The following is a 121,094-nucleotide window of genomic DNA, read 5'->3' on the forward strand; positions in this document are numbered from 1 at the left end:
ATCGGCACTTCAATATCAATTTTCCATTTCTTTGACAAAAATCAGCCAAAAGGGTGAGGGAGCTGGGTTCCAACCTGAATGACATGAAGACGACGTTCAGTAATTCTCCATACATCAGTCAAAAGGGTAAGGGGAGCCAGGCTCCAACCTGTCCGAAATCAATATGGCTGTCACGAATTCTCCAATTCATATAGTAATAGTAATATCGAAGAGGAAAAAGGTTTACCTTTAAATAATGATACAGTGGATAACTGGTATAAAGCTAGTAAAGTACCCGTCTCTCGCACTCGCAAAATTTTCTTATGAGATAGGTATGATATTTCATTCTGTACATTATTATGTAGCGTAATGCCAACTGGATTGCGAATAATCATTATACCTTTGTATATAGGCTAACCTATGTACAAAGATGGTACATAAGAGTCAATTTGGTTTCTAAAAGATTTTGGAAAATCTTAAGACTTAATTTTCTATTCAATAGATGTCGCTAGTAGGTTTAAAAATCGAAAATTGTTCATGGACTACTTTCTATTTCTCTCTCGAAAGTTATTTAGAATGTGTGAAACAAAGACAGCAGTTGCAACTTTCTGCATACTGTCAAGAAAACGGTATGAACTTAATTTGCCACTACGTCGATTTTCTATTTTCGTTTGATCCACAGTTAGTATATTCATACATCTTTTTCTACCTGGGGTGGGTGTATTCACAAAATAGTAAAAACACAAGTATAATGCTAATAGCATTATACTTGTGGTAAAAATCTTCCTGTTAGTGAATTCTCTTTTTAAACTAGTTCGGTCCAATTCTCTAGGAGTACGGTTCTTTTCGCGGAAAATAGAATTTCCTGTCTCTCCTACACGAAAAGACGATTATCAAGATATATATTCAAAACAGTATTATCAATCGGTATTATGTGTCCCCACAGAAAATATCGCGTTTCAGAATTGAAACTGAATTCTCAAGAAAATGTTAGGGCAGACGAACAAAATTGCGAAATATTGTAGGTAAGTTTATTACAGGTGTTTTGATTTTCCATAAATTTTAATTTTTCTAAATGGTGTTTTGTTTTATAAATCATTTGACCTATTCCATCTTTCCTTGAATTTCATAAACAAAAAAATATTTTAGGAATTTATCCCTGGAAAACTAGTTGGAACATAATTATAGTAATGTAGATATTGTAACAAATACTTTCATGAGCACAAGGCCACTATAAATAAAATGTTGTCAATTGCATGTTGAATTATTTTATTAAAAGACATGCTAGGTGGTTTTTGTATATAATATAGATATAAGTAGGTACGTAGTATTTAGATTGAATGAAATTTTATACGTCGAGTTCCAAGCATATTTTATTGAAAGTACAAATTGGGCAGGTCGGTGTCAAATGTTCGTTTTAGTATTGATTTCACACCATGTCCTTGTCTAGCAACTGATATCGAGTATCGGGTTGGCTTTCCACTCTCGGCAGACAGACCACACGTGGCTTTTCCTGCTTTCATAAATTAACTGTGAAATTTTCAGTTTCTCCAATGATTATCAAATAAATGAAAATTGAGTAATAACTACAGTATCTCTAGTGTATAAATGTTATACGGGGCACCTAATTTTAAACGGGGTACCTAATTTTATACGGCCTAAAAAATAATACTTCAAAAAATTCATAACTGGACAAGTTGCAAAGATGAATTTGAAGAAATATAAAAATGAGTAAATAAAAGTATAGTCATATAGTATCGTGATATTGAAGATTTTTCGTTATTCCTGAGAATTTCGGTAATTTTATGGTCATCAAATGAATTTATATTTGTTATTATCACGGCCCTGATAATGAGTCCAAAATGGGGGTAGCTAATTCCCAAAAACTTCACCAAATACCTAAACTGTGTTATCATGTGATATCACAAACCTCTAATATTTCTAGTGAAATTTTCCCGCATCGTACATTTATAGAAACTTAAAACTTTCATTTTCCAGTCTCTCTTATCTCTCTCACGGTATTCAATCGAGAGTCGACAGTAATAAAATAAATATAGTTTCAAAAACTAAAAAACACGCTTTTAAAGAACATCGAACTAAAAAGTTGAAAATATACGAACGAAAAATACTAGTAGGTATGTGAAAAAAGCGACGGGTGCTTGATATACAAAAAATATGGCACAAAGCGCCCGCTTTTTTCACAATAATACTAGTATTTTTTTTTCGTTATTATTTTAAGCTTATTAAAAAAAATATGTTTGAATTTTTAGTTCGATGTTCTTTGAAAGCGTGTTTTTTAGTTTTTTAAACTATATCTATTTTAAATTTATCAGTTTCGTATGCTATAAAAGCGTGTTTTTTAATATTTTTAAACTATATTTATTTTATCTAAACTTTGGGATCAATCAGCCATATATTGTTTAGAAAAATGACAATTGATATTTTCGGTTACGTACAGCGCCATCTGCCCGCGAATATATCAAGCAATAATATCGATAAATCAAGGAGGTTACGTACAGCGCCATCTGCCCGCGAATATGTCAAGTAATAATGTCGATAATTCTGTTCGTTAGGACAAATTAGCTGGTATTGACCTCGAACTGTAGTTAATAGCGAATATGGAGTTATTGAGAGAAGTTGCCTATCCCAGAAACCAACCTAAACCTAAACCTGAACCTAAAAGTTCAGAAACGTTTTTAGTTTCTAAGATACCCAAGAAATAATCCTGGGTATCGGCTTTTGCTGGCGATTTTCGAGTAAATTCCTCGGGAAACATCATCTCATTTTTCTCAAACACCGAATCATATTTTTCAATATTTCTAAATGATGAGGAGCCTAAAAATGAAGCATTCGTGATCCAACACTAGACATCGCTGTTTCGATCCGCAATAGTAGCATTAGCGGTGCTAGGCTGAACTACTTCAAGGACAAGCCTGAAAGAAGACGTCATCCATGGGATGGACAAACTTCATAGATTGGTTATTCAAGATAAAAAGCATCGACATAGACCGCCGAATAAGAAATTGATCTTTGTCTTTCTCTACACCTTTCATAGTCGTAAAGCAACTAGGCAACCGAAACTCAAAAATGGCCGATGTCGAAGCCCAGCTTTGCAAAAAAAACACCGTGAGAACTCTTATTTATCTTAAACAAGAAATATTTGAATTTTCTGTCGACTCCGTGCTTACTTATACTGAGGCCAAGTCCAAAAACGATGAGGATGATGACAGGCCGAGAAATCTTGAATATTGTTCGAAAAATGCACCAAAATATGCAGTTTCTCTTAGAAATTTCATATGAGCTTTAAATTAGTTTGAGGATAATACCAGCTCTTTTTTTTTAAGAAATAACGCGTACTTTTCATTATTGATTAAACTCTGTACGAAGAAGTTGTACGATGTAGGGAAACAAAATTGGAAATATTAGATGTTCGTGATATCAACACATTTCAGGTGGTGGTTTTTTAGAGAAATCTGTGGTACATGAAGGAAGTAAGAATTGCTTCCATTGAAGTGATTGTCCGCAATAAATAATGTGATCATTTATTCCACAATCGTCTATTTACTGAAACTGTCAGGAATAACGAAGAAATTTCGACTTTACGAAATAATATGAACATTACAGATCAAAAAATTGTCACCAAAAATACAGGTCTGTATTTAAGATTTTAAGTCTGCCAACACCCTGTATCAACATAATAATATTCAGACAGATGATCAATATCTATACGAATAAAAAGATACACCCAAAAAGTAGAATTTTGAAATTTTCTAAAATCATATCAAAATCCACTTTCATGAACTACAAAACTACAAAGGAATAAGAAATATTCAAAAGTGATATCATATTTTCGAAAAATAACAATCCAAATACGTATAATATACCTAAGTATACAAGGAAACCCAATTTGTTAGTGCCTAATAATGAATTCGTTCTATAATTCTAAAATATTTTTAGTAATACAGTTTTGCCAGTTGTTTTGCATAACAACTTTGAATTACAATCAAGGGTTTTTCTACCAAATTTTTGATGTTTTAACTTGTTTCGAGTTTTTTTTTTTTTTAATATTTTTCAGCAAAATCTAGTTATGATGAAAATTCGTCTGTGATATGTATGTCACCGTATAAGTGAAACCCACCAGAGCTCCATAATTCATACCAAAATTGGTAATTAATAATTACCTAGCTTCTTCAATAATTCACTAAGATTTTTTCCAACAATTATCAGTTTTTTATAGTATTCAGAATACACCCTAATTTTTATAAACTTTTAAATTAATCTGTTTAAAAATCTGTTTAAAATCTTTTTTTCCGTTAATATTTTATAACTCGATATATAACTCGACGATATAACTTATACCCTTTTAATTCTACAGTTGAGTTGATTATGTTAGCTTGGAGCCAAATTTCTGAGACATCTATAAAAATATTTATTATATGCCCATTTTTTTAAACCAGCAAAGTTGGACAAATTCGATCTCGCATTAATATGACAAAATTGTGAAAAAATATGACAAAATATGACAAATTAATATGACAAAATGTATTATCCTTAATAAATCATAAAAAATAAAATTGAGAAAAGAAATTACTTATAAATAAATAAAAAACAAGAACTTTTTCCAATCACTAGAAATGCAATAGGGGAGACCGGGGAGACAATTAACAAAAAATATATTTTTAGATGTAGCTAAGAAATAATTCAACATTTAGACTTGATTTTTGAGATAGATGATGCTTAAATTATTCAGGTATTACGTAATGATCTCAAAACTAACTTAATAGTAACGATGCCATAGATAGAACGCTTTTTCCCAAAAATGGTGGTTGTTGATTGTTACCTCAGGTTTGGGGCTAAAAATTAACATAGGTTATGCTGACTAATGTCAAGAAAAATAAAAATTTTTAGGACATATTTTTTTATTAATAAAAGTGTAATTAATACAGCCTCGCATGGAACTCGTATTCTCATAAACTCATAGTAACAAAATCACAAAATATCTGAACATAAACGAAATCTCAAAATACGTTTAAATATTTCAACGTAACAAAGTAAACTCTCTAAAATAACTATTTATCAGTCTTAAACAGGCACCGCAAATGATACAAAAATAGTAATCATCATCGTTAGAGCTATTGCTTTCATATAATATCCTTTTCTTCACTTTTCCTACTTTTTCGTCTTCATTTACATTTCCTTTAGCCTTTCCTTTACCTTTTCCCTTACCTTTTCCCTTATCTTTGATGTTTTCTTTATTCTGGTGTTTTGATGTGATTTTCCTCTTTTTCTTGTGTCTAATATTATGTTCTTCTTCTAGAGCATTTTTTTCCGGAGTATCGGTAAGAATAGTAGACTTTTTAGCGCGTTTTCTATTTGACGTAATTCGTGGTGCAGCTTTTGGTAGAGGTCTTATGGTTTCAACTGCAAAATCACTAGCTCTTTTCTGCATGCCTGACGGTCCAGCTATTGGTTCACAAGACATTTGCGATATAACATCAGTCACGCTAATATCTAAATTTGTTACTTCGCCTAAAACTACAGGGTTTTTCAAATTTAGTGACAGATCATCAATATTAACGTCATTATTATCAACAGTTGGTTCAGGGATCAGTGACTGGTTTTGATCGCTGGGGTCTGCGCGGTCCGTGACAAAAGAAGGCGTAAAGTCAGATTCTTGAAAAATATCTTCATTGCACGGCTATATGCCAGACTTTTTAAAAGCGTTTATTATATTCGTAGGGTTTAAAGCCAACGGTAGCGCTTCTCTAACAATTTCAGGGAGGTCATATATAGACATTACTTTTCCAGAGTAACTGGTAATCCAAGAAGTTTGTGCTCTGTTCATATACTTTTTGAATGACCCATAAACCCCGAAATCAAGGTGTTTCATAAAATTGAAAAGAGAAACGTTGCGACATTCCTGTAATTTATTTTCTTCTCAATAATCTCTAGCGCAGCCAGCTCGTAAACCTCTATCGATATGGTGCCACGCGTAGTTGTCCGTTTATAAGTTCTCATGCTGTCATACCTAAAAAAGAAACATAAACTAATGATTCACAAACATTCAGCTACTCTGTTAATACTAGACTCCACATCTGGAATAGGTATTAACAAGCCCCTCCCATGTGTTAATTATAGCCCCAAAGGTACACTTTAAGTATTGAATATCGTAATAAAATATTGGTCAATAGTAATGGCAAATAAGAAACTTAGAATTGTTAACTATAAAATATGCTTTCAGGGAAATAAAAGACAATCATAATTTATGATGCACTGTTTGGAACCTTTGGTGTAGTGATGAACATTACTGGAGTTTTTTCCCAACACCAAATCGTTATTTTTAACACCTTGACACGTGTTTCGATCACCAAGTGATCATCTTCAAGAGGAAGATTAAACAGTTTAATCTTCCTTAAAGATTGATAAGGACATTGTACATTTTCTCTTTGCTTGCATCTCGAACACATTGGTTTTTCATCTCCAGAGTTTCCTCTCTTGTGAAGGAATCAAAGCACTGTGACAAACTCAATTGGCCAGTTCTTTCATCGATGGTATTCGAGAGGACAGAAGCAGAAAGAAATCTGGCAGCTTTCGGTATCCTTTTAGAAATGATAGAATTACGTTTCAAAGCAGCCATACTCTTGTGGAAAGATATGCGAGCATTTTTGTTCTTTGAGACATCGATGGTTTCGGTAACAGGAATATTTTATATTATTTCTTGAATTTGGATGAATTTTTGCATTATGTCTCTTCAAACCAAAAGAATTCTTAAAAGATTTGCAACAGGAATCCAGGAGTCCAACACTTATTCAGCCTTCATTGTATTGGAAATATCCTGGTGTACGTGCAGTAAAGCCAAACCATTCAGTAGTTTCTCTTCAATCATTGTATTGCGTAGTTGAAAAAGTTGAACATTAATGTCAAACCAAAATACTCCATTAATGTTTAACTTTTTTCGTCGATTTATATGTTCATTTGATTGTTTTTTACTCATTTTTACTGCCCTGAAGAAGCTTTTCACTAGAAGCGAAAGCTTGGCAAAGTAAAGAAGAGTTTTGATTTTTGATTTTTTGACTGAGAGACCCCGTTATTCCATTTTACTGTATCATCATCCGAAAGGAATACCAGGACATATCCTTCTTCAGAAGGTAACCGGAAGTTCCATCGTCAGTGTTAAACTTCTGATGAGTCTAATGTAGTGTGCTTTGTGTTTGATTCTTCATCTATTACAAAATTTTTGTCTTGCATAACTTTATTTTCCACTGCTATCTGCTTCTCTTGTTCAGAATGCGACGGGTATACCTGTTTGTTTAGTGAAAATTTCACATTGAAGTGTTTTTTGAATACGTTATGGATATTCATCAAGTATCGGCCAATTCCACCATATATCTGATGGAACGCCTCACGATCTCATTGCGCTACTACTGCTCCTGGTGGAAATATTACACACAACTACAGTAATGAGATTGATCAAGAATGAAGTTGGGCGGAGTAAGTCAAATTATGAATTTAATTAATATTCTATAACGTATAAAACCGGTTAAGCTTCATTTTATATTAGGTTTTATCAATCTACATCGGCCTGACTTTTCTATCCCAATAATAAAATTCATTTTACCAAATTATATCAAGTGTGGGGGGCACGTGCCGCTGTGCTCCCCAAATTAGATCCGCCACTGAATACAACACATTTGGAATCCAACACCAGACAGCGCTATTTCGACCCGCCATAGGTCTCGTCAGTGGTGCTAGTCTGAACAACCAATGCAATGCTGGACTCAGCTGACCTTGAAGAACAAACCCGTGTAAACAAGGGTGATGACATATCCCCTGCTTGGATTTGCAACTGATCGGATTCAAGAGTGATATTTGAGGATTGAGTTTTCTCTTCATCTCATAGATGACGTTTTCGTGAGGGGACATGTCACCGCCCTTGTTTCCTCAGGTTTGTTACTTACGGATAGTTGAGTCCAGCAATGCCTTTGTGATTCAGTCTAGCACCACTGATGAGACCTATGGAGGGTCGAAACAGAGCTGTCTGGTGTTGGATCATAAATCCGTTGTGTATGGGCTCTGTTTTTAACTAGAAATTTGTTAAATAAAATTTGAAATTTTCAAGAACGTTACATTGGATGATGAAAAAAGTGCAAAAATGTTCGATGGTGAAGAATCTAACGGAGAGAGAGGCAGTATGTTTAATGATAATGAACGGAACTGTGGAAGAGAAATAGTGGAAAAGTTTCTGAGAACAACACTACTACGAATCGAACAATATGTCACTTCTTTAGATTTTAAAATTCCCAAGGACGTGACTTTGGACGAAAGCGGAAGTTTCGCAATATTACCTTGTGAATTAGTGAATCAAGCTAATTCTGAATTGCAGAGTCAATTTTCTTTTATAGAGAATATGCACTAATATACTCGGCAGAGGAAACTAGATATTCCAGCTATTTTATAAGTGATTAAGAATGAACCAGTCGATATTTATTTGAGAATGTTTAGTAATAAGGTCGAGAAAGTCGAATTAGGCATACTTTCACCATACACATTCCCAGTTGCATCACTGGATGGATTTGTGGAGGATGGGATTATTGAAATGGAGTGTTCCTATCGTACCAAAGACGCAGATTCAGATTGTTCTAATATTTTTTTTTAATGAAACTGATGATTTAATACCGAATCACGATTACCAGTATTAGATTCAGGGTTTGTTGAAAATAAACCATGATTGGTGTGATTTCGTGATATATACCCAAATAGGAATCAATGTTTCAAAAATATTTAAATTGAGATCCTTTAAAAAAAAAGGTTGGAGAAACTGAAGTAATGCATTTTAATTTTTTTAGTGTCTTATAACGGGTCTTCCAACAGGGACTTCCGAACTTTGACAATTGATAACGGCCATCTTGTTGAATCTACAACTGTCAAATTAGTTGTCATTTATTCAGTGTGTTTTGCGAAATCACCATGGACGGATATCATAGTCATCTTCATTTTCATCAGGATGGAAATTTTTTCCCTTACCCTTTCAACTGAGATTCGTCAGGAGGACGAATGGTTCATAACGTAAGGTGTTTTGGTGGCGACATAAAAGTCAATGACCTCTATGCCGCTCTGGCCTTGTGTACCCCTTCCTGACTGGGGTATTTGATGAACAAACTGTTCATTTCAACAGACGTCGTGGGGCCTTCATTCAACCGAGCGACGGGGCCTTCTGAATCGAGTGGGGTCGTCTATAGTGTAATCTACAGCTTCCCTAACTAATGGGTTATCATGAGTTTCCGCTGACTCGAAAACTCTCTGGTTCCTCGACTGAATGGACTGCCGTATAGTTAACAGCTTCAAATCTCTGCGAATGGCTTCATTCCGTTCTATTGACCAGAGGATAGATTTTAGCTATCCTCATCTTCACTTTGCTCTTGATATAATCAATGTGATTTGCCCAGGTGAGTCGGTGGTCTACCCAAAGACCTAACTACTTGACTCGCGTTTGTTATTCGATCTCCCTGCCTGAAATCGTGACCCTTATGTCTGGAGAAACTTTACGTCTCCCCAAGTATATCGCCTGCGTTTTTTCTGGATTCACTCGAATCTTCCAGTCAAGGTACCAGCGTTCGAGGTCGTCCAATGCGCGTTGCATGTAGACTCCTCCAACACCCGACCCTTGGAGGAAGCGAGGAGAGCCGTATCATCGGCGTTAAGGGAAACCTTCACGTGATCGAACCTCGGAAGGTCGCTCACGTAAAGGCTGTACAGTAGTGGAGACAGCACAACTCCCTGAGGCACTCCAGCTTCGACTTCCTTGACGGGAGACAGGGTTCCTTCAACTCGGACCTGAAATGTCCTGCCTTTCAGAAAGGACCTAATACACCGGACCAGACCTCGAGGCAGATCGAAATCAAGCATTTTGTGTAGCAGGCCTTCGTGCCAGACTCGGTCGAAGGCTTTCGAAATATCCAGGAGGACAAGATGGACTGTCTTCCTGTTGTTCAGCTCTGAGATGGAATTTTCGACCAGTCTCAGGGCCTGCAGCTCGGTGGAGTGTGCTCTCCTGAAGCCGAATTGTTCGTCAGGCAGAACATTTCGGTCTTCAACTTCTTCTGGTAGCCTTTGCAGCACAACACGTTCAGCCAACTTAGCCGTTGAGCAAAGCAGACTAATCAGACGATGATTCTGGGGAAACAGCGGGTTCTGGCCCTGTTTCGTAATCATGACAACTACGGCATGCTTCCATCTTCGAGGGAAGTATCTGAGAGTGATTGAGCTGTTGATAATGTTCAGCAGGTATCTGATGAAGTTCTCCGGGAGCTGCTTCAACAACCTGTTGTTGATTGAATCAACTCCCGGAGCCTTCTTGGGTTTGGAGGTCCTAATGTACCCCCTCAGTTCTTCCTCCGAAGCTGGACGGATCACGTCGTCGTCATTCTCCCTGAGGATACGCTGAACTCGTTGTTCCAGCCGGATATCACGGTCAATATCATCATCCGGATCAACGTTAAGTTGTAACTGATTTTCCATTGTATCTGCAAAGGCAAACGCCTTCTCGGCGGGGGAGAAGCAGATACCGCACTGTTCGTGAAGAGGGGAGGGAGTGGTTTTCCTCTTCTCGAGCCTGCGAATGACTCGCCAGAGCTCGTCATCCCCAGGTTCGAGCGATTCCAAACACTCGCTCCTCTCGTTTCTGTACTCAGTGATGGCCTGGCCTGTTTAACCTGGTTGGCCATCCTGCTAGACGCAGCCTTGTCTCCAGGGTAGAGAGTCCGCCGATAAACTCGTCTGAGTCGATTTCTCTCCCGAATAAGGTTCTGTCCTGGTTGTGGCTGCGCGGAAAGCGTTGTTCACAGACAATTCGAAATCTGCCACTGCCGCGTCGAGACCGTTGCGAGTTTGAAGCGCCTCACGGTCTGTAGGTGTCTCCACTAGGTGAGCCTTGAAGGCTTCCCAATCCATCAGCAGTTCATCCAGTGATTCTGGGAGTAGACGATTCCGCGGAGGGTTATAAACTGAGCTCAGTTGGAGCTCAACGCCCACGGCTTCCGTGCCATGTAACTGATCCGAGTCAATGCCGAAATGTACGTGAGGAAGATTACGTTTGACAAAAATGCCAACTCCTCCTCCAGCACGTCCAACGCGTTCTCTGTGGTAAAAACGGTAGTTTGGAATACCAAAAGGTTCATTGTGCAGGTGGGTTTCCTGCACCAGTGCAACATCGATGTTTTGTTGTATTAGAAAATTCTCAAAATATAATTTCTTGTTTGAAATACTATTGGCATTCCAAAATACAACCTTAAGAGAATTAGGCAATGTTGGTTGTCTAGCCATTAACAGGTTCCAGTTAGCACGTTGGTGTTCACCGTAAACATATTTTCGAGTACTGAATGAAGAGTTTCTTCATCTTATCCAGAGCGGAACAGATGTCACTAACCTTCGATGGGCGGGGACTACTGGGCGCCTCGGTCGGCCTGGCGGAGATGTTACTGCTCTTGGCCGCTCATGCGTAGCTCATTCCCGGGCATGTGCCAGATGCTCCGGCAGGATACTTTCCAGGTGTGGGTGCATTTCGGGGGGCATTTGCAGCTACTTTGGTCCTCCTGCGAACCCTGGGGAAATCAGGACAACCGCGGTAGTTTGCAGTATGCACACCCTTGCAATTATTGCACTTGGGCGGATCTGCTCGTGGCGTCTTGCACTCACCTGAAAGGTGTCTGCCGGGGCATTTAACGCAAATGGGAATAGCTAGGCAGTTCCGTTGGCTATGCCCAAACCGCTGATATCGGTGACACTGCCCTACCAGTGTTTTTTGGTGTTGGGGCTCAACCTTTACTTTAACGTTAAGGAGATCCCGGATGTTATAAATACGCTTCTGATTTTGGTTCACTTGAACCAAAACCAGGGGGAGCGGTCGATTTCCTCGCATCATCCTGGTGACGGATGATGGTTGGAAACCTTTTTCCGGGACTACTCTGAAGACGGCTCTGATTTGCCTGTCTTCAGGTAAGGTATACGTATGGTGGGGGATTTTTCCCTCATCAATAGTTTGGACATACTCCTGTAGTCCTCGGCCGAAGAAGGCTGAACCTTGATGTCGTCAGCCATGTTTACTGCCTTGGTAAAGCTCACCTTATGGAAGGCAGCCAACTTTGTGAATTGAACCCGCTTGTCCTTCTGGCGAACGACAATTGGGGGAACGCGTGTTTTTCTGGTGCTTTGGAGCACCTCAGGACGCGGAGGGAGAGGGGAGCTAGTTCCCTGATCGTTAAATTTTCAACCTGATTTAGATTTTGGGATGGCTGTTTTGGGCCACCCTGTATAGTCGAAATCGATTTTTCAGACCTGTTGTCGTCAACCAACATTTCATGGTCACCTTCGACGGAAGACTCTGTTGTTGAGAGTTCTGACTGTGAAGTGTTGTTCTTGGCTTCGTCCCGGAGCTGTTTGTTTACTGGAGCGACTGGTTCAGATGGAAGAGGAAGAAACTCTTCTGGAGGGCGACGCTTTTTGTTGGTCGGTTCTTGAGGCTTGATCGTATTGTCGTCGTTATTTGTTTCAGACTGGCAGAGAGGGTGATGCCGACGGGAGTATCTCTGGAGGATACATTCCGTGACGGACGCTCGAGAAGCTGCTTGGCCCCTGGTGGAGGGCCAGAGGGCTTCCAAACTGCCGCTGCGAAATTATCGCAGCGAAAAATATTTTGTATGTCAGTTTGACAGCTAACGTCAGAATATGGACGGATATAGCATTCAACAACTCGTGCAAATAATAAAGTTGTTTTCTCAAAATGAGTGTTCTGTTCGGGCAACGTACCGCGCGCTTCGCCCATTTCACGGTCGCCAAGATCGTCCTACCGAGAGTACTATTCGCTTTACTTTGATTTAGTGAACGATCGACCAACACCCGTACGTCGACGAAACGCAAGATCTGACAACATAGTCGCGTCGTGACTTACGCCTGCACCCGTACAAAATTCAACTAAACGAGGAACTGAAGGTAAACGACTAAAGACAACGACGTGCGTTCGCTAAATGAGCTCTGGAGCGGTTGTCAACTGACCCTAATTTTCATTAAAAAATCAACTTCAGCGATGAGGCCCATTTCTGGATGAATGGTTACGAAAACATTTTGAACAAAATTTCATTAAGGAATATTTTTTTGTTGTTTCTATTTCGTCTCCCTACTGAAACTGATCTGAATTTCATACTGTTAATCATATGAAATTCTGTGTTTGTGAATTACATCCTCATTAAATAATTAATGATTATATTATCTCTTAAGGCATAATTAATTGAATAATGAAGTAATGAAATATTAGAGAAACTCTGACCATCCACTGTTGTGAAACTATGAAAGTATTTATGAAATATTTCATAATTTTTCATTGCCGATAAATTTTTTCGAAAGACCAGTGTCCAGCGTGGGCCAGCCGACTAGAATATATCATACAAGTTTTTATATAAGTTTCTGTTATAAGATTGATATATTGTAATCTACAGTATTTATGTAATGAAAATAGATAAACCAACCCTCGAAAGTCTCAAGAAGGTTTTTATGTAAAGGGTTATCAAGGTTTGCTTAATTTTTGACGTGTGATTCCTAGCACATTGATCACAGAAAAACGTTGAATGTTGGGTTATTGATTACAGTATGAACCATGAATATATCAAAATTACTAGTTTTGTTGAGTGGTGTTAAATTTCAATTATACCGATAATGTCATCAAATAGATAGCATATAGAATTCGGTAAATATCGCCATTTAGTCTCAGACTATCAGGTCAGGTTAGGTTAGGTCCAAAGGGAGTGGGTCTATTCGACCCTCCACCGCAACCCGTTTGATAATAAGTAATTTCAGGTGAAGCTTAAACATCATAAGGTTAGCACTTGAATGCTTCTTCAAAATGTTACTGAACGCGATTCACTATCTTCGTGGTATTCAAACCTTCTTATATATATATATATATATATATATATATATATATATATATATATATATATATATATATACAAACATATATAATCACTAGAAATAATCAAAAAGAAATACAAACCGGAAGAGCATATCATCACCTTGGCGGAACATTGAATCAAAAACACTTACTTCATCTATAACGACCAACGATACAGACAAATTGAAGGGGCACCAATGGGCTCGCCACTATCACCCGTTGTTGCCAATCTCTTTATGGAAGAAATCGAAACCGAAGCAATAGCAACGTCACCCTTGAAACCTAAACTCTGGCTGAGGTATGTCGATGACATCTTCGTGATTTGGTCTCATGGACACCAGGAACTTTCCAGGTTTTTTAATCACTTGAATGAAATCCATCCACGCATTAAATTTACGAAAGAAATTGAAGAAGGCAACCAGCTCGCATTTCTCGATGTACTGATTATGAAAAAGCCGGACGGAACATTAGGTCACACGGTATATCGAAAGCCAACACACACGAACAGGTACCTGAACGCAAATTCACACCACCACCCAAAACAAATTCACGCGGTGGCAAAAACACTCATTACACGTTCGAGGAGGCTGGCAGACAACGATCACATACAACAAGAGTTGAACACCATCGAAACAACTCTACAAATGAATAACTACTCAGAAAGAAGTATAAAAGCGGCTGCCAAGACCACACGGAAACAACAAAAAACTCGAGATACACCGGTCATAACAACCACACTACCATATATTGCAGGAACAACAGATAAAATCAGCAGAATTCTTCACCGACATAACATATCAACTTCGTTCGTACCAGAACGGACAATAAGGTCCATGCTTCGTAATCCCAAGGATCAGATACCACTGGAATCACAAGGAGTGTATGAAGTACCATGCCATGATTGTGACAGGACCTACATCGGCCAGACCAACAGACGAATCAACATTCGCAAAGATGAACACAAACTAGCAGTGAAGGGAAAAGTCACCACGTCTTCTCTCTTCCAACACGTACTTCAAACAGGACATAACATCAATTTCGATAACACAAAAATGCTAGCAAGCAACGAAAACTTTTACTCACGAACAATCAGAGAGGCTATCGAAATTGAAAAACGACCTAATAATATGAACAAGAGGGATGATGCGCAAAGATTACCATCAACATGGAGATCCGTTTTATCGCTTCGCACAAGCAATCAGACTGCTCAACTCCAGAGGCAAAACTCGGTACATGACAATACAGGTACAATAACAGAGGCAGCTCAGGTAATAAGACCAAAACAGGTAGTCGAGCAAACACAGGTAGTGGCAGCAACGCAGGTAAAGGGAAACATCCATCCTATAAATTGAGACACAGAGTTCGAATTAATCAGTCTAGTTGAAAAAAAACCAGACATCACCAGAAGATGGCAAATGAGACTTTGCCGAAACGTTGTGAAAATAATCCTTATGGGAAGAAAATACACAGAACACGGAGCGAAACCCGAGAAAACAGCTCATCATATATATATATATATATATATATATATATATATATATATATATATATATATATATATATATATATATATATATATATATATATATATATATATATATATCTGTTTAAAAAAATCTGTTTTTCCGTTAATCACTTGTCGCCCCCATACGAACGACAACTCTCAGAAGTTGAGAAACTTGTGCGAGCTAAGGACTAACGAGGTCTTACCTTTTAACGTGTGATTCCTAACACGGTTGCAGAATCATTCCAGCTTCAACCAGATAAATTCTCTCGAGAAAAATATCTGGTCGAGACGGGAATCGAATAGGAGTTACTTTCAGTTGCAAACTGAAAAAAAAGCCCTCCTGAAACAACTATTTTCACACGAACACTGAATTCCTGAAAAAAAAGCTTTCAAAATAATTATTTTCGCATGAATATTGAATTGTACAATCATTTTTTCTAATGAGTTTGTACTTCAAACACTCATTATGGAATTGAATCACATATCATTCACAGGATTTCTACACAATATAATTATTGAAAGAAAAAAAATTTACTTACATGGAATACTATCAACCTCAAAGGCGTACATCGGAGTTTCGGTATGGTACCTAGGTAATCGCTTGCATATATATCCAGGAGACTTCTGGAATAGAGAGTTCATAGGAGTTCAAGAGGTGGCTCAAATCCGTGACTTTTCAAATCAAAATATGTATTGCTGTAATCAAATTTTGTTCAATCGTTTTATATTCTATGGGTCTAGGTATCATATATGTTGCTCTTGTCAAATCATTAATGTGTAATGGTAAAACTTAATTGCTCACTATAAATAATTTATACTCGAGCTATACATTTAAAAAAACTTCCGTTCTTTGTCTTTGTAATACGGTAACTCTTTCACTCTTCGTCTTGGCATATCCGAAGCCAAGGTAAAATGGATTTTTAGTTCTAGATATTTTAGTTTTCAAGAGGTATTTTTTAACTTCGATATTTTGTCATTCATTATTTTGCTTTTCATTTTTTTATTTTTTTTTTCAGATACTCTCTCCTAATGCTAAATTGAATCATATATTTTGACCCGCGACTATAATGCTAGTGTAATATGACAGTGCAATTCACCTCGTTAAAATGACATGATCGTAATCAAACACAGTTGTCACTGATGATGCTGGTTATTTTAAATGAAACCCTATAAAATATCAAGTGTGATAGACTACTGAATTGTGATTTTATCGCTTTATAATAAAAAGGACAAGTCCTATTTGAAAAAATAGTTGGTGGCCATGACACGAAACATTTAATCAAAGATTTATTGTTAAATCAAAATACATTTCGAATACAGTTAAACTTTCTTCTTCCAATTTTTTTTAATTTATGAAATAACAATTCTATTCGTAGGTAACCAAAAACAGTATTTTCAGATGAAAATACATGATGAAAGAAATGGCCTCTATAATAGAACACGACAAAAAATTTAAACTTTTGAATTGAGGCTCCAAACATGACTCTGAACCTTTCCATATTTCCTAGATAAAATACTTTTTACTGTTAATTATTAGTTTATTATATAGTTATTTAGTAATAATTTTTATATATTTGAAATACAATTTCATAAGTACTGGGGTACTTGTTTTACCGCTTTATTAATTTACAAATATTTCAATACGTATTTACAATTTGTATTGCAACACAAATGAACACCGCTATCTGTTATGTGAATAAAGTTAATATTATTATCAACAAATCCTCATATCTACTAGCTGTTTTTGCCTCATGATTACATTAGAATCTTGTTCTCTATTTTTTATTATGGGAACGTTCACTTAGTACATAATACAAAGAGAAAAAATAGCGTCAATGTCACATATTATTCGAAATACTTATGCTCGATGCACAGGTATTAATCTGTGATCCAAAGTCCCGACCCGATAATTTTCTCATGAGAATCTGTGTTGCCGATCGTGGACCTTCTATCTTAATGTGAGGACTGAATTAGTATGCAAAAAGTATATTACTATTCTTTCAATTACATTATTTAATCAACTGTACCATAAATGTGTTGAAAGAAAGTTATGGGGGAACGAATCTGTTTTTTCGTTAAGCAGTTGTCGGCTCTCTACGAACGACAACTCTCAGAAGTCGAAACTTGTGCGAGCTGAGGATTAACGAGTTCTTACATTTTAACATGCGATTCCTAGCATGGTTGGACGATAGGAAGTTAAAATCGATCGTCCGGCCTCTCAGCTTGAACCAGTGTTTCACGGCATCCGTCACGTCGATTAGAGCAAACCACCCGCGCCAATTCAACCGGCTACCGGTTGTGTTGGCCGGCCGGTTGGGTTGTCCTGTAGACGGCTATCGGTTTTATATAACTCTACAATATGAAAATATTCATGAGTTATCGATATAAACTAGAATTTAATAACGAGAGATAAAAAAGATTGAGAGTGGGGTAACGTACCCCTAAAATCTAACGAATTAGAAAGTTCATTGTCTAACTAGACTACTAATTAAAATGACACTTCTTTACACTTAAGGAAAATAATAGCACTAACTTGTGGCAATGCCTACATACTTATTACTCCCCCACAGGACGTAATAAGTAGAGCCCCATGTTTCAAAATTATGAATTTCTTGACCTCAGTTACTTTGGCAATAAAGTTCAGCAATATTTCGTATTTTCTATTCTCTTTCCCGAAACAGTGAAAAATGTATTTTGAAGGCATCATGAATATTTGAAATGACGGAAACTATAGAAAATAGTGAAAACTGAACGAAAAATCCGAGCAGGGGGCGGTATACTTCTGTCAACATTTTAATCAGACACCCTGCCACCTTCATATTTTGTTATCGTGTTAACAAAAGGAAACGAAGAAATATAGCAGTGACGAAATCAAAAAACCGGCCGTCGGAGGCGGTACAAATTTACCAATATTTTTAATAGATTCTCTGCCACTTTCATATTTCGTTATAGTGGTGACAACTGGAAATAAAAAAAATATGTCAGCAGTGAAATCAAAAAACCGACCGTCGGGGGCGGTACAGATCCAGCAATATCTTTATTAGAGATTCTGCCTCTTCATATTTTGGTATAGTGTTAAGAAATGGAAATAAAGAAATAAGTCAGAGGTGAAATAAAAAAACCGACCGTCGGGGGCGGTACAGATCCAGCAAAATCTTTATTAGAGATTCTGCCACCTTCATATTTTGGTAAAGTGTTAAGAAATGGAAATAAAGGAATATGTCAGAGGTGAAATCAAAAAACCGGCCGTCGGGGGCGGTACAGATCCAGCAATATTTGTATTAGAGACTCTGCCACCTTCATATTTTGGTATAGTGCTAAGAAATGGAAATGAAGAAATATGTCAGGTGTGATATCAAAAAACCGGCCGTCGGGGGCGGTACAGATCCAGCAATATTTTTATTAGAGACTCTGCCACTTTCATATTTTGGTATAGTGCTAAGAAATGGAAATGAAGAAATATGTCAGGTGTGAAATCAAAAAACCGGCCGTCGGGGGCGGTACAGGTCCAGCAATATTTTTATTAGAGACTCTGCCACCTTCATATTTTGGTATAGTGTTAAGAAATGGAAATGAAGAAATATGTCAGGTTTGAAATCAAAAAACCGGCCGTCGGGGGCGGTACAGATCCAGCAATATTTTTATTAGAGACTCTGCCACTTTTATATTTTGGTATAGTGCTAAGAAATGGAAATGAAGAAATACGTCAGATGTGAAATCAAAAAACCGGCCGTCGGGGGCGGTACAGGTCCAGCAATATTTTTATTAGAGACTCTGCCACCTTCATATTTTGGTATAGTGTTAAGAAATAGAAATGAAGAAATATGTCAGGTTTGAAATCAAAAAACCGGCCGTCGGGGGCGGTACAGATCCAGCAATATTTTTATTAGAGACTCTGCCACTTTCATATTTTGGTATAGTGTTAAGAAATAGAAATAAAGATCTATGTTAGAGGTGAAATCAAAAAACCGGCCGTCGGGGGCGGTACAGATCCAGCAATATTTTTATTAGAGACTCTGCCACCTTCATATTTTGGTATAGTGTTAAGAAATGGAAATGAAGAAATATGTCAGGTTTGAAATCAAAAAACCGGCCGTCGGGGGCGGTACAGATCCAGCAATATTTTTATTAGAGAACCTGCCACCTTCATATTTTGGTATGGTGTTAAGAAATGGAAATAAAGATATATGGCCGAGGTGAAATCAAAAAACCGGCCGTCGGGGGCGGTACAGATCCAGCAATATTTTTATTAGAAAACCTGCCACCTTCATATTTTGGTATAGTGTTAAGAAATGGAAATGAAGAAATATGTCAGGTGTGAAATCGAAAAACCGGCCGTCGGGGGCGGTACAGATCCAGCAATATTTTTATTAGAGACTCTGCCACCTTCATATTTTGGTATAGTGTTAAGAAATGGAAATGAAGAAATATGTCAGGTTTGAAATCAAAAAACCGGCCGTCGGGGGCGGTACAGATCCAGCAATATTTTTATTAGAGAACCTGCCACCTTCATATTTTGGTATGGTGTTAAGAAATGGAAATAAAGATATATGGCCGAGGTGAAATCAAAAAACCGGCCGTCGGGGGCGGTACAGATCCAGCAATATTTTTATTAGAGAACCTGCCACCTTCATATTTTGGTATGGTGTTAAGAAATGGAAATAAATATATATGGCCGAGGTGAAATCAAAAAACCGGCCGTCGGGGGCGGTACAGATCCAGCAATATTTTTATTAGAGACTCTGCCACCTTCATATTTTGGTATAGTGTTAAGAAATGGAAATGAAGAAATATGTCAGGTGTGAAATCAAAAAACCGGCCGTCGGGGGCGGTACAGATGAAGCAATTTTTCCATCAGACACTCTGCTACCTCCATATTTCGTTATAGTGGTCACAACTGGAAATATAGAAATTCGTCAGAGGTGAAATAAAAAACCGGTCTTCGGGGGCGGTACAGATCGATCCAGATATATTTTTTTCAGACACCCGGCTATTACCTTAGAGAAGATTTTGGTTTCTAATGACGACCTGTCACTTATTTCATTTGGAGAATATTGATCCTATGCTGCCATTTCGAATATATAAAGATGTCCACACGTGTTAATTGTTGAAAAATGAATTTTATATTCAATCAAATGGCTGGAAAATATATACAGGTTCCTATTCAAAATTTTTGACTTCTTTTCATTTCCGGTTTAATTCTGCATAGATCTTAGAGTGTTTCATTATAATAAATATCGGCTTCAATGTACTATTACCTCTATTCCGAATTTCAAATTTCCTTTGTCATAAACAATTGAATGGCGCCATGTACCCAGTATATGTCAAATACTGCCTACACATCAGTTAGATAAAACTTATGTTCACTATTATGTAGCAATACGACAATTTCTAAATGAACGTTTTGATGGAAAATGGATAGGACCTTACTCAAAGTATTCCATGCCAGCGTACTCACCAGATTTAACCGTAATGGATTTATGGATTTCTTTTTATGCGGTTAATTGGAAAATGAAGTTTGCAAACATCGTTCTTCTGCGGATACGTACCATTTCTTAACTGTGAAAATTAATTGTCTGGGTGCCATTCAACATGAGCACATTACGAATTCAGGCGAGGATTGCGAAATAAGAACCGAACTGTTTATGCTGCGGAAAGGACGTCATAATGAGGTATAATATATATTTTACGGAAATATGGGTTTGTTTTCAAAGAGAATTATAAGAATTATGTAATGAATGAGTTTGTGCCAAGATACTTATTTTATATCGATATTTTATTATTTGATATTATGAACTATTAAGTTCTCGTTATAATAGTGTATAATTTTGAACCATTAGTTTTTTTGGTAGTCCCCATTTTGAAAAATGGGTAAAAAATAAAACTTCACTTAGATGGGCCATGACTACAAAGCTACATTTATTTTTTAATACTGAACAATTTTCAAATTTTCTAATCAACATTTTGCATGTGCCGGTTTAAATTTCCTATCTGCCATTTCTCTTTATACTTAATCAATAAACTACAACAAAATATGAAAGTAATTGGGGCTCTAACGAAAGTATTGCTGGATCTGTACCACCGCCGACGAACGGTTTTTTGATTTCACCTCGGCCATATTTCTTTATGTCCAGCTGTGACTACTATACCAAAATATGGAGGTGGCAGGGTCTCTAATGAAAATATTGCTGGATCTGTACCGCTCACGACGGCCGGTTTTTTGATTTCACCTCGGCCATATATCTTTATTTCCATTTCTTAACACCATACCAAAATATGAAGGTGGCAGGTTCTCTAATAAAAATATTGCTGGATCTGTACCGCCCCCGACGGCCGGTTTTTTGATTTCACCTCGGCCATATATATTTATTTCCATTTCTTAACACCATACCAAAATATGAAGGTGGCAGGTTCTCTAATAAAAATATTGCTGGATCTGTACCGCCCCCGACGGCCGGTTTTTTGATTTCAAACCTGACATATTTCTTCATTTCCATTTCTTAACACTATACCAAAATATGAAGGTGGCAGAGTCTCTAATAAAAATATTGCTGGAGCTGTACCGCCCCCGACGGCCGGTTTTTTGATTTCACATCTGACATATTTCTTCATTTCCATTTCTTAGCACTATACCAAAATATGAAGGTGGCAGAGTCTCTAATGAAAATATTGCTGGATCTGTACCGCCCCCGATGGCCGGTTTTTTAATTTCACACCTGACATATTTCTTCATTTCCATTTCTTAACACTATACCAAAATATGAAGGTGGCAGAGTCTCTAATAAAAATATTGCTGGACCTGTACCGCCCCCGACGGCCGGTTTTTTAATTTCACACCTGACATATTTCTTCATTTCCATTTCTTAACACTATACCAAAATATGAAGGTGGCAGAGTCTCTAATAAAAATATTGCTGGATCTGTACCGCCCCCGACGGCCGGTTTTTTAATTTCACACCTGACATATTTCTTCATTTCCATTTCTTAACACTATACCAAAATATGAAGGTGGCAGAGTCTCTAATAAAAATATTGCTGGATCTGTACCGCCCCCGACGGCCGGTTTTTTGATTTCAAACCTGACATATTTCTTCATTTCCATTTCTTAACACTATACCAAAATATGAAGGTGGCAGAGTCTCTAATAAAAATATTGCTGGAGCTGTACCGCCCCCGACGGCCGGTTTTTTGATTTCACATCTGACATATTTCTTCATTTCCATTTCTTAGCACTATACCAAAATATGAAGGTGGCAGAGTCTCTAATGAAAATATTGCTGGATCTGTACCGCCCCCGACGGCCGGTTTTTTGATTTCACACCTGACATATTTCTTCATTTCCTTTTCTTAACACTATACCAAAATATGAAGGTGGCAGAGTCTCTAATAAAAATATTGCTGGACCTGTACCGCCCCCGACGGCCGGTTTTTTAATTTCACACCTGACATATTTCTTCATTTCCATTTCTTAACACTATACCAAAATATGAAGGTGGCAGAGTCTCTAATAAAAATATTGCTGGATCTGTACCGCCCCCGACGGCCGGTTTTTTGATTTCACACCTGACATATTTCTTCATTTCCATTTCTCAACACTATACCAGAATATGAAGGTGGCAGAGTCTCTAATAAAAATATTGCTGTATCTGTACCGCCCCCGACGGCCGGTTTTTTTATTTCACACCTGACATATTTCTTCATTTCCATTTCTTAACTCTATACCAAAATATGAAGGTGACAGAGTCTCTAATAAAAATATTGCTGGACCTGTACCGCCCCCGACGGCCGGTTTTTTGATTTCACCTCAGCCATATATCTTTATTTCCATTTCTTAACACTATACCAAAACATGAAGGTGGCAGAGTCTCTAATAAAAATATTACTGGATCTGTACCGCCCCCGACGGCCGGTTTTTTGATTTCACCTCTAACATAGATCTTTATTTCTATTTCTTAACACTATACCAAAATATGAAAGTGGCAGAGTCTCTAATAAAAATATTGCTGGATCTGTACCGCCCCCGACGGCCGGTTTTTTTATTCCATTTCTGACATATTACTTCCAGTTGTCACCACTATAACAAAATATGAAGGTGGCAGATTGTCTGATTAAAATCAGACAGACAGACAGTATACCGCCCCCTGCTCGGATTTTTCGTTTAGTTTTCACTATTTTCTATAGTTTCCGTCATTTCAAATATTCATGATGCCTTCAAAATACATTTTTCACTGTTTCGGGAAAGAGAATAGAAAATACGAAATATTGTTGAACTTTATTGCCAAAGTAACCGAGGTAATTTCTTGACATACAAAAGTTTTCCAAATGATTAGCTTGAAAATATTCTCAAGTATTATGTATCAACCGATTGCGTGGAAACTATTATTCATTCGTGGGAGCAACAACTTTTTTGTTCAATTTTTAATTCGTCAATTCGTCATGTTTCACAAAAGGTTAACACATACCCTTGCAAGATCAGGAGTTAAAAGTCTACCAAATAAGATCTTTCGTCATCCATTGTCCCTCTCCAGACGGTTAAGACTCTCATGCTATGCAGATGATGGGAAATTCTAACAGGTACGTTAAAAAAGAACGTGGATGGGGAAATGAAAGCGCACTGTCGAAATAGTCCCACGGTCTACCCCGATATGAAATTTAACGGACACAATACCTGTTGATGAGAGGGGGCACAAGTCATAGGGGCGATAAGGGCTGTACTTCCAACTTTGGGGAGAAAATGTGATAAAAGGTATTTACAAATTCAGATTTTGACTGTTTTCTGGATCACTGTAGATCGTGATTGATTCAATAGGGAGTTTTTCGTTTGTCATGTCAAGTGTTTTTTTTTATTTGAATAATATTGTATTTTTTTACTTATTCCTTTATTTGGAATACTCAAATTGCACTTTGGATTGATACTTTAATTTTAAGGGTGTTTGAGTGTTTCGCTGTTTGGAACTTGAGTATTCACATGCCAGTGTTTTTAATTGTTCTTGCCACTATTACAAAAAGATATGTAAATAATTAAGTCAAGTCAAAATTTTCTATTGACGCGTTACAAATAGCATGTTCTCTTTTGTACTTTTGGCTGTCCGACTATCAATGAATATTTTTGTTGTTGCCTCTAATCTTTCCTTTTTTGTTTGAACTTGATCGACAATCAATTGTTGGTAAACTTCCTTAGTCCGAAACGATTTTCAGTACCATTTGAAGTGGAATGCGATAACGTAATAACAAGGAAAAGAAAACAAATGAAGATGTATTGAAAAAACTCAGTATAGGTTGCAGTTCGGATTCAGATTGTCAAACCAGACTTAGAGTTGTTAGGAACACATTGAGCGGTTACTTTCCATGATAATAATTATAGCATTTTCACAATTTTTGACTATAAATTTTATTCAAGACGCGTTTCGATACACGGTAGCTTCATCAGTTGGACTGGTACCAGAATTAAAAAAAACTATGCCATAAAGTTGAGAATTTTCCAATATTTATCTATAACTACTTACTACAACTAAACTGTTCATAAATTTAATATAGAATCTCAATAAAATCTCATCCATAAGCACTTTGGGCATTTTTAATCAAATAAGTCCTGGAAAGTTGATGGTGAATGATAATACGTTTTGGAGAAATAAGAAATCGGAAATAAAACTTCTACTGAAAAGAGCCTGTAGTAATAATAATAATAATGGGGAACGGGAAGTGCCGAATTTATTGGAACTATTCGTTCCCCACCCTCAGGCTCATACAAGCTAATAATCCTGATGTAGTCCTTCTCGACAACCAGAGCAAAACGATATTTGTCGTGGAGTTTTCAGCTCCTGGCGAGACGAATATCGTCAGAAAAGAGGAGGAAAACGGATACAATATCGAGATTTTCTCTTCGAACTCCGCAGACTCTATCCAGATTACTCTGTCAAGATGGTTGTTCTGATTATTGGAGTCCTTGGTGGAATGATGTCCTCTCTACTCTCGAATCTTGAAATCATACCGGTTCGCCGCACTAAGGCAAAAATCTTAGCCGCACAGATGCAGAAGGCTGTCATTCTTGGCACATGATTCTCGAACCCAATGATCACTTACCCCATGGTGTGGGGAGTGGTCATTGGTTGATAATGCTGGCGCGCCCTCCCGAATGTATCGGGGCTTCAGGGCCTGACCAGCGCACACTACGGTAAAAAAAAATAATAATACCAGTTCATTTCAAACAATAAGGTTGTACACAATGATACAAATGGGTTAACTGTACACTATGACACTATGTATATTGAATATTTTATTCAAGTCATTATATTCATAATTTTGTCTCGAAAATATCTCTTGAATACGATATATTTGTCGACCATAACATTCCTAATGTGGAGCCAGGCAGTAGCCGTATTCATTTATGGTTCTAATTTATAAGCAGAATGATATTTTTGATGTAATGCGGTAGGTTTCTTCACATGGTCTGTTGAATATACGTGTATTACTATTTAAAATTTATTTTTTTCATTTCGTCAACTTCTTATGGTTGGTTATTATGAATCTGATATGAGAAAGCAATGCGCGTATTTGCTCTTGAGAAATGTATATCGAGATATTTCTTGACATTGAAACACTGGGCAATCTAACAAATGACCATGATATTCTGAAAATTTGTATGTAAGCACTACCATCCTATTCGCTAATGAAGTAATATGTCGGAACTTCTTACTTCTATTCCAGTATTGACCACCAAGATCAATAACTTGGTTAGCAATGTAAATATATCTATACTTTTTCAAATAAAATAAACTGAACTGACCTAAATCATTCCATTTCCTATAAAACTGTATATTCAACATCAATTGATATAATAGAATATTTCAAAATACTTTCATTCATTTTGTTTGAATGTTTGCATATTACATTGAAAACATAGTCTTTTCCAAATGAATATTTAATTTGAATCGAAACGGGTATATTTTAGGAGAGAATGATGTTTATACAAAAACATGTGGGAAACTTCCAAAGTAAGAAAGAAAGCAAATAATGTTAAGAATGAATCAAGTGTTTCATCATATAGGTAATGTTATCGAAATTAGTGCTGAAAAGGCACTCTCGAAACACCGATGTCCGCTATTGAGAATGATATAGTATTATACGGAAGCGCAGAAAAGTCACATATTTTTATTATTTGTTTCTTGGAAATTACAACTTCGAAATTTCGATTTTTACTTCGACATAGAACTCGAAATTTCGAGAGATTAAAATCGCAATTTCTAAGAAACAAATAATGAAAAAATGTGGCCCTTCTGCGCTTCCGTAGTACCAAGTAAGCGTATTTCATGTAAGCGAAATTTTATCTCTTTAATATACTAAATTGTGTAGCAAACCTGTGAATGATTCAATTCCATAACGAATGTTTGGAGTACAAACTTAACATTGTTTTTTGTATAATTCAATGTTCATATAAAAGTAGTTGTTTCGAAACTAGTCTTTCTTTTGTGTAATTCAATGTTTATATGAAAGTAGTTGTTTCAAAAGGGTTTTCATCAAGTATCGCCCACTTCCATCAAATATGCTTTCTTCCTTCCTCTGGAAGATTCCCACATTTTATGTATGAAGACGAAGAACTAAGTACAGTTATTCCTTTTGGTTTCTTGTACATTCCTGATGTGGTTTTATTAGAAATTTCCGTAGTGAGATAAAACCACTTTTAATATCTGAATCAATGTTGATATGAATATTTTTTACTCATCAAAATTTAATGGATTCCAGCTCAATTCTGGTAACTGAAATTTTGTAAACAATGAAGGGTGAAATTAGCATTTTATTATTTGAAAAACAATTCCGTTATCAGAGTTTGATACGAAAGTTTTCCAATTTTAAAGTTGGTCAGGGCACCTATTTTTGACCATTCGCTGTATACATTTTCAGACTTGTCACCCTGACACGTTAAGAGTTAAGAAGACTGAAAGAAAACCCGAAAAATCAAATTGGCACAACAAACCTTCAGATTATAACAAAGCACTTGAACATATCAGAATTGAAGGATAAATAGAAACAATCATTATCATATATGTTATAACAATAAGGTTAGCCCTATCAGGTTCAAAATTTTAAATCTAATAAATTCAAGTTTGCTCAACTCGCCCCTATCTAACAATATCAAGCATCATGTTGTACCGCCGTAGTTGTTGTTTGAACGTCAGTTCCTTGTTCACCCTACTGTTTTCAATAAACCACGTAAAATAAGAATAATGACGGCCTTGTTATAATAATTATTGGTAAAAATGAATAACATCATTGTTAATAAGAATATTTTCACACGTTCAAATGATACCTTAAGAGTTCAGTTGGTGATTATGGTTAACAATAATTCCGAATGTTATTCATTTCATTGCATAGGTACGTCATTCGTCCTTCTTTTCAAATAGTTCAGTCATCAAACTGTAAAGGGAAATAAGAGCACAGCAAGCGTTCCCCACCAACCGCAATCTTTAATCTTTTCCACATCTTGATTTCCCAGATATTTTGAGTCAATGACCTTGGACTAATTTGTGATTGTTGTCCTCTAATATAAATGTTTTTAAATTTCATTATGTCAGCAAAACTGATGAATAAATATTAACATTTCCGATATGGCAAAAGTTGTTCGTTAGAACCACAATCTTATATATACAGAGTTGCCACTTTTTCAATGGGATTGTATTGGTAGCCATAAGAGTTAGAACGTCGGTCAAATGGAGAAAAAGTTGCATTCATAGAAGCACTGTGGTTCGAACAAATCGAGAATATCAAGGCCGGTTATTGATATATAAAAAAAATTGTGTCATTTTAATTTTTTTCCCACGTTATTTCAAAAATTATCAATAAAGATTACATGCATTTTTTTTTCTCTTCTCAATTTGACGTAATCAGATTTCGAATCCAACGTTTCGTACTCTCTGGGGCACCTTCAACCTAATTTTTTTCAATACGGACCTGCATATTTATGACACTTTTCGAAATAACCTTCACACTGAATTCAAAGATATATCATACAATGTCATTCAAAGTTGATTTTCAGGTGATTTTGACCCTTATCCAAATTTATTTGGTTCGGATCTGTATTAAATTTACCTTTGGTGAAATTAATAATATGCAATACATTTCGATGAGAAAATCAACTCACTCATCTTAAACTGAACGTAATTTATCAGAGTCAAATAAAGAAACAAGTATGAATTATTTACGTATTTCAAGAGGAGAAAAACCTAATTCATGATAATTTAACGAAACTATTATTTATTTGAAAGAAAAATCGAATGATTGTTCGAAAGTAAATGAAAATTAATGAAGTAAGAGTTCGAAATGTCCACCATTTTGTAAAATGCACTTTGCGGTTCTATTACTCAAACTTCTTATACATTTGCTTATTTCGTCTCCTCGAATACCTTCCAATGCATTATCAATCTCCTTGCGAGGAATCATTATTGTCAGATTTATCATTTGTTCCGTTGAAACAAATAACAGAATCGAAATATTTTTTCAAGATCATCACGATATTGTTTTTGCAAAGCTTGGTATTCATATCTAAAATAATTGTATCCGCGTCTCTTGACATTTGGGTTATCACAGCAAATGCAAGTTTGAACAAAATAAAGTTGAGTTTAGTTCATGAGTTTTTCAAATTCACTTCGAAAAGTATTCAAATAGATGTTTCAAATGTTGGGTTTTAATGTTTAAAGGGATTTGTTTTTAATTCACATATCAAGTTGAAATAATTTATACGTACCTAGATATTCTACTTCAAACAAGGAAAGTTATCTTTATGAATCAACAATTAAGGCAAAATATAAATTATTGAATGAAGTTGTTAAATTTGATTTTGGAATCGTACTTGGTTGTCACTACTGAAATATGAGTACATGGAATAAGAGTACATTACATTCTCAGGCATTCTGTATATTAGACTATCAAATATGGTATTTATTCAAATTTTGAAAACAGAAAAAGACCTCTTTCGGAAATCTAAATTTTGTATCAGAGTAATTCTCATAAATTTAAAGAGGAGATATTTTTGGGAAAGATTAGTTTTTGGGGAAAAAACTTTTTAACTTTCTGATTTTCCATATTTATGTGAGAAAAATGTGAGAAACTTAATCGCTTTCTTCCTTTCGTTAGAAATTTCCCAGTATGAAGATATTGTCATCGTGCCATGAGCAGATTTATCTCATCGGGTGACATTATGCCGTAATATGCAAGAAATGCGTGTGTTTTTGTCTTCAAAAGTTCAAATAGGTGCTAATAGGGTAATGGATTCTAGATTTTCAGTTAAGTAAAATTCCATAACGAATTTTATGGGTTTGAAACAGATGGGAAAGAAAATTAATTGAAAGAGTGTTTTTCGTGTAGTTCAATGTTCACATATTCGCCAAATATTTCTGATATTTACCGCTCTCAGGGAAAATAACAAAGATAGGTCCTCAACCTTCTTTCAATATTCCAGATTACCGATGTTTGGATCTTTAATAGAATTCAGTCGAAATAGAGCTTTATATACGTACGAGATACAACAAACTCAGTATTGAGAGATATAGTTAACTGGAGTAAAAAAATAGTTCAGATACTGCGAGGACGAAGGCACCGTACATAAGTAAACAGAAGTAAATTCACTCCCGTCGGTCTCTTTGATGTTTCGAGTCAAGATTTTATTTTTTGTTGGCATGTGACGGGGTAGGAGGATGTAGGCTAAAAGCTGTTGTGCACCTCTGCACGAGGTTCGATCAAAAAATATGTGACCATGATCTGACTTCATCATTACTACGAGGAGTTCCCAATAAATGTCTCATATGATTGGAAACTGTTTAGGAATTGATAAAAAATAAGACAAGGTGGTGAAATAAACGTTTATTTTATATAGTAAGATTATACAATTTAGGTCAAAAATTTAGGCTAATATATTTTAAAGTTTTTTCAGAATGATGAGTTTTTTATTTTTTTTAACATTTGTTTTCCAATTTCTATTGGCACATTTCAAAGTATAATAAATATAAAGAAAGCCAAAAACTTTCTTTCCCAAAAATTAATCACTCTTAAAAATATAACCCTTTCAAATCAAATTCTTACCCTTGTGAAAAGAGAAAATAAATAATCCAAAGGAAAATTTTCACAATCAGTGGCACTGTGGCAAACTGTTTGGCTACTGTATTACTATTTGCCTTGAAATGACTATATACATTTGTTTCATTCAGTGACTTACTAGCCGCCGTGGCAAAATTTGTACATACTTCACATGAATGTTTTCCTAAACATTTTCTTAAAAGATATCCACAAACATGGCCCAAGCTGTTGTTGCCTTCTGGAGTGGCTAAAGTTCTATAATCATTTGTCTCTACCTTCAAAGGTTTATAGGGATTTTTTTGGAACTTCCACAAGAAACTTCATTCTATTTATGTCTGAATTTGTGATACTAGATAGAATCTCACTAGTATCTTCTAGACAGTTAGTTCCTTCTGTCTGTGTGAAATACTGAAGAGTAAATGTGTTTTTGAAAGCTCTGGTAATTTGAATAGGAGTTGGGTTTCTGGCATTTCCACAAGTATTTCTAAATTGACCAAAATAATTTTCCTCACAGTCCTGATTTATATTCCTCGTCAATATGTAGGAGTGTCCTTCACTATATAGGTTTTTTCCAAAGTTGCAGAAATGCCGAAATTGTTATATGCCACCCCTCAATGAATCTCATTTGTCCAGTCGTGTTTTTCCATTTTTTTTATATTACAGTTAATTTGCCGAAAAATATTTTCATTTCTTTCAGAAAATCAATTTGTTTTGATGTTCCAAAAAAAGATTTATTGAAATCTTTCACATCGTTAAAACTATTTGAATATAAAATATCAAACACTTTATCCATTTTTTCAATGAATGTAGCCGTTCCTATTGCTGCGGATGGTATGTGATTGAAACTGGCATAGGTATTCATCGCTGTAGCTACCGAATGACTGAAAACTTGACTGCATCATTAAACCTTCATCCTTTGAAAGTTAGTTGGAAATAAATGAGAATCAGTAAGTTTGGGTGCAAGTCTATACTGCTTTTTCATATCCAAGTTTTAAAGTTGTTCAAGATGACTTTTGTTCGTTGTATATTCATCAATTCAAGTCATCGAAAAAATGGTTTCTGCTACATTTCAGCAGATGAGAAGTATCAAAAAAGTAAAATATGTTTTTCTCATCAACAAAGAAATATGGCTGCTCTATAGTCACTTCGAGATCTTTTCTGGCAAGTTTATAAAAATTAGAACCTAAATCACTCTGCAAATTACAGCAACCCACAGCTTGACACTTGCTCATTTTGAAACTAGACACACATTTTTCACAAATATAAAACCACCACTTACAACAACTTACTCTGTAATGATAGTCCATGTCTCAATTTGGCTCGCTTGGTAAACACCTCAGTTTCAGTCGTTTGCGCTGTAGTTCGGCCGCGCATAAAATTCGAGGTGGGGAATCTTGACCAAAATATGGCGGAGAGTGAACTTACTGGTGTTTATTTCTATACGGTGACGAAGGTTATATTTCGAAGTCTCAGCGACAAAGGGCTCATTAAACAAATTTTTTATTTCATAATTTGAAAGTTTATGTTTCAAAGAGTACATCTGCAAAACATTTGAATTTTCACTTTTTATCTTCCCCCTCAAATTATTTGTTCACCGAAACGGGGCGTGGTCAAGCTTGACGTCACATCAGTCGACTCGGCGACAAGGGAGTGCTGGCGGATTAGCGAAATACGTGTGCTAAAGCCGTAGAAAGCAAGTTGTGTGTTGTTTACTGCAGTATGCTAACTGCGTGAATATGAATAATGATAAAAAAATAACGTTACAGGTATTACATCGTTCCTAAATGTAAGAATTCTTCGGTAACTGCACCAGACAAAATTTTTATTTCACTATTACGAAAGTTATGGCATCGCGCTATGCGGAGGGCAGACTTTGTATCTGCCACGGGGACGCATTTTTGTTGCGAAGATCATTTTGATGCAAGTATGAATGATAATGATAAAAAAATTATAGTTTACTCTGAGCACTACTTGGAATTTTAGGTTGAAACAGGCTTAGAAAATTACATGTACCTACCTATATCAAAACTATGAAAGGGGGAAAAATTATATTGAAACCAGGCGTAATTCCGCATATATTTGATTGCCAGATTGATAGACCGATGGCCCATACATCTAAAGCTTCACAGTTTGTTCAAAAAAAAGAAAAACAAATTTTGTTGAATACTTGTAACGTAGATATCGCTGACAATCAAATCATGTCTGATGAAGCAGGTACACAGGAAAATACCTTTGATGTTGGAATTCAAGTTAATAAACAGGTTTTTCGAAGACCAAAAGCTGAACAGACCGTAAATATTATATACCACCGAAAAAGAAATCTTTCTAAAGAAATAGAAAATACAGAAAGTATTGGAAAAAATTACTACTTAGTTCCCCCGAGAACAGAGTTTGAGTACATGAGACATGACTTCTGTTGATACATCATCAGATTCTACTTTGTCTGGAATATTAGTTGAAAACTGGAACTCGAAAAACAATATTGAGCGAAGATCTATTTACGTCATAGAGAAAAATCCGAAATTATGTCTTGGAATCCCAAGGTACTCCTTATTTATTATAGAACTTTTGTCTCAAAAATACCAGTTACCCAGAATTGATATATACATTACTTTGAAAAAAATTAAATTGAATTGACATAGCAGTGATTCATAATCTTCAACTACAGGCCCGGTTGCCACCGCTCGAAGCTCGTTTGCCTGGTGTGACGTCAAGATATGGTAGCGAAGCCCTGAGGATTTTATTGAATTACCCATTCATTTTTTTTACCTACATGTTTCTAAAATATCAGTAATGCATTATTATTGTGAATATGACTTTGACGGAAGGTATGTCAGCTATATTATTTCGAGATTGGCTTGAGGGGATGACAAACAGCGCATGAAATATTTCCAATCGATGATGGAGATGTAGAACATTCCAGAAATATTGATCTGTATATTCGAGCACAGAGAGTTACCGAAAACTATAATTTTTAGATATGTACAAAACATGTGACTTGGTAATTTTTCACCGCGTTTATTATACCGCCAGCCGCCGCTGGCCGTCGTGAATCAATTATGACGTGGCCAAGATAGCGGGCAGCCCAACCGGCGTTTCGCGGTTATTCGATGTTCGCGTCGTTTCGATGGAATTCCGGCGAATTCTCTACCGCTAACGCTACCCACGTGCATATCTATATACCTAGTCAAATCAAGTGAAGTCAAGTTTTGCGGACAGTGCAGTACAGAGCGATCTAATAAGGCGATAGACATTTGAATAATGGTTGAAGTTTTAGTTAAAGTGATTGGTTTTATTGACAGTGAAATTTAAGTTTGATTATTGTACAGTGTAGTCAGTTATTGTCAAACCCACGGGTAAAACGTAGCAATATCGAAGTGTGATTCATTTTTATGTAGAAAAAATGATATCAGGGTGCATTGTATGAATATTTCCATCCTCTTTCTAGGATACATCAAGCCAGAGAAAGGTCAACCGGTGATTGCAGCAGCATATCGATGGCGAGTGGATCGGTTCGTTATTGTTGGCATTATCAACAGATAAGTTTTCGCCAATGATAAAAGCCATAGAACATTCTGGATTGGATATGGAAGGGAAAGTGAATAGAAATGTCAGCGTAGCATTTGGTATTTTTAAACATGAAAAATAATGGAGCCAACCTAAGAAAACCAATTTGTCTATGAACAAAAATAGTTTCAAAGACGGTGGTGCGCGGTTGTCAAATACAAACGAAAGTATAAAATGTTTTAAATGTAAAAAGGTAGGTCATTATAGGAATCAGTGCCCAAATATGATGAATCTAAAAAAAAATTGATTACAGACGAATGCATTACTGATTTTTCAATTCGAGGACGACCAGTGGTTGGATGTATAAAGTAAGTTGACTGCGATAGACCAAGTCTTTAATCTTCTCGGTCGCCAAGTACAAACCTTTCTCCTTTATAGTTTGGAACAAATTTTTCCTCTTTCTCTGGTCTTTCCGATAAACTCTTATTAAACCCTTAAGTTGAGGTGTGAAGGTCATATCGTTTGCACTACTCTTCCACCTTACGTTCGTAGTTGATCCAGCCTCATCGACTAGACGAACTCGTTCCAAGACCCTGTTGATGCCTAAGTTTTCTCCTGTTTGACTTGTATGAAGTTGGTTCACCACGTATGTTTTTGGTATTGCGCCTTGGTACACTTCCACTGTCAAGTCTGGGTTCTTCCACTTGATTTTCAAAACGCCATCGGAGGAATTGGGACCACCATACCTGGAGATTTGCTGCCTGCCAATAAGGTCGGACTCTGCTATTGAGAGAGCTTCTTACCAAGCTTCAAAGTTTATGCTTGAGGAAGCTCTTGCATAGCGAAACACGTATCGCGGTTTTTGTAAAACCCTTTTTTAGTGAAAATCATACAATAAACTGTATTGATTTTGTTTTTAATATGGATTTTCATCAAGTATCAGCCAGTTCTATTCAAAGCTTCAAATCATCACCTTTGATGCAGGATTTATGATATATATTTATTATATATATATATATATATATATATGTATATATATATATATATACTATATATATGTATATATATATATAGTATATATATATATATATATATATATAGTATATATATATATATATATAGTATATATATATATAGTATATATATATATATATATATATATAGTATATATATATATATATATAGTATATATATATATATATATATATATATATATATATATATATATATATATATATATATATATATATATATATATATATATATATATATATATATAGTATATATATATATATATATATATATATATATATATATATATATATATATATATATTTTTTTTTTTTTTTGGTACACTCAACCACCCCGTAGATTTCTATGGGTTGAACAAAGCCTGCAAAAACGGTAACTAATCTTTTATCAAGTTTTTTACAAACTGTAGGTTTTCGGCTAAAATGAATAATCTGAAAGTGTCGAGTTTGTACATTCTATGCAGTTCTTGCTCAGCAATTAAACTGGAAATATTGTGCTATAACATGGAACGCCATCACTTACCATTGGCTGAGATGAATAGAGCTGTAGGGCTTCTTCAAGGTGGCATGCGACAAAATGATGTAGCTCTTCGTTTGGGGGTCTCCCAAAGTGTTATCAGTCGATTGTGGCGGCGTTTCCGTGAAACTGGCAGTCCAGCCGAACAACATCCAGGGCGAGGACGCGCTACAACTGCAGTTCAAGACCGATTTTTGGTCTTAACCGCAAGAAGACAACCGACAATCACAGCACCTGAGTTGGTTAACGTGTTGCAGCAGACGCACCAGGTAACCATTGGTCGTGATACTGTCAGAAATCGACTGCATGAAGCAGATCTCCACAACAGAAGGCCACTTAGATGTCCACCTTTGTCGAGAGCAATCGCGGTAGAAAATTAGAGTGGTGTCAAGAACATCAAAACTGGGATGTTAATGATTGAGCCACAGTTTTGTTTACAGACGAATCCAGATTTGGATTTCATCCAGATTCTCGTCGAGTAAGACTGTGGATACGACCTGGAAATAATGAACGTTTGAGACACGTCCAGGAAGTCCACACATACAGAGATGGTACAGTAATGCTATGGGGCGGAATCATGATCGGCGGCAGAACCGATCTCGTTTTTCCAAATCGCTCCCTCACAGCTCGACAGTACCTCGACACCATTCTTCTACCTATCGTCCGTCCGTTTGCTGGTGCTGTTAGTGAAAACTTCCACCTAATGCACGATAATGCTCGTACACATGTCGCGCGTCTAGTGACTGACTGGCTCACCAACGAAGGAGTTGATGTATTGCCATGGCCAGTTGAAGCATGTGTGGGACATGCTTCAACGAAGAATTACTCCGCATATGGGGAACATTCACACAACGTTTCAATTGAGAGAGCTTTTAATCGCTGAATGGGCAAATGTACCTCAACAAGACATTGACAATCTCATTTTGTCGATGCACGATAGATGTAGGGCCGTAATAAACCAGCGTGGAGGCCATACTTTGTACTGATTCCAATTTTTTTTTGTATTATGATTTTTTTCGGGGTGCCAAAGAAGAGCCATATTTTTTTTTAGTTTTGCTTATATGCGCACTCAGTATTTTTGACCATTTAATAAATTTTGTTGTAAGTTACATTCGTTTAATAATCACCCGTCAACTTTTTTTTTTCCCTAAACGATCTAAAAAAAAACTATTGCCATTTTTAAAAATATCCCTAGACTTTTCCGATGTATATATATATATATATATATATATATATATATATATATATATATATATATATATATATATATATAAATTATATATAAATTTATATACTTTAAAGACATATTGAATACCCACCAAATGAAAATCCTGTACCATGCATTAATAGAGTCTAGATTGGCGTATGGAATCCTAGGTTGGGGTGGTGTCGCCAGCAGTTATTTGAATCATCTAGATATTTTGCAGAAAAAGTTCCTAAAGATTTGTTTTAATAAATGTCAAACGTATTCATCGACCCTACCATATTCGGAAAGTAGAATACTGGACCTCAGACAAATCTACTTTCTACGTGTAGCGGTAGATCAATACAAAAATAAAAGTCGTTTGAGAAATATTGACCACAATTATGATACAAGGGCAAAAAAAGAAAACATGATGCGCACTGAGTACTCATCCAAAACTATTGGTCAGAGAGGATATACTCATCTGAGCACCAGAATATTTAACAATATCCCTAAGAACATCAAAGACTTAACATCAATTGTTTTATTCAAAAAAAAAAACAAAGCAGTACCTCCACGAAATAGAGAGGAAAAAAATACATAATCTGATAGACCCGAATTCCCTGCGGTAATATTCATTGAAAGATAGGAAAATATACAAAAATGACATTGTCACAAAAAATGGTTCTCATACACATTGGCGCGCAACTTTTAAAAAATTATTCATGTTATGATCCTTTAATTATTTTGTTTATGTAGTATAGAATTATTTTGTTTATGTAGTATAGAATATCTTTATTACAATAGTTTGTTTAAATATAGAAATTATTTTCAAACAATTACACTAAATTGCGTTACAAAATATAAAGTACCATAACCACGCGCTGGCTTCTTAGCCTTAGTGGTTCGTTTGTTTATTTCAAAATGCAATTTTTGTAGAGTATTGAATGATGTTATTCAACTTAGTACATTTGAATTTAATTAAGCAATTTGTTATTGATATAATTGTAACTTTTTTCTTTGGAAATAAACATTATTATTATTATTATTATATATATATATATATATAATATTTACTGAAACGGGAAAGGCTGATAATCAGTCGGTTGTATAGTTCAAGTAATCGATATAGTGCAACCTATCTTCCAGCAGCTTCCCTTTAATTAAATAGTTAGGGAGCTAGCATAGAGCTAGTGACGAGATTTGGGAGCAAGGGTGATTGCGACCTCGTCCTCGGTCATGTAAATACAGTTCCAAGTGATTCTTAAAAATGCAATCATTCGCTGTCGCGAATGATAGGAAGCATTGTCAATAATTATTACACTTTTGCATTCAAATTTGAAATCAATGTGTTTTCAAACCATTCATCAAAAATATTAGCTTCCATGTTCTTATGATAGTCAACATTGCAGTCTTCAAGTTTTTTTCCACATAATGCCAAAGAATTCGGAACCCATCCTTTATTTCCTCCGCAATGCACGATGATTGGTCGCGATCCTTTGTTTGCAGGCATGTTAGGCGTACACATTCTCGAACCATCAGTCCACCCTTTCGTAACTGTGTCGTGAGTGTCATACCAAGTTTCGCCCAAATAGAAAATTTGCCGTTGTTCTTATCTATATTTAGTTATTTGTTCTAAGTATCTGTTACGCGATTCCACTATTCCATTACTGCTTGACGTTTGTTTATTATTTTGAATATAAATCTTAGTTTCTTTACCCGATTCTGAAGAGTTTTGTCACAGCAGCTCACGTTATGACCGGTTGTATTCAATTTCTTCCTTATGGTTTCAGTTATAGGAATTTCATTGCTTTTGTAAGAGTCATATATTGTTTTTTCAATGATTTTATTAGATGAACATCTAAAAGTTTTTGTAATCCCGTACCACATCGCGTCTTGCGTTCATAAGGTTTGTTTTTGACTATTTTACGTACAATTGAGAAAATAATTTCGGTCAAGTCTGATGATACTTGTATTAGTTTGTTTCCCTTGAAACCGAACTCGAAATGTAGATTCTTATATTCATTGAAACATACTCTCTGTGTTTCAATATTCAGATGCATCCAAATCTTATTCACTGGAATCTCTTTTTCCGAAAATTTTTAGTAAGTATAACTTCACCAATATCGAATTCTAACATTCAAATCACGATCAGTTCCTGAACTGAACATTGACAACACGACGGCTCGCATTCTATTCGTCACCGTAAAACCTGACTTCAAATTTAATTTTATGACTCTTCAGCCAATCATAAAACTCGGTTAGGAAAAATTATCCAATACAAACCGCCAATTCTTCAGTCTACGTGGACTAGTTGGCAGCGCTCTGTTTCTCTGTGTTCGTTTTTTGGCCTTTGAGCTCGCTGATAGCTTTAATTATTCACAATACCGGTTACTTCGACTATATCAAAAGATGCAACCTCTATTTTTCAATTCAGGCCTGGAATTTCACAACGCACACCTCTTGCTATCCTTTTGTCATTTGCAGGATTCTCTGTACTGTTGGTTCTTCAGACAAATCCGCCCCATCAGTAAAATACTTCAACTCAATGCTCTCAGCAATGGAAATGCACCAACTTGTTACAAAACCTACACACATTACATCTCATTCCCAATCTCTCATTGATGTGTTGATATGCAACAAAATGAATTTTATTGAATCTATTGAGATAATAGAATCGGATTTTTCCTTGCATGAGTGCATTAGATCTACATTAATTTGCAGAAAACCTAAAATTGAACCTTTGATAATTAAAATTAGAGATAATAAAAACTTAGATGAGTACTCATTTTTTAATGACTTCTCTGAACTTGGGTTAAGTGAAATATTTTATATACAAGATATCGACGAAAAGATCGAAATTCTTACAAGAAAATTACTCAGTCTATATAATATGCATTTTCCAGAGAAAAGCGTTAGGATAACTAAAAAATATGCTCCGTGGTTGACTACTGAAATCAAAGAACTAATGAAAAAAAGAGATAAAGCCAAAGTGAGACATAAAAAAAAACCAACACTAGACAACTGGAATGAATTGAAACATTTGAGAAACCTAACTAACCGCGAAGTAGAGAACCGACAGCGTGAGTACTTTAATAATGCCTTTTTGAATAGGTCCAGAAAATAATTATGGAAAAAACTTACATCCCTAACCAATGCTAATGACTCGCATACTGATATAACAAATGTGTTCAAAGACGCAAATGCAATAAATAATTTCTTTATAGATAACATACCTAAGAACTCAGCTACTACTTCCATAAATACTTTTTACGATAATATTGTCTTATGTGAAAAAGAATTCAGTTTCCAACTTATAGATGAAGTTACAGTGCTCAAATTCCTTATACGAATAAAAAACAGCTCTGCTGGCTCTGACAACTTAAGTATAGCTTTCATAAAAATTTGTTGTCCCTACATCTTGCCTTTCTTGGTACATATCTTTAATAGTATAATACTGTCATAAATATCCCTCTACTTGGAAATTTGCTATTGTTACCCCTATTCCGAAAAACGAAAATCCCTTACAGTTTTCTGACCTTAGGCCTATAAACATCTTGACGGGCTTATCTAAATTGTTTGAGAAAATTTTATCCATCTCTGTCTATCTGAACATCTCAATGAAAATAAAATCTTACCCTCTATTCAGTCGGGGTTCCGAAAGGGACATAGTTGCACGACGGCTCTTCTACAAGTAACTGATATTATTGGATCACTTGATAAAAATAATTGTACGGTATTGGTAATGCTTGACTTTAGTAAAGCGTTCGATACGGTTAGGCATGATACCTTACTAAAGATCTTGAAAACAAGTGGAGTCTGTACGGAATCACTGCAGCTTTGTCAATCATATCTCAACAATCGTAGACAAAGCGTCAAATTGGGAAATCAATTATCTGCAGCTAGAAATGTCATCTTGGGAATACCTCAGGGCTCAGTTCTGGGACCACTTTTTTTCACACTTTATACTAGCCAATTTCATAAACATGTTGAACATTGTAAAATACACATGTATGCTGATGACATACAACTATACCTCCCTCTTGAAGTTGATGACTTGAACAACGCTGCTAGAAAGTTGAACAACATATCAAATGTTGCCGAACTGCATTCCCTTGTGCTCAATCCAAAAAAATCAGTAGCACTAGTATTTGGAAGCAATGCTCATGTAGCATCAGTTAAAAATAACTTGAAACTGTATCTGAATAATGAAGTAATTAGATTTGAAAGTAATGCAAAAAATCTTGGTTTAATTTTAGATGAGTCTTTAAGATTTAGAGAACATATCAATCGAAATATTCAGAGAGCCTATGGTGCATTACGATTACTATATCCTCACAAAATGTACCTCAATGTACCTATAAAGAAAATGTTATGCGAGTCTCTAGTTTTAGCACAATTCAATTATTGTTTTCCGGTCTATGGACCTTGTCTTGACTACGATACCTGGTCCAGAGTACAACGTGTTCAAAATTCATGTATTCGTTATATATATGGAATTAGGAAGTATGAACATGTGTCCCACAAGCTTGCGGAACTGAACTGGTTTAACATGAAAGATAGGTTCAAATTTCATTCATTATGTTTATTTCATAAAATTATATTATACAGAAATCCGCCTTATTTATATCGTAAAATAACATTCAGGATAGACGTACACAACATAAATTTGAGAAACAAAAATGTAATCACATGTCCACAACACAAGACCGCAATTTTCCAGAGAAGTTTTTCGTATTCGATTTTTCATCTTTATAATTCTATTCCCGATTCGCTAAAACACCATAATGTGTATAAATTCAAAAAAGAGCTTAAAAGTTTCCTGCAAGTAAACACATTCTGATGCAGTTCCGTTTCGTATACCCCTTTTTTTTCTATAATCTGTGATGTTTCACAAGTAGTCATTTTTCGTTATCTCTCATACAACTTTCTTTTTTTCCACTTGGTTATTGGTGGTGAATATTCAGGTGACCCAACAAATGACAAATGTCAAATGTCAAATTCCAAAAAATTGTGAAATAAAAATTTAGGTTTTAGGATTTGTTAGGTTAGTTTTCAAGTTATAATATGCTTATTTAAAAATAGCAAGGGTTGAGTGGTAGAGCACCCTCGGGTGAACTCCCCCTTGGGATTTTTGTGTAACAAGATGAATATCATGCATTTTATTTTTCATTGGAAATAAAGACATTATTATTATTATTATTATTATTTCACCGTAGTGTGCGCTGGTCAGGCCCTATCCCCCGAAGCCCCGATACATTCGGGAGGGCGCGCCAGAATAATCAACCAATGACCACTCCCCACACCGTGGGGTAAGTGATCATTGGGTCCGAGAATCATGTGCCCTGAGCAAACGCAGTGAGCCAAGAATGACAGCCTTCTGCATCTGTGCGGCTGAGATTTCTGCCTTAGTGCGGCAAGCCGGTATGGTTTTGAGATTCGAGAGTAGAGAAGACATCATTCCACCAAGGACTCCAATAATCAGAACGACCATCTTGACAGAGTGATCTGGATAGAGTCTGCGGAGTTCGAAGAGAAAATCTCGATATTTTATCCGTTTTTCCTCCTCTTTTCTGACGATATTCGTCTCGCCAGGAGCTGAAAACTCCACGACAAATATCGTTTTGGTCTGGTGGTCGAGAAGGACTACATCAGGCTTATTAGCTTGTATGAGCCTGAGGGTGGGGAACGAATAGTTCCAATAAATTCGGCACTTCTCGTTCCCCACAACGGATTCAATATTCCCCGGAGCGTAGGGCAACACCGGTGTCTCGTCAATACCGTAAGAGTGCCGTAGATGGTAATATAGCACTCTTAGGGCCGCGTTATGTCGATGGATATAGGCCGAGACCGCATATGCTGGACATGCTGATAGCAAGTGCATTAGGGTCTCGGGCGCCTCGCCGCAGGCCCTGCACCTTGTGTCAGGAACCTCTATACCCATCACGCGACTGCGGTAGACTAAGGTGTTGAAGACACCATCCTGGCAAGCCATGATGAACCCCTCAGTTTCCGACTTCAGCCCACTCGACCTGAGAAAAGCGAACGTCAGGCGCTTTGATAAGCCAAGGTCTTCAAGGCTGAACGGGTTCTAACTCGGTGACAGAGTTGTAGTCACCTCGTTCAGAGTCGAAAACTATACCGAGTTCATCAGCTGCTCGAGCAGCTGCCCTAAGGAGAAATGCTCCAATTCCTACTCTCTCATGGTCACGGACCATGCAGAGAAGGGGATCCGAACTCCTGACGACTTTACAGGCTGTATCCAGTACCATGTAGACACTCCAAACTCAAAAGTCCACGACCTCCCTGTTGTCGGGGGAAGTACAACCTTGGAACGGACGATTTGGGATGCAAACTCCTATAGAGATGCATCATTTTTTGGGTCCTTACGTCGAGTTGATACAGCTCCTCCCGAGTGCACTTCACTACTCCAAACGAGTAGAGTAAGATTGGAATGGCAAGCATATTTGTTGCAGCAACTTTGTTCTTCCTCGACAGCTCCGATGACCAGATCTGTCGAAGTTTGTGCTGATACTTGCCGCGGAGAGAGTTTTTCACTGCGGTTACCTCTTGTGAGTGGCGTTGTTCCACCCCGAGGTAAGTATACGTCTCTCCGGCATCCAGATGGTGTAGGATGCTTCCATCTACGAGCTGCACATCCTCTCCGTAGTCCCCGCATCGTCCTCTTTTGAGATGAACCATTGCACATTTGTCTATCCCGAATTTCATACCGATAGCATGCGTGTACTCTTCCACCACCCTCAAGGACTGATGGAGATCCTTCTCTCCAGAGGCATAAAGTTTAAGATCATCCATATAAAACAGATGGGTGACCTTGTGCCTCCGGTTTCCGGGGGTGCCACAGTTATACTCTCGAGTGTTTCTGAGCGCAACGGATAATGGCAATAGTGAGATGCAGAATAGAAGGGGACTGAGGGAATCACCCTGAAATACACCCCTTCTGAAAGTGACCCACCCTGTTTGGACTCTTGCTTGACCAGATGTTATGGTGAAGCGAGTTCGCCAAAGTGGTATCAGTTGTTCAATGCATCTCACTATGTTGTCGGGTACCGCAAGGCATCTGAGCAAATGCAAGATGAGCTCATGCGAAATTGTATCAAATGCCTTACGGTAATCGATCCAGGCCATAGAGAGTTTACGCTTATATTGTATCGAGTCCTGCGTTACACATCTATCGATGAGCAGGTTCTCTTTACATCCAGCGACTTCTCTCTTCGACCCTCTCTGCTCATATATCCGTTCGAACACTCGGTCAACTGCGGTGAGTATTCGTGTGTATAAGATGCTTGTAAAGAACTTATAACACGAATTCAAGCATGTTATCGGTCTGTAATTCTTAGGAATCGACAAATCTCCGCTTTTGGGGATGAGAACGGTCCGCCCCTCGACAAACCAATCCGGAATCGGCTGTTCTCCGTCCAGCCATAAGTTGAAAACTCTGGCCAGATGGCGGTGGGTACTTGGTAGTTTTTTCCACCAATAAGTGTTCAGCCCATCTGGGCCTGGAGCAGCAAAGTTCTTGGAACCAACAAGGGCTCTTCGAACGTCATCCGGGGTTATCGGGTTGCGCAGTTCATTGAGCTCAGGCTGTCGAAGCTCTCTGTTGGAAAGCTTCGAACTGCGCTAGGGCTGAAGTGTCTAAGTTGAGTGGCTGCGGGTGTTCATAGATATCCTTCCAGAAGGATTCCACCTGATCAGCAGTCGGCGGATTATCCACAACACGTGGAGGCTCTTGGAATAAGCGAGAAGGTTTCTCGCGGAACCTAAGATTTTCCGCGATACTTCTCGCTCGCCTCACTAGTGACTTCTTAGCAGCCACTAGCATTCGTATCCTATCAAGGCAATGCTGTTTGGTGGTCAACAGCACGCCTTGGCTTAGAGTGTGATGGATACGTCGTAAATTGGCGGCTATTCGCCGCACTGCGGGCGTGAAAGGCCTATTGGCCGCCCTGTAGTCCATCACACATTGGATACGAGACGCGTGTTATCTCGCCGACGTGATCTTAGCCTCCATCTTGTGTACACGCCGTTCAATCTTCCGAACCGCAAGGCCGGGATTTCGTCCTTCCGATTCAGAAAGCGATTGGACGACGTTATACACGGCGGTGTTGATTTGCCAGATGTCAGCCTCTTCTGTTAGAACACTATGAACCTCCGCATCCAAACAAGCCAGTTCTTGTGGCTTCAGGAGCCTAATTCTGTGGAGCGCCCTGCGTGTTCTGATTGTCGTCTCCATTGGTGGTATGGTGCGAGTCTCCTCCCCAGCCGTGCCAACGGGTGGTAGAACTGCCACTTCTACCACTTCGTTAGCAGACTGGGGAGGAGCTATATAGCCCTGCCGCCGAAGATCGGATACGTAATCCTTAAGATTTTGGGCGGAAAAGGCGGCATGCTCCGGATGTGTTTCACACCACAGAGCATGCAATCTCGCCATGTCCCTCTTCGCGCGGGCTCACTACTCTCGTAGCAATGCATAAGGCTATCTCTCAGCTCATGCGTCCACTCAAAGCGTCCGTTGTCGTTGCCAGGGTTGTCATCAGTAGGCAAATCATCGTTATGGGCCCCACCACCTTGCCTCTGACCCCTCCGAGCGGGTCGATTGTGAGGGCCCCTTCCTTGATCACTGGGAACCAAGTGTTGGGTCCACCGGGTGGTTAGCCCTGTGGACCCACGGCCGGCACCGGAGGGAGAATAGAGTTCTCCTTCCCGGGTGCGCCTGGGCTGCCGGTCCGGTTTTGCACCAGTTGCTCGGGTAAGTGGTGTCGCAACTCACCAAAGGCCAAGGGTGTTAGTGGCCATCCCTGGCCCTGATTTTTCATTTGTATTCTTAGATGTACAATAATATGTTTTGGTATATGATTTATGTTTTATACTACAATGAGAAATGAATTTGTATATAGTGCACTTTATTCGCTAAATATTAGCTCTTTATGAAATCATCTTGAAAAATGCTACAGTCATAAATTAGAAGAAAGTAATCCACATTCAAAACGCCTCAAACGTATAAAAATCATTTACCCAATGGAAATCATAATTGAAATGAACACAGCCAGGATCCAAAATATTTCTAGTTCCAACTGTATAGACGGCGCGGGCATGAAACTCAAGTTTGTTTCGCCAATGAATTCATTCATTTTTTTATTCGAAGTTTAACATGCACTTTTTTATTTCTAATGTCCAAATCTGAACTGTATATACTAATTGATAAGCTTCGTTTTCAAGTAGTAGCTGCTGTTAATTTATAGTAACTTAGCAGATTGTCGAGTAATGACTGAAACAAAAAACATCCAAATTGCTATTAGATGTTGAAAATCATTCTTCAACTTCTCTTCGATTCTAATTTTGATATTTCCAATTGGTATAATAGCTTTAGTAACCTATACATAGCGTAAGTTGATTTCTATGGGAATTGACACCACAAACAAGTATATACAATTACCGACTCGTGCTGAAAATGACAAATCCATTTTAATATCAGTTACTGTATAAAAAAGTTCATATGACTCGATAATTAGGCTCCTGTTACGAATTTAAAACACCGACATTGGTAACACTGACGTCACTTCACACTTCAATCGATATTTCGCAGTCTATTTTTTATATTATATCTTTATTCGTTATAACATTTCAATTCACAAATTCACTAATTCTTTGATGAAATAAAAATCGAAATGTACTTTTTTATGTTTTGAAATATTTGAAACTATTATTCGACGACCTACCTCAACATATCTTTCGTCTTCTCTGAGGCCTTCCCAGTCAGTAAATCAATATCAATAAATTAGAAAGAAAACAATATTTCTGTTTGAAACTATATTCACGCTCGACGTCATACCGGATATTTCCCCACGCAAACTATAATTAGATATTCGTGAATTAAAACATTAAATAACTTTTTCAGAGAAATCATCTAAACGACTACAAATATACATTAATATATTTCTGAATCCTTTTTGGTACTCACTTCATTCATAAAAATTAATATCCAATATTACTAGTTAGAATCAGGAAAAAATGTATATCCCATCCAAATAGTCATAAAGTTAAAATAAAAAAATGTTTTATGGTCGTCAAACAATATTGCGGAAATGGATTTTTTCCTTTTCATATTTTTAAAATTATGATTTCCTTCATAGCCTTAAAGTGAAAACATTGAATGTTGCGCTTCCAAAACAGTATTTTATAGAGATCATTTCTTCTAAACCAGAGGTTCCCAAACTTTTTTTATCACAGACCACTTTCAAAACCACGAATTAACAGTTTTCGAAAGTGACAATTGATTAGTTGATTAAGTGATTGACTGTACTGATAATGGATGTCAAAAAAGTGAAGTTGGTCAATCAAAAAAGTTATTCCATCCAACTTTATTTTCTGTCATCTACTCACAGCACAAGCAACCAATAAATTCTCACTTATTTTATTTAGAAAACTGCCTATTCGATGTGGTAAAAATAAAATATTAATATTTACATCGATGAAGAATCATACAAGTTCATGAAAGATTGTAAGCACACACACAAGTTGTATTCCGTTGCCTTTGCACGTCTGAATAAGCGTTGCGGACAGCGGCGGCAGCGACGCCGCTTTGCAAGTCTCGACACGTTGTAATGGAATTGCCAATTTTTTACCTGTAAGAGTCGCTGAGCTTCTTAAAATATTATCTGCCACATTGATATTAGGTGAAAGCAAGCCATCATTTTAGTTCTTCACTATCGAAACCAGATACATTTTTGTGGACCTCCGCTTACAAATTGTGAACCCCCATTTTTTGATCACACCAACGTAGACCCCCGTCGAGTTTCTCATCTGGACCACTTTGGGAATCACTGATCTAAACCGATAAAATGATGGGAAAATTAAAGTCTGGGAAACTAAAATAGAGTTTTACAGCGATATTTCCTTCAAATCGATAAAATGATATTGATGTGTTGAAGGTCCTCAATATTTTGATATTCACTCTGACCATAAACTCTATTTTTCAGTGTACCCCATGAAAATGTATTCATAACACTCAAGTATGGAGACCTTGCTGGTCACCTCACTGACCCATTATTCCCTATCCATTTATCACCAAACCTTTCAGTCAGGTAATTAAGTACTCGTCTGGTAGTGTGCGGTGGAGCACTATCATGTTGAAACCAGATATTGTTATAGTTAGCCAAAGGTAGATCATTCAAATAGTCTTCAAAAATCGACATTGAAAACTGGTAATAGGCTTTTTTATTCAGAATTCCATCAAATAAATGAGGACCCAAAATTCTATTTCTGTAAATTCCTGCCCACACGTTAATACTATATCGCACTTGAGGTCGAATTTCTCGGAACTGCCTGGAGTTGTTTATGCCCCAAATGTGTTCGTTATTTCGGTTGAATATCACACAATTCGTAAATGTGTTTTCATCTGTCCAAATTACATTTTTTTTCTTCATTCGTGAAAGCCATTTTTCGCCAAAAATTCAATGACTTACGCAATAACAAAATGATATTGAAAGTTAAAAGTCAAAACCTATTATGATAAGAATTATTATTTTTCAATATCTCCAATTTTTCGAAAAAGAATGATAACTCATGATAACAACATTGAAAAGGTAAAATCTGGTTCTATTCAAAACAGAAAGAATCCAATGTAGCGCCCATAAGAAAAAATAAAGTTGATGATGGTGGCCGGAAGACGAAACGTCGGATAGCAAATCTGAAAACACCATTATGTAGCAGGGAAAAAATGGCAGTGTGGAAGTGCAATTTAGGTGTGGATCCTTCGACAAATAAAGCCAAAAAAAACATTTTCCGAAATTTCTGTTTTTTCCGGATATCTCCGGGTATACGCGGAATTTCAGAAATTTCTCAACGGCATATTGTTAATCAGGTTTAAAAATCTGTTTAAAATCTGTTTTTTCGTTAATCAGCAGGTAAATGCGCAACTTTGCCCCAATTTAACCATCTTCGTATCTCTCATAGTTTCCGAGATCCCAATGATGAGGATCGAATTTGAAACACCCTATATATGCAATTTTAATCACCATCACTGTCCTAATCAAATTGAACCAATGGAATCAAATATTCAAATATAATTGTGACTAAATAATGAAACTTTACATAATTACAGAAATTACATAAATACAGAAATTCACAGGTTCAATTTGATATTATGATCAACTATGACAGCAATTCATATAAAGATAAACCATGGGCTGTTTGAAATGGAATCTTTGTCACTGTTAATAGTTCTCATGTCACACTTCGCTATTTTCAGACTCTCGGAAGCATAAAAAAATTCTAGTGTCATGTACTGATATGATGCCTGATCGATGTATTTTTTGTCACAGTCCTCAGAGCTTGTTTCATATATCCCCGACTTTTCATTTTCCAACATATTTTAGTTAGAGTTACCAAACATTTGTTGAAGTGAGCAAGAAGTTTTGAAGGCTACTTTTATTTGTTTAAAAGTTGAATGTAAAAGTAACCGTAAAGACAAGATAATGGAAATGGATAATGAAAAGTCTGAGATATATGAAATGAGCTGTGGGAAATGTGACAAAAAATACATTTGTCAGACTAAGCAAGTTATTGAAACTTGTTTCAAAGAACGCACATATCCGATTTCGAAAGCCAGAAAAATCTAATGTCGTTCAACACGATTTGGAGAAAGGCTATAAAATGAATGAAAACTTCCTGAAATTTCTGAGATTGGTATGACACTAGATTTTTGGATGCGGAGGAAATCGCTCTGTTATATAAAATAAGTGGTAACGCCAGCGGTTCAAGTTGACCCGTCAAAATTGGAAACTATGGAATGATTTGACGGATGTAGCCGTTACCACGTGGTAGGAAGACATCATGTTTTTTTACCACTTTTATTTGTAACTAACGTTACCGCATCAGTTTTGTCCTATAATACAAATATAATAAACTGAAAATAATTGATAATATCAGCCCTTATATGTAAACACCGCCGTAGGTAATAACAAAGGTACTCAACTTAATTGAGTACCTGAATTTTGTTCACCTGTGACAATGTGGATACACTAATTTGAGAACCACTAAGTAAACTAGGTCGATTTGATCATTTAGCTGGGTACATCCGCAGGTTACATGTTTAAAAATTTCCAAGGATTCCAAATAATTGAGTTTCTAACCCTTGCTTGCATAGTGCAAAATTTCCGTATCGTTCAGATTTTTTCCATCCTGACAGTTATAAATTAGGTACAAAATTGGATTGTAGGTACAATCCAATTTTGTACAGAGCATTCTCGTTACCGTAATCTGCTAACAATCTAGATAGGGAAATTGAAATAATTATACAGATAGTGCATAATGATAGTTTCAACGGAGACACAATCCAGAAGTCAGAAAACAAAGTCTCAAATTCACGTACAGATTAATATACACTCAGGTCGAACAATCAGAAATCAAGAAATTTGTAACTCGTTACATATTTTGATAAAAGAACAAAGACAATAGCGTTTTTTTTTTTCAGAAAAAACAATGTGGAAGTGGCATTCAGACCACATGCCAGTTTATCTAATTTCTTTTTTAGTGCCAAAGATAAAGTGGACAAGATGAGGAAATCTGGAGTTTATAAGCTTAAGTGTCCGGAGTGTAATAGTGTTTATGTGGGACAATGTAGTCGAAATTTTTCAAAACGGTATGCTGAACATAAAAAGTCCTTCAGACTAGGTAAAAATGATTCGAACCATTCCTTGGAGTACAACCAACCACAAGTTCCCGAATCTAAACGATATGGAAATTTTGCACTATGCAAGCAAGGGTTGGAAACTCAATTATTTGGAATAGGTACTTGGAAATTCATAAGCATAAACATTGCGGGTGCAACCTGTTAAATGATCAAATCGATCTAGTTCACTCACTGATTTTCAAATTAGCATATCCACATTCTCACAGGTAAACAAAATTCAGATACTCAGGTATTTTTCTGTTATTTTCATATACGTTAAAAATGTTCACCTATATATGCTCTTAGTGAACTTATAGACCCCGTTATTTAAAATTGACGTTAACATGAATACGGTGGATTCTGTCTGGAGAGTGCATTGGTATGCAACTGAAAAAAAATGCATCCGGTCCAATAAGTTTCTGCCTTGATACTTCTGGATTTTGGTTATCGCCTCTGAAGCAGTAGAGCTTGAATCACACGGTCACCGCCCATAAAAATCACCTAATGACGAATTGGTAGTTAGTTAACTTCACTAAAACCTCATCAAAACATAAATTGACTCCGCTATCTGTCGATAGCGTCGATTTTCAATCAACTTGTTTTCAACCAATCCACCATGAAAGTCGTACATAAAAAAGGAAAGTTGGAATTCATGATTTTGCGAATCAGCCTGTATAAATCTAGGTACAAAGTTATCTGAGAAGCACTGTTGCCATATTTTTCATGATTAGGTAGTACTTTAACATGCCATGGAAGCAATGTCAAGCGCTGCGTCTGAAAGTATAAGGCGAAGTTGAATATCTTCATTTGCAGGAATTGGCAAATTGTGAATGTGAATAAAGAATAAAATAGATGTTATCATTATCGTATCTGACAAGAGTCCCTGCCTATTTGGTTTTTAGGCTCCTCCCGAGAAGTTCGTCTAGCAATTCAAAAATATTTAGGTCGATAACTGTAGCAAACTGACCAATTATTTCATATAAAATGTTTAGAAATTTTTGAAACACATACTAATAGTCTAATATTCTAAGAAATTTCTAGACATTATACCAAGTGTTTAAAATGTTTAAAATATGTTTTTTCCGTTAACCAGCTATCGCACCCCTACGAACGACAACCCTCAAAAGTCGAAACTTCTGCGAGCTAAGGACTAACAAAGTTTTACCTTTTAACGTGTGATTCCTAACACAGTAGAATAATACAAACAATAGGCTCTCTTACCACGTGATTCGCTCGAGTTGCCGGGTACCTTCAACCGCTCTTAGGATGAGATTCTCATCTAACGCGTTCAGTGCTAATCAATTTGTGAACCAAAAAAAACTTTTCTGCCAAACTTTACTGTTCGCACTTTGAAAGATAAGACCTCAATAATCTTTTGTTTTCACTTTTAAGGATTGACGTTCGTAAAGAGATTGACGGAAAAACCATATTCAAAACTATCTCTATTAGAATTATCAGGCAATTCAATTCAAACGGAAAAAAGGTGATAGATAATCAATTTAAAGTGTTTCATTTCAGTAGTATTTTGAAATATACACTTGACCATTCTAGCTTGGTTAGCGATTAAGTTTTACCAGTTTCAAGTTTGTGAGCTTTAATCCAAACCCAGGAGGCCTTGCTAGTCTAGTAGATTTTCAGCTCATTGATTCAGGACTTAACAATAATGACTTCAAAAGCAATAATCGATATTTCTCTTTGAATACGAGTAGGCCGGATGACATTTTCATTGTATTCTAGGAGTCAGAAATACGACCTCACCCTTTATTTGGAGCAATTATCGAGTGCTCAATACTCTTTATTTTGTTGGTGTAATGAAAGTAGTGTAAAATAATATCTCCAGACCTTTATTGGACAGGGGTTATTTCAACCATGAAACATACTGTGTTGCAAAACTGCTTATAACTTGTTCAATCAATCGTTCTACACAGACTTTATATTGGATAATTGTACTCTTATATTGAACTTATTTTATTCTGTGTTTTTTCCGTGTTTATTCACCTCTCATTTTAATTTTAATGAATGACTGTATTTTCAAACAATTTTTTATGTACTTATATGTTGTTTACTTTGAATAAACCTTTTTCATTATTATTTATTAAACCTACCCTCTTTCGCTGTTGTTTCTATTATTGAGTTATAAGAAAATATATAATTCGGAGATATGATATCAAAGCAATATATACAGTTGTTCAAATTTAAAAGATTTCCTAAATGAAATGTTATTTAAAAAAGAAAAGATCTGATAACATTCATTAAATTTGAATTAGACTGGTTTTATTTTGAATCCAATAATGTGAGTCTTTAGAGAAATACTATTCAAACTACAGAATAACGGTATCCTACTTCTTTTTAATTATTCCGGCAACACTGTTAAGGTGCGTTTACCTGTGTCAACATTTTCAGGACTGATAATATAGCGGTGAGTGGGGATACGGCATACCTTCAACCGTCATCCGTTGTTTTGTCCGGTTTGAGTTGTGCACATTGCGACAGGCCCGTCCTGTAAGTCGGCGTCCGGTCTAACCGTTTTTCATATTTTCGGGTCGGTTTTCGTTTCAAAAAGTCGCGGAGTTTTTTTTCTGTTTCTGAGTGATTTCTGGATTTTGATTGGCACTCTCAAATTTTATGTTTTCAATCTTGTCTATTCTACAATTGAACTCCCTCAAACAAAAGTGATCTTAGTATCTATATCCATGGCCTGAATCTACTGAGTTGTAGATACCTTACCTTTCATGAAATACTCTTTGTTGAACTATCAAATAAAAGTGTTGGTGTGTTGTTTTTGTGACGATTGAAGTGGCGTTTCAACCTCTACATCTCAAGGCCATCCAGTTCTATAGAAAACTGTTTGATAAGCAAGATCCTCACTAAATAATCTGAAATGTCTGTATCATCCGAGTATTAATCTTGATCAGAACTTCGTGAGCTTAGGTGCAACGTGCAACCGCAGACTGTATTCTTAAATTTTTTACAGTGGCTCAGTGAATTGTTCAGCGATAATAGGGTCTCTAAAGTGCGAAGGTTTTGTTGGCATACTGACTACTCTAAGCATCTGTTCTACGGATCACATCTGCTGTTTCTTTGGATAAGGGTGTTACTTCAGAACGCATGACGTTTGGGGTTTAGTTCGAGTCTTTTGTGAAAATGGGTAATAACCATCCTTCAAATCACGTGCCTTTAGATAGAGCCAATGTTGGCAAGTACGGAGATGTACACACGGTAGGTTTTATTATCTTTCTCTAGAATTACACCAGAATTTTCTTTAATATGTTCTGAGTAAAGAATTATATTTTGCTAAGTCGATACTTCGATCTTCTTGAAAAGTGTACATATATAGAAAAAAAAACCATACAACAACACTGTAAAAAGCTTGTTGAAAACAAAATTTGAAGGGTCTAAAAGAGATAATTAGTGCAAAATATTGTAACTTTTCGGAGAGGCTAAAATGAAATCGGATTCGTACATTTTTGAGTCGATATGTAATTTTTGGGGTAGTTCAACATGAATGTCTAAATAAATAATAAGTGTATTAAGGATGACCTAACCAAGTACACCTACGTATAACAAATTACTTAAAAAACTTCAATTAACAAAGTTCTTTAGGAACTAAAAATGTCAATAACATTCGAGTAGGTATTCCAGCAGTACTATCCACAACAAAAATCTCAAATAACTTGATTATAGGTTACATTGAGAGTGAAGTAAAAATCTCACAAAGTGAGATTCCAGAAATCACTTAACATTACACACATACTTATTCTGATATTATATATTTTTCCAAAATGAAGTTTATTTATTGTAGTTTTTTTCATTGCAGTCTATGATCAAAAATATTCGATTTAAATGAAATAGTAAAATCTATTCAATAATGTTATAAAGAAACTTAACATTAACCCAAATAACAAACTGACAAACATGGAAATTATTTCGATATTGATTTGCTTCTGCCAGTAAATAAAAATATATTGAACGAAAACGAAACTAAAATGTGCCCAGAATTCCTATTAATATTAACGAGTATTTCTAATAAGAGTTATTTCAACTCTAACTTTAACGGACTGTGGTTGATCATACCATGAATATTCAAGACAAGTAATGAAGTCAAGTCAATATTTAAGTAATGAAGAAGTTTGAAATGTTCTATTAACATAGATTTTTCGGAAATTGAAAGATTTTAATTTGGTTTACTTCACCCCTTCAACGTTGAAACTTGTAGATACATAAACCTACCATGTGGTTACCTTGATTGTTGAGAGGGGAAAATGATGGTCAACATTCGGCAGTATAAAGTAAAACTCACAGAATATTCAATTTCTTTTTATCCATAATAGGTACATATTCGCGAACTACAACGCTCACGTTCAAAGAACCAATTTTGAAACAAATCGGAGAATTCAAAATTTCGCTCGTTCATAGGTAAAACCCCCTCGAAAACCGCTCTATGTCATAGACTTACATTATACTTCTTCCTAAAATCGATCTTTACAAGATTTAAGTATTGTTTTTCAAATTCATAGTTACCTATCTAAATAATCTTCTTTTTATCTGTTTAATATATTTTCTGTCACTATTGCCCAAAACATAATACCATATTGAAAAACAGATTCAAAGTTAGCTTGGTGTACTTTTTTCATTGATTTCATATGGAAGAGCAATTGAATTATGACTTGTCCTCATGTAAATTGAACTTTGCCTATCTTCATATAATAAATGAACTGTACCTGATTAATCTGCTTTAAATGTATTAGAAGATAATAAAGACGATATTATTATTATTATTATTAAATATACAAATTCATTAAAACGTATGTTAAGTATTTTGATGAGCGTTTATTCCAAGTTTTGTTATATGCTGGTACCAAGACAAAATAAACTCCTAGGACAATCTGGCCCAGTGTTGCCAAGCTGATGGGGTATCCAACCAACAAAAATTTTCGTGCCGCGTAGCCACTTCTTTAACTTTCTAAGACTCTCCAAGTTTGAAAGGACCGTACAGAAATCACTGTAACTATACAGTGTTGAAAGTATTCAGAATGCAGACAATAATTGACACTTGGCAACAGTGCGACCCCAACGACTCGCAGAGTCGCCATAGTCGCCAATTTCAAAAACGTGCTTTTTGGTGTGTGATGTGTGAATAGCTACCGTTTCTTTCACGTTCTAAAATGTTTTGCATAGGTTGGCGATAATCGAGTGCGAAGGATTGTTCTTCACAGACAAAAAATATCTGCATGACTATTCAAAATCGTAATCAGCGATCTCAATTATTGATATTTTTTTAGGTCGCTATATTGATGTTACTATCAAAAATTTTCATGATAAGAAAGAGAAAGGAGAAAAAAATATATTTTTTTGGGCAATCTTCGATAATGTTTGTCCAGTAATAAATTATATCAGGACACCAAAATGTACACAGAGTTAGCAACCTCATAATTTTTTTATTCTATTGAAAATGCATTTATTTATTTATTTACGGCAATGCCTATTTTTTACAAGATAATTAACAAGTTCACACATAATAATATAAGCTAGATTTAAGAAAAAAAATAAAATAAAATGAGTCTTTTCAAATGTTTCCAAAGAAGAATTGAAAAATTCTAAATCTACATTGTATGTATTTGCAAGTCTCAAAATTCTACCTACAGATTCATTCCGGCGCGACAAAAGGGTACTTTGAAGATATCCGAATTTCTCGTTCTCCTTGAATTCACATTTAAAGTTATAAGTTCGACAAGTTCCGGGGAATTGATGCTACCATTGATTATTTTATGAATTTAGTGGCCAGCATCTACGTTTATAATTCATGCGGGGTCGTTTGTAATGCCGTTCTAAATATTTTTTTTTCATCTCACAATTAAACTTTGCGCTCGAGTAATTGCTTCAGTAATCGTCAATGATGATGTAATTCAATACTCTTAACTCGCCTAAGAAAGAATCCATACAGGTATATAACTCACTTTTAAGGACATCCGGCGACTATTGGATGTCATTAAAACCCGGTCATTTTAAACGACTTCTCCCTTTGCATGCAGTTTATAGGGGGTTTCGCTTTGGAAAGGAACCAAAATATCGAGTGCTCAATACTCTTTATTTTGTTGGTGTGATGAAAGTAGTGTAAAATAAATATCTCCAGACCTTTATTGGACAGGGGTTATTTGAACCATGAAACATACTGTGTTGCAAAACTGCTTATAACTTATTCAATCAATCTTCATATACAGACTTTATATTGGATACTTCTACTCTTATATTGAACTTATTTTGTTCTGAAATGAAAATCACTCAATTTCTTTTCCTTAGGAATAATTTCTATTTTTTGCAATAAGCAACTTATTAACAATTAGGATGTCTTCCTGAATAGAAAGTTCGATAAAATGTAATTGTAGTCCTTCACTTTTTTTAAGTAGGTTGCTTTTCTGGCTTCATATAAAGTTAACGCAATTACCTCAGTAAAATACTGTCAATAGGTATTTTTTGATATCTCTTGATATTAAGAAAAATACAAAACGTACCTATTTGTCTGGAAATTATTGTATTACCTATTGCTATACTCTGTCATCGTGTCATCTAATACTACTTTACACTGAGTAGCAATGCTGCATGCTAAATAATTAATTCGTTTAATAATTAATTCGTTTCGATGTTTTACCGTTGTGATGACAGCATACTAACTAAATATCCGGAATCGCACGAATGACTACGATGACCAGTGGCGTGCCAGTATTATGTTGTTTTACATATTATATATGAAATGATGAAAGGCGAATTTTACACTGCAGAACGTTATCACATGTTTTAGCATCAGCAAATTTTCACAGAATACCAGCAACTGAATTAAGGTAGTTCATTTTCAATTGTAAAGTTTTGACTACCCAGGGAGACTTGAGCCGGCAATGCCTACCCGCACGATTTAAAATTGAAGTGTCCAATGAAATCATTTTTCTGCCATCAAATGATCAATTTTCGAAAGGCCAGAATAGATATGTCGTCTCTCTTACGAATGAATATTTATGAATTTCTCCTTATTGGCAGTGGTATTCTATATGCCTATTAATTTATTATTTTTTATGAGATTTTTTACTTATTTTTATAATACTTAAGCAACGTATTGACTATTTGTCGTATCCGAGGTCGCATCTTTTTCGACATTCATTTTTTAATAAAAAACAGTTGTCACCGTTATTTTTCTAATGGGTGGCTCTGCTAACTTGATACTAAGTAAGCCATCAGAAATCTTGATAAAAACCAAATAAATATTTGTTGAATAACTGTCGCAACTTACTCGATATCAAAAAATTATACAAAACGATTTTTCTAGAATTTATTGCATCTTTCTATGCTTCATCTTTAAAGAAATACATGCCATAATAAGAATATTCCATCAGAATGGAGGTGTCTTATATTTCTCCTTCGAAAAACATGTCTTAAGAAATAAAATTATTAATTTCTCTCAGTTACCTTTAGCATCCTATATTTCTGTTAGTTTTTTCTCGGTTCTTACACCCCTTCAATTCTTTTAATGAGCGGCTCTATTAACTTGACATAAAGTTAGTTCAACCACCCCAGTAAAATTCTTGAAACATAATAAAACTGTTGTTATTAATATCTGCCTAGTACCTGATCGAATTCCTCATGGTAACAGAATGGTTGTGCTAACTTGATGTCAACTTAGCAAAGCTATTCCTAATAAAAAAAAAGGAGCGACAATTATTTTTCATTCACGACAAATTATTGGCAATTCTTCAACAATTGAAAAAAATATTTCCTCAATGCATTATTGTTACTGCAAGTTGCCTTATTATTTTTATAAGAATAGTATTTTTTTAAAAGTAGTGAATTGGCACCTTGGTTAGCACAGTGGTAGAGGCATGAGCATTTAAAATTTAGAGTTGATTAATTCTGACAATTAAAATACTGACGGGACTGCAAATAGCCATGATATTCTCTAAGTCTCTCGAGAATTTAATAATATATCTTTCCTAGAACACGAAGTTAAATGTCATCAGTATAGTTCTCGATGTCGTTGACCCCTAAAATATTTCGGTAGATTTTGTTGAAACACCTAATCTAGAAGTTGTTAACATGCTCGTCTACCGTAACCATGTGATGGGAATTAAGGTTTCTGATATCATATGTAAGGCATGGGACCATTAGACATTTACTGGTAGCGTGACCAGTAATCAGTCTATAGTCGTCTCATTCTATTTCCATATATTGCAATAGTATGATGCCTTCCAATTCGGCAGCTATATCAAATCCACAAATACAAAGGCTTGTTATTCTTGCCTTATTGCCAGAGATTGACGGTATGGGGCATGTAAACTAAAAGTATTGGAGCTAGAATTGGCCAAATGGAAGTTTTTTGTTGGAAATATTATAATAATCTGGAACCAATATAGTCACAGACCTCCTTTTCTGGACGGTCGGTAACTTAAGATGGCAGATAAAAAAGCAAGGCGGTCGGTTTTGGCTGGGTTTTTGCCATTTGGGAAAATGGCAAGAACTCAGCACCGGGTTGAAATCTTTTAGCAGATACCCCAGTTGAGACTGAAGAGACACTTTGGATTTTTACGAAGATTTTCACAATTATTTTCAGGCAACAATTTTGGGCTAATTTTGTGTATACTCTCTTTCCGAATGTTTTGCTCCTCACTTAACAGATATATCATCAGTTCTGCTAACTTAAATCAGACTACACACTATAATTTCATGCTCATTTTATACTCCCAATCCTATTTTTAAATCAGCGGATTATGCTAGCTTTTCCTTCAAGCTGGCAGAACCAAGTCGTAGATCAGCCGCAGTCATCTCTTGAGGATGCTAATTTGGTTAGCGAAATTCTCATCGGGAGACAGTGCTTTAGTTCTGGCGTGAGGAAAGACTTTATCGGATATATTACTTAGAGGTTACAATTCTACCTACCATGATAACTCTAGGATTAAGAAGAAATGAATGATATGAAAACAAAAAAACTTAAATTACGAAAAGAAGTTAAGAAGACAAACAAAGCAAAATGTTAATATTTATTGGAGCTTTATTGGAGTCTAATATTCTCATTGTATTGAATTATTAAAAAAATATTTTCCCTGCTGAAATCTACCAAATATTCAATTAAAACGAAAAGAAAAAATATTTTCAGTAGGGTAATGAAGGAGCTTGATTTGAGTCGAAAAATATTGCAAAACAACTAAGTAGTAGGAAATCGGAGAGAGGTGGGAAATAGAGTCTAAAATGAATCGAAATTTTCCAAACATTTTTTCCGTTTACCATATACATTATTTCAAAGTTCAACAGGATAATGAAAGAGCCTAGAATGAGCCTAAAATTATTGCAAGTTCAAAATTGGATCAGTGTGAAAACAACCATGAGTTCTCGCCATGGAATTGTTGAAGCGACGCGTGAGACCCGATAATATTCAGCGGCTCCCAAAAAGGGGATCAAAATCGTGGCCAACCATGAATTTACTCAACGGGCTGTAATTCATGCGATTGAAAACAATTATTACAATAACTCCGTCGTCATCTCAAAGATTGTTGAGAATATTAAAAGTCATTAGAATTTGTCAGGAGAAAATCAACCTCCACACTGAATATACAAATTTTCAAAGAAAATCCATAATTCATCGAATTATTTCGTGGATGGGGATTTTTTCTTTCAATTCATTGATTTTAGCTTACAGAACAAGAACCGTATGTAGAAATATTTTGTCGGGCAGAAAATCAACCCCCACCCCGATAATTCTAATTCAAATTCTAATTCAAATATTTCATGGAAGGGAATTTTTCCTTCAAATGTATTCATTTTATGGTATCTACTTAAAAAGACCCATATGCTGAAATATTTTGTCGGACAGAAAATAATAATATTAATAATCGCCTTAATTTCTCACATAAATTGAAAACTTCATATTTGTGATCATGGGCTAATGAACAGAAGAAAAGGCCGCAGTTCATTCCATTTGGAGACGAGACCTCCACTGAAATGTTCTTACACTCAACCCAAATCAACCCCCACCTCATATAAAATGATTTTTAAAGAAAAAGCCATCAAGTATTTCGTGGATAGGTTTTGTTTGTATTCATTTTAGCATGCAGAAAACGCATATGTTGAAATATTTTATCGGGCAGAAAATCAACCCCCACCCGGTAAATTTTAATTTTCAAAGCAAAATCCATAACTCATTCAAATATTTCGTGGATGGGATGCTTTTTCTTTAAATGTATTTATTTTGGCGTACTAAAAAAAGACCCAATTTCTGGAATATTTTGCCGAGCAGAAAATCAACCCCACTCCAAATAAAATAATTTTCAAAGAAAAATCCATAACTCATTCAACTATTTCTTGGATGGAGACTTTTTCTTCAAATGTATTTATTTTAGCATACAGAACAAAACTCATATATCGAAATATTAAATTTTTCTTTGAAAATTATTATATACGGGGTGGAAGTTGATTTTATGCCCGACAAAATATTTCAGCACGTGGGTATTTTTTAGTACACATTCATAGAAAAAAAACCCTTTCACGAAAAATTTGAAGGGGTTACGGATTTTTCTTTGAAAATCATTATATTCGAGATATGAGTTGATTTTCTCTCCGACAAAATATTTCAACATCTAAGTCTTGTTCTGTACGCTGTAATGAATGCATTTAAAAAATGTTTACCTTCCAGGATAGATTTTAAGGAGTTATGGAATTTTTTTTGAAAATTATTACATACGGGGTGGGGCTTGATTTTCTGCCTGACAAAATATGTCAATGAATGGGTATTGTTCTGTACACTAAAATGGATACATTTAAAGAAAAAGTTCCTATCCACGAAAGATGTCAATGAATTATGGATTTTTTGTATTCGGTGTATAGGGGTTGATTTTCAGCCCGACAAATCCTAATGACTTTTTGATACTCTCGACAATTTTTCAGATGACGGACTAATAATTGTTTGAATCGCGTAAATTTCAGGTCGTTGTGTAGTAAATTCATAGCTCGCGCGTCGCTTCGATAAATTCATAGCCGGAACTCGTAGCTGCTTTCAGACTGAATTCAGTCGTTGTTCTTTCTAATAGTGACTCCGGCAGTGGAAGTCTATGTTCTTTATCTATTTTCCATCAATCAGCTGTCGCCCCCCTACTAACGACAACTATCAAAAGTTGAAACTTGTGCGAGCTAAGGACTAACGAGGTCTTACCTTTCAACGTATGATTCCTAACAGGGTTATTTTCATTAGTTCCTATGTTTCAATTTTACGAAAATCATATCAGAGATGTTTTTGATAACGATTCTATGCGATATCATGCATCTTGGCTTATTTCAACATACCTACCTACACGAATTCAAATTGCTGAAAAAACATCCGTAGAGTTCTTCATATTCCAAGTTAATGGAATTTATGAAAATAAAAAATACATTTTTCTGCTGTCCTTCCAAATAACAATATATAATTATGATTCATTATTTTAGTGTTGATAATCCTGTTTCCAAATAACATAAAATACATTATCCTGATATAAAATAATTACTTATACCAGCAACGTTTTAGGTACGATATTTTATATTCTGATGGATGAATATTTTTATTATCTTACTGGGTTTTATATTTAACTGAGTCAGGTGCTCGTAATCAGTTTGTTTAGATGAAATAAACTAGTCAGCAAGATATGTTGGGAGGGTAATATTTTTTATCTTTTAAATAAATATTAGATTAATACATAAAACGTTTATCAAAACATGAAACCAATGCAGCTTTTTTTCACTGGATTTGTTCATGTTCCCAGGAAACTTAAAATTGTGCTTGAAGTAATTGTGAAAATCAATTATTTGTTATCTACTTGTCTATGGTTCATCTGTAGTCAAAATATTGATTCACATCCATATTCAGCAGCGTTTCTGAAAGTCGAGTTGAGGCAGATGTGAAATTGTATATATTAAATCCAATAAATTATTATAAATTAGAAGTTAGATGCAGCGTATTACTTGAAAATTTTTTCAAGTTTTTGTCTGTCCCAAAGTAACAAAAGTTATAGCTTTCCATATAGTTGAGAGTTCGTCGCTGAAAATATTTGAAATTTCAAATGTCCCAATCTCACATAAGTTGTCTTATTGACATCCATCCTCAAATTTGAGCAGTGAAATGAATATAGTTTGGCGAAGTTTGCGATAAGCTATGGCCATGTCGCCAATCGTCGGTCTTTGGTGTCCGTGGTGAGTTTTAATTGGTGTAGTAATTCATCGTTTAAAAACACAATTGTGGTTTGTCAAAAAATCGTAATCAACACGTGCATAGGTGATGACTTTTAAATTTATCTGTAGGAACCCGAAAACAAACAGCATTTAAAGCATCGATTGAATGCATAGTTATACTAGCGAATAGAATGAAAAAGACAGTCAAATGCATTCACCACGATGGAAAAATTTTTACTACGACTAACCATATTTCTGATAACGCCACAATTCCTAAATCTGATTAAATGCAATCAAAGGAAACCGACAGCAATAATGCATGTAGTGCAAAAATTATTAATAGATAGTTTGCTGTAAGTACAAAATGCACTCAATGCAGTTTTTTTGTTAGATTCTCACGAAAACTATTTATACTGTTATTATTGTTTAGGATATTATTGTTTAGTTTTACTGCACAATAAATTGTACTTTATTGCTTTTCATCCATGACATTTCAATAACGTATCTTTCAAAAACACTTTTTTCAAACCAGAAAAAAAAATACTGTCTTTCGATGCGAATTTCGCTAACCAAGTTAGCATTATCAGTTTACAACTGATACTGTAGTTAGGAATAAACTGCTTATATAATTTTGAAGCTAGTAAAACTGTAAAATGAAAAAAAAAAATGTTATTGTATTCGAAGTGTATTATGATGATGTAATAATAAATATTCGATAAAACGTTTCGTGTCAACGTGGCCACCATCAACTTTTTTTTAAAATACGGACCTGTCTTTTTTATTACAGATATTGATAAAGCAATAAATTCACAATTCAAGGGTATTTCACATTTGATATTTTTATAGCGTTTCATTTAAATAACTACCATCATCAGTGACAACAATTTTAAATTATGGTCCTGTCGTTACTTATTTTGTAAATTGTTTCGATTTCTTCAAAATATAATACAGACAACCCAATAAATTCCACTGGTAGGTACCGTAACACAATGAAAACTCGTACTTTTTCGTTTTGGATATTTTTGTATTGCTGTAATCAATTATAATTCGTAATATTTTTATAATTCTCAAACCTGGAAGTAACGAAAATATTAGTTTTTGGTCAAAATTCGATTGTTGTATAATTTGGCATGATCAAATAATTTAATTACAGTGTGGTCCAACGAAAACTTAACACCTCGATTTTCCGGCGTTAACATGAAAATGTGGAAAATCGCTCGAACCCGTCAATTGCTGATTCGAGGGGGAACAACTTTTCCGCTGTTTTCATCCCCGTGACTTCAACCCCTTAACGGGGGTGAGCACAACCCCTTGATTTTGAATAGGGATGAGGGGTGTTGAGATACCTCATTTTGAAGATCTTATCGTGTACTATCTGCCCGTAAAATTTCACTTCAAAATATCCATCGATAATGAAATAACAGCGAAAATAGTGAAAGAGGCAATATGGAATTTATCTCGAGAATATTATTCGTATCCGACGCATTTCAAAGGTATTGAGTGGTTAATTTTTTGTCCAAAAAAGTAGACGGACCTTGTTTTTGTACCTTAGTCTATCGTGAATTGTTAAGAACGGTACAAGTGTGTACAAGCGATTGTAAATTTGTAGTGGAATTAAAATGGTGTATTCCGTAGAAGAAAGGGTGGAAATGATAAAATTATTTTTCCGAAATAACGACTCTGCGCGCACAACAGCGGCTTTATTTAACGAACGACATCCTGGAAAAAATGTATCCGCTGCTTACGTTGTGCAACTGGTTGCCAAATTTGACGCTACTGGGTCAGTTGGAAACAAAAAGAGGGTGCATGAAAGAGACGAAGCGAGGGACGTGGCTGTCTTAGGTCATATAGCAATGGATCCGACCGTTAGTACTAGGAAATTGTCCGAGGTATCTGGTGTTTCACGCACAACAATCATGAGAATCCTGAAACAACATAAATTCCATCCGTATAAGATACGATTGGTTCAGGAACTGAATGAGGATGATCCCGATCGCCGACTCCAGTTCTGTGAAGTGATCAGTGAAATAATTAACTGCAATCAAAACTACATGTTCGATATCTGTTTTTCGGACGAGTGTTCATTTTACCTTAACGGCATTGTAAACCGGCATAACTGTCGGTATTGGTCAGATGAAAATCCACGATTATTTCGTGAGGTGTATACACAGCGCCCCCAAAAATTAAATGTTTGGGCGGGTATTTATGGAAATCACATAATCGGCCCTTTTTTTCTACCCGGTAATCTCACAGGCCAACTTTATCTCGATCTATTGGAGAACGCTATTTATCCAGCCCTCGTGCAAGTATTGGAGAATGCAGAAGACCATCAAACGATCATTTTCCAACAAGATGGCGCACCACCTCACTTTGTTCAACCGGTGCGTCAGTTTTTAGATGACAATTTTCCTCACGCCTGGATTGGAAGAAGGGGACATATTGAGTGGCCACCCAGATCACCGGATCTGGCTCCACTGGACTTTTTTCTATGGGGTCACCTGAAATCCAAGATTTACGCTACCCAGCCTGAGTCACTGGATGATTTGCGAACTCGGATCATTAATGAATGCCGTCAAATTACACCAGACATCTTGAGTAATGTACGTGAACGTTTTCAGCAAAACTTATATTACTGCATGGAAGTGGATGGTGCCCATTTCGAACATTTAATAAAGTAATCACAAAAGTACGTACTCTTCCACTCTTTTACCTGTCATGTCGTTATCGATGGATATTTTGGAGCGAAATTTTACGGTCAGATAGTACACGATAAGATCTTCAAAATGAGGTATCTCAACACCCCTCATCCCTATTCAAAATCAAGGGGTTGTGCTCACCCCCGTTAGGGGGTTGAAGTCACGGGGATGAAAATAGTGGAACAGTTGTTCCCCCTCGAATCAGAAATTGACGGGTTCGAGCGATTTTCCACATTTTCATGTTAACGCCGGAAACTCGAGGTGTTAAGTTTTCGTTGGACCACACTGTATAAAACAACAATAAAAATTAATTGGCGTTCCGGGGCGACTTTATTGATTCCAGTGGCGCATTTGCTTTTTCAGCTGCAGGAAAACCCGGAAAAACCTGCAGCACCACATCATCTGAAGATCATCTTCTTGAAGCAGTTTATGCTTGAAGAAGCTATTTGTCGCAGATAGTTCATTTTCTGAATTTGTTAAAAAAATTGTATGCACTGTATTCTCTCTAAGAAGTTGTCAAATAACTGTCATTGATATAATATGATTGACAGGTCAATTGTATTGTACGTTTTTTTTAAGTATATTTTAGTTTGTTGAGTACTTTCATAGTGTTCGATCCATATTTTGTCCTACATTCGACGTATTCAGTCACCGGATATGTGAATTTCGAATATTTAACACTACTGTATAGCGAAACACGTGTCGCGGTCTTTGTAAAACCCTTTTATAGTGAAAATCATACACTAAACTATATTGATTAGTTTTTTAATATGGATTTTCATCAAGTATCGGACAGTAATATTCAATGATATAGTAGAATTTGTATTAATATAATCGTAAGACAGATCGTCACACTTCATACTATCGAACCAATTTTGATAAAAGTTTTTCTAAGGTTAATTAAATGTAAGCCATAAAAAATGGTCACAATCCAACTAATGGTTTCGAAAAAATGGGTGGACAAACATATAAAATTTTTGTATATTTTTTTGGAAGCCCTGATAAAAATTATACAGTGCGGATGTAAATAGCCTCCTCCCTTTTAAACTTTTCAATGGAGCAAGATATCAGAGTCGCCAAAAACAGCCAATAATGTAACTGACATTACTTGCCGCCGAGAGGGCGCTATCAACAATTTTTTTCAAATATAAATGGGAGTCATGCGACATTTCGTATGAAGGCTATTTCAATTCTCTATACAATGACCTTGCAATAGATAAGTGTTAATTTCGAAGGCATAAAACAATAGCACATTGTTTTAACGTCGTTATTATTCATCTTATACCTACATGAAAAAATCATTGTTGCAAATGTTAAATGATCTCCTTGAACTTCGAGATAATAGAATATCTGAAAATCAGAGTAACAGTAGCACAAGTTCCGGTAATTCTGTCTAAATTCCCATATTGTCATAGGCTGCGTAACATACACGTTCGATTTGATATAGCCCCAAAGAAAAAAATCGAAAAGAGTCAAATCCGATAAGCGAGCAGGCCATTCCAACGGAACCGCGTCTACCAACCCACATTCCTGGGCATGTCTGATCCAACCAATCCCTTACAGGCCTATAAACTTGTGGGGAATCAATTGTATTTTTGAATTTATCTTGATTGTTGGCTACAATTTCTTGAATCCGTAAGTAAATGAGGTTTTAATGAATTTTCAAACATAAATCACCAGTCAGATTTTTCTCTAGATATATGAGACCAATAATATGATTTCCCGTTATTCCTGCCCAGACATTTATTTCCTCAAGTGTTTGATTGTTACCAATATCGTAGCGGTTGAAATTTCGGTTTAAGAAAAAAATGCATTCATCATTGAAACAACTTCCGTTTTTTGCAGTTTCGACTCGAAATCAAACATTCAGACATTAATTCACATAACTGCTTTCTTCTGTCTGGGTCATCTTCATTCAATTCATGTTATATATTAGGGGATACAATTTATGTCTTCTGAGGCCTTTGTCGCGAGCAAGATCGGCAGATCGGATTCTCAGAAAATCTTGCATTGAACACCCTTTCTGTCTCATGAAAATTTCGGCGGGCCTTGGCGTAAATAAGGATTACTTCTGTTTTTCCCTCTGAAAATCTGGCAGGAACGATTCTTGAAAATTTAAATGAAATGAAACAAATTATCAGAACCTATCCATAGTAACAGCTAGTCAACAAAATACTATCCGTTACTAAGGTAACACGGTGTGGATTCTTACCTACATACTCAGTCAAAAATATACTAAATCGGATTGAAAACAGAAATGCGCTTTTTAGTGGAATATTTTGGTTTATTTTTTTTTTCAAATAGTTACGATTCATTTCCGTGAACAATTTCTTTTACACATTAGAAATTTAGTGTAACCTCTGATAACTAAATTTGAAGCTGTTTTAATCCTCTTTTGATTGGAAAGTTATGAATTATAATTTTTCTCAGTTGTTCAATTGATGACCTATTTATTTTGTAGAAATTCATATTGAATATAAGATAGAGAAAAATAAATTTCGTGTAGTTTCTACAGAGATTTTTATTTTATAAGACCAATAATTCATACACCAAAAACACCGCAAAGTACTAAAAGTACTAAAAATGATTTCTTTTCATACAAATTTTTTCCGACCTTGATATCTTGTCCCGCTCAAAAGTTATGAGGGGGGGACTATTTCAGTCCGCACTGTATGTAAAAATATTGCAGTTTCAGTTATATTAGATAGTTTCTGTCGAATGGATAATGTCCTTTTTTGCAACTCACGTAATAGTCAGATTCTATTTTTACAATTTTTTTAGACGGTTTCGAAAATTTCTTCCAAGGAATTGACACGTTATCTACATTAATCAAAAAATTCACTACATCACTTTCATAATTTCATCATTACAGTTGTTTACTTACTTTTAATTGAACTAATATAACTTTAGCTTTATAGCACGTTGTGATTTTATATGCGTTATTCAATAATGAATGACGCAAAAGAATTAAAAAAATTGTATCACTACGCCATGAGTACGCTGAGGCACAAAATCTCTTCAACACTGATCTTGATGTGACCGATGGGCTTATCAAGCGAACATGATTTGAAAGTTAATCCTAATGAAACAATGATGATGCATTTTGGATCGCAGAGGAATCGTAAATTTGCAGAAAACAATTTCCATTCAGACCTAAATCATACTATCTTGACTCCTGTCAATACAGCTAAAAACTTAGGGGTGATGCTTGACACTGATCTTAGATTCACTAGTCATGTTAAAAATTTAATGAAAAAAGCGTATATGTCATTGAAACTGTTATACTGTAATCGTTTTATTTTGAGCCAACCTCTAAAATGAATGCTCTGTGATAGATTGGTGCTAAGTCATTTCAACTACTCTGACTTCATATATGGGCCATACTTATATGATTCAGATAAAAAAAGAATACAAAAAGTGCAAAATTCTTGTTGTCGCCTAATTTATGGACTTCGTAAGTGGTTAATTTCAGAAGCCTTTAAAAACTCCCGCTGGCTCAATATGAAAAACCGTATGATTCATCATTTGGGTTGTTTTGTTCATAAATTGATCACCCTTCCCCATTCTCCTCTTTTAATACAAAAACTAATTCTGCGTGAATATATTCACTCAAGAAACATTAGACATAAAAACAAATTAACTATGCCACAACATCGCACTGCACAGTTTCAGAGATCATTTCTTTTTGGTGCTGTAAAACTCTATAATTCATTGCCCGAGCAATTGAAGAGATTCAATATCAGGAAATTCAAATACAAATATAGAAATATTATCTATGATAGTCAGTATTGTCAACTTTTGCTCATTGGACAAATTAATAAACAACAGAACAATTAAATTGAATTATTTATCAATTCTCTTCAGAGGGTAATCACAAATTATTATTTTTATTTATGTTTCTTATTTCGTGGTACCATAACTGTTAATTATCTTTTATTTCTGTATGTTCGCGTGCATTATGGAGTGGTTCTTGTTGGTTGAGTTAGAGTAGCTTTGAGCTAGACTTCGCCAATGGGTACCAGAATCTCCTGTAACTTATTTTCATTTTCAAATGTATCTTACTATTGTTTTTTTTGTATTATGAAGCCGATTTATTATTATTATTATAAACAATTACTTTAATATAGACATATAGACACGAAAGAACTACTATTATATGAACATTGAATTATCAAAAAACACTTTTACCTTTTCAGTTTGTACTCGAAACATTCGTTAAAGAATTGAATCAGATATCATTAACAGAAACGAAATAAAATTTCACTCATATGAAACACTGTCATCCTTAATGACGTCGATCGATGTTTCGGAATAAGGCACTTGTCTTATTGCCTCTTCAGCACCAATCTGGATAACATTACGAAATGAAGCACTCGATTCATTCATAACATTACGACATTAGGTAGGTAGGTCTAAAGTGAGTGGGTCTATTCGACCTTCCCCCGCAACCCACAAGGGTTTATTGTGGCTGACACCTATTCACACTCGGCCAAATAAACCCAGCTTCTTAACGAAGCCGATTAGTTTGTATGGTGAGTGGTCTTTCAGGTCAGATGGTGAGAGTACGGATCTGCCGAACTCTAAGAACCTGATTCGGTCCCCAGCGGGGCAGGCACAAAGTATATGCTCTGATGTATTACCATTTTGCAGACAGAGGCGACACACACTGTCTTCCGACAGTCCAAGTCTCTGCATATGACGATTCAAATGACAGTGACCTGTAAGAAGGCCTGTTAGACATCTTAGTTCATCCCTACTGTAGTCCAACAACTTTTTGGTATCAAGCTTCGAAGGGTGAATAAACGCCTTGGAGTGAGCCAATCCTGGAAGATTCTGCCAGAAGTCCATAAATCTTCTTGCCATCCAGGTATTCAGTGTTTGTTTGGCAAAGGCCAAAGCGATGCCAATGACAGGTTCTGGTCCGGTGAAGCCGCTTGCAGCACCCTCCTTTGCGAGAGAGTCGGCAGCTTCATTGCCTTCCAGGCTAGTATGGCCAGGAATGCAGACTAGAGACAATCTGTTGAGTCTTCCTATCGAGGAGAGTCGTTTTTGGCAGTTTGCTACCAATTTAGACGTTGCTCAGTTGGAGCCAAGAGCTTCCAACGCCGCTTGATTGTCCGAGAAAAATTGTATCCATACACAATTCAATAGCGTAAACTTCCCCTGAAATACAGTCGCATAAGTTCCTAGGCAGGTAGATAACTCTGTCCTGGGTCTGCGACTAAAAACACCTGCACCAGAACCGAAAGGTTTTTTTGATCCATCTGTGAACCAACAACTATCTGCTCTTAATTTCCTTCTCCCGGAGGATTCAGTCATCTCTACTCGGAAATAGTACTTTATAAGGCAGTTCGTAGTTGACAGTTGAAGGCATAAAGTCAGAGGTAATTTCCAGAATGCTGTGACTGCCAATGTCAACCAACAGTCTGTTGCACTCTGCATTGAATTGATTTGTGCAATTGACAATGTACACAAGTCTGTATGCAGTCCATCAGCCTCTCTCTCCAAAAAAATGTGGAGAGGAGGTAGATCTAAAAGGTTCTCCATGGCCGCTGACGGTGTGGTACTAATGGCACCACTGATAGCCAGACAAGCCTGTCTCTGTAAGCTTGGGCCGTTTTCCGTAAAGCCTTCGGCCACCAAGCAATTGCACCATAAGTGATGATTGGTCTGACAATCATCACATAAATCCAATGGATCTGTTTGGGACCTAAACCCCAAGTTTCACCACAAATCATTCGACATGTCCATATAGATAGTCTGGCTTTGTGTAAAACTTACGACATTATGTCACGAACAGAATTGTTGTGATATTTATCTATTTACTGGCGATTCATTGTTTTAACAATAACTATGAAAAGAAATTATTCAGTTTTCAGTTCATTTCTTTTTGTAAAATTTGACATCGTCATTGCATACGATCGCAAAAATTGTTGATTTTCATCATAGACGGGGGACAAGGTTTTTTCTTGAATAAGGAGGTTTCTTGAACAAGAAAGTTTCATGAACTAATATAAGAGAACAGTGGACGGTGACATACCGTTGCAATTAAGAGTCAATCCTTTGTAATGAGATTGAATGAGAAATTGAATTATGATTTGAGTAAAAAAAAGGAAATATTTTCCGCTATCCAGTCATCCATAAGAAAATTCCTATTTTCAAGCAATAACTTTTTTGTACATATTGTTCAATTCGCAAGCGTGATGCACAAATTAAAGTATCCTGTTTCGAGTGTCGTAATTGAAACGCTTCGTGTCAATTATGATAAAGCTTATTAAATGACCCGGAATCATGATAGTAGGCGATTTCATAATAGTTTTATTTCACTCCTCTCTTATTTAAAACGCAAGGCAATTGACAATTTAGTAGGTAATATTATGATAGGTAGGCTGATGATTTCATGATAAAATTATCCCTCACTATCCAATGACTTATCAATGACAAAAAAGTGATGTAAAACAAAGAAAATTGCTGAATCTCATGGAAGTGAACGTATCAAACGAAAAATATCCCAAAAAGATTATCAGGAGTTCGAAACACCGAACTGAAAAAGTGTTAATAAATTCGAAATCTAAGAGAAGAAAAAAAATATTGAAAAAATACTAGGACCGAGGTACCTACCTGTTCCAATTGGTTTGTTGAAAAAGAAAATACTTGAAGAAAAAAACGTAGTTACGTAATGTACCTAAAAGTAGAAAGAAAGCTAATGTGCAAAGAAAACAAATTTCATTGTTTTTCCTTTTTTTAATATTATTTTCCATTTGAAACAAACTCATTTGAATACATTTCTTTTTATATATTTCTGTTTTCTTCGGATAGTGCAATCTACTAGCCCATTGGGAGGACGACAACTTTATCTGATTCTTAATGACCATATTATATCCCATTTGATTTCCTTTTCGTTGAATCTTTCTTCTTTGTTTTTTCTAGTGTTGTGGTGTAGAGGGTTAGTACATTAAAGGTATAAACTTTTCTCGCTTTGAAACAATAGCAAAGCATACACAACCCCGAAGTGCTACCTCGGTTAGGGTCCCAATGAGGGATTGCAATCCCGCAGCTCATCAAATCCCGCGGGATTGATATGCGGAATCGGTCAATCCCAAGCGAAATGCCATATCTTTGAAATTATGTTATAAAATCGAACTGAAACTAAGGTGTTTGCTAAAAAAATCTTCTTTCATCAAACATGACTTACATTATGCAACAAAAATTATTTGTGATCTAACAAAATAACAATTAGTTTGTTGGGGGTTAAAATGGACACCACCATGTCTTGGCTGGAATTGCAAAGGCTGCTTCTCAAACATTTGGAACACTGTTCCGAACCAGAAAACTGTACACACCTCAGCAACTTTTGATGCTTTACAAAGGTGAGGTCAGACTTTCTTTGAAGTATTGTTCTCATCTATGGAGCTCCGCCCCTAAGCATACCCTGAAGCTAGTGGATTCCATCCAGAAAAGAGTCCTCCGCCTGATTGGAGACGGGAATATTCTTGCAACCTTGATAGTCTGGAACATCGAAGAATGGTTGGGGATTTGTCTCTCTTCTAGAGATACTTTCACGTGAAGTGTTGAAGTGACTTGCCACATTTGATTCCACCAATATCAGAAATATGCGACGAGCTGTGGCTGCTCATCGTTTTGAGGTTCGACTCCAATGTGAATCGCTACTTTTGCACAGGCACCGCTCTTAGAGCACCTCAGGGATTTTCCCGTAGTGCTTGTGTTTTGTCCTTAAGAAAATTATGTACAAGTAATATCTATGACTTATTTATGGCGATAACTTTTGAAAATAAGCTCTGTAGAAACAAATGACATTTATACGAGTAGTTTTATCTCCGAGCCTACTTCTGAGTGAATGGCAGATATATTCTGATGACGGAAACCGTCAGGATATCTTCATAGGCGAGCGTCAGGTACTCTAATATCATCGCACTCAAAGAATGCCATTTCGTTCTTCGAAATCTCATGATTCTTTTGCTTGTTGTCTGGCTTCTTGAATATTTCTTTTTCTTGCTAAAGCTGTTTTTCTAATTCTTCTTTTAGCGTTAGAGCAGGACCTGTATCAGTTGCAGATGTTCAAGCTCAAGGTGTATTTTCAAAGACGACTTGAACTATAATGAATCTTGGTATTATTTTCTTCATTTCTTGGCGTATTGCAGCTATTTTAGTGATGAATGTATGGGTATGATGTGATTTTTGACTTTTGGTCGTTCTTTTTGAGATTTTGTATATAAATCAAAACTTCTGTCAACTCAGTGCATCGTTCTTGAATACGTTCATGTAGACTCTGTGACAGCTGGTTAGTCAACACGGTGTTTTGTTGTTGCAATTCATCTAAAATTAATCAAAATGTTATGTCCACAATTATAAACATTGACTCTCGTATGCAAAGTACCTCAAATCCCAATTTTAAAGGCTACAAGTCAACAATGAGACCATTAATTTTAAACCACACGTTATCACTGAATTTAATCTCAGATTCAATATTGATTGATACTTCATAGATACAATTCTTCAAGCTGTAGAATCGTTCTAACATATTTAAAATGCTATTCCAGCGAGTCTTCTTGTTCCAGGGTCTTCTTGTTCCTTCAAATATTTCTGTAAGAAGACGTCTTTTTTCGTTTGTGAACGTTAGAAAGTCATGACCACTTTTTGTACTTTCTTCAATAGATCTCCGTATGTAAAAATCATTTTGAGTAGCGGTGAATTTATGTTTACAGTCACGCTCTCTTCATCGTTGTCATTATTATCAGATGCTGTAGTGGTTGCTGCTCCTGGACATTCTAATATTGATGAATTGCTTTTTATATAGTGTATCAACCACCGTTAGCTGTAAGCGGTCTGTAAAACAAAGCTGCTGGGAAAAACCCAAAAGCCTGCCAACTCACCGCCACACTAGCGCCGACCGTTGTACTTGCGGTAATATCTGTGTCTAAAGTCTAGACCAAAACTCGCGAGGCGTTTTTTACTGAGCTACTGGAGTGTTCTGCAGTGGCCAAACCCCGGTACTCTTCCCGGGGGAATCCGGGATACCGTTTTGCGGGATTGCAATTCCTAGTCCCAATGGAAGGAAAGTTTGGATGTTAAAAATGTAATTAGTACCATGATTATCTCTTTGCTTGAAAGTTGTAATGTTGTATTTATGTTAATGAGCGTAATCTGTTTAAAATTTGTTTTTCCGTTAATCAGCTGTCGCCCCCATACGAACGAAAACTCTCAGAAGTTGAGAAACTTGTGCGAGCTAAGGACTAACGAGGTCTTACCTTTTAACGTGTGATTCCTAACACGGTTGCAGAATCATCCCAGCTGCAACCAGATAAATTCTCTCGAGAATAATATCTGATCGAGGCAGGAATCAAACCCACGGTCTTCCGATCGTGAGGCGGGCGCACTACCATCGCGGCCAATTCCACTGATATATCTTAATTGGGTATATTATTGATTTGACATCTAAAAAATGTATGATTGAACTATTCAATTTTACCACATTCGCAATATAAAAAATTTTGTTGTGGAAAATCATAAACCGGGGCATCAACATGATCAAGTTTGAGACTTTTATCAGAAAGTAATGGTTTAAAGGTCGTAGAAAAAGAACGATACTGATATTGGCACTGCGAGGTAAAGTTTACGGAATAAACAAGTTTCAAAAAGAACAAAACTGTAAGCGAATAATCAAAATATATCTACAAATCAGCCAATTATGGGCAGTTGGAGTTGCGCCTGCAAGATTAATTTCTTATTGCTTGTGACGTCACACCAGAGACATTCTATGCATCTTGTAAGAGATGAAGGCGTTCGTCAAATGAAGTGAACGAAACTATCAAATATGTTTTGTTTAAAATTGTGGAAAAATTACGAATTTGGAATGAATTTTCTAACACCAACAATTTGAATGATTTACAATGAAAATGGAGGTTTAAATATCAGTTTTCTTGAGCGATTGATGTTATAGAATGCACATACATAAAAATCATGAAAGCATATACCAGTAAGATGATGAATAAGTGGTAGGTATCGACAATTCCTGAGGAATACGCATGCTACATTGTTTTTGGTCATAATTCAACAATTTTGGAACAAACTTCGTTGCCTAACGCTTCATGCTCAAAATTTGTGGCCAAGATATGAGTGTTCAAATAAACAATGGAAGGCTACTGGGTGATTCTGGTTATGGTATTACTCCTTGGTTGATGACACCATTTAACAATCCTGAAACTCTAAACAAAATGTTCATCAAAAAAACTAGTGATTATTGAAATATGTTTTTGTCAACTAAAGATGAGGTTTCCGATTGTAAAATATGTGAATAAGTAACGGTGATGACAACTCCCGTTACGGAGAAGTGATCGATGGGATCTACGAATATCAAAAACAAACGTTGCGTTGCAAAGCCAAGCTTCGAATTTGACGGCAGAACGAGATTATTCCTGTCTTTCACGGCAGCTTTCGTTGCTAGGCAACTAGATCAAACCAGAGCACACAACCAACACCTGATACCGATGTTATGAGTCGTGCTGAGCTGAACCACGAATGCATTGCTGGATTCATCCGTCCACCAACGACAAGCATGTACAGAGTGTTTCCCAACTACGGTACGAAACTTCAGAGGGTGATTCGTTAGGTCGTTTTAAGAGAAAATGTTCCTATGAACATATGTCCGGTGTTGCTTCGTTTTGAGATACAGGGCGTTGAAGTTTAAAAAACCGGTATTTCGATTCAAGTGTTAACACGTAAATTTACACAAAAAAGCATCATATTATACAGATATTATGAATAAATATTCTTCTTTTCTCTAAATATCATAATAAAACCGTAAATTTCTGGTAATTTTGTAGATAAACACATTTTTGTTCGTCAATAAAGTAAATAAAATATCAGTTAATATAACATTAAAAAATGTAATGATTGTGTAATTTCAAACCAATTTTTTTTCTTGCAGGGATCTGATGAAGCGGGTCAAAAAACCTTAAATCAACCATTTGATGAAAAAGAATTGGTGGTGAATTCTTTATATGAAATAGTACCACATTCTGCTTTAGAAAAAAATTTTAGCAATGGAAAAGAACCATGATGCTAGATTTCCCATATTTTGTAACGCTTCGGGGAGGGGGTGTTGGGCAGTGAAATAGTACGACATTCTAATTTAGAAATGAGTTTTTACGTACCGAAGAACCCTGAGGCCTCTGATGGGGTTTGGTAGGGAGTAGTGTCTCTAAATATTTTATTAACTCGTTTGAGTCGAATAGTTCCTCATTCAACTTTTTACCGCAAAAAAACAAAAAACCTATGATGATATATTTCATATTGTTTGTGAGGCCTCGGGTGAGGGTTGGTCGGGGGTAGTTTATCTAAAAAATTGAACAACTTGTTTCAGTGAAATAGTACCGCATCAGTGGAATAGTACCGCATTGTAATTTTAATATATGTTTTTGCCGCAAAAAAAACTCTGTTCTATATAGTTCATAAGGCCTGTGGTGGAGAGTAGTTTCTCTAAAATTTAATAACTCGTTTCAATGAAATGGTATACGCATTCTAATACATTCCATATTATTTGCAACTGTTTATATCCTATTTTTATCCATAGTATCAAGAATTACCATTTTTCCACTAGAAAACTACACTCTGCTTTTGCAGGACCAACTTGTATTCAGAACTCATTAACAGCCAGTGATCCTATTGCTCAATATTAAAAATATTCTTATATTGCACAAAATATACGACAATGGCCTTCAGGTGGTGTAGTAATACTTCCTACTCGTGTTATATTATTGCATGGTACTATATTAACTTCACTCCATGTTTCTTTCAATAGAAAAAGAGAAATAACTTATTTCAGTTGCGTTCTGTTCAGCGAAGTATATACATTATCGTGTGCCGATTGTTTCACCTGCGTAAGCCCACATATTTTGTGAATTTCGCCAAGTATATTTCACAGGTGTCGTGTGCGATGTCTGAATTCAAACTTTTGAGAAAACAGTGAAATCATTAAGCTGAACTGTTCCAGTTTTACCTCACCGACTGTGCTGTGTATGTTTCTTGCCGTCGTTTGTCGAAATGAACCACTCCCTATTGAAGTCATCCAGGAGGTCCGTAGTTTTTAGATGACATCATCAGTTGGCGAAGGTTCTGTTTTGTATGATAGTGATAAGTATGTTGATAAATGTTCGTTTTTTTCCAGTTTTTATTTCATTTGAGATATGAGATAGTTATATTGCATGTTACATTTGGTTAATTTCATCAAATTCTTCTGCTGAATTCTAAAATTGTTTATATTTCTGTGGTTAAATATAGAATGAGATTCGGCGATTCCGTTATTCCTTGATCCTAAATGAATTCGTGCAATAAGGATGTGGTCCCTAGAGGCTATTTTTCGCATTTCCGTAGAATAACGTCTGCGAAGATTATTTGTTACGCTAGTGTTGTAACTTCCTTGATAATTTCTATATAATTTTTTGTGTAAAAATTACAACCGTGGCTACAATGGTGAAATAAACTATAAAATAAATTTTACTCGCATTCGGTCGGTAGCCAGGCGGTTCGACGTGGGTGCTTTGTTCACTCACTCGAATTGAATGCCGTGTTGGTCGGTGGTTCAAGCCCTAGTCTGAACGATCGATTTTCACTTGCTATCATCGTCCAACCCGTGTTAGGAATAACACGTTAAAAGCCAAGATATCGTTAATCCTTAGCTCGCACAAGTTTCGACTTCTGAGGATTGTCGTTCATAGGGGTGCGACAGCTGGTTAACGGAAAAACAGATTTTAAACAGATTTTTTTAAAAACAGATTCATTAATAATTTGACAGGAACAATTTAGAACCTCTGGGGTAAAATGAATCAGATTAGCATACTTTTCGAAACCCATAACAAAAGTACTGTCTCTCGAAGCGCGTTTCGCTAACCTAGTTAGACTAGCCTCATCCTAAATGACTAAGACTACTCTAGTCTACGTGTTCTGGATTGGTAAACATGTTTTCAATACGTTAAATAATAATAATAGTAAGGAATTTTAACTTTAAAACAAATTCTGACATTTCCAGAAACAGTTACCTACTGAATGTTTCGATCGTAATGTCACTGACAATAATTTGTTCAATCAATATGCCATCAGTACAGTGGCGTATAATATAATTTTATTGAGAAATGGGGAGACAAACACAGTTTTGCTATACAGGGTGGGCCATCGAAAACTTGACATGGAGGTTTTGGGTACTAATCTTGCAAATCCTAGAAAACGCTCAGACAGGTCGATTTTTATCCGGAGGGGGACAGTTTTTTCCCCATTTACAACGTAGTCACTTCAACCCCGGAGCAGAGGGGTGAACAACCCTTGGAATTTTAATAGGAAACGGGGCGAGTCGCACATCGTTTGACAGATCTTGTAATTCTGTAAACAACGGTGTACATTTTTTTTAATTTGGACGAACCATATTAAATTTAGAGTTGAAGTTACTTACTTTATTCTCATGTTAGCATATGCTCAAAATGAGCACCTCCAGCTTCCATGCAATAATAGAGATTCTGCTGGAAAAAGTATCGAAGATTGTGGAGCATTTCTGAAGTGATTTGGTGTCATTCATTTGTGATTCGTTGCCGTAAAGCTTCGAGTGATGCAGGAGGAGTACAGTCAATTCTGCATTTCAAATGACCCCAAAGAAAGAAATCTAACGGCGAAAGGTCTGGTGACCGTGGTGGCCATTCGATAGTGCCCCGCCTCCCAATCCAGTGATCCGGAAAAGTCTGATCTAAATACTGCCGAACAGACGGAGCATAGTGCGGAGGAGCCCCAACTTGTTGAAATATTAATATATCCTCCCGATAATTGTGGTCATTTTCAATAATATCAGTGAGAAGGGGATTAATAGTATCTTCCAGAAGCTATAGATACATTTGTCCGGTTAAATTGCCTTCTAAAAACAATGGGCCAACAATACGGTCACCAAAAATTCCAGCCCATACATTTAATTTTTGTAGACGTTTAGTATGCACTTCATGAAAAATGTGAGGATTTGAATCAGCCCAATACCGACAATTATGGCGATTAACTGTGCCATTTAGATAAAAGGAACATTCATCACTAAAGCAAATGTTGAAAACAAAATGTGGATTTTCCACCGCTCGTTCACTAACCAACTCGCAAAATTGCAAGCGTCAATCGAAGTCATCTTCATTCAGTTCTTGCGTTAATTTAATCTTGTAAGAATGCATTTTGTGGATTTTTAAAATACGCCAAATGCTTGTTCGTGACACCCCGGAAACAAATGCTAACTTTTTCGTGCTCAAAGTATGGTCAAGCTCAACATGGCCCAGAATTGCCACTTGTGTCGCCTCATTTGTTACTGGTGGTTCGATTTGCCGTTTTTTATTTGCTACAGATCCAGTAGTTATTACTATACTAGTGATAATGTAGATATCACTTTTTACATAAAAATGAGAAAGAGAAATAGCATTTTTAACCATTTCTCAATTGTAATAGTCCTCTTATCAGAGAAGAACTAAAAAATTAACAAAAACGTAGCGTAAGAAACAAATGAAAGAGTTCCAAATACATTCCAACTGAGCAGTGACTAACAACAATTTGTTGCTATTAACAATATTGAAAAAGTTAATTATGGAAAAGAACTCTTTTAAATACGTCCAAATTTTAAAAAAATGTACACCGTTGTTTGGAGAATTCCACGATCTTTCAAACGATGTGCGACTCGCCCCCTATTCCCTATTAAAATTCTACGGGTTGCTTACCCCACTGCTCCGGGATTGAAGTGACAACGCTGTGAATGGGGAAAAAACTGTCCCCCCTCCCAATAAAAATCGATCTGTCTGAGCGTTTTTCCGGGTTTGCAAGATTAGTACCCAAAACCTCCATGTAAAATTGTCGATGGTCCACCCTGTATATGCGTGTATAAATTAAACACAATTTTCTACTCAAATGAATAATATATTTCAAATTTTCGATTTTTTTCTGTGAACTAGCTAAGAAACATTGAAAGCTTTTATAAAATTGCGGGGTGTAATATACGCCACTGTTTCAGACTAATAGAAACAAGAAGGTTGTAGTTAGAATGTGGAATGTCTGAGGAACTCAGTTGCTGTTCATCATTTAAAGAGAGAAATATAAGAGGGTAGAATTTTCAGCTACAAAATGGAACATCATACAAGCGTAAGAAAATGGGAAAGTAACTTTGTTCGTATAATTTTTTTTCATTTGAAGGTTCTATATAAAGTGTTGTAAGGGGTGAAATTTTTCGCGGTGGAACCCAGGACCAAATCAAATCAAATCAAAGCATGCTTTATTATCTGAAGAATAGAATTCTTATTGACAAAGCTCCTAAATATATTAGTACATAAATCCTAACTGCTTAAAATGAGCAGGAAGTCATGATAATTAAATGAAATTAAAATTATGCAAACCAATATGGATTGTCGGATGTTAAAAGTGGATGTACTTAATGTATATATACAGACATGTTACTATAAAATATTTTCACAACAATACAGTAGAATAGAAATAAAAACAGTTTTCCCTAATTTATTCTATATTAATTGGTTATAAATACAAAACAGGAAAGAATTGTCAGATGATAAAAACATTAAAATAATATATATACACATATATATATATATATATATATATATATATATATATATATATATATACACATATATATATACACATATACACATACACAGATATATACACACACATAGACCCATGTACACATATATAATAATTTTATAAAATGTTTGATTTCTTAATACGGTTAATATGTACATACATATACATATACATATACATATACATATACATAGTCATACATACACACCTACCTTTAAAACTATTTAGTGAGAGACATAGATACGACATATTTTGTACTGCTGTCACAGCTATTCAAAATTTTGTTCAAAAAATTCCCTCAAATCATAAAACGGTCTTGTTATTAAATTTTTTTTTACAGCCCTTCTGAATTTCGGAGTGCTATGAATATTTTAAATTTGCTTCGGTAGATGGTTGAACATTTTCGTACCATTGTAAACAATTGAATTTTGGTATTGGGTGGTTCTGGGAACTGATAAAGGTATATATTGGCCATTTGCCCTAGTATTACGTGCAGTGTCAGATTTTAATAAATGTAGTTTATGCTTATGAACTAAACTAGTTGATTCTAGCACGAAAATTGATGTTAACGTGAGTATCCTCCGAGATGTAAATAAGGGTTTACATGAAGTTTGGTGATTAACATGGCATAAGTATCCCAGTGCTCTCTTTTGTAGCTATACAGGGGTTATAGAGCGAGAAGAATACTATCTTTTCAAGTGAAATTAGCTTCCGCAAATCCAATTCTTTCAATACTCATTTGATATGAATAAAATAGGGGGGGCAACAAAATGGAGAATTTTATAGGATTTACAGAACATGCCGAAAATGTCATCAGTAACATTGTTTTCCAATCGAAATAATATTAATTGTATAAGTATATATCCGTTATTTTATGCAGTCACAAAGGAGCAATATGTGGAGTGATTCATATTATGTGTAATGTAGACACGATCCGATTTATCTCTCAAAATCATTTGAAGTTATTCACATATCATGAAATATATTCGCTTTTCCGTGTTGATGACAATCGTGAGTCACTCTCGGTCTATTGCTGCTTTCTCTTTTTCCTGGTAGAGTTCGATGACAATTATGATGTCAGACATCGTTCGAATCGAATGCTCAAAGTGAAGTGACTCATGTACAATTTTATTTGTAATTAAGTTCGGGTAATTTTTTTATGCACCTATTATAGGAATGATGCGAAACTGTGTTCTTAGCGAGGATTGTAATAACTACCAATTGTGCTATGTTCGAATGTGGGTAACAATTTTTCTTGTTGAATGTTGAGATTCGTACTTCCATTGTCCAAAAAAGTGGTAATTAGATTTAAAATCTGTAAGATTTCACTATCGTCTTCAGGTAACTACTACCTCATTCTCAATGCTTCGAGATTATTCATAGCTCCACTTGGTGTGTATTTTTCTCTCTAATCTTTCAGATCGCGCTGTTTTCCAGTTTATTGTTTAATATGATTCTAAAGGGCATTCAATTTGTTGCAGATTCCTGCTTCCATTATATAAAAAGTTGTTAAAATATTTGAATTCTACGGAAAAAAATAAAATTCATTTTTATACACCAAGAAACTGTCAACCACGTTCAATTCAGAGGCACTAAATTTATTTACAACTATTTTCTAACCCGAATATTTTTCTATATATATTGTAAAACTAATTGTTTTCCTGGACTCCATTTTGTTCACAAGTTGTGTTTTATAAGAATACAATTTATGATAATTGTCTCGATAATTTTGGAATGACGTACTTGGGCTGGAAATTCTTTGTCTTCTACAGCAAAAGCACAGTTTTCCACATTTTTTACTTTAAGTAGGATGTGATGGTGACGTTTAAATTCAGATCTAAGTAGTCTTGAGAAATGGACATACGACTCCACGTACGAAGACACCATCAATGAAATCGACATCAGAAATAATTTCTGTAAATGAGGATTCCAACGTCAGATATTACTGCAAACAATTAGACGATGTCGGAATCGTCAAACTGAATGTCACTGATGACGTCTATGACAGATCAAAACAGTGGATTATGGATACAACACCCTGATTGTTGAACAATTCATTTTACACATTATTTATACAATTTTTGGATAAGCAAGAGTGTGAATTACACTGCACTTTTTCTCTCGTTTCAGTGCAGAATAGTTTGTGTTTCATAAGACTTAACATATACATATTCAGCAGCATTCAGCTGTTATTTAGCAATATCTCAAATTTGCCATCCTTGCTGAAAGTGGAGTAAGTGAAATACTTTTAGTTCTTTTAAAAGTTAAATTTTTGTAATTTTGAATAAATTCACTGATTCACCTAACTATAGAAACACTCACTTCTTATAGACCCCCAAAAAGAAGAGAGGAGTATCACTCCCACAGTCACTTTTTATTTTTATTTTATTTATTAAGTAATTTGCAGAACAAGCAGTTCCAATAATCGATTACAATATCAAAAACTAATTAAATAACCATTATCAATATAATACAATGATTAAAACTAAAGTTACTTTAAATTACCCGAATCAAAATCAAATTCGAAGACACATTCAGTTGAAAATGACAAATGGACCTTTTTCATTCAAATTGACTCTCAGTTACAATTAGTAATAATTTCTAACGATGACATTAAACACATTCACATTACATTTGACAAAGAAATCTATACTCCTCAAACAATTTGCTAGAGAACACATATTGTATAGTGGAATTCAAACCTAGATTGGGTCGAGGTTTAGGCAAAACAAATATATCAGTCCTTCTATTATTGAAGTATGTACTGCAGTTCAGATAAATTTTTGACAAGTGTCGATTATCTACTTTATTATGCAATAGCTTATTGAAAAAGTTTTCTTCTAAATTCTAAGGTTGTTTGTCTCTGGGAATTCTAAAAATGTCTCAGGAAAAGGGGTTTTTTTCAGTTTTCAATTCTGAAATCTCTAATGCAATATTTTAATTTATGAAACGTTTGTTCTAATGATTCGAACGAAACATAATCCCAACTTCATATTTCTGATAAACACCAAACTTACATGCACATTATGTGTTTAGATAATATTTTTGTTGACCTCATTACCAAATGCATTTCCAGAAATATATTTTTTGATGCAAAGTTTAGTTTTCCTAGTTTTATCAGAAAATGACTCATATTTGTTTTGTTGAAAATTATCTTTTGTTTAGTCTTAAAATATTCAACAGATTTTCTACTCTCATTAAACAAATAAAAATCGTATCAAATATAACAAAGAATACTCCTAAATGGCACATTTAAGAGATCCGTCGATTGTCACAGACAGCCCCGTATCTGGGGTAGGTACTATGTGACATATCATGGGATGATCTGTGAAACTCTACAAATTGTAATAAAATAAAATAAAAACTTAGTGTTTATTGTAAATTGAACTTCTTCAAAATATTTTTAGGAAAAAACGTACGTATCATTTTGACGTTTGGTAAATTTTTTAGTTTTTTTTTTAAGCAAAGGTAAAAAATTTCTATGTCGTCCAAACCAACTTAGTCGGAATTGCAGAAATTATAAACAATTTAATAAAAAAAGGGGGACTTGGTTTTTTGCAAATATCTCGGAAAATATTAAAGATATCTGAAATTTAAAAGAAGATTCTTAAAGAGGAGGAAATTTACTAAGAAAAAAGTCCCACCTCCCGGTACTCTTATCACCAATATTTATAATTTTAATTTAGAGGCGAAAATAGGCAACCTATTTTTTTTTTATTTCTTTGAAAATGTGACATTTGACATGTTCAGAATAGTACGTGTCAGCTAAAAGTAGGACTCATTTTTATCAGTTTTTTCATTCATTGAGTGAAGTATATGGCAGAGTTTCATAAAAAACAATTTTTGATCAATTTTTTAAACTTTGCAACCACTCTGCTCCGGAATATCGTCTAACAGTCCGATATTGAAATTGTTTGTGCCAATGATTGAATTCCTTATGAATAATTATCTATTCATAAGCGTATACGTTATAATATGACCTCATAGTGGCAGTCAATACTCAATACAATAGTATAGGTTAATGATCGAAATGGGCATTTGCTTTGATCTACAATAAATTTATATCACATCAATTCGCATGGTACAGTAGTTTACTATTGTGAAACAAAAACAATATTAGGGAAATGTTACGTTAATTAGGGATCACGATGTGGCTGTATCTCATTTTATCGTTTACGAAAACCTTGATACAGTGATAACTCTAACCAACTGAATAATTCCGAAATTAATTCAAAGAAATAAGTCAATTTTATCACTTAACGTCGCGTCATCCATTGGAGTAAGTAATCCTCTCCTTAACTGAAAATATTTTTGGTACAGAATTTTTTTTTTTAAAAATATCATTGGAAAAGCCTGATGGATGTTGTTTAATAAATTTAGTGAGAATTGAGAATATATACGAACCTTCAGTAGTTACTTGGTCAGTAGAAGCTCGTATTCATAAATTATCTCAGAATGTAGGCAACAAGTATCGGTTTTCCATCTTTCCTTAATAATAATAATGTATGTTTTATGGGCTACAACTTTCTAGTCGTTCAGTGAAAGATTGTAATCATCGACATTTCTAACCAAACAGGAACGCCAAAAATAATGTTTGGAGTACAGAGTATTGAAACCATGGGTTTCAGGTAACCTCTGAAAATGAATGTGTTCAACAAAATTGTATTCTGACATTCAACATTGTTTGCTAGTGGGATTATGTTGCTATTAATTAGGAGCTATATATCAGTTGTGGCATATAATAATATAATCAATGAACGGGATTGTCTTGTTGGTTTTATCAATATAGATTGTACATTGTGGAAGAAACACAGCTGTTAATTATTAATTGTTCTGAAAAACTGGAATTACAAGATAATAATAACTGAAAATTGACTCTAATTCATTCATTGATCTAGGTTCTACTCCTTCACATGGCATCATCGATCTAGTTATAGTATTAAGATCTGAAAGGAGGCCGTTTTTCGCCTTTCTGGTTTACCAGATTGAATATATTTCGTATTAAATCGCATACAAAGACAAATACATCCCTAACGTATTGTCTATCAAAATTATTATTTTAGTGGTTACCTATCCTTAATTGAAAAAAAATTGAAATGCTTCATTTTAGTTCTGTCGTTTCTAAAACAATATTCAGATTGATTTCTATAAAATTCTTTCCAATTGGTTCCATGGAAAATTACGATGTCTGCAGTAATTTCGGTGTTATAAATAAAATTATACTTTTTATATATATATATATATATATATATATATATATATATTCGTCGTTACTTTCTGTACTATCGGAACTACAGAAAAATTGTAATCAACTGTTTTACGCACTTTTTGAGATGAATAGAAGATGCCCATGAACTTTTTTGGCAATGCAATTATTTTTAGATATTAAATAAATTTTCGGAAGCAACTAAATAGCAATGAACATATGAAGGCATATATAGGCAATGCATTCGGGATGTATAATAATAATATACGTTTATTATTTACCACAAACCCACAAGCAATATTAAGTTTCAATAAAAAAAAACTAGGTAAATAAAAGGTGAGAGTTCAGTTTTCTTTCAACACCAGGAAAAGAGAAACTGGTCTTCCACTCAAACCCTTACTACAAACTAAACTTAAAACTAAAATACACTTACTGACTAGTATCAGTAAACAAGAAGACGAGAGAAAAAAAAAGGAAAAAAAATATAAACGAGAGAGAGAGAGAAGATAGGAACCCTTTTCATAATTTATTTTCACTTGTGGGGGCAGAGATTCCTTTAGGTCGTGAAACCGCTAGGTTGCATGACGACGCTGTGAGAATTTTATTTTTTTTTTCTGAGTTGGGAGATATTTTCAATTATTTATTCATTTTTGTAGTTCACGCAAACATACAGTCATGGATTTTTTCAAAGAGAAACACGACCTACTGTAGTCGGTTATCTTGTACGTATTCATGTAACTAGCAATATTATATGAAAAACTACGTTTGAAAATTTCCTTTCTATGTCGAGGAATAGTGATAAAAAAGTTTGTCGAGTATTTTTATCATGTATGTCTTTTCTATATATGACTTTATCATGGAGATATTTGAGTTGCTTGTATTTCAAAAGTTTGTAGAAGTAGCAAAGGATATGTAGTTTACGCCTGTTGGACATATTGAGCCATTCAATTTCTTTAAATTTATGGAAGATTCTCTGCCTGCTTTTTATGCCAAAAATAAGTCACAAACAGCAGTTCTGGATTTTCTGAATACGTTGACTATCCAAACCATCTAAACATGGTCCATATACAATATCACAATAGTTGAATTGGGAAAGCACTAATGAATCACACAGCATTTTTTTTACATATAGTCTATATGAAGTCAATCCGAACAGATGAAAGAGACTAATGGCATTACTCTTTACAACTAATAAGAATCCGTGTGTAGGTTTATGAAAATAAAATTAATTTTGAACAAAAAATTATACTACGCCGCCCATACCATACAAAGAAACTGCCGACGTTCGGTAACTATTTAGTTTTTATGCCATTTGAATTGACTTCGTAGGTATATATTATACCTTTGAAATTCATTACATACTCATAATCCGTTTCCGTCAAAACAAAAATCGACGAGTCAAGAGTGCATTAAAAAAATTTCATCAAGTGCCAGCCACTGCCTGCTTCGTTTTTGGTTCACCTCTGTATACATCCTGCCTTGCTAAAATCTCCAATAGCTTTGTAATGTTAATTCGACATTATATTAAAACAAATGCTCGTTAGGTATTTTGGTCAAGGTGAGGTGAATATAAATACTGTGAGAATTTCACTGTTGGTTATGTGTTCATAAGATTGTTACAATATGAGATATCTCTACATTTCATAGCTAATGATTTCGAACATGAGGATATACTCGTAGGTAAATATTAAGTACATATTAGGTCAGTAACAACGTATAATAATGAAAAATGTTTAGAATTATAGTCGAAAGTATATAGTATATCTTCATGAAATAATGTACTACCAAGAGTTGTTTCGTTCATATTTTCTTTTAATAGCTTTCGTGGGAAAGTTGTAATAAAACAATTAATATTTCAGACATTTGTAATAATATATAATTTCAGTTGGACAAAAGCTTTATTTTTTGGCCTTCATTTTTTTTTTAAGAGTCATCACCCGAAGACTATTGGGGATACTAACAATCGAAACGTCGTAAAGTAACTTGGATTGGAATCTCTTAACTTTTTAATTTTATTTTTTGTTCAATTTGTTCCATTTTTACTTATATTTCATTTCACTATTATTTCATTTCAGGTTTTTTCAGCTATTCATTTTCATTCTTCTTTAATTTTTAATTCTTCTTTAGTTCTTTCAGGGATTTCAAATTATTATTTTATATAATATCAGACAATGGAAGTCCGAACTAATGAAATTCATGCATTTTTTCAAATGGAATTATTGTGAATGTTTCTCTTGGGTCTTTTGAAAATGTTAGTCTCTATACAGAAACTAAAAAAAGAAATAGTCTCTGTAATGAAAAGGAAACAGCCGTTATTAGGTAATACGTCTACATTTTAGATCCGTCGAGTTTTATTAAAAGAGAATTATTTTCCGATTTTAACTACATTCCCAATTTTACGTCCAAGCTAGGATGTGAATCACCTTGAAATATTTCAAGGGTATTGGGGACCAAGTAATAATATGTTGTTTCAAAGCACTCTAAATTCTGTTTAGAGGAGTTTTTACATTTATAAATTCTATTCAATATGTTTTTTTAAATTACCATTCAAAATTCAAATATGATTGTACTCGAAATTTCAAAATTTGAAGATGGTAATAAAATATTTTGGGATCAATATCTCTCTTTTGCTTGAGAATGAATGTGATAAATTCACAAATTCCGGAACAGAAGTTCTTCCTTCATTAAAATATCAACGGCTTTCGGCATTTTTCTAAAATGGTAATACATTTCTTGATAGCGGTTGTTTCGTTTATCCACCTTGTATGTAAATGCTGGTAGTGCAAAATTATGAATAGAAAATTATTTCAAAACTAGCTGACCCGGCGAGCTCCGTTCAGATTCAAGATTTTGAATGAACAGCAATTAATTTTTATATATAGAGATTCTTGCATTAAACAAACACATTACCGGTCAACTTTGCCATTATTTAAAATAAACCATAGCCATAGACAACATTACGTGAACTGTCAGTTGCGTTTTAATAAAACACGACACGATTATCACTGATGTTTTGCCTCTTTCATTATTATTATTTTTATTGATAAAATGCCCGATGAAGACAAATCCAAAAACACAAAATTCATAAAAATAGCATAGCTCCAACCGTTTACAATCAAATTATAAAATATATTGCAACCCCCTCTATGTAACTTGAAACCTGAGTTGAACTTTGATTAATATCTAGTAGCCGTCTTTTTAGTCCTAAAAAGAGCCTTTAAGGTGATAGATAGAAACATATATTGCTGATTAAAGTAAAAACGTTATGGTACGAGAGAAAAGGTTCATGATTGGTTGGACTACGGAAGAACGGAAATGAAAATTTACGGTAAAGGAGGCTTTTTTTGGGAAAAAATAAATCATTTTGGTGTACATATTTGAGTATGAAATCATAAATTTAGTTGCACTGTTAAAAGAACGAAGTACTAGGAAGTATTGATTGATACATGAAAATAAATAATAATAATAATGATGTTTATTTCAAAAAAATGTATAAAAAGATGAAAGATGAACATATAACAAGCACAGAAATAAACATAAGAAGTCTCTGAAGCTCATAGAGCTTGTGCGTGACATTTATTGAGTTTACAAATCTATACAAAAATACAATTTAAAATTATAGAAAAATACAATTTAAAATTAAAAAATTGTTTCTGAAAGATTGCGGTTATGATGAAGTGAATGAATACAGTTGAAGTAGTTTCTGAATAAATATCGGAATATATAACTGCCTGAGTGCTGAAATTATCAAGATTGGTTTAGTGATGTCAATTTTGAGAAGTTTGTTTTTATCGGGAAATATGGTCAGAATTAGGGAAAATTAAAAACTCGGTTGGATAATGTCAATTTCGGGAAGTTTTTATGAAAATGTTGAATTCAGTTCCTAAATAAATATTTGGTCTGATGTATGTTATGTATGTTACTCGTAAGTTAGCGTAGTAGTTTTAAGTCTATGAGATCGTTGAAAACTTTTTTATCTGTACACTTCAACCACATGGAGTTTGTAGGATGTATACGATTTAACCTTTTTTATATAATCAGGAAGTAGATTATAAACTTTTGGAGCTAAAAATTCCACTGACCTTTGACCGATAGTTTTTCCTCATGTCGTTTCGTTGATATATCTACTTTTTGTTCTCGTGTTGTGATGATGTTCAATTGCTTGTAATTTTATTTTGTTTTTGTGGATATTGATTAGAATCCGATAAGTGAAGATTTGTCTTATATCAAAAATGCCATTTTCCAGAAATAATAAATCACTGGAATAAATAATATTTTTCCTGTAAATTATCCTCAGAATCCACTTTTGCATAACGTTTAAATTATGCAGATTACATGGAGCTACGCCACCCCATCACAATATTCCATATGACAACTGGGAGTGTATTAATGCGAGATATATTTCATCAGTTTGGACTTCCATTGTCTAATATAATATAAATTGATTTGAAATCCCTGAAAAAAATAAAAGTTTATCCGAAAATAACATTTTTATTAAAACAAAAACTGAAATTACAAAGAAATAACATACAAGCTACAACCAGAAAATGAAAAATTGAAATATTAATAAAAGCTGAAAATTAAAAAATATTATTAACAAACATGAAAAATAAAAATTAAAAGATTCCAAACCAAGTTACGCCACGACGTTTCGATTGTTAGTATCCACAATCGTCTTCGGGTGATAACTGGACTTATTCCTCCAAGATCTGACTATTTATAGCTCATTCGGGTGCTTTCACCTTTCACCTAGCCCCATTTTCCGCTTCATTGGTTTTAGCGGGAGATGACCATTTGGCGGGAGTTGGTCGTTTTTCGCTTGATAAGAGGTTTCCATATGTTACGTATCTCTAAGCTAGTGCTAGACTTAATGTATTGTTAAACAACATATACGCAGCTTCCTTGAATTTTCTCCTAAACCAGTGTTCCTCTTTGTGGATGATTTCAGCTTGAGCCCACTTGATATTATGTTGATGAGTCCAAACATGCTCTGCTATTCTGGATTTGCTGGTTTCTCCTCGCTGTGTCTTTTTCTTGTGCTCAGCAATGCGAACTTTCAATGGCCTCTCTTCACCGATGTATGATTCTCCGCACTCGCAGGGTATCCGGTAAATGCAATTCTTGGAATCGCAGTCCGCGTTTGGTGGCCTGGTTTTTGTGAGGCTGCTACGGATAGTGTTTCCAGATCTGAAGCAGGTCCTGATGTTATACTTGGACCCAATCCTTCTTATCCTTTCCGATAATCGTCTGATGTAGGGGAGTACAAGTACTGGTTGTGGCGGCTTCTCTTCCTTGTGGAGCTGTCTCCTAGCTAAAGCCTGTTCTACCATCACTCTGGAGTAACCATTCCGTCGAAGGTAATTTTTAATGATGCCTATTTCTTTTTCGAGACCTTCCTTTGTATTACAGAGCTCGAAAGCACGGTCTAGTAGAGTCTTGATGATTCCTCTCTTAGTCGATTGATGGTGGTTGGATTTCTAGTTCAGATACTGTCCTGTGTGAATGGGTTTTCGATATACAGATGATTTCCATTTAGTGTCGGTCCTCTTCACCAATACGTCCAAGGAAGGCGTTGTCCAACAACGCATTCAGTCAAGCTAGCGTAGAGATACGTAACATATGGAAACCTCTTATCAAGTGAAAAACGACCAACACCCGCCAAACGGTCATCTCCCGCTAAAACCAATGAAGCGGAAAGAGGAAAGAGGGGATAGCACCCGAATGACCTATAAATAGTCAGATCTCTGAGGAATAAGTCTAGTTATCACCCGAAGACGATTGTGGATACTAACAATCGAAACTTCGTGACGTAACTTGGTTTGGAATCTTTTTATTTTTATTTTTCATTTTTGTTAATAATATTTTTTTAATTTTCAACTTTTATTAATATTTCAATTTTTTATTTTCTGGTTGTAGCTTGTATGTTATTTCCTTGTAATTTCAGTTTTTTGTTTTAATAAAATTGTTATTTTCGGTTAACCTTTTATTTTTTTCAGGGATTTCAAATCCCTGAAATGTCAATTAGACAATGGAAGTCCGAACTGATGAAATACACCACGAAACATCGTCAACCACCTTCAAACAAATGCGAGATATAATGTTTTCAAGTTCTCTGTACTCAAAAAGTCAGCGAGATATCTAAATTTGATAAGCAACCCCTTAGCTTATTTTTAACATGATTAACGTGAAGGTCCCCTTTTAAGTACCTGCCTATAATTATTCCTAAGTACTTCGACCTATCTTTTTCTAGAATGTTTGTTATATTGCTCACCACCAAAGAACCTAATTCTGGTAAATAGTTGGAATATGAAGTGAATGGTAAATAATATGATTTTTCATCATTCATTGTTGAACTGTTGACTTTGAACCAGTCACATATAACATGTAAGTCTTATTCGATTTTATTTTTTACATCTGTCCAAGTTTTGTCCTCATGAAGTATTGCCATATCATCAGCAAAACTGATGATTTTACCTGTAGATCGATATGTCATGAGACTGTTTATGTAAAGAGTGAATAATAGAGGTCCAAGAACCGTTCCCTGTGGAACTCCATAAGAAACTGCCCTTGGGAACTCACTATTCCATCGATTTCTGTAACTTGTTTTCGTCATCTCATTAGTTGGTATGCGGGTCCTCTTATTCCATAGGATTGAAGTTTTTGGAGAAGCCGTTTGTGACACACTGTATCGAAGGCTTTTGATAGATCTACAAAATCGCAAATTAATGGAATTTTTTGTCCATTGCCTTTTAGATATCAGTGGTTAAAACATATATCGCATCCTCTGTACTTCGACCTTCCCTAAATCCAAACTGGTTGTGAGAACTCTAAATTTTTCAAAAAATGCAACATTTGTGTCTTCACGATTTTCTCAAATATTTTAGAAAACACCGACAACAAAGAGAATGGCCGGTAATTTTCGATTTTTGCCTTTTTCAATTCTTGTACAAGGGCTTGATGATTCCTAACTTCAAGCAATTTGGAAATTTACTTTGTTGTAAACACGTGTTTATCACAAATGTCAGAGGAGCAGTAATGCCATTTTTTAGCTCTATTACCGTTTTAGATCTAATAGAATCCTATCCAGACGATTTTTTTGTTTTCAAATTACTTATCACGTCCATTACTTCTCCTTCACTCACAGGTTTCAAGAATATGCTATTACCTAGATTGTCGATATTTTCCGAAAAATTTGGTGGTGCCGTTATTTTTGACGCATATTATTGTCCCAGTTCACTATGATATATGTTGAATTGATTTGCAATATCATGTTTAGAATTAAGGATTGTGTCATTAACCTCCAGAGATTCTATTTTTGTTATGGAATTTGGTTTTGGGCAGATTTCGTTAATCGCATTCCATAATCCGCTAGAGGTATTGGGACTTCTGGAAATGATTTCATTCATGTAATTTATTTTTAAGTTCTGATTTTTCGACTGGGGTTATTCTTGAGAATATTGTATCTCTCTTTCAGTGTAGTATTGCCAGGATCCGTCTGTAATTTATTATATATCTCATTTTTTTCATTTAACATTTTCAAAATATCTGGTATTATCCACGCTCTTCTTATTTTGTTGGACTTCAGTTTTATATTTTTCGTGTGTTTCTGAATATATTCTTTAGTTATGCGTATGAAAGTTTCCATGCTATGGAAAGGCAGGGAAAATAAACAGGTCACAAATAAAACCATTGCCTTTTTCTCCGACAGCCAGACGGCAATTAAGGCGCTCAGCTCATTTCAAGTCTTCTCAAGACTGGTGGGAAGCTGTCTGAGCGCACTCAAGAAGCTAAGCACCCAAAATAGGGTCATTCTAGCTTGAGTACCCGGACATGAGGGTCAAAAAGGCAACGAGGAGGCCAATGTTCTAGCCCGTGAAGGCGCATCGGCCCAGAACAATTCTGCGGGGTAGCGAAAGCATGTATAAAGGCATCCATAAATTCATGGATCCAAGCCGAATCGATATATTGGTGGAATAAGCTCCCAGGAATGACGCAGACGAAAGAGTTCATAAAGAAACCTTCGCCCAGATTCACGTAAGACCTGCTAAACCACAACCGTAAGGTTGTAAGGATAATAGTGGGTCTACTAACGGGGCATAGCCGACTCAGGAAACATATGAGCAACATGGGTCTAACAGAAGAAACCCAATGCAGGTTCTGTTAAGAAGAGGAAGAAACCGCACTGCGTGTGCTCTGTAAATGCGAAGCGATAGCAAGGCTGAGACACGCAAGATGCGGGGAAGAGAAACCAGAGGCTGCCAGCTATATGAAGGGGTCCGTGTCAAGGCTATGGAGTCTCATCAAAGAGATCAAACTAGACAATGAGCTCTAACAACCAAGGAGCATCACAATAGATTTGGAAATGTCGCAGTGAATCAGGCAGTGGGCTAGCTCCCCGACAATCTAATCTGATCTAAGGCTATGGTTATAACTACGAAATATGGGTCAATACTCCAAGAATATCTGGTAATATATCTATGGAAACAATATTCACTGGATGTAAGTCAGTAATTCAACCTTGTTCTGATTATTGTCAGTTCTATTTCAACCTTAATAAACTGTCGCAACTAAAGAAATTGCAGAATAGAGGAATGAAAATCATGTTGAGAACAAATCAGTATACTTCTATTAATGTTGAATTCATTACATTGGTTTTCTGTATCACAAAGACTTTTATATGTAACAATGGTATACTTTCATATTTAAAATTCTTAATAATCTAGCCCACCTTATTTTCAAAACCATGTCACATTCAACTTTGAGATTCATTTTTACTCCACCAGAAATAACTCAAATAATGAAAAATAAATTTTTCCTTTATTATGGGAGCAATATCGGTATATCATAATTCTACCCTTTCTTTAGGTTACTTTTCTCGTGGAAAAGCATAAGAGTCATGGCTAATTTATTTGAGTACATATAACTCTAAGATTTTAGATAATTTCGTTGGTAAATTAAAATCCACGATGAAGTGCACACATTGAGGACACTAATCTGTAACCTTCGATCCTTTCTGGGATTTGTCACTCCCTATACCACAAAGAACTGGCCAATTGTGTTTATCACAGTGCTTGGATTTCTTCACAAGAAAGGAAACTTTGGATGGATACGAAAAACCGACGTGTTCAAGTTGCAAAGAAAGAAGAAAATGTACAAAGTCTCAATCGATCCATAAGTTTCCCCGTATTTTAGTCATTCATTTCAAAAGATTTTCTCTAGCAGAAATATTTAGAGGCAAGTTAAATGTTGCCATCGAATTTCCTCTAGATGGATTAGATATGAACAATTATGCAGCAGACATATAATCTATATGCACTTTCGAATCACAGTGGGTCTACCTACAGCGGACATTATACAGCATTCTGCAGACATCCTTATACTGGCACGTGGCATGAATACAATGATTCACACGTGTCACCAATTTCACCAAAATCGCTTGTGAGTGGAGATGCATACATCCTCTTTTATGGAAAGGAGGAAACGAGTTCGTACCTTTGAGCGTTTTGAAAATTTATTTTTGAACTGTTGATTTTAATGTTATAATGAATTATATGTTATTGTACAATTTTCTATTGAAAAAAAAATCTCCATTCAAAAACAAATCTAAAACAAATGTATTTAAAATATTTCTCATATTTTGTTTCTTTTCAGAGAAGGAGCCTTCGCTCCCCTCGAAAGATGGACAGGCTTCGTAGATCCTTCAGGGATTCATTCCGCAAACGGAAGGATAGGATTCCCGAAAGCTCCAAGCCACATCAGTGGCAGGCAGATGATGCAGCTGTCAAATCTGGAACATGTACTTTCGCTGTCAAATATCTTGGTTGTGTTGAAGTGTTTGATTCAAGGGGTATGCAAGTTTGTGAAGAGGCCCTCAAAGTTTTGAAGGTGAGTTCGGCAACATTTTTAAAGCAGGAAGAAATTAGAAGTTCAGGCACACTCTCAACGTAACAATTTTAAAAATAAAATTCAATGTTGAAATTTTATGTAAATTAAACACAGAAAATTTTTGAAAATTATAATTAGACGGTGTGTTTTTTTGTATAAAAAACAGAATATGAATACAAAGATTTACGTTTGAAAAGTTTGCAAGAATGTTTACATAATTTTCAATACATTTATGAATGATCATACAGTGTCATCTCCAAAGTATGCACCATATGGGAAACTTATTTATTAAGGGTTTTTCGACAAAAAGTTATTCTTGATAAAAGTTTGCCCTTCCCCTAAAACTAAACATGCATCAACAAAATACACTAAAACACACGTAATATACGAGGAACCTTGAAATATTTGATTTTGTGACAAGAGTAAAGTACTCTTATTTTGAAAAATCTTGGGAAATGTTATTCAAAAAAGTTTTTGACCATTGAAAAATACATCTAGATTCAAAGTCATGGCCATCTCAGTGAAGTTTTATTTTTTCACCTTTTTTTTTCTAATGGTGACTATGAAAAACATATTTTTGCTAAAACGATAGACAGCATTCTGTATACAACGGTTCATTTCAAAAGCCTGTAATATTACAAATTACACAACTGTCGTATTAACCACGGTCATTTTTTTGAAAAGTAAATTAATTTTCAAAGTTTTCGGTGCAAAGTTATTTTTATTTTTTGTTATCAACGAAAATTACTCTAAATTATACAGTATTGTAACAAAAACTTAATATTCAATAATATCAAATCACAAAACATCAAAATAAAATAGGTATTTCTGAACAAACTCATTGATTTTTCTGGAGATTCAACTTAAAACACTTATTTTGGACAAGAAAATCTCCAGTTCATGTTTAGTTTTAGGAGATGCACAAACTTTCATCAAGAATAACTTTTTGTCGAAAAACCCTTAATTAATAAGTTTCCCATAGTATGGTGCATACTTTGGGGATGACACTGTATGTTTCTGGGGATGACACTTCTGGATTCTTCAATAAGTGACACACTCACAGCTGCATTCAAAGACTTAAGAATACATCTTAAAACAGTTATACTTGAATATCATTTTACAATGATTTCACTTATTTCACTGGTTTACTTCAATTGCTGATGATTGGAATAGACTGATTACTTTCAGCAACTTCACCGTTTTTCGATAAGACCCCACTATGGTGATACGTCATAGTTATCTTTTCATTCAAAAAATTGATAGGTGGGCATGTTCCGTTGTAATCGCTTACTCGTCACATTCACGACGAAATATGCCATATGTAGGTATAGCATTATATATTTGGAACCGAAAGCCGATGTTATTTCCGGCTATACGGAATGTTTTGGAAATATAAACCGTAGAGGTTAGTTACTGTCTGATCATATTTTTCTTTTTTTTTAGGACAAAACAAAAGCAGTACAGGAAAATCTATGAATCTATAAGGCGCTCTAAGAGCGGTGCCTGTGCGAAAGTATCGATTCACGTTGGATTTAAATCGCTGGAGAGTTCTTTCAGGAAGCTGGAGAGCCATACCCAAAAATGATCTAACAAGCCATAGCATCGAAGGTTGTCCAGCAAACCCTCATGCCACACACAGTCAAATACCTCAGAAATATCAAGCACAACAGCTCTTGACTCTCCATTTTTCTCGATTTCGTTATTCCAAATATGAGTGACATACGATAGAAGGTCGTCTGTTGATTTTTGTTTCCGAAAGCCACATTGATGATCGCTCAAGATGTTAAAGCTTTCTAAATACTTAAGGATATGGTGGTTTACAGCTTTCTCTATATTTTTTATATCACTGATAGAAAAGCCACTGGTCTATATTTAGTTGGAAGATTTTTCTTGCCCTTTTTGGGAATAGGCTGAATGTGAAACAACAAGAAGGAAAAGCCCCTTTCTTGTAACATAGGTTGAAAAGTCTGTAAAACACTGGTGCGTGTTCATTGTCGCACTTTTTAATTATGATGACGGGCACTATTAGGTCAAGACGGCTTGTTGATATTGGGCTGTTTAAAAATTCGCCTGTTTAGACGTTGTCGAAAATTAATTTCCGGCATTGTGGATTCTAGTATGGGAATAGTGGGTGGTGCCTTTCCCAGAAAATCGACTGGAGAGGGATGTAAATTGTTCAGCTAGTTGATTTGCTTTTTTAATGGTTGTTGTTGCAATTGAACTATCCGCTTGTGTTAGTGGTGGAATTGTGTATTATGTAAAGTTTTGATTAACATCTTTAGCTACCGACCAAAATGATCTGGACCCGTTGGGATTGGCAAGCAGTTTATCCCTTAATCTCTGATTGTGAATTTTTTGATTTCATCTATTATAGGTTTGCAGCTGTTGCGAGCATTAACAAACCTAATTCGGTTTTTGGTACTGGAATATTTGCGCCACTGCCGGAAGGTGACAGCTTGCTCGCAATCTTTGTTGAACCAAGGTTTGCCGTTAAAAGTTCGTTTCATTTAAAAAGGAATATATACATCCATGGATGATAGAAAAACTTCTATGACTTCAAAAGCACAAGTTGATGGATCATTAGAGCTGAAACAAACATCCAGCCAGGGGAAATTTCGAAAATTATCTTGAAGATTTTCCCACTCAGCAGAACTGTAATTCCAAACTTTGTGCGGTAATTTACTCAACACTGAAATGAGTTTGTGATCAGAAGATCCTAACACAGACCTTACGGTGTCTGTGTAAGTTTCTGGATTGGTTGTTAGGTATAGATCTAGGTATATTGTTATTGGTATATTGTTAGGTATATTCTGCATTATGGTCAGGAATCCTGGTTGGCTCAATTATAATCTGAGTAAGTCTGCTGCTTATTGCAAAAGCCTCAGTTCCCCACCGTGTTCGTCGTTGATATTTGAAAATTTGAGTCATTCAATATTGTGGACATTGAAGACACCGAATATGAAAATTTCAGCGCTGGGATGATAGATTTGCAGAAAGTCAATGGTGTTTGCAATGGTGTATCGCTTGGTGACTGATAAATGCAGCATATGAATTGAGTGATCTTCTGTGATATTATTTTAAACCGCATAACATCAAAGTTTTGGGGTTGAGTCAGAAATACATTTTGAAGCTTCCAGTGGGCCTCATAGTAGCTGCAGTTAACATGCTATTTCACTGTTGAATGATGTTAGAAGGACCCTGCTGATTGTCAGAAATAGTGGTTTTCGAATAACTTCTACAGAATGATGTCCTTGCAATTTTACCTTATATTTCCACTCTTGAAACAGCCGGCACAATATTGAAACGTTAGTCCGAACCCAAGTTCATGCTGCCTAAGCCGTTTTGATGGGAAAGTGCTACCTGTAATTAACAAGGGCTCCGAACCATCACTTATTACTAATAATAGGCAGGAGGTATTACATTTGACCACCAGTTCATATTTTCTGAACGAGATACGACACTGGGCTATTTGTACTGAAACTTCCTGTTCAAGCTACAGACGCATTCAATTTAATATTGAGAACAGATACAAGGCCAGTTGTGGAATATCATGTTTCAAAAGCTATCGATTGGAGTGGATATAAAAATTCCCTTCAGTCATAATTTGAGGACAGTTTCACTACAATTCACAGTTTTGATTGAATATACATTATATGCTGCATAATTATTCATGTCTAAATCTTCCAGAGAAAAGCCAATGAGAAATTCAGTGTATCTATGAAACTTTCTCCAACTTTCTGTTGGAGAAAAACTCGTTAAATGTATTAGAGAAGTTTGTGAAAACTTATCAATTGATAGATCCATTGCATGTACTTTTACCTTTGCTCTTTGATCACGTCAGTTTTCCCTGTTCATCCAGATTTTTTTGTAAAGCATTGTGAAAGCTTAGTTTGTAAGTATTTCATGGGATAAGGAAAGGCTGATCACAGGAGAAATCGAAGGTTATCAATGAGTGGCCACAGAATTACACTTCAAATTGAATTTTAAATGATTGCCAAACCGTTCACAATTTTAAAGTTTTCCATCCTCAAATAACTTGGCCAGGACTCTTATGATTTTTTTTGTTGCACAATTTTTCATTCAGTTTCGTTAAGACTTGTTTAAATCTCTTGATGGTTCTATTTATGTCCTCTGGTATACCTTCTAAAAGATAACTTAAAAAAACAGAAGAGCATGACAAGAAAGAGCTCAGAGCTCCGCGTCGTTATGGTTTCGAGTGAAATTTATAATGAATCATTTTGAAATTTCAATTTTTTTATTTAAAAATAGGGGAGAATGTTAGATTTAGAATGTATGTTTTCATTATTCCCTCTATACAAGTTTTCTATTTAGTTGATATCTGACAATATTTTTGGAGTTAAATCAAGTTTATTAATAAGAACCTTTTTTGATAAGAGTTGTCAAATAAAAAGAATTCTATTGGACTTTATTTGATAACAAAATTATATCTATCACATATTTAAAAAATAATGAACTACCTTATCACAAAAAGGATGTGAAAAATATTAAAGAATTGAAAACTACTCTAGTTATTCAAATAAGATCTAACCACTGATATTTGATCCTTCACTATCATCTTATGTTCTATTTATGTTTACAGGCCTATGTATATGTTCATAATGTTAAGATTTGTTTTCGATTGATATGAGTATATTTTCATCTGTCAGAATTGTTTGTATATTAGGTTATTAGGATACATTTTCTATAAGATTCATTCATTCACAGTTCTTTGATAACTTCTGCACCCATCATACTAGAAATATTAGTGTGGATGTCTCTAATGTAGCTATCATTTTTAAGGTACTTAGCAACCATCTTGTGTATGATAGACACTGGATTAAGTTGTTCAAGAAACGTTTCTTAATATTTTTCAACCCATTAAGGTCAAAGCTTTTGACTGAAGGATGAGTTATTAGTGTAATCTTGTTGAAACTTGTTACGCTCTGTTTACCCCTACTGTCTTCCTTTGAATAATCTGAGATATGGTGATTATCTCTGTCACTGTAATGGGAGGATACGAAATCGTCATCCTCAGGCAAACAGCAAACAGTTTGTGTTGAAATATTTGTATGATGTAGGACAATTAGAATAATTGCTTGAAGTGGAGATGGATTGAGATATAGAAAATTTTATGTTTCTTGAAGATGACGATATTTCTCTGTTGCTTATGTGTTTTATATTTGTCAGTTATTGTTTTAATTCCAATTCTGATAACGTATTGAGATTATAACTAGAAATAGTCTTTCTGGAACTCAATATTTTATAGAGCAATATTGTCATCATCCGCTACTTTACTTTCGAAGACGCCATCTCGAGATCGACAGATCCTCGAATATCAAATTTAAACGAGGCTTCCCAAGGTAGTCAGTTGCAAAACCTAGCTTCGACTTCGGCCACCGACGGGATTCGTCCTCTGTCTTTCACAAGGCATAAGGTTAAAAACCAGATAAAGTTCAAAACCAGACAGCACTGCTTCGACGTCATAGGTCTCATCAGTGATGTCAGGCTGAACCACAAATGAATAACTGAACTAAACTGCCCTCAAAGGGCAAGCCTAAATAAAGATGGGCGCTACACCTCCCTTTGTGAAGACGCCATCTATGGGATCGACAAAGAACTCAATACTCGAACATCAAAGATAAACGACCCTCCTCAAGGCGGTCAGTTGCAAAGCCTATACTAACTACCAGCTCACTCAACTGACGGAGCTAGTCTTATTCGAATTTTTACATTGACATGAACTTGTAGCTTTTCAGTTTGAATTGTTGTTTTTGATAAGGGAAGCAATTCATAAGTTTTGTTCGCACCTCCATTCTGAGGAATCTTCATGAAAAGATTTTCCCAGCTCGAAAATGAATTGCATTTTATACATTCATTAATAATTTTATAGTTCAGCCGAACAACAGTTCGTATCAGAATATCCTAGCTGTACCTCATGGTGTAAATTTATCATTCAAGCAGAAAGTAATGAACATGGAATAACTCAAAATCAAAATTGAGAGAGATTAAAAATCAGTACTACTACCTAGAAACTATGACATAAATCGAAGCTGATTTGGGTACTCTTTGGAATATTTTAGACAGCTAGGCATGTAAGTTAGATATTGTGGTAGTAACACTCTTTGATTCCATATTATCAACTAGAATTTTATTTCGAGAACCTTGAGGCAACATGAATTTTCAATCCACTTTTGGTCCTCCAGAATCTCCTTTATGATCTAAATATTCCAATCCACGTCAAATGAAACAGATAATAATAATAATAATAATATTTATTAACTTCTCTCGTTAAAAAGTATAAAATTTCTTTCACAAAATAGTACACAGTAACAAGGAAGACGTCCATAGTGTGTAAAACACAATAAACATAATACAATACAAATTAAAAAAATGGAGTGTAAAACATATTAAATATAAAACAATACAAATTTAAAAACATTTACCGTCTAACATACAAATGGGGTGTAAAACATAATAAATATATTACAATACAAATTTATAACATTTATAGTCAACATACATATGAGAGGGTAAATTGTTTACTAATAGCTGCCCGTCTAGAGTGAAGAATTATTGGTTTGCAAAAAATTCATTGATGGTGTAGCAGTTTTTTTGGATGAGATAGGCTTTCAATCGTGCTTTAAAAATCGAAATATTAGGAGATTCTCTCACTGTGCCGTCTAACTTATTGAAAAATTTTGGGCCAAGGTATAGATAACTTTTCTGAAAAAGTGCAGTCCGATGTGCAGCAGTTACCAAAAAATTTTTTGATCGAGTTGAGTAGCCATGATTTTCTCGATTCGCTTCAAATGAAGATATATTTTTGAACACATAAATACATGATTCATATATATACAACCCAGCAAGAGTGAGAATTCTCAATTTCTTGAAGGAATCTCTACATGACTGTTGCCATTCTAGATCATCAATTATTCGGATAGCATATTTTTGGAGTATAAAAACTCTTTGTGCAGAAGATCCCTTCCCCCAATTTAGAATTCCGTATCTTATATGAGAATTGATGGTCGCATAGTACAGGCTGAGCAGAACTTCCTTGCTGCAGTGATTTCGCATGAATCTTAGTGCGTAGCAATTTTTTTTCAATTTATCGCAGAGTAGGTCAATATGTGGATTCCACGTAAGTCTGTGATCTACAGTGAGACCAAGTATTTTTGTTGTTGGGCAAGATGTAACCTCCAGATCGTTATATTTAAATATACTAAGAGGGTCATTCCTATTACCTAATGAGAATTTCATTAACACTGTTTTGTTGATGTTGAGTGGTAGATGGTTTTTAGTAGCCCATGTAATTACTTTATTATAGACCACTTCAGTTAATTCTGGAAGTACTATGGGATTTTTTGCTTTAATCAAAAGGTTGGTGTCGTCTGCATATGCAACTATATGTACCATTGTAAGATCATGAAGGTACTTTATTAGATCGTTAGCATAAATTAAAAAGAAAAGTGGTCCCAGTATGGATCCTTGAGGGACACCCTGATTTATTGTTATTGATTGACTTTTCACACCTTATACAATGACTTGCTGTTTCCTATTTTGAAGATATGTCTTTATCAAATCGTGAGCAATTCCCCGCACCCCAAGTCTATTCATTTTCAAAAGTAATAACTCGTGATCTACACAATCGAACGCTTTTGAGAAATCTATGAACAAACCGCATATTTGAAATTTGCAGTCAAGAGAAGTTATTAAGTGTTCATTGAAGTCATATAGAGCTGTTTCAGTACTTCGATTATTCGTAAAACCATGCTGATTCGATGAGAGAAGGTGATTTGCTGTTAAAAATGTTAGCAGTTGATTTTTAATATTTAACTCAAATAATTTGGATATACTGGATAGTAAACTTATTCCTCTATAATTATCATATGTATTAGGGTCTCCTTTCTTGAATATTGGAGTAACTAGTGCAACTTTTAATTTTTCAGGAAATATGCCATGCTCAACAGAAAGATTAATTAGATATATTAATGGATTACACAACTCATGAGCACATTTTTTAAGGAGATTGTTTGAGATACTGTCAACTCCGCTAGCATCTGAATTTTTGAGTTTATTCACCATGTCAAAATAACCAAATTCTGTAATTGGACGTATGAATACGGAAAATGGCGAATTATCAACATTACCTTCCATAAAGTTAATATCAGTGTCCCCGTGTTGTATGACGCGAGTAAAATTGATATTGAAATTATTGGCCACATCAGTACTTGAAACTTCATTTTCACCATCGTAGATTATAGTTTCTTTATATTTGTTACCCGATTTTTGTATTTTTCGAATAGTTTGCCACATGGTTTTTGTTTTGTTAGTAGCAGAGTTTATTTTGAGATTATTGATTATAATATTGTTATTCCTGAGTTTCTCTCTATAAGTTTTAGTTAACTGCTTACTAATATTCTTATACTCATTATTTATTCTAGCACATTCTGAATACAGAGACACCAAGTTTTTCAACTCAACGAGTTCGTTGGTCAAGGGGGCTGATATGCTATTTTTTCGTTGTTGGTTCCCTCTCATAGGAAAAGCTACTTCAATATAATATTGAATAGTTTGGTGAAATATGTCATATGCTTTGTTTGGACAGCTTTGAACATAAAGGTCATCCCAATTTTCACTAACTAAAAGTCTTTTGAAAGTTATAATATTTTCTTCCGAGAATTGTCTTCTATAGCTACTTTTAAACTTTGTGTCATTTTCATGTACTTTAAATAGAGGAATATTAATTATTTGGGCATAGTGATCCGATATATGGAGGTCTTTGACTGATACATTATATTCAGCTTCAGCGTTAATGAAAAAATTGTCCAAGCATGTCTTTGAGGTGCAGGTTACCCTAGTTGGGACAGATATAGTATTCTCCAGATTGAAAGAAGCTAGTTGATCTTGTATAAGATTAAGATTCATACTACTGCCAAGAAAATCGATATTGAAGTCGCCACCTATAATCACTTTATCATTATTTTTACAAATAAGTGTTAAGAGGCCATTGAGAGAATTTAAAAATATTTCAAAATCCCCAGATGGTGGCCGGTATATACACACTAGTGTAGTTTTATGTTTTTTTAATTTGATTCCACAGCATTCAAAAACCCCTTCTATACAGATACCCTGTAAGTTGAGTATATCATATCCAAACTTACTATCATCATTTTTAAAAATGGCTACACCACCATTTTTCAGTATGTTTCTACAATAAAAGGTACAAAGACTGAATTTCTTCAGTTTCAATACTTCGAGTTGATTATGATTTTGCCAGTGCTCTGAAACGAGTAGATAATCACAATACAAGTTATATTCAGAGATTACATCTAATTGAATAATTTTATTACTCAAACACTGAGTATTTTGGTGGCATATTACAATTTTACTGGAACTTGGTATAAATTCATTTTTTTCAACATTATTAATTTTTGTATCCAGGGTTGGGGACTTAACATTAACAACATTCAGATAACTACTATCAACGGAAATTACACAAGATTTGTTAGTACTAATACTACGGTTACGGTTATCATTTATGTGATTTCTATTGAGTCCTTGAGGTTGGCTAAAAAATTATTTTCATTTTCGAGAAGTCTTACACTTTTCAGGACTATTTGATTATTTTTATGAGTGGATATAAAGTGTTTTATATTGTCAGCAATACACATTTTACCATTTTTGATCTTGGGATCAACTAAGAATTTGATACATATATTTCTTCTCATTTTGGAATAGTTGTTAATTTCTTTATTCATCTGATCGGTGATTTTTATATCAATCGGTTGATTCTTTTCTGCAATGATCAGAATATTTGTAAATTTGCCTATCGGAAGAATGTTCTTCAAAGCTAGTTTTAAGGTATGATTATTGCTGATATTTTTTGTATTGAGCATTACCAACACATAATCATCCTGTCCATATTGATTAACAAGTGAAAATAAGTCTTTGGTTATCATTGAAATTTCCGTATTAACCTGAGTGTGCTCCTCAATCACATATTTTTTACTATTGTTGAGCATCATTCCTATTACTTTAGAAAAACTTTTTGCATATTCATCACCTATAATTAGAATTTTTTTTGTTGATTCCTCTTCTATAGCTGCATAGACAGGTTCACTTATACTTGCATCCATTGAGCCATTGTTTTCATCATACGCTGTCTTCTTTGTGCCATCTTCTTCAAAATTCACTTCACCCTCGTCATTGTCTTTATGGTTTCCATTGCATTTTAGGTTGAGTACATCCTTTGTGGTTACCAGAGGAGTAATGTCCTTTTTACTTTGTATATTACAACTATCATTTGTGTCCATCAGTAGAACCTTGAACCCACTATCACGATCATTTTCACCTGACTTTTCCTTTTTTTTTCTCAATTTGACTCTGCTTTTCTTTCTCTTGGGAGTAAATTTACTTTTATTTATCTTCTTCATATTTATTTCATTATCAGTTTCGCTTTCTGTTTGAGTACATCTTGTAGAAAAGGTATTAAGGTATGTCTGCGTCCCTTCCTGTATAATAGTTCCAGTTCTATTGGTTTCAAAGCTTGTTTGTGTACAAACATCACTCACATTGTTTTTATCATCAATGCTTTTTGCTATAAGGGATTCCAGTGTTTGAATTTTTTTATTTAAGTTCCTTATCTCTTGTTCTTTTTCTTTAATCATAGCATTGAGTTCTGATTCCATATCGACTGATTCATCAAAAAATGTTTTTAATTCTAACTGTAATTTGCTAATATGTTTATCTTTATCATCATTGTCCTTTGCAAGTTCATGTAAATTTTTGATACACATTTCATGTGTGCTTTCGTCAACAGTTGTTTCCACTGTAGCATAACATTCCTTGCACATTATTTTGTGAGTATTAATAAAGTGCACGTTTTTCATTCGCTGCAAACAGCTCTTGTGTAGAATGCGGGAACACTTAATGCACACATAGTAGGTAAAATTAGGTTTATTCTTGCAGCACATTAATAAATTATTAGCATTATTCACAGAGCCACTTTCCACTAACACTACACAGTCGGCCATGTTGTTTCTCAATAGGGAATACGCATTTTTTTCTTCTTTCAAATAATTGATGTGCTCAAATATCTCCAACAGTGAGAGAAATATCTCTTAACTCCTTTTTTTTCGAAATAATTAAATTTGAAAATATCCTACAATTCAATCTCAATTTGACTTGCTTCAAGTATTGGCCAGTTCTGTTAATCAATGAAAAATATTAAATTTTATTCGCAATATCAAGCAGCTTCATTGGGAGTAATATACTTGTTGAAATTAAAATATTTCAAAACTGATATATTTACTTAGTTTTTCTCCTCCTACCCTTGCTTTCACAATTTAACTCTTTGGTAAATATCATATATGTATGTAGGTATATATTTCATATATAAACAAATTCAAATTTATTTGTCTAAAGTTTTCTGAACCCAGCTAATTTCTGATATGAAATACGTGGGTACTAAACTTGGTATCCTCGATATGCTTTCCGAACTACTAGTTGAACACTAGATTACATACTCCTTAACAAACAAATCTGCAGAAAATAGTTAACCACAAGAGACTGATAAGTATGAACCTTGTTATCAAGTGAAAATATTGTTAATTTGTAACCACCATCAGTTATACTTCAGAAAAGTATATCATTTAGGGAGAACAGGGGGACTCTCAAATTAGCTTCAGACCTGTCTGTTTTATTATTATTGTATATACATTGTAACAACTGAGAACCATAGATTATCCAGCTGGACTTATACATTCCTACAACAATCCTACAACAAGAAAGGTGATTTTATTCCACATGAAATATTTCACTGCACACCACCTTTCTCAATACCGTGAGATATACTTTCTTTCATAATATTAGGACAATTCAGAGTCAAGGAGCGTATTGAAATGCTGTTTATTGTCATAGGGGAGCCCAAGCGGGGATTTCGGGATTTACTAAAGCGCGGCTGATTAATATACAGGGGGATATCTTCTACCCGGTTAAGTATCTCCACCAAATATGAGCCCCATATATAAGGCCTCCTGTGAGGGATAAAGGATCAGATTAGTAAAAAAAAATTGATCATCAGAAATTCTCGAGCGCGTCAGATTAAGGTAGGGTGAGTTAATTACCTGCTAAAAAGTGTATATTCCAGTAATCTGATAATTTGAGAGTGACGTAAAGAAAGGGGAGGGCAGCAAAGTTTTAAAAAAATAACGTCATTTCGACATTCTCGAGGGTAGCAAATTTTTTTTTATTTTGAAGGAAATAATTCAAGGATAACGAAAAATATATAATCTGACGATTTCCGCAAGCCGAAATAACAAAAATTCGTCGATAAAGTTTAATGAGTGCAGCTGTGTGATACCTATATTTCCCTCTCCGAGTTTCTATTCCTCTATTCTCTATTCACTTTTTCTCTATCTATTACTCTCTCACTCCGTCCCCACTCTGAATTCTGTTGCCATGACACCATTACAGCTGATCACAGAGACTCGTTCCTGATGAAGATGATGATTAATTAATCAATTAATTGATGGATGTAGCCGTTACTACGTGGTAGGAAATCATAATGAAGAAAAGAGAAATTAAACTTTCTATGTTTTTTACCGCTTTTATTTGTAACTCACGTTACTGCAGTTTCGTCCTATAAGGACATTTTCAAACTTATACAATATATAAGGACATTTTCAAACTTATACAATAAATTTAAAAATGTCCTTGTAGCACGAAACTGCAGAAACGTTAGTTACAAATAAAAGTAGTAAAAAACATAGAAAGTTTAATTTCTCTTTTCTTCATAATTAATTAATCAATTGATTATAGAAAATTTAATTTTTTTGAGCATTTAAAAAAATTATTTTCTTATAAATACAAGTATTCTACTTAAAAAACATACACTCATTTATTTACATGCTATTTCCTGAACTTTTCAATTAATTAAGTTCAATGAAATAATTTTTTTTTTAATATTGTTTTTGTCAGATTAAGTGAATCCCTCTAGATAATCGTCAGATTATGAGACAGCACGTCTAAAACATAAAGATGAACCATATACATCTTAATCTGACCCGCTTGAGTATTTCAAAATGGCGAATTTTTTTGCACATTATAATAATGACCGCGAGTTTGCGTCAGATCGAAATCGTCAGATTATTGAATGAGAGCTTTTTTTTTGTTGCACTTAACACCTCATTAGAAAATCTGACGCGCTCAATTAAATGTTTTTTCCTTTCACTTTTAACCCTTACGTACAACCACCCACATCATGCAAACGATCAGATTAACATACCAACATTATTTAAAATACGTAGGACATCGATGCTATCAACATCTGACGCGCTCGAGTATGTCCATGCAACAGTATGTCGAATATGTCCATGAACCTATATATACTCATATGGATGGAAGCATTCACAATGCTTTGGCATTCATCACATGCTAATTGAATATATCATTCTGTATCTAACACAAAAACTGCTTCCACTCACCAGAATTGCAACACTTCGATGACGCCAACTTGGTTAATGAAACAAACATTCGTTGAAAAGAGTGTTGCAGTCCTGGTGTGTGGGAGTAGTGTTTGTGTTTATTCTATGATAGCTTAAATGAGAACATGTTTTTTTTACTGAGATCCGAACTGATTATTGTTTTATTCTCTTCAGGGATCTAGAAGAAGGCCTGTGAGAGCAGTTCTTCATGTTAGTGGTGATGGTCTGAGAGTTGTTGAAGAGGAGACTAAAGGACTGATAGTAGATCAAACGATAGAAAAAGTATCTTTCTGTGCACCAGATAGAAATCATGAACGTGGTTTCAGCTACATATGTAGAGATGGTACAACAAGGAGATGGATGTGTCACGGATTTTTGGCGCTTAGGGAAAGCGGAGAAAGACTCTCCCATGCGGTCGGTTGTGCATTTTCTGTTTGTCTGGAAAGGTAATTTGAAAACATTTCAATACAGTATGTTCAATTTATTTAGTTGATGTCCAACATCTTTTTTATTTATCCTTATATAAGCTCCATTTATAAATATTATCAAAGATAACATCATTAACTGTATTCAAGCTGAAAAGTCTAGGGTCTAACACATAGATGGTGCTAGTCTTATTGCATTCACCGCTTTTTCAGTTTGCTGACTTCAAACGTGGTCGTAGAGACACCGATGATGCAGAATGCAGTGGAAGTACAAATGAGGCAGTAACAACAGAAAACATTAAAAAAAAAACACAAAATCGTTTTCAATGATCAAAAAGTGAAGTTTCGTGAGTTAGCTAACATTGAAAAGATGTCAAAAGAACATGTTGGCTTTGTATTTGATTATGTGAAAGCTCTGTTCAATGTGGGTGAATTTTTACATGTCTGTGGCCAACCCAATTGGTGAATTATTCTAATGACATATTTTAGCAGCATGCAAAACCCACCCTGCAACGGAGCTTGTGCCCAAATGGATGTCTTTTCGAAATTATTTTTGGCCATTTCACTTTTACTATTGATTTCTTCTAATAATACCATTAAGACTTACCCCAAAAATAACATTTTCCTCATCAATGATTATTTCACAAGGTTTAACTTTCTCGCAAACTTCTCTTCAAATTGTTTTGAAGCAAAAAATTCCTGCTCGATCCTATAATCTGTATTTTCATTTTCTAGAAACACAATAATTAATTACAGTAAATGTTTTATTTTAATTCTGCATTATATTTTTCCCCATTTTACATCTCCTTGAATGAGAAGTAAGACGAGTCACTCTTTCTTGCTTCCATAGAAGATTTTCACTCAATCCTCTTCCAATTGAAGGGGTGAGTGGATGAAGGGAATGTAACATTTTTACATTTTTGTAGTTATTTCCAAGGAAAGAAGCATTTATGTACACGTCTATCATATGATTAAATATTTTTTTGATCTGCCCAAAGAGAAAATCGATAAAATGGCAACAAAGGTAATCAAAAGTAATTTGATAACTAGGTCGTCAATTTATATTCCAGTAAATATTGTCAACCAAAAAAGTCTTTCGAATAACTTTGAAAATGTAAAGATAGTTTACTACTGCATTGGTTGCTGATTTTTTAATCTCCCTATATGACGAGAGTTTGTTTTTCGAATTTGATGTGCTTTATCTAAGTTTGATATAGTGAAGAAGTTTTCTGATGAACCAATAATTAAAAAAAATTATTGATTACTTGCAGGCGAAGTATTTTCGATTTGCGTTTTGTATTGATTCGATGCAGGGTAGAACATCCTCTAAGAAAGTGAAATGATGAAATATGAAAAAAAAATTAAACAAACCCTGAAAAACTAAATATTGAATTCGATTCTTGGGCACAGAAATAGTCCAACCACAAACGATCATCTCACATATCAGAACTGTGTACTTTTCTTGACGCGAACTTCACCAAGTTGTCATTAGGAGAAAAACCATGGTTATTTGATATACATTTTCATGAAATAACAATTCAAAACATAACCCAAAATTATTTTTTCAGGAAACAGAAAAGGGATAAGGAATGTGGAGTAACCATGATGTTTGACAAAAGTAACAACACATTCACAAGGAATGGTTCTTTCAGACAGCAAAGTTTAACAGAGATGTTGGATAGGGAAAGAGGTATAGATGTTCCGAAAGCTCCTCCTGTCAACCCATTTGCCATTGAACGCCCTCATGCAACTCCTAGCATGTTACAGAGGCAAGGAAGTTGTAGAGGGTAGGTATTCAATTTTTCATTAATGCAGTAGTAGAGTTTTAATAGGTTGCTAAGTATTTATTGAACGATTGAAATTAACAACTTCACTTTTACATTTACTTTTTATCATTCTGAAATTGATATTTTTACTTTTTTTCATTAAAGAAGGATTATGATAATTCGAAAATGTTAATCAGGGGAACATTTTTCCTTAATATCCAACAACCAATTATTTTCAATAATTTTGAGTCCTTAATTCATTGTTTCCAATCTTCAAAACTTCAGTTTTAGTTATTCCGTTTTCAAATCTTTTAACCAAATTTCGATTCTGTCACTTGAATCTGAGTCATATTTCAGTTTGTTGTCTTTCAGATCTCTGAATCATTAAATTTCTTCTGTAAATCTCTCAATATTGCTTAGAATTTTCGAGCCGACTGGAAATTGAAAATATACAGTAAAAGTTACTTTATTTATGTGTTGATGTAATGAGTGACTTTCAATTTCGTTTAACTATCATGTTTATTAGACTACCATGATTTTTATTGTTTGGAAATCAATAACTATGATGAGCTCCAATGGAGGTTCAAGAGATTATAACAAAAACAACAGAAACGCCAACTCCAGGTATAGATGAAATAGATGGGAAAACCTTGAGGGCTGTCAGTGTCATTATAGACAAATCATTCTGAAAAGGGATTTATCAGGATGCGCTTGAAATATGAAAATCTGTCCCTATCTATAAAAACAAAATATCAAAAAATGAAGTAAACAAATACAGAAACGTATTTTTGCAATCACAATTAGCAAAAAAAATTGATTATAGCTACTCTATGAGATTGAGTAAATTCGCTGATCATCACAAACTTATTTTTAATTGCCAGCACGACTTTAGGCTGAAAAGATCACTGCGATAAATGAACTGTGTGATCACTTATACATGAAACTTAATGAGAAGCAATTTCCAGTCTGCTTATATTTTGATCTTACCAGGGCTTTTGACACCGTTAATTACGAATTACTTCTTGAAAAACTTTACCGAATGGGGATTAGGGTGGTAGCCAATGACTGGATTGCCCCATATCTAAAAAAAAGGATCCAGGTAGTAGTTATTGATTCGGTAAAATCAGTAACTGCCCTGGTTACAATAGGAGTCCCACAAGGTTCAACGCTGGCCCCTCTATCTTTCATAATCTCCATGAGTGATATAGTACTTGCATCTCTGTCATCAAATAAAACTATAATATATGTAGATGATACAAGCCAAATAATGGCATAAAACAACCTTTCACCCTCGATAAAAGTCGCAAACAAAACTACAGAAGAATTCTCACACTGTTGTAAAAGTAATGGTTTACTAGTTAATACAAATAAAACATTATTCATGGTCTTCCATTAAAAAAAATACTTCATATGATTACAGTCCCATCATAAGAATCGAACATAAATTTATAGAGCAGGTCAATCATATCAAATACTCAGGAATCACAATTGATCAAAAACTGACTTAGGAAATATATGCAGAAAATCTTACCTCAAAAATGAGTAGCTTGTTTTTTGTAATGAGACAGTTACAGGAAACTGTTTCATTGCAGGTACTCAAACTGACGTATTTTGGACTCATACAGTCTGCAATGTCTTATGGGCTAGCCTTTTGGAAAAATTCCGCCTATATGACAAAAGTATTCACAGTGCAAAAAAGGATAATAAGATGTATGGCAGATCTATGTCACTGAACTGTCACTCTTAACATTGCCATCACTGTATATCCTCAAAATAACAATGAATATCAAGAAAAAGGAATCAAGCTACATTGAAAATAACATGATACGTAAACATCATACTCGGAATGGTAATGAACTGCAGTTACCCTACTCTCGACTGGCTCTTGGTCAGAGCTCCTCAAGTTATCAGGATATCATCTGCTATAATAGAGCACTATCACTGTTCTTGCATATTTTTAATATGTCTACTTAACTGTTAACATTTGTATGTACACACTGTAACTGTAGATATGCACAGTAGCTTTATGTTCTGTTCTGACTAGTCTGTAAAGTTTTATATCTGTATGTACTACATGTATAAAATTTTTAATGATGAATAGATTTCTATTCTATTCACATATGAACATGCGAGAACTCGGTTCAAGTTTTACAGATTTAAGGACTGGATCTAAAATTAATTTCACAGATAGATTTTTCAATTCGGTCGATTATAATTTTGAAAATAACCCTTTTATATTTAATAGATAATATGTAAGAAATTATGGTTACCATCTGCCTGTATTGTTTTATTAACATGAAATGAAAAATCAAATTACTTGAAGTAGCTGAATGTTATACGACTGATTGACTGAAATTTTTACTTGTATTCAGATCATAGTTCTTCGTTTCATGATGACAGATTGCCATTTTATACTCTACCTAAGTGTGTCTATACAAGCCATCCAACAATTAATAGTCTTGCTGCAACTTGTTGTTCTTTAATTTTCCTGCAAGAAATTTTAAAGTTATTTATTAAAAGATTGACTATTAGATATTTCCTCTAGAAAAGTTACATTATGAATATGTAAAAAACTGACAGAAGGTATTTTTTCAAGGAAACTATTCATTTTACTGATTGTTAATAATACATGCAGTCATTTATTTAACCAATAAGCCTAGTTGAGTCACCCTATTCTGGTATTAATCATCGAGTACAGTAAAAACTACTGACATAAATACCTAAATAAGTAATTTTTAAGGAGTTCAGCATTTTCTTTGGTGCTTTATTTAATTTTTTTCAATTAAATTCCCATTCCTAGATTATTGCTTCTAGAGAGATTTCCAATCCAAATATTATCAAAAAAATGTTTTTGTATGATAACAGCTGTTTTAGATAATTTTTGTGGTTCTGCAGTCCTCAAAATTTGAACAAGGTCTGGTATTTTTGGATTTTTTTAGATCCTTTTTTCATCCTGAAATTTACTCTAAAATTCTATCGATGAGATCTACATCCCAAGCAATCACAGAAATTGTTCACATCATTGTCCATAATGAAGATTTGGGTATCTGCACTCGCTTACTTGAAAAATATGGTATTAGAGGTATACCTAGCGTATGACCTAATAATTTTTTTTGACAGACAGGCTGCAATATATATTATATAATAACATATGATACCAAAATTGTCAAACATGGAGTATCTCAGGGATCCGTACTTGGTCCCCTTTTATTTATTATCTATATTAATAATCTTCCTACTTATGTTGATACATCAAATGTTTTTTATATGCCGATGATGGAACTTTTGTCATAAGTAACAAACAAGTGGAGGAATTAAATCAGTTGTCATATGAAACAATGACAAAAAGCGAGACATACTCAAACGCTAATGTTCTATGCTTGAATGCAAATAAAACTCAGGGAATAATTATCGCAAATAGATCCCAAATGATTAATTGTGTCGCTACTAAGGAGTTTAGTTTCGAATAATATGCAATAGAATATTGATATGGGGTGTTTCCCCACATGCAAGTGAAGTATTCATTCCCCAAAAAAAAAGATAATGAGAGATTTAGAAAAAGTTGATTCCAAAACCTATCTTTATAAAATAGGTGTCACACTTACATTACCTTTCATTAATATTCTAGAAAGAATATTGTTTGTTCATAAAAATAAATATAATAGTAACTCCAGGATTGACAATCATGACATAAAACACAAAGACATCATCAGGCTACCAAAGATGCATTATCAAAACACAGCCAAACAAACTAACATATATATCTGTATATATGTGTTTGTGTGTGGGTGTGTGTATTCATTCATATTGACCCAGCTCTTACTAATACTATAGATAATGAACAATATGAAGGGGAAATGATATTCCAACAGGAACTGGATATGACAAAGGGGTGTAATTGAGTGGAATTTTTAGTAACCAGATTCAAGTCCTCTAGATGTTTTGTGGTTTCCATGAAAATGGTTAATAACACACTCCACCTGACTCATTAGGAAACCCTCAAAGATCTATCATCAATGTATGGAGCGAAATAACACCAAGTGCTTCAAAATGTTTGAAATTTAACGGTCTACATTTCTGTGATATTTACACAATTAATATTGTAAGATTTTTAGATAAAATGCATATAACTATTGCTTTTTTCTAAAAATGTGTTGTTTGAATTCCAAAACTCCATATTTTTCAAGAGTGGACTATTTATCAGAAGCGAAACAGCAATGGGTAGGTAATCAAAAGTTCTTTCAATGGGGTGTTACATACTTTCCATTCCTATTTTGAAAAATTTGAAAACTCTGCTTAGAGGGTTGAAGGTTTTGTAATAGTTTAGGAGTAAAAATTTGTCGCCCTCACAAACCTGACGTGTAACTGGATTATTTTGAAAAGTTTCGCTTATTATTAATTTTTGGTGTCTCTCCCTGTGTTTTTTAGGTTATTCAGCCTTATACTATTGATTAATATTAAACAGAAAAATCTCAAAAAAGTAAGTCATAGGTCAGAGTTCAATGTCAAACGATGTCATAGGTGAAATCGTTAGTATATATTTTTTCAATAGAATTCATTTAGTTAGGATCTACTGACCTTTTATTTGTTTCATCTAGTCAATTGTAAGATTATTTAGCAAATTAAAAAATGTTAATATATATTTGAGGCATATATTTGCATTTTCAAATGCATTGAATCACACGTTAAAAGGTAAGACCTCGTTAGTCCTTAGCTCGCACAAGTTTCTCAACTTCTGAGAGTTGTCGTTCGTATGGGAGCGGCAGCTGATCAACGGAAAAACAGATTTTGAACAGATTGAGTCATTGAATATAGGGCAAAAGAAACTTTTGCCTATTACAACTGTTTCTCATGTTAGTTGAAATCAAACAATCAGTTATTTTCTTTATCCTTTATTCAATATGAATTTCTACATAGATCGAACAAGGTTTAGTCTCAATGTTGAGTATTTGATATCTTTGAATTTTTTCAGTCTCATACAGATTTTACCTAGATGTTCCTACTTGTCAATTTGTAATATATCTTCTTTCATTACAAGTATATTTTGTATAGTACTAAATCGAATGAATTTTTTCTATTTAAAATATAGTGGTGTGACCATTGTTTTCAAAACCATCGAATGCTTGAATAAATCAAAGCATATTTCAATATAGTTGTATCTTAGGCAAATTCATTATAAAATTGTAATAATTTGTTTCTAGTAATAACCCTCTTCTTATTACAGATTCAGCACTTTGGGCCAAAGTTCTCCTTTCAAAAGACAGATGTCGCTCAGAGTCAATGAACTTCCTAGCAACACCGCTCGTTTTAACTCCTACAAATCTCCTACTTCCCCAACGAACAGTAATGGAAAACTCCCAGTATCTCCAATACCTGAGGTATCTCCTGGAGAATCTGTCACTGCCCTGTGCCAACAACTTTCCCAAGGCTTGAGTCAGTTGACTCATAGTGGATCTGACGACTTCAACTTCAATAATCAAAGCTCTGTGAACCAGAATACCCTCAACTTGAACCTCACAACGATTAGCAATAGCATAAGGGCTGTGCCTATTCAGACTACAGCTGGTTATACTCCAGTTAGTTTAAATTTCAGTCCTAAAAATGACCTGCGTTCGGTAAATTCTAGCGTCAGTTCTACAAGTACATTGCCAAAGCCTGAGCAATGGTTGGAAATAGTGAATTCATCCTCGCCCAGTCCTGCGCGAATGGATGGAACCTCTCCTAGAAGGACTCCTTCCTTCAAGGCCCATTCAAGAGCAGTATCGTTGGATACTGGTTCTGAAAGTTTTCCAGCTAGTAAGGAAGATCCTTTTGATGCTGAATGGGCGGATTTGGCAGCTAAACAGAATACGAATAATACAAATCCATTTCTTACAAATAACGTGACTCCGAAAGCTTTTCAGATTCAGCTGTAGTGTTATTTTTTTGAGTATTTTGACAGATTTGTTTATGTATTGCTGGTTTGAAACAATTTTTGAAAACTACATTTTTGAATAAATTTAACAGTAATTCAACAATTATTAGAATTAGATCAAACACATTTATAAGAAACATGTTGAATATGAATTTTGATTTCCAATTATTTCAGAGGTTTCAAACATTGTTTCAGATGGCTATATTGTTGACAGTTTCAGTTTGTTATTATTGAGTATTCTACAAATATTTCAGGTCAACTTTTATTCTGTGATATTTGTAAATTACTGTTTTTATGTGATTCATTCCAGTTTAAGTTGCCTTTGCAACTTAATTTTGCCAGGACTATCTGTGCAATCTGTATATATAACAAAAATTATATGACCAAAATCTCCTAAACCAATTTAAAGTAAGTTACAAAAATTAGGGGGGGAATCAAGACTTTCATTCACTTTATATACATCTAAGGTGTTTGATTATTTGATTATTTTGGATAAAAGTATTCAGGGGTTTAATATTAAAATCATCAGAAATATTCATCAATTTATTATGTTGTTGATGTTTTGAATACAGTTGTTTTTTGATTTCATCTAAATGACGAAGCTATTAATCATAATTATTCAGTATGAACTAAAGGATACTCAAGTTTCATAACAGTTCATGTAAAAAAAATCGTAATAATCTATTTGATTTGGAAGATTGTGAGCAATCTGCCAGTTTCAACAAATTAGTTTTCTTTTTATTTGAACAGTTTTCAAATCCCCAATATTAATGATAGTTTTAGAACCTTATGAATACTATGACTTTTTCAATGCGTGTGGAAATCAACTAACTGAAATAATTCTATCCAAACACAAGTTCTACATCCAAAGAGTTGGTTTGTTTAGTAAAGTTTTCAAAAAGGTTGTCGAACATGGAATAATGGTTCCTGCAGTTGAAGTCAAATGAAAAAAATATTTCTATGCAATGTGACTTACAATTTTCTGAATCACTTGTTATTAAATAACACTCAAATCAAATACAAGAGGGTCTCCAAGCATGAACTGTTCAACAAACGTTCTGTAGTTTCAGAACTTTGTAATGAATCCTCAACTTTATTATACATGTTGACTTTCAGTAGTCTCAGAAATATTACAATTTCCTATGCTTCAGTAGGAATTTAGAATGAATTTTTGAAAATAATAAAGATTAGGCTATATACTCTCACCTGCCAATAATGAAATGAAGCACCTGCACAAATTACATCATATGTACTTAACGAATAATCTTTCCATATAATCACAATTTAGTGTGATTGAAATTGTTGGAAAAAGGCTGAGATTGCTTTCGAAAATATTTTATTCGATTGTATTACACACTACTTATTCTTTGTGATTTTTTGTAATTATTTTGTATCTCATTTTAAAATATCTTTTCTCTGAGAATACTTAATTTTCAACTGCTCAACTTCGTTTTAAATTCTTATGTTCGATATTCATTCCATTTTATTTATCAGTGACCTCTGGGAAAGAAAAATTTCATGGTGCCGTCCACCTTTGATTTCGGAGAAAAATTAAAAAATTATTTGTCTTTGTTATAATTTCGAGATTAAACTTGTTCCATTGAGTGAATATGAAATCAAAAATTGTCCATAAGGTGGTCATAATTAAGTTGTACATTAGTGAATATAATATATTGATTTTTCTCAAATAACATGGGACTTAGGAACGAACAATTATCGACGAAATAAGTATTTAAAGTTTTAATTTTTGTAAATGTTAAAAAGCGATGCTATTTACTGTTGGTATTTATTTTTCTTATGAATGAGCACGCTATTGCTCTACATATGGCACATTGTACTTATATTAATATGAAAGAAATGTATTATACAAATCTAAAATTTTATGTCTGTAACATATAGTAATAAATAAGTATCATCTGTTAGACTCAGTTGTTTTTAATGCTACCTGCAATATTTCAGTTTGGAGTATTCATATAAAAAATCGTCAGATATAGAATTCCAATTTTTTATTTAGAGAAGCAAGACAAGCCTTTCCTTAGCTTGCACCGGTCTCTCAAAAATTTCTGAGGATTGCTTATGGTGGCTCAACTGATCGAGTAAAATCAATTACGAACTCACTAGAATATGAGAAAATAAATCGCTCATAAACCTGTACCATTAACACTGTTATAAATCTCTGTGGTTGAAGTGACTAGTTTGGGTTAGGAGAGGCTATAACAGAGGTCCAAATCAGTCTATTTCATTTTTACAAATAGTGTTTGAATTTTAAAGTATGTTTTTATTTATTTTGTTCAGAAATGTATCAAGTGTGACAACAAAATAATTGTACTTGCCGCCATTTAGTTGTTCATGAGGTAGGAAACTGGGAATGAAGGTTTACTTTGTCAAACCCAATATTTAAAATGATGAGAAACTTGAAAATATTTACAGGATTAACCGGAAGTGAACCTAAGTCAAGAATTTTAAATATAACCTAGTATATTATTTTTGACCATTTGATTGGATATAAAATTCTCTTTTCGACGATATGTCACGTGTACACTTCCATTCAATATGGCGGCATAGAGGCCATTTTCTTCAAATTTAATATGGCGGCACTATGACGTCATTTATAGAAGTATTGTTAGCCAATTCGTAGGGGAAACAAATGACGAAATTTACTAATCCACATACTATACTTAAGTTTATTGTAAATGAATTATTTCATTTTATTTATCTCGAAAATCTTAATGGGACGTGGTGTTTATTGAACTTTTGATATGAAAGTGTACATCTTTCACTACAAAAATATATCGAAGATACTATGCTATCCATTTTTGTGTACCAGTAAAAAAATTAAAAAGTCAATTCTGCTTTCTATATAATTGTGAGTTAATAACTACACTCACTTTTTCACTGGCACAGAAATGTATCTACAAATAAAGTTATTATTATCGATGGTACCCATGAAAGAACTCACTGTACTATTTTGCTTTCATTCTCATCAATTGATCTACAATAACAAGCACAGGGATGGATTGTCACTTGTTTATTATTCCTTGCACACTGCTTTGTAGTAAAAACGAATAGTTCTCAGAAAAATCGGCAACAAAAAGAACTTGTCTCATTTCAAGATTATTCTTTACAGTATGGGAAGTATTCAGCCTTGTTTGTTTAACTATGAAATCATGCTGGATTACTTTTGTAATTGATTCTATAAAAAAATTGACATAATCGTCAGTTGATTTAATAATTGTATCTAAAGAACATCAATCGACTTGAGTCCATTGGTTACATGTGATTTCATCTAGAAAGTTGTCAGTAAACAGATTGATAACAGCCATATTGTTGAAGCTACATCTGTCAACTTAGTTGTCATTTATAAGGTTTGTTTTGCCAAATCACCATGGTTGGATATAGCAATCAACAACATGTGCAAATAATAAAATTGTTTTATCAAAATGGGTGTTCTGTTCGGGCAATGTACGGCGTGCTTCGACCATT

General features: G+C 34.8%; 1 protein-coding gene across 3 annotated transcripts; it reads left to right on the plus strand.

The window, feature by feature from the left end:
• The first annotated feature begins 725 nt into the window (after window positions 1–725).
• On the plus strand, window positions 726–119,535 carry numb (NUMB endocytic adaptor protein). 3 transcript variants are annotated; one of them, XM_023164404.2, is made up of 5 exons: window positions 726–1,004; window positions 95,789–96,022; window positions 109,681–109,952; window positions 111,500–111,718; window positions 116,922–119,535. In XM_023164404.2, exons 2-5 carry the CDS (start codon window positions 95,816–95,818, stop codon window positions 117,610–117,612), a joined length of 1,389 nt encoding a protein of 462 aa, XP_023020172.2. In that variant the 5' UTR covers window positions 726–1,004; window positions 95,789–95,815; the 3' UTR covers window positions 117,613–119,535. The 3 variants fall into 3 exon arrangements, with proteins under 3 accessions (XP_023020172.2, XP_023020171.2, XP_074039902.1); XM_023164403.2 differs by lacking the exon at window positions 726–1,004 and adding an exon at window positions 52,879–53,650; XM_074183801.1 differs by lacking the exon at window positions 726–1,004 and adding an exon at window positions 87,797–87,817.
• The last annotated feature ends 1,559 nt before the right edge of the window (window positions 119,536–121,094 follow it).

The sequence above is a fragment of the Leptinotarsa decemlineata genome, unplaced genomic scaffold (genome assembly GCF_025532065.1).
Source record: "Leptinotarsa decemlineata unplaced genomic scaffold, Ldec_3_MD MMD2_tig00026345_RagTag_RagTag, whole genome shotgun sequence".
NCBI classification, from domain to species: Eukaryota; Metazoa; Arthropoda; class Insecta; order Coleoptera; family Chrysomelidae; genus Leptinotarsa; species Leptinotarsa decemlineata.

Bases quoted from the DNA above. Each gene is read 5' to 3' on its own strand.
- numb (XM_023164403.2), top strand. From the start codon at position 53,576: ATGGGTAATAACCATCCTTCAAATCACGTGCCTTTAGATAGAGCCAAT. The intron at 96,023-109,680 runs GTGAGTTCGGCA...TATTCTCTTCAG, and splicing joins AGGCCCTCAAAGTTTTGAAG to GGATCTAGAAGAAGGCCTGT. The intron at 109,953-111,499 runs GTAATTTGAAAA...TTATTTTTTCAG, and splicing joins TTTTCTGTTTGTCTGGAAAG to GAAACAGAAAAGGGATAAGG.